General features: G+C 48.6%; 1 protein-coding gene, 1 non-coding gene and 1 pseudogene across 2 annotated transcripts; 2 read left to right on the forward strand and 1 right to left on the reverse strand.

Annotated features, from left to right (window-relative positions):
* Positions 1 to 2020: 2020 nt before the first annotated feature.
* LOC119441397 (cytochrome P450 3A24-like) lies at positions 2021 to 115067 on the forward strand. The gene is made up of 14 exons (XM_037706020.2): positions 2021 to 2258; positions 10348 to 10444; positions 10503 to 10555; positions 10664 to 10757; positions 19622 to 19738; positions 44167 to 44255; positions 51462 to 51607; positions 52126 to 52241; positions 56667 to 56787; positions 58212 to 58372; positions 68047 to 68138; positions 68978 to 69121; positions 69552 to 69714; positions 113864 to 115067. The coding sequence occupies exons 1-14, from the start codon at positions 2185 to 2187 to the stop codon at positions 113942 to 113944; spliced, it is 1548 nt and encodes a 515-aa protein (XP_037561948.1). The 5' UTR covers positions 2021 to 2184; the 3' UTR covers positions 113945 to 115067.
* On the reverse strand, positions 31761 to 33073 carry LOC125942952 (uncharacterized; annotated as a pseudogene).
* Positions 110639 to 110820, forward strand: LOC119443287 (U2 spliceosomal RNA). The gene has a single exon (XR_005190234.1). It is a non-coding gene; the product is annotated as a U2 spliceosomal RNA (small nuclear RNA).
* Positions 115068 to 144179: the final 29112 nt, after the last annotated feature.

Below are 144179 nucleotides of genomic sequence, written 5' to 3' on the forward strand. Positions count from 1 at the left end.
AGCTTTTATTTTAGTTCCACAGCCATTGAGTTTGATGGAAAGTACTATGTGCAGAAGGCTGGAATTCGTATTGGTTCTGCAGTTGCACCCGTTCTTTGCGATATCTATCTGTCGGTGTTTGATCGACGGAGTTCAGGAATTAATTTCCGGGCAGCATGTCGGGTGCATTTTCCGTTATGTCGATGATTACTTAGTCATACTCTACGTGTCCGAAAAATATAAGCTTAATGATGCCATAGATGGCGTATTAAAGATATTTGAATGGGCTTCGGGAGGGCTCACCTTCACCCACGAATTAGCCAGGGATAACGCCCTTCAGTTTATGGACCTCAGCCTCCATTTTGACGCTAAACACATCTGTTGGTATTACAACTCGAGGACACTGCCGCTTGGAAGTGCTCATTCAAAACTAGTTAAGAGAGCTAACATCACCCTAGCTTGTAAGTCGCCCTGAAAAAATTCCTGCGAGCACAAAATAGAACTCAGTTTCAATCAGCAAGTTAGGCGCTTCCTTTCGGCTGGTTACCCTCAGAGTTTAATCACAGGTGCCTGTGGAAGTCTCTTGCAAAAACTGAAATGTACAAAGCAACCGAAAGAGGATATTAAGAAAGATAAACTGCAGGTCATGCCCTACATTCATCGAGTTTCGCACAACAGCAAAAAAGTGGCAAGACGCTACGGGGTCAAGGTCGTACTTTCGGCTCCATGTAGGCTTAGTAGAGTTGCCCTATGGTGACAGGTAAGAAAAAGAGTAGGTCTCAGTACCCAACCATGCACGAAACGAACTACACCGAGTGTGCTTGTGGGGTAGTGTATTCGATTCCCTTGACATGTGACAGCATTTATGTTGGACAAACGGGCAGGGCACGGGAACACCAGTGCCATGTAAAAAATAACAATGCAGGAGGCACTTTGGCCCAACACTGTAACAGATGCAGAGGAAAAGATGAGGGCGGAAGAAAGAACCCTTGCAAACCAAATCTTAACACAACGTTCCTGTTCAAATCGAGGGACCAGACCGAAAGGGAGATTGTTGAAGCTTTTTACACAATAAAATCTGCCGACAAGTGTATCAGCACACCGTCTGTCTCGTTGTTACCAGAAGTCACTTTTCTGGAATGTGCCTTGTAAAAACTCTTTTTGTCGGTCAATTGTTTGCTAGTTTTTTTTGTTCGTTGGTTGGTTTTATGATAAAACTGTGGCCGAGACCAAAATTGCGGCCAAAGACGTTGAAACGTGCCAGCGTTAGTTTTTCACCAGGTTTCACTCGTTCCATAGCCACGTTTATAGATTCCGTCGCATTCACCTTTAGTTCTGGTGTTGTTTTGATTAAGCCATATCTTTAGCCTTCATGCCTTTTTTCTGTCATCATCGCCTCTACATTTGTTATTTGGTGTATTATTTGTTGAATGGTGTATTTTTTAATCAAACATTTTTATGGCCTCATCCTACGACTTTACTCTGGTTATTTGTTAAGTGAGATCTGCCATTTTGTTTCCTTCACATGATCGCGGTTTTCTCTCTCTCTCTTTTGATGCATATAGTAAGAACGGCTCACGGTTATTTTCTTAATCGCCTGTCGCAATCTTGTTTTACATTGTTACCCAGCAGATAATTTTTAAAAAATATTATGTTTATCGGCACATGTGAGAGTGACAATGCGTACACGTGTTCAGGATCCTGAATAAAGCATACATTGCTTGCTTTCCAGAAATGAACAGTTGGCAGTCTGTGGTCGTGGTGTCGTGTGAGTCTCTTTCGTGTGTCCTCGCTTTTTTTCGCGCAGTTTTAAAAACGTCTGAAAACATAACGATAAGGGTGGCGCGACAGGTGATAGGAGCGTAATAGAAGCCCAAGGAGACGAACGAACGTCCCCCGAGAAGGTTGGCGAAGCAGAAAGTAATGAATGCAATACGATTGAGCAAGACCACCGGCGAGTCACGCTGCGCGGGGCACTTGACTCCGAGCCAACTGGAGCTCACGTGCAAGTATAGAGAAAGGGAGTGGCGGCTGCAAAGAGAGTGAGTATCTGGGGATGTAGATTATTATTCGGTGAGCCAGCAAATGCCGATAGGAGGAAGGGACAGACCACTCCAACCGAGGAGACGAAAGTGACACTCCGTGGTAGATCACACCGCAGAAGATAAACCCACGCAGAAAGGACTCGCGGCAAGTCCCGTCGATATGTACTTCCCGAGCTTCCTTCTCTTCTACGACTGGCTGTTTCTAATCATCGCTTTTGGGGTTACGCTGTACCTGTAAGTAGGCAACAATCTCAACTCGCAGACGCTTCTGGCTTTGTATCAAAACATGCAACCGAACTTCTGTGATGGATGCTGGATATTTGAATCAGTTGGAAACACTTAAAGTGGCATGGCATGCTTCTTAAGCCAAACTGTAAAAAAATGTGAAAAAACAAAGGGAAAACGGATTACTTTTACTTTTACGACAGAAAATGTCGTTCAGCAGAAGAAACACAACTTATGTTAGTAAAAAAAAGAAAAGAAAAGAAATGTGTGTTTGTAGAGTAAAGTGAAACATTTGTCATCAATAGTGTGAGCGAAATGAGACTTGTTAACGTCTTTTACGATCCTCAATTAACACTTATGGGCAGTTTCACCAGCCACACAATTATACTCAGGTAGATCTCGTATGCGCGAGCCAATTGGTGTTATATAGTTTCTGAATACGATATAGCTGCAATAAGGGTGAGTTAATGCCGCTCAGAGCATGGCTATGTAAACGATTATAGTGGATGCTTGGATGTGTAGCGTAGTGCCAAGTGTGTTGGTGCCAGATGTCTTGTCAGGTGGTCACATCTCGTATGTTGTGCGTAGCATGCTTATCTGTATAACCTGTTACAACCACATCCCGACATTTGACTCTCTCGTAGTTCAAGAAATCTGCATTCATGCAGCGAGTAAAAGTTACTCCCTTAATGCAATAAGCTATCTAGTATTTATTTTCTGTAATATTTTCTTTAAACAATAAATTATTTTGGTGAAATCACAGAAAGACATGCAATGTAACAGTGAACAGAAGATAACAGAAAATATATGTTACATAAATTGCCACACTTTTTCTCCTTTTCTGACAAAAATATTTTTAATGGTGCACATTCCCACCTCTCTGCTGTTAAAGAAGCGTAGATATGCAAAAGTTTATGAACCATTCGCCGTTAAATTTGTTTCACTTGCATCTGTCAATATGTTCAGTTACATGTCTACTGATTCATTCTTTCTCGCCATTCACTTATTTTCTTTATGCCCCTGGCTTTAAACCTCAGTGGAAGAGTGAGTAAATTACAGTCATTGGTACTTTTAAAAAACAGCGCTGAATGCCTTGGTGTGCCTTGCCTTTGTTACACAGAGGCAGACCTGCGGCCAGTCGTTTTTTCATCCACTTTCCTATCTATTTATTTAGCATTGCTTTAGTTCAGTTAAGAAATCAATAATTTCCCCTATGCTGTCCTTTGTGTGATTGATTCTTGGCTTCTTCTGATATGAGTAATAAAAATCGGCCCCCTCGGTTTCTTTTCTTTTCGTTCGCATATACATATACAGGATGTCCCAGCTATTACGCAGCACTATTCAAAAAAAGAAGAACGGCGTTACGCGTAACAAACCTAGTACGCATTGTTTCCAGTGCTGTGGAGTAGCCGCCAGTAATCTTTTAGTTACTGAGATTTATTTAGCTAATTGTAAATAATTATCTAACTCGAGAAGTACTTTTCTAATTGTCAATGTGTCAATGAGATAATTGTAGAGCAGCATGAAAAAAAAATCATCGCATATCTACGAAGTGAATGATGATGAGTGGGCGAAGCACCGGGGAATCATTCGGGTAACCGTGAATCCCCCGTACATTGACGACTCGAACATGCAAATGAGTGACAACGCATGTGTACAGTGTATACAATGTTGGTCGTATATTGGATTGAGTTGCAGAGTTCGTTTTCCCTTCATTAAGACAGCCTTGTGATCAGCGAAATGCAAAGCCAAGGGTTCTTGGATGGGTTGTAATCTGAAGTCCATGTAATGCCACTTTATCGTAGACCCAAAGAGTCCTCCGACTTCCCGGCACCTCTTGTACACTTCATTGGCTCTGACGGGCCGCAGTTGACGCAAATCGGAATTGGAGTTGTAGCCTCAGCTCCGGGTCCGCTTGCCGGCGTTGCCGTTTAGCTGCAGCTTCCCGCGCCCTAGACTCCGGGTCCGCTTGTTTTCTGCGTTGCCGTGCTGCAGCAGCTCTGCGAGCCCTCGACTCCGCTTGCAGTTGAGCCGCCACTCTCGCCTTTTCATCCATAACGGGCACGCCGTTATCAGAAGCGACCGTTATCATACATGGCTGAAGAGAGAAAGAGAGCGTGCGTCGGGAACGAACGCCCTTGTGCACCGCAGCGCCCCTAGCGGACTCCATGCAAACGAGAGCTACGGACGACGGACGACGACTAGGGACAAGGCTCGGCCCTAAGGTGCTTCGCCCCTAAAACTCCCGATACAGCTTTCTGTTGCTCAGTACGTGCTACATAAGTGTTTTTCCAAGCGTGAAACAAGCCCGCGAATACACGCAAAGCCCCTCGAGCGACCAGTCGCGCGGCAATTCTGCGTGTATTCGCGGGCTAATTTCACACTCGGGAGAACAACACATTTATGTAGCACGTATTGAGCAACAGAAAGCTGTATCGGGAGTTTTTCATATTGCTCTACAATTTTCTCATTGACACTTTGATAATTAGGACAGTACTTCTCGAGTTAGAGAATTAATTGCAATTAGCTAATTAAATCTCAGTAACGAAAATATTACTGGCGGCTGCTCCACACTGTACTGGAAACAATACGCACTAGGTTTGCTTCGCGTAACGCCTTTCCACTTTTTTTAAATCGTGCTGCGTGATAGCTGGGATACCCTTTATATCGAAAGTCGAAAAAGTGCTGGCGCACGTACAAAAAAAAAAATTCTACAGAGACACTTAAGACTGCTTAAGTGTGAGAATACGAAAGCATTATAGGCATTGTAGTCGCTTTGGTGAAACCCGCATTCCTTGTCCGCGCAAGATCTCGCCTGCGTTCTAACTGCGCCTAAGATCAAACGAAAATACGCCAAGCGTCTCAACATGCTCGCTTGCCCGCGAGAAGTTAGCAACTCGAAGGACGGTTCAGCGGCCTTCAATTGAACATTAATGCTTTTAAGTCTGGAGCACTTCAGGGGCCCAGGCTGTAGGCGTCTATTGTGTCATACGTCATGTCGTCACGCTCAGAAAGTATCTGATTACGCACAGAGTATGTATCTGATTTCTTTTTTAGAAGCGCTGCCGCTTTTGCTACGAGGCCCGAGGCGAAGGCCCTGACCGCCACGTGGTAGTCAGAATGCTTTCAGTTTTGGACGCGAGATGAGCACTGGTCTTGGCATTCAGTCCCTGGAGTCAAGCAGCAGCCCGAGGATTCTGATCTAGTCGACCTTGGGAATCTTCTGACCATTCCTCATATAAAAAGTTGCAGTGGCTTAGCTCGGCTATGCCAGGGTATATGTAGCGTTAGCAAAGGTTCAGCTGATTATTCTTAGCTTTCCTGGTTGTCTAGATTGTCAAGGATTAGCTTGATTGTCATGCTTACTGCTGCTTCAATGACACACACGCGGTATACGTATTATGTGGCACATGTATTCATTCCTCCTACGCTCAACCGCTAATTGCCAGGCAACTACTTCGGGATCCGATGAGTCAAGCTTCTCCGTTCTTCTGCGCTGTTGAGCAGCATTTGCGCTCAAACGCCAGTCAGAAGCGCAGCGGCTCCAGCGCAGTGTCAGACGGCGACTGCACAGCGAGCGCGCGCCGGCGCCAGTGCGTCTACCACGGCTACGATGTCATTCCTCTGGAATGCGCAGACCGGCGGCGGTGAGTCGCGCGCGGCGGCGGCGGAGTGCGCGAGAGGTGCCGGCTCCGGTGGCTCCGGTGCGCAAGCCGTGTGACATCACTGATCCTTGCGCATGCGCAGCACGGCTCTTGATGTGCCGCGCGAAATGGGCTTGGCTAGGCCAGTGTAGCTAACGCTACAAAAAAAAAAAACACCGCATATCCACGGGGTGAATGATGATGAGTGGGCGAAACTCCGGAGGGAATCATCGGTAAACCGTGAATCATCCGTGTAATTCGCCCAGTCTCGCCGCACTAAATCGAACGATTGACTTCCACCAATGACACGCGCCATATGTGACGTCATTCCTATTTCATAACAGCGCCCTTCATTATAATTGCACCATCTCCCGCTTAAGGGGACGCTAGCACAAACGCGTTAGAAACGTGCAGTACTCTAAGGGGGAGAGGCCACAGCGTCTTACGCAGCCGTTTACACATGCCGGAATGTGCACCGCGTTTGCCGACGCCATCAGCGTTTATGATTATGGGGGTAAGGCGGAGAGGCCACAGCGTCTTACACCAGCTTCTTATACGGGCCGTAACGCGCTAGCACAAACGCGTTAGAAACGCGCAGTCTTTCGTTAATGTTGGGTATTTATTGCCATCGTGGTGCGTGTGTCCATGTGCGCTTCGTGGCGTAGTGGTTAGCGCCGCGCGTTCGTAAGCGAGGGGTCCTTGGTTCGATTCCGCTACGGACACAAGTTTCGGAATTTTTTTTTCTCATAAAAGTAGACATGGCTACCTACTACGACGACTACTACTACTACTACTACTACATACTACAGAGGAGGGACAGACCCACACCCTAAGGAGCTTCGCCCCTAAAACATTAATGGGAATCTGGTCTAGAGTTGTGAACCCTCGGACCTCCTGTCTCGATGGCCTGCATAGTAAAAGTTCGGATTTATTCGGGGAGAGCTTAAGTCCCGTTCCGTCAAAGAAGGACTGAGTAACGTCTAGGGCTTCCTGGAGCGCCTGCTCGACGGCCGCCTCCGAACCTCCCAGGCATCAAATTGTAATATCATCAGCGTAGAGCGCATGTTCCGCATTCGGTACAGCTGGCAATTTCTTGGAAGTCTGTGCATCGAAATGGTAAATAGAAGGAGGGAAATTACCGCACCCTGAGGAGTCCTCTACGTCCGTGCTCAAATGGTTCTGATTTAGATTGTCCTACCCTGATAGCCGCCGTCCTGCACCTGAGGAAGGATTCCATAAAGGTAAAGAATCTACCCCCTAGGTTTAGCGCAGAGACTTCCTTGAGAATGAAGCCGTGAGCCACTGCATGAAACGCCTTAGAGAAATCTAAGGCCAAGTCCCTGCTCCAAGTCCCTGCTTTTATTGTCAATAACCTGAGTACTAAGCAGAAGCATTACATCCTCAGCGGAGAGTGAAGGCCTAAATTTAACCATGTTGTACGGGAACAACTATTCATGCTCTATGTGCCTGGAGTTTCTGTTATGTAAAGCGTGTTCTGCCACTTTGCTCAAGCACGAGGTGAGTGAAATTGGGCGGAGGTTATCCAGGATAGGTGATTTTCCGGGTTTGTGGATGGGAATTACCGTCGCCTGCTTTTAACAATTCCGGGACTATGCCCCTTTCCCAAAACTCTATTTACTTCCCTGACAATAACACTTATAGGCTTATAATCCAGATTCCTCAAGAGCCTGTTCGTTATGCCGCCCGGACCGGGAGTTGATCTGCCATTCAAGCTGTATAGGACCTTCCTTACCTCCACCTCTGAGAAAGGGGCATCGAGATTCGGAGTGATCGCGCCTTCGTGCCGTGGGGAGCTACTGTGTTCGCTTGGACCCACCGGAAGGTATTAAAAGGCTACTTCTTGGAGAAGGGACACTTCGGTATCACCGTCCTCCTTATGCTTATGAATTATTCTATCAATCGCTGGTTGCCTTTGGCTTGACCGTCATCTAGCAAGTGTTTTAGGAGAGTCCACTTGCTCCCGGTGCGCATCCTCCCATCCGTTGCCGAACAATCTTCACTCCATTGCTGTCTGTTAAGCTCTGCACAGTGTTTTTCTATGCTCCGGTCAAGTTCAGCGACCTTCTTCTTGAGCCTGTGGTTTAGCCTCTGCCTTTTCCATCTTTTTAACAAGGACTGTTTGGCCTTTAGGAGGTGCACCAGGCGTGCATCCATACCGGGAACCTTTAGCTCCGCGGGGATTTCTTTGTAGGCTTTCTCTACATCCTTTCGAATTTGCGCAAACAGTTCACTCAACGTATCATACTGTAGTTCGTCAGTGTCTCGTATCTTCCTGAATAGATCCCAGTCCACGTATTTCTAAATCCTAGACTGGGCAGTCTTCATTTTGACCGAGAGAGCTACAATGTAGAGGTCGCTTCCGAAATTTTCCTGCAGATTAGCCCAAGTTGCCTCCGAATTTTTGACGAAGCTGAGGTCTGGCATCGTGTCCCTCGGGACCGAATGGCCTATCCTCGTGGGAAATAGCGGATCCGGCACTAGCGCGAGTGCGTAATCGCCAGCCGCCTTAACTAGGTTATCCCCCTTTACCGTTTGCCTATTATATCCCCAGGCCGTGTTTTGGGAATTCAAATCTCCAACAAACAGCAGGGGTATATTACCGGCGATAATGGCTGCCCTGCTTATGAGTGCGTGAAAGCACTGTCTCCGATACGATGGAGGACTTTAAATATTGAGGTTGAATAAGTTCCGTCCGAGTTTCACACTGGGGATAATCTTGACCAACTGCGCCTCTATACTGGTTCTATTGTCTGCATAATTACTAATTATAATTTCATGTTCCTGAAAGGAGATGCCCTTTCTAATCATTGCGACGATCCCCCTGCCATGCTCACCTTTTACTGCAACCACGCGATATGCAGAGAAAGTTGCCACTTCGCAAAGGGTTTCCTGCAAGAGCAGGACGCGCGGCCTAATCATTTGTGCTTTGAGAAACGGCTGCATGCAGCGCAGCCTTACGCCTACGAAAGCTGGCGCAATTCCACTGCAACATGATTGTCTTTTCTGCTTCGCTCGCCACTTTGATTCTACTTAGTTAGCATCCCCTTTATCGCGGCGACATGCATGACTCCCTGCTGACTCCTGGTCCTGCTGTGTCTTCTGGACCTTACTGATCGTAACTTTCGGCTTGTGGAGGTCTATCACTTTGGATTCCAGCACCCCCATCCAACGAGTTAGAGAGGTAATGGTCCCGGCCAAGTGTTCCGTAGCCTCGGACTGAATTATTAAGGCCTCCCTGATTTGGTTGAGGGAGTCTTCTATCGCCGTATTATCATCAGATGCGAGCTTAGGTGTAGGCCCGGATGACTCTTCCACCTGATCGGCCTCATTTTCAATCATCGGAGGCGGGGAGAGAGCATTGCGCTTAGCATACCCACCCGAGGAATGATCGACGTGCCACCGTGACCACTCTGAGAGTTCAGAAAGAGCTCAAACTCTGCCTTATGGTTTCGCAGTGCCTCCTTAAGCTCCGCGTTCTCCTGCTTTAACGCTGTGATTTCTTGTCCTTCCTTCCAATGCTCTTGCAGATTGCCCTGTGTTACCTTTTTTTTTGCAGTCGTAATGTGCGATTTGACCTTGTCCGCAAAAGCAGGAGCCTGCTGGACTCGGAAGAGAAGGGACGACAGAAGAGAAGTGAAAATCTAAGCTGGAATGTTATGAGCGGCAACGGAGCCAGCTGTAGAAGAAGACGACGACGACGAACGCGGGAGCACGAGCGCGTTGCGCCGAAAGGCGCCAACGTGCCTGCATGCTGTGGAAGAAGACGACGCTCGACCCATTACTGATGGCGATAGTTTCTGCGTTACATCGCCGGCGCAGGCTAGCGTATAGAAGCTTCGCTTGAAGAAGGAGAAATAAGTCGAAGAGTAGAGGGGCGGACAAGTAGTGGTAACTAGGTTCCCGTTGAAACAAAGCAGGGAAGGCGAAAACGGTCGCTGCGCAGCACTAGGGCGCGTGTCGCCGTTGTAGCGGTAGAGAGGGCAAGCTGAAGGGGGCGGGGGGGGGGGGGACAATAGAGAAGGAGCCCGGCCGGAAGGGAGACAGAAAGGTGGCAGCTTGTGGAAAGTAACACACTGTCACAACACACACATACGAGGCATGGCCCGTTCCGGCGATCTTTGTGGTCCAGCTGAGGTGCGGGAAGAAAAAAAAAAGGAATGCATATATTTATATATACACGGGGGCTGCAAAACGAGTACGCCGAGTGTGGATTATAGTTTTTGGGAGCCGAGTTAGGCAGCCTCCGTGTGTGTGTGCAGTTTTCGAACGTTTACCGGACAACTGACACCGAGAAAGTCACTAGAACACCAATGCATTTCTCCGCAAAGTTCTGTATTTACCAGCTCATGAACTCGAATTGTGCTACCTGCCACAGGCAACACCTAAGAATATTTGAAAGTGTTCGCTGAAACACCCTGTATATCAATTCGCAGCCGAGCCACCCGCTACCGCAACTATTGGAGAGACCAGAATGTTGTGCACGAGAAATTTTCCCTCTTTTTTGGACCGCAAATGAAGCAACTGTTCAAGGTGAGAGCATTTTTCACGTCTTATATTGACAGCGGATAAAGAATTTTTTTTCCTGCAGCCGTTCTACATCGTTGACCGAGAACTATACAAGAAGCACGGACGTCTCTTCGGGTAATCTTGCTTAGATACCTTCTCGTGCGCTTACATGAGAAGTAGGATGTACGTAACCAAACAGAGCCTCATTGTTGTTTGTGACGCACTTGTTCGTCTTGTGCGCAGGTCCTTCGAAGATGGGAAGCCTGTGCTCTTCGTGGCTGAACCGGACCTTCTCAAGTTGATTCTAGTTAGGGACGCTGCACTGACCCACAAGAAGGTGAGCGTGTGAGACTTTATATTTCAGGAGAGGATTTTAACTGTGACGTGTCCTTTGCAGGCTTCAGTTTATTTCAAGTTGCAGGCGCATTGCATTAGCGCGTTAAATTAAAGCGGCGGATCGCATGGAACGCAACTAGCCTAATATATTTCACTTACAGTTCTGTTTAGAAGCACGAGTGTAATTCATGTGGGAAAGTACCCTTTGGAAAGGCTACTTCAGAGTTGAAACTTGCTTCGGAATGTGCACCGAGTGATGACTCGCGCAGAGGATAGACGAAATGGTGGCGCTTTTAGGCTTCATGTAAGATGTCCGGTCGTAAGCCACCAGGAAGCTGTAAAAAAATATCGGTGCCTTTGGTATACCAAGCAGCATGCTGCAGGACTTTTTAGCAGTGAAGTCGCAGACACTTGACAAAAGCATACCCTATAGAGGAGGCGTTTCGATGAAGTGGCCACCCATGCAGGACACGTAGTACTGAGAACAAAAATTAATGAACAGTAGCTGACGCGAGAAAAATAAATATTACTGCTCTGCATATGTGCGTGGCAAACAATAGCATCCTGTAAGACATCCAGAAAGTACATGCCTCAAGTCCAAACTGAAAACTCTGACATTATTTGTTTTAGATTTTCGTGATACTAATGGCCCGCAATACTTTATTTTCTTATAGTACATACCGGGTGTTTCAGCGAACACTTTCAAAAATGTATAAAGGTTGCCTGTGGCAGATGGCACAATTCTAGTTAATGAGCTGGTCTGCTCGAAGAGGCGGACATGCCCAGAAAATTGAAATACGTAATCAACTAATTATCAAAAATCACTAATTAAGCTTTTAGCTAATTACCTTATGGCCCATATTGCAACTTACAAATTCTAGCCGTGGAGTTCGCAAGGCGGATCTACTTGGAACGAATACTCAGGATGACACCAGTTTCGACATATTAATTCCCGAACTTAGCGGAGAAATGCATTAGTGTTCAAGTTACTTTTGTGCTTCAATGCACAAAAGGATGTTTTTTAAAGAAATTAACTGGAACATGAATGCATTTCTCCGCAAAGTTCAGAAATTATATCAGAAATTATATCTATATATCTATATATCGTCAAAAGGTTTTTAAATTGTGTTTTGCCGGCCAACAATGATCTGTTATCTTGTGGTGACATCGAGGCCAATCCTGGGCCTTCTGAGCTGGAAAAAATGTTATCCGAATTATTGCAAGGTAAAAAAATTATCAGTTCGACTGTTGAGGGCATTGAGTGTGCGCAGAAGGAAATAGAAAAAAAGCTTACCGGAATAAATGAACGCATTGATGGTATTGATGAGCAGTTACAAAAATTGAATGGTCTAGCCGGGAGGGTTCAGAATATGGAATCAATAGTCTCGAAACTTGAATCTCAAGTGTTGACGCTTCGGGACGAGATGGATGACATAGAGAACAGAGGTCGCAGAAACAATTTGGTAATATATGGTCTTGATGAGCTAAATACTGAGTCAAACGATGAACTAGTTAAAAAAGTACAAGAAGACATTTTTGTGAAACATTTCGGCAGGGAGGTAGTTGGCATTGAAAGATGTCATAGAATAGGAAAAAAAGAAACATGCAGGTCACGTCCTGTTATATTAAAAATTCTCGACTATCGCGAAAAAATGGCCATATTGAAATCGGCGCATAAACTAAAGGGGACACATATATCCTTATCTGAAGACTTTTCCAAACGGCTTCGAGACATAAGGCAGAAGTTATGGAAGAGTGCGGCAGGAGAGAAAGCAAATGGCGCGAAAGTAAAACTCGTTTATGATAAGTTGAGCATCAATAATATCTTGTTCGGTTGGGATGAAAAGAAAAATGTACGATTTCAGATAACCAAGGCAAGGACTGACTGACACCAGAACCCTAACATCCGGTCTCTAAAGATAATAAATATTAATTGTAGGAGCGTAATTAACAAGGTCGCGGAGTTGGAGGCTCTTGTCCTTTCACATGATCCTGCCGTCACAATTCTAACAGAGACCTGGCTAAATGACTCCATATATGATAGCGAGCTTGTCCCGTCTGGATACAGTGCGTTTAGGAAAGATCGAGACGGTAGAGGTGGAGGCGTCAGTATCCTTTTCAAGACATCACTTAACATCCTGCGAATGCCGAATATACCCAATGTTGAAGGTATCTTTTGTAAAGCGTATTGCAATGGCATCAGGTACATTATAGGTGCTATATACAGACCACCGAACACTCCAGTTTCCATGTTTGATGAACTAGATAAATATTTGCGAGAAAATAGAAAGACTAATGACCGAATTATCCTTTCAGGGGATTTTAATCTGCCTAACATACACTGGCCAACATTCACGCTCACAAAGCACGATCTTGTTGGAGAAGCCATGCTAAACATTTGCTATACATATGATCTGCTTCAAGTTGTGCAGGACTATACCAGAATTCAGGGACCTTCTAAGTCTGTTTTAGACTTATTCTTTGTCAGCGGATCCATTGATGCTCGAACAAGCTGCGAGGTATTTCCAGGAATTTCTGACCACCAAGCCGTGCTACTAACCCTAAGCAATACTGCACTTGATAAAAAATTGCAACGTTTATGTTTCCCCGATTTCTCTCGGGCAGACGACGTTTCAATTATTGATACTCTTGCGTTTCATTTTAATGAGTTTGAAAAGAGCAGATGCGATGTAAATGAGCTTTGGATCAGGTTTAAAAATATTATAAATGACTGTATTAACTCTTTCGTACCACGAATTACAAAAAAGAAGAAACATAAAAACCCCTGGATTTCTCGTAAAGCGCTCCAGTTGAAAAGGCGGCTAAAACGATTAAAGAAAACAATGAAGAATACAAATTTGCATTGCAATGGTAACGTAGTCAGTGAATTAACTTCAAAGCTTAAGCACCAAGTCAGTAGCGATAGGCAGCGCTACTATGGCGACTTATTGCCAAGTTACATCGCATCGGCTCCTGAGAAATTTTGGAGGAGCATTAGTCCTAAATCAGAAGAGTGTGATGTCTTTGACGTGAATGGCAAGTTGACTGATGATAACAAGGAAATTGCAAACCTATTTAATGCACACTTTAAGTCTGTCTTCACTCGAGATAATAACATTTTACCGTACTACGACGCAGTCCTGCCTCCTATACCTGATGTTAAGATAACTGAACAGGGCATTTTTAATATGCTACTTAATCTAGATATTAGAAAACCTTCTGGCCCAGATGACATTCCGAATGGTTTTCTTAAACGCTATGCGGAATGGGTGTCCAAATATTTACAAGTTTTGTTTGTGAAATCCTTGGAATTAGGCCAAGTGCCGAGCGACTGGAAGACCGCCAGAGTTAAGCCACTCCACAAAACCGGGAATAAGCAGCACATTCAGAACTACCGCCCTATTTCATTAACTTCAACTGCATGCAAACTTTTGGAACACATCATTCACAAACACATTTCGGAATTCCTTGAGAAACATAACTTTCTAACAACACATCAGCATGGATTCCGAAAAGGCTATTCAACAATAACCCAATTGGTAGAAACAGTGCATGACTTCGCAAATAATATAAACAACGCTAAACAGACAGACGCCATATTTATGGATTTTTCCAAAGCTTTTGATAAAGTCTCTCATCATAAACTACTCCATAAATGAAACAAAATTCTTAAAAATGATAAGCTGATTAACTGGATTTCAGATTACCTCACTGCCCGTAAACAATTCGTTACTTTTAAGAATCAGGACTCTAATCATCTCTCCGTTGACTCTGGCGTTCCCCAGGGCTCGGTTCTTGGGCCGCTCCTCTTCCTGTTGTATATAAACGATCTTGTAAATGATCTTCCTGTTAAAATCAAATTATATGCAGACGACTGTGTTTTATATTCAGTAATAGACAACCCCTCGGATCAAGTATTACTAAATGATGCGTTTCAGAAGGTAGTTGCCTGGTGTGAAGATTGGCAGATGTCAGTGAACTTTGAGAAAACTGTTTTTATGTGCATTACTCACAAAAAGAAAAAGCTTAATTTCAATTACTCGGCTAACAATATTTTTCTATCTGAAGTAACAGAATACAAGTACCTTGGCCTGTGGATAACTAACAACCTCAAATGGAATCGGCACATCGATAAAGTAACCACTAATGCCTATCGTAAATTGTTTTTTCTTAGGAGAGCATTAAAGCTGTCCACGTGTCCCGTTCGCTTATTAGCGTATAAAACAATTATACGCCCAGTACTAGATTATGCAGCTATTATCTGGGATCCGTTTACGCAAACTAACATCAAAAAGCTCGAACGGGTACAGAGAAAGGCAGTTCGCTTCATTTATAATAACTTCTCCCGTACCTCAGTAACAGAACTCCTAAAACAAGCCAACTTGCCTGCACTAACAGAGCGCAATCGAGTTTCCCGACTAAAATTCTTCTATCAGCTTGTAAATGGACACTACAACATTAACATCACTGATATAATTACATTTTCTTCCGGGTATGCCACAAGACAAAGGCATCAACTAACAGTGACACCATTCCGCGTAAAAAATAATTGTTTTAAATATTCCTTTTTTCCTAGGACTGTGATAGAATGGAATAATTTGACTAATATAGAAGTTACTCAGCCTTCGTTGTCTTTATTTGCTGCTAACATCTGTTGATTAGGCCTCAAGATCAAATGTGATCTCATTCATTTCTTTTTGCCACTTTTATTTAAACCGATGTTGTTTGTATAGGCAATGTACTACGTATTGCTTTGCTTTGTTGCCTGCATTTGTACGCTCATATATTGTACATCCACCCTGCTAAAATCCCTTTGGGGATCGCAGTATCTGTAAATAAAAAAAATAAATAAAAATAAAAATAAATATAAATTGGTGTCATCCTGAGCATTCGTTCCAAGTCGATCCGGCTTGCGATCTCCACGGCTAGAATTTGTAAATTGCAATATGGGCCTTAAGGTAATTAGTTAAACTGATATAGTGATTTTTTGATAATTAGTTGATCACGGATTTCCATTTTTTTGTGCAATGTCCGCCCCTTCGAGTAGACCAGCTCATGAACTAGAATTACGCTTTCTGCCGCAGGCAACCCTTAAAGGGTCCCTGAACCACTTTTTATGGAAGTGGAGAAATACATTTGAAGTGAGAATAGGCTATTTCAGACATACTCTGCCACAAAAAGTACTGTTCAGCAGAAGCGTAGTTATTGGCAATCAAAGACAGCCTCCGCTATGCTCCCCCTCCCTTCTTCAATGCCTTGCACTGCGAAGGCTACGGCCGAATGGGTCGTGGCCACAACGCTTCGTCTTGGAAATATCACCAGGGCTCGCAGTTCGTTTCATTTTGGATGTAAATGTAGACGCCACGACTTCCAATTTTAATGCGAATAGCGTTAAGATCCCCGTGTCGCAGAAAATCCGGCGTCGGCACCGGCGTGGATGTCGGCGTCCGTGGCGGAGAAAATCATCCCCAACCACCCCAACCGCGCAGGCCCTCCACGTGGGGCAAGGCGTGTTAGCGAAGGTGAAAATCACCCCGAACTACCCCGACAACGCAGGACCTCTACGTGGTGCAAGGCTTCGGTGAACAAAAATTGAATTTCTCACAGTGAAATCCGCCAGGAAAATGGTAAATTACGACTTAACTACAACCTACAGACATGGTGGCGTGGGATTGTAATTTGAATGTACGAGAAAATATAATTCTGTTAAGAGGAAACTCAAACACACCCCGCTTTTCCAGCGTTTATACCATACCAACAGCGGCGCGCTCAGGTAGTTTACTTGCGAAAATGCTATCGAGATGGCGCTCGCATCCTCGGCAGGTCAAATTGGGACTTCGCCTGCCTAATGCGTTTTTGACACGCGCGCGTCGGGGCAAAGCAAACAATTAATAAAATAATAAAAAAAGGTGCTAGGGCCTTCACATTTTAATATAAGACGACTTATATTGCCCCTGAAAGAAACGTCTTCCCAGCAAAGCATTTCTGTTTAAAGTGAATCCGACTTTAGGAGGATCGGTGGAATCTTGGTCTTTGTAAGCTGGCTTTCCCACGTTCTGTGTTGCTGTGAAGCCCACTGAAAGGAAAATGCGACGCGAACGGAGCCCGATTACGCTATCGCGTTCCTCTCTTAAAGGCGAAGCTTAAGCATGTTCCAATTTTTGGTGCCTACGACGAGCTAAACGTAAGCCAAACGCGGTTGCCCTCATCGAGCCAGTGAACTCGTGGCAGCACCCGCAGCGGCCACGTGGTAGCCGACCGCAGGGACCAATAGCAGCCGCATATTGGAATGCGTTTTATTACGAAAGCAAGCGCACAGAAAAGAATGAGGTTCATGACTTCTGTTGAAAAGAGAGCATTTGAGAAAAGGGGGACTTCCCGTTTCGCTTGCGAGCTCCACGCACCGCGTATGCGATCGCAAAACTTGGCTGAGATGTTCACAGCAGCGTATGCTAACCGCAGACTATGTTATTCCACCAAGCCTGAGGTGTGGTTCAGGGCCCCTTTAAAATTTCTTGAAAGTGTTCGCTGAAACACCATGTATATGGATCGGCCCCTTATTCGGAAAGTGTCTATCTTCTGCTCGTTTTTGAGCCCCTCACTGACGCTAAGGTGAAATGCAACAGGAGTGTCCCAGAATTGAGGTATTGATATTGCGAAGTTCTCGTGACGCTGAAAAACCAAACGCCGTCAAAGTGTTAGCTGGAAATGTACCTCTTTATTTGGCGAACTTGGGACCAGATGAATAAGCTGCACTGCAATCCAAACGACAGCGTCGAACGCAGTCATGAATCATCGAATCTAACCACACGGATCAATTGGAGGAAGTGCGTCCGCTATTTGCACATGTCATGTCCCACCGTAGTCTACTGAATGACCACTGGTATTGCGTACATTAAAGAATGTACAACACTATTGGTTATTGGACGCGTGTACAATCTAATCAGGTACGCCTCCTTTGCTGTAGAATTGACGATAACATTAGAAACATTTCATACACTGCAGACGCGTCATGTATCGAGCGAAAACTTGATAACAGTGATATTTAATCCGGTGAAGATGGGAACTGGACAAATGTAAAATCCCGAGGTGCTCTACCGACTGTGAGGCGTTCCGTCAAATCGCTAAGAGGCACCACATTAGCACCGTATGGCCTCCGTTCGTCGGGTTGCACCGATAAGGCGGAGCTGGAAATTCTGTAAGCGGGAAGTATGTGCTCCCGGGGAAGGTAACCAAATTCCATATATTTTTTTGCAGTATTATGGTGAATAATGAGCAAACGTAAGCTCCGAGAGCGATTGAGAAAGGTGGCTCGTGCGTTAGTAAGCACCGGTGTTGGTGCCCCTTCCTCAAATCAACTGGCTGAACATCTATTCGCTTCTACAGTGGAATCAGGGAAATGTGGTCGCATTGTGGTTGAATTGAGGTTTGTAGCTTTTGACAGACAGTCGTGGATATGATACCGAATTGCCCTTCATCGCGCCTTTGCGTGAAGTACTCCGAGGGTATATGTAAGCCAAAGTATTATGTAGTCCAGTGTCTCATAGAAACCGAGCTGTGAGGAAAAAAATGCTGGAATTGCGTTAATATTTTTTTGCACTTATACTCGGGAGTCGGGGACATTGATAACGGCGCTTCGAGTGGTTTGCACTGTCTCAAAAGGCCTCTACAGCGTCTTTTACCGAATCCTCCGGCCAACCACTCCGCCCTTTCTCTCAATAAACCTCCACCTCTCTCTCTCTCTCTCTCTCTCTCTCATTTTCTGCAATGTACTGTAACCTAAGACATACAGACGTCGACCTTCATCAGCTTACCATCACATACCACTCTTCCTCCCGTAGGCACATCTATCAGCCCTACAATGGTTGTGATGACATCCTCATTCATAAACTATGAGAGACGCCAACTTGTACAACGACTATGCGACGCAATAAATCTGTATAGTAGTTACTTTACTATATAGTTTTCTTAAGGGAACAGGGTAGGGCAAAATTTCGCAAAATATCGATTTTTTGTTTGTTAGAGATTTGGAATCCCCAGTCTTTGCTGAACAATGCTGACTGTGTCATTTACGCGTGCGCGATTTATTTGCCCTGAAAATGACCTTTTTCAAAACCTAAGTGGTGTCCGGCCACGCCCCCTTTTACACATATACGTGATCTGTACCTCTCATATCTTGAAAAAAAAATCATCAGAAAGGAAAACACAGGCTTTCCCTAGTTTAGCCGAATGGTTATTGCTCGTCTGGCACAGCAAAAAGCTACCTACCTTTCCATTTTTAGCCAAATCCTTAGACGCTGCCGGTATCACTTCAAAGCCAATTATCTCAAACCATCAATTTTTGGGACGTTTGACCCTTTTTCTCTGGAACCACAAAAGCTATAGGCATTATTTTTTCCCACTACCAAGACAACACAAGGGAGAATCTACTGAACTAGAATTAGGGAAATTAATGAAGGCAATTTTGTCTGACAAGCTGTTTATTGTCCATATTGGCTTGAAAATTGGGAGGGTCCACTAAAAACAAAAGTAAAAAAAACTAAATTATATATAACAATAAGTCTAGTTCAGTAACGCAAACACAGATAGCTGAATACAATGATACCAACATGAATATTTTAAGCCTAGCAGATCCCGATAAAAAGGGTTACATACTTAGGCTAACATGCATGGGAGGTATAGGGCCTACCCTGTTCCCTTAAGTAACATAGTCGTACAAGTCGGCGCCTTGTAATTTTACTACAGCAGCTGATCACCGCCGGTGAGCGCATGCTTTGTCGAATTGTTCGAAGTCATGTTTTGGCCTCCTCAAGCGGCTGCAAGGGCAGCGAAAGATACGTTTTCCTTGCTGTCTTTTTCTTGCAGGTTGCGCAGTTTGATGACCCCATCTTGGGGAATCTGATGGTCAATGTTGATCCGAAGCAATGGAGAAAACTTCGCTCAGCGACGTCACCAGCATTTACGACCGGAAAACTACGAAAAGTGAGTTCTTTCGTAACGGCTGAATTGATTTGGCTTGAACACTTTTGCTGCATTAGCTATTCTTGGAAAATGGCGGCAATCGGACCAGTGCTAAACGTGACTGTGGAAGAACGAATGCAAATATTTCTGCAGTCTTATTGAGAAATTCCTATGGACACTATTGCACTTGTTTAAAATCATTGCATGATACCACAGCACTTTACTACTGAAAACCTTCATGCTGCACCATTGATAGAAAAAATTGACTCGTCATCCCGGCCCGGTGAAAGTGGATGTCCAGCGGAGCTGTTTAAAACCACCACTACAACTGCTGAGGGGGGTATGCGATGCTTTATGGCTTTAGAATAATGGTAGTAATGCCATTTTATAGTAATTGTAGTAATGGTAATTTTGACAGCATGCAGCCGCCCATAGCGGTGCTGTACCAACATTGAAATCATTTGATATGCTGGCTGTTTTATATACGAAGGCTAGGGACGTCACTCCTCACGTCGCAAACTGCCGTCGCCGGGCATCCTGTGCCCCAGTCATCGGAATTGGGAAACGTACGCGGAGCTTTACGTGCATCGCACTGCATGTAGGCGCAGGAATGCCTTATCATCAATTATGTGGCTCGTATGCTTGCTTTGAGCTTGTTCCTTATTGAAACGTATGTTGTTCTGTTACGCCACGATGAAATCCCGGGATCCTAGCCATAGGCAGCTTCGCTGTAATACAGGAATGTTCGCCAATGTAAGTATCCACCTGTGCAGGAATAAAGAGCTAAGATGGTAGAGATGAAATATTGACACGTCAATTCAGTGCATTTACGTGCGTTGCGCGGTTCCCGTTCGCTGGCGCTTTATTTTGCGCGCCGCGGAGAATTCGGTGAGGAGAGACGAAGACAGTGACGAAGACGTGCTGCTCGATCGGAGCTGTTCTGCTGTGTTTCCGGCTGTTGCTTGTCCTGTCATTACGGTGACAAATTGGTGGATGTGCTGGGTACCGTCCTATGCACTAATTTGACCTCCCGACACTTCGAGTCCCTACCACCATTTCCACGATTCCGGAGCAAAACCGGGCACTTCACCACAGCCACCGCTTGCAAGGACTACCTCCTGAATACGGCCCATTGAGCCAAGTAAGAATGTCCACCACAGGGGCAAGTGCAAGTCAGACTCAAGAGAGCAACACAGTCCAATCCACTTCTAGTCCGAGTGTCGCCCACGCAGCGCGCGTTCCGAAGTCATTTCATGGCGATGTGTTTGAGGACGTGGAGGATTGGCTTGAACACTTCGACCGAGACGTTGCAGTCAATGAATGGGACGCCTCTAAGAAACTGCGCTACGTGTACTTTGCCCTCGAAGACTACGATCACACGTGGTTTGAGAATCATGAGAGCTCCATCACTAGATGGCAAGAATTCCGACGACAGCTTCGCGAGGCATATAGCAGCCCTGAAAGGAAAGAAAAGGCCGAACAAGCTCTGCAGAGTCGGTTTCAGAAGCCAAATGAAAGCGTGGCCATGTTTGTCGAGGACATGTCGCGGTTGTTCCGACGTGCTGATCCATGTATGGCCGAGACAAAGAAAGTTCGTCTCTTAATGCGAGAGGTGAAAGAACAACTCTTCGCTGGACTCATGCGCAACCCTCCAGGTACCGTCGCTGAGTTCATAAACGAAGCAACGACAATAGAACAAGCGCTACAGAAACGCTCCCAACAGTACTACCGCCAAAGCCAACGTTACTAGATTACTTTGCCAGTTTGCAAACTCCGCCAGGATGCAGCGGCAAAACGTGGCCCCTTTCGGTTCCCGCTCGCCAGGTGGCGCTTCCGACGCCGTTGACCCGGTCGCATCTTGGTTACGGAGCCCGCGCGCTGCGTTAAACGGAATTTACTTGGTTAATTATGTGTAAGGAAAGTTATTTTCGAGGTAGTGAGCAAATGTTATGTCCACTTCGCTACTAGAGGATCGTTTGAGCCACTAGAGCGATGCCACCCGGCAGAGGTGTAACCGAGATGCCTGAATCTAGCTACTGCTACGCGGGACTCCTATTCAGCTGTGAGGATTCATCGGTTTCCTGTTCTTTTTAATTAAGTTTTGTATAAGATTACATGTTAGCGGTGAGCCACGTAAAATAGGTACCTGATGCCGCCGAAAATACCAAAATCTAAAGCTTATAGAACCACCCTTTTGTATCGGAATGCTTAATGCTTGGATACGCACTTATTAAATGCAAGATACTGAACTACTTCAGTGAAAGCTCGCCGGTTTAAGGCTATAAGACGCGAAAAATGACGAGAACAAAAGCCAAATTGGAAACAATTTATTTAATCAATGCAATAAAAATAAACTGGAAACCACTTTTCAAGAGCCATAGTTACAAGAGACGCGCTTTTTTGTTTGCTATAGCTACCTTTTCCTTGCTTTCTAACCGATGGTTAAAATCTCGGGAGAAAAATGTCACAGTTTCGCCCTAAGGGCGAAGCAATGAATGCGATAGCAACACAGCACTGTCATACGAAGTAAGGTGAGCGGCTTTGGTAGCAATATGCATTGTAGTAAACATGAGCTGATTAAGTAAGCAGGTGTGCTGCGGCGTAAGTAGACCGACATGAAGAGAGACTCGATGACCACGAGAAGGCGCGTGTGAAACGCTGGTGTTGATGAGAAGCGCTTCCCTTGGGCAGCGCGTGCGAAGGGACACACCTGTAGCGCTGCACTGCCGACCCGGGCAGCATTGCATGTGTAGCGTGCGTTGGAAAATGTGGCCCGACTATTACTAACTGTGGTGTGAGCGCGCACAAACAAACATGAATAGATCACACTGAATGACTGCAGACAACGACTGTCAAAACGCTGGCAGTAAGCGCATATACGTCGCAGCGGGCGAAGGTACGTGCGGTCTATCGCTTCAACGGAAACTGAGCCGCGAATGCACGGCGCATAAAGGTCAGAGCCGTGTGGAGATAAGAGACGGTGCGAGCGAGCGACGAGCGCGATTGTTGGCAGAGTAGAAATGCGCCCCCCCCCCCCCCGCTCCCTCCGGCGCTCGCTTCCCGCTTCCTTGCTTGCGCGTGGAAGATTGAGTGCGTTCGCTCGCACGCTTCCGCTCGGGCATATGGCGCGCGGCGAAGATTTTATCTATACGGAACCTCACGGCGACGGCGACGGCGACGCCGACGGCAGAAATCCGGTGAAAGTGTCCATATAATTGCTATCGCAATAAAAAGTGCATTCTTGTCACAATGACAAAGTTCAATATCTGGCATTTGAATGCTGGCATGTGATCTGCACAGCCCAAGCGAGCAAGGCTGCACTTATCGAGCTGTTCTACCACCTTCCAGAAAATGTTTTCGCAGGCACCAGCCTCATCTAACGTGACAGAAACTACATCATTTACAAGTTACATCACACTCAACAACTTAGCTGTAGGGTGTTTCAAACTTCTATAAGTCGTCAGATATGCATCACAGCAAACAACGGGCACTGGACTACTTATGTCTTCTAAGCACAGGAGTCATGATGTGTGCTTTTCAAATTTGTGCACAACATATCCACTCAAGTAGTAGATAATAGCATCGTCCACTTTCCCTTTAAAGTAGGAGTGATCGTCGCCTTGCTCTCCAGGGTACCTGACTGTTTCTGACGTCATCTCCAGTAGCTTTTCTTCTATGCGTTCTCGCAAGGAAGCATGTTTGGCGCGGTAAAGCTCTCTCGTCCTCCTCAGTGTGTCCTGTACGCTGACAAGCACATTCCCTGGCACACCTTGCACACTCCCACGCAAAGCAGTTTTTATCGGTGTGTACAAACTCAGAAGGCGAAATATTTGAGTGAAATTGACCACAGTAGGGTGAGATTCATCCCCTCCGAATGAACGGACAAGTCCGAAGTGGCGCTGGAAAAGATACATGGTTTGTTAGGCCACAAGCAAGTTCATCACTTCAACACTCATAAATCAGCACTGATCACATTATCACCTCCAGGGGGTCCTGGTTCAACTTTGCCGTCAAAACATAGTCTGCACCCTGATCCAGTAAGAACTCGATGATGTCAAGCATTGACAACAAAGTAACACGCAAGGACTCCGTGGTTAGCAAAGAGCTTGAGACCTTTCTCCACGGCGTTCTTTTCTGTGACATTCAACATTTCCACGAAGTCTTTGATGATCTGAAAGAATGAGGTAAAATGTCAGTAAATAAGCATCAACATGCATGAAAATATACTTTGACTTGCCTGTATTTCCTTTGAGTGCCTTTATGCCTCTTTCAGGTAGCTTTACGTTCAAAGCCATCCATCTTGTATGAAGTTTTGTTGAAAGCAACAGTTTGCTTAAGCTTTACCTAATCGAGCAATAGAACACCGCATTTCTGGGGCGGCTCTTCTCATGAAAATGCTCTCGGATACTGTTTAGCGATACCTCATTGAAACCGTACCTGCAGGGAATGCCACTATAATAATCTGACGAAGGCGTGCTCTTGTAGGAAGTGGCAGAAACTGCATATCACATAACAGTTTGTAAGCTTTTGGGCTTGAAATCTGCAGCATAAGGCACGTCATTAACCACTCTTCTGTGTACCGCCTCCCATTTTGAGATTTTGCCTTTGCTGCCTGAAAAGCAGTCCTGAAAGCGAGCTGCTGTCTTCTGTAACATTCTCAAGTTGTTTTTTCATGGTGGTTACTTCTTTCTTCATCTTTTCTCTCTGCATAGTTGCTCTTAAGGCCTTTCGACGCAGGGACTTCACTTTAGTGCTCCTATTTTTCAAGCTGTTGCTTGTCTTGCGACGCCGTAAAAAGAGCTTGTGCACACTCTCCCATTCGTGGCATGTGGCAGTTAGAGACAGAATTGTGCATGATTTGCGATGCCATGTATCGCCATTTCTAATGGCCACAGCTGATGACAAGACACAGGGGTAATTATCAGCAGGGCAACCTTCACAAAAATTTAGCCTTTCAATACATGAAAGTAGGAACTTTAGGTTGTGACATGATTTCAATTCAATGCCCGCATCAGTAGCATACACAGGTGATGGCACACGTTGCCCCTTGGCACTGACAGAGGCGGTCATGTCTTTCGACACTACGACTGCCCTGTCAATTTCTGGAAGGTCTTCTCTCATTAGCAGCTTGTACACCACGATTGTAGTGCCAACAACCTCAAGTGACCAACCCTGCAACCGTTGGCCTGCTGCTGCCATGCCACACAACTCATCGAAAAGCTCTATGTTGTTCTCATGCACAACATTGCTGTCAATGTCACCACCGCTTTCCCTAGAAACGCAGAAGTTCAACGTCGCAGCTTCTTGGTCGTTCTCCTTTTTCTCTTTGCGACGCTTAGGCCGAGGCGGTGCACGCATGGTTGGAGCCTTGCGTTTTCTCGCTGGCTTCGACAAGTATTAAGGGCAATTGGGAAAAATGCGCGGCGCAGCATCTTCCTTAAGAGCCCACTTGTCACGCGGTATGACAACTACGTCACCATGAACTTTGTGAACGAAGTCTTTCACAATATCTTCCTCGTGAAAGTAGAGGTCGCAAACAGAGCATGAGCTGGACAGCTCCTTATCCGATCTGGGTATAGCCCGTCGCCACTGTTGAAGGCGGACTTCGTCAGCGGGTGGCTTAAAAAAATGTCTTTTTTCAGCCTGTGGATTTCGTCGAATCGTAGCCACTTCGGCAATTAGACACAAAGCAACGAGGCATGTTTTCTCACATTCAGGACACGTCACAGCCACAAACGATATATATGCACTTGCGATAATCAACGGTAGTCAACCGTAGTCGCACATTACGTTGAGAAGCTGTTCTTGCCTCGATTTGAAGTGAGCAAGTCAGGCTGCGGCACATGATCCGCAAGAAGCACAGCTCGGGCGCAAGGACGCCGAACGTGGTCGCGAATGTGACAAGTTGCAGCGGGAGCACACACCGCAACGAGCTGCGTCGATAGATATCACTGGCACTCACAGGAATAGTGATCACTACACTGTAAGCGGTCTGACTAGTAGCGCCACCTACCAGCCTCAGCACACAGCCAGCCCCGAAGCCAAGCCGGCCAAGCCTAGCGTGAGAAGTGTGCGCGAGAGTGGAGTGCGCGCGTTGACTTTCGTCGCGTCTAGTCGCGTTCTTGGAGGCGCCATGCCCTCTAATAAAGTGCGTTATTAATGGTTCTCGAGCCTCAATTACGTTTCGGCCAGCAGCCGGCCCTCGCCACCCCTCTCAACTGGCGCAGTCGACCCCGAACCATGCCTGAAACATTGCCTCTCGCCCGCCTCGTGAAGTGAGTCGCCAGCACACCGTGGTCGCCAGCCAACGCTCCTTCCTTTGTTCAGCTCCGGCCGCGCGACGCAGCCTCTCGCCCGCTTCGTCCTAGCCATTTCGCGCCTTCGCCCTTTGTGTTTCGCCGACCGTCGTGCTGACGCCTGCCCGCCCGATGAAGTAGCTTGCCTGCAGTGCCCAAACGGTTCGCCCTACTCGCCTTATCGTTTCTCGTGACTCTTGTGCTGCTTTGTCAACCGCCATGCCGCTCGTGAATTGGAGTGATGCGACGCCGGCGGATCTCGCAGGCTTTACAGTGGATTACCTCCGTGAAGAGTTAGCTCGCCGAAACCTCGACGCTACCGGGTCGAAGGAAGAAATAATAAGTCGCCTTATCGCCGACATCGCCCAAAACCGCCCAACGACGCCTCCTTTGCCTTCCCCAGACTCCGCCGCGTCCACCCAGCGTTGCAACGCTGCGCCGCTCCCGCCAAGTCTCGACGCAGCCCAAACTACCGAGTTGCTGACGGGTTTACTCCAGCAGCTCCTTCACGTGTCGCAACGCGCTGCAGCCCCAGTTCAAGTCACTACCCTTCCAGACCTCTCCGCATCGCTTCCTACATACAGTGGAGACGGCAGCATTTCAGCGTCCCACTGGGTTGAAGAGTTGGAACGAACTCGAACCTTGGCTTCGTGGGAACCTTCAACCCTACTCGCCGTCGCCCTGGGAAAACTTCGCGGAGTAGCCGCTGATTGGAAAGCCGTCTTCGGTCGTCAATGCCCAACGTGGGAAACCTTCAGACAAGCGTTCCTAGACCAATTCAGTGCCAAGCAAACCTTGCTACAGTGGCAACAAGCAGTCACTTGTCGCGTACAGGCGCACGGAGAAAACCTTGTCAGCTATTCTCTGGCGAAGTTTAAGCTAATCTCTGGATGCCCAGTTACCCTCACCGATCCCCAGTGCATAGAGTACGCCCTTCAGGGCATCGCCGACGTGAACCTGGCCACTACTATTGCAGCGCAGCGCCCAGAGACAGTCGCAGCATATATGGACATTGTAACTCAGCTTGACCAAACATTAAGCCATTCGTCCCTTCTCGCCCCACGCACAGGCTATCCAAGTGCCAAATTACCAACGCCAAGCCCACAGGCACCTCCACGTAGCACAGTGTACACGAACCCCCAGGCTGTGTCAGACAAAACCGGCCGGCCACAGCGCATTTCAGCCCTACCACCAGACCAACGAGAGGCTAGATACCTCACTATCTCAGCTAAGCATGGTGCTCCTGCCTACCGTCCTGGCCAGAACTTGGCCGAAGCTGTGTGTTTTCAGTGCCGTCAAAAGGGACATCTCGCATCCAAGTGCCCGTCTAGATCTACTGCTCCAACATCTACAACACATCTTTCGCCAGCTCTCCACAGCAGCCCTTCCGAGACCCTTGATGGATCTCTGGTTCAGTGTGCTCTTGTCGATGCCACAATTGCTAGGATTGGCCAAGTAGATGCATTTCCAGACAGTGGATCTAAAGTGACACTTGTTTCACGTCGCCTGGTCAGCTCCTTGCCCCTCCTGCCCTGGACTAGACCTCCTCTAGTCGTCGCTGGAGGAACATCAGTGACTCCAGCTGGTGCCATCTGTTTGAAGATTTCTGTTGGACGTATCACCGGGTTGGTCGAAGCAGCCGCCCTCAATAATAATGCTGTGCCACTTATATTGGGTGAAGACTGGTTTTCCTCAAGCCAAGCACAGTTGGTGTTTCAGCCGCCCCTACCAACTGAAATCCGCCATTCTCCAACAGCCACAAGTGTGCCATGCCATGAACGACTGCTGCCACCGATGGCGAATGCTGTTATGATCCAAGGGTCATCTTTCGGTCACTGTGTACCTGGACCCCACAGCTAAGCAGGCCTACAGCAGTCGCCACTACCAGGACCAGACGAGCCCCCGTGGTTGGCACTATCTTGCCACAATGATGTTTCAAGCACCTATAGCCTCTCTTCTATGTCCAACCGAGTTGCTTCCTCGACAATTGAGGTTCACATTGACCCATCGCTGCCTGTTGTGCAGCTAGGTAGCCACTTGCCAGTGCCTCAACCACAGGAACTTACGAGCATTTTGTCAAAACACGCTGAAGTATTCGCTCATGGAGAGGATGACTTGGGCTTATACGAAGGTGTCGAACATGCAATTGACCTTCTTCCTGACGCCGTGCCATACAGTCGATCTCCCTACCGGTACTCAGCTGCAGACCGTCGTTTTCTTGAGGCCCAGACAAGCACACTCCTTCGCCAAGGCATCATTCTTCCAGCCTTAGGACCTTGGGCATTCCCCGCAGTAGTTGTTAGCAGAGGCAGTAAGAAGCGCCTTTGTGCCAACTATGTGCCCCTAAATAAGATGACTGTTCGTATGCGTGAAAAAGATCAAGCAAAAACTGCTTTCATGACCCACCACAGCTCAGCAGACCTACAGCGATCGCCACTCCCAGGACGTCCACCCGAGTGCTTGGACTATTCTCACTGTGAAGACATCAAGCAGTGCCTTTTTCCTAGACCAAAGGGACTTGGTCAAACAAAGAGGGGCCGGATGTAAGCGGTCTGACTAGTAGCGCCACCTACCAGCCTCAGCACACAGCCAGCCCCGAAGCCAAGCCGGCCAAGCCTAGTGTGAGAAGTGTGCGCGAGAGTGGAGTGCGCGCGTTGACTTTCGTCGCGTCTAGTCGCGTTCTTGGAGGCGCCATGCCTTCTAATAAAGTGCGTTATTAATGGTTCTCGAGCCTTAATTACGTTTCGGCCAGCAGCCGGCCCTCGCCACCCCTCACAACACAACACAGTTGAAGGCAACGAAGAAACACTCGGCACGGGGCCAACCAAGCCTGCGTTGACTTCGCCAGAGCAGTTGCAAAAAGACAGACGCACCGCCGACACCCCCCGAAAGCACCCGTTGCCACAGTCAGACCCCACCGTAAGACCCAACGAGACCGGTCAAACAGCGACGAGCGCGCCCTTGCTCGAGCGGAACATGCAAGGGTGACAACCGCGGCGCCGGAGTTTGCAAACTGAAAGAGGTAATCTAGTAACGTTGGCCAAAGCACTGTCGCCGCCATGTGATGTTTCACCTGCGGACATGATTTAGCAGCACTCCGAGAGCTTGTGCGAAGCGTTGTGCGCGAAGAGCTTGAGGAAGTTCGCAAAACTTCTTGTCAGCCGACTGTTACTGCGCTTGGTGACATCATTCGTAACGAAATCAGGACCATGACCCAACCATTGGTGCCAACGCGAGCGGAAGCCCCAGTCCTGACTTATGCCGAAGCCTTACGGAGTCCTTAACCATCTACGGGACGACGTTTTCCTTCCCCTGTCTTCCTCTACCACGTCAATTTCCCGCTACAAATGTAAACTCGTATGAGGACGAAGGCCCGCGAGATATCATGCGGAAATCAATCGTGTGGCGCACCTCGGATAATCGGCCACTTTGTTACCACTGCGGCGAAGCGGACCATCTGTATCGTCAGTGCCCTTATCGGAGTATGGGCCTTCAGGGATTTCACCCTAACGCGCGTCGACCAAGTAATGGTGAGCGCCCACGCGAGATGGAGTAGTTCCTGGCCTTTCAGCAGCCGTGTTCTCCCGCACAAAGACACCAGTCACGTTCACCATCTCCTCGGGGCATCATGTCGCGTAGCCGTTACTCCAGGTTCCCTGATGTTCGCACTAGGTCCCCAATTCCACGCCCACGTCAGGAAAACTGAGGACAGCGACCTCCGGGGATGGGGCCGCTGCGGATCGTCCTGACAAACACCCTCCGACACGACAAGTTGATGACGACGATTTATCTGCCACGCCATTTTCTGATAACGACGCCGGACTTTGCGCCGATATTACCGTAACCGTCAACAATTGCCAGGTCACCGCCCTCGTGGATACCGGCGCTGACTACTCCGTTATGAGTGGGGAATTGGTGGCTACGCTCTGAAAGGTGACCACACCATGGAATGGTCCCCAACTCCGTACTGCGGGTGGTAATCTCGTGACGGCGGTTGGGAGGTGCATTGCCCGAGTGCATATCTGCGGCTCTCCCTTCATCGGATCTTTCGTCGTGCTGCGAGAATGCTCCAGGCAGCTCATCTTAGGAATGGACTTTCTTAGAGAATACGGGGCCATTATAAATCTTCGAGAGCTGCTGGTATCATTTTTACGTAACGCAAGCTCGCACGAATGCAAATCGCACAAGATAGCGTTGCGTGTTTCTGATTTCGTCACTGTACCACCTCGTTCCAGTGTACTGGTTACCGTACTGAGCGATATGGGCCGAACTGCCCTTAGAGTTGTTGAAACCAATGTGTCCATCCTCTTCTCTCATCAAGTATGCGTCGCCCGCGGCCTCCTAGAACTGACCAAACGGCTTGCTGAAATCCTAATTACGAACTTTAGTCGCGAATACAAGCACTTCACGAGGCACGCTGTTGTCGCTTACTTCGAAGAAATCGGTGACGCGAGAACCAGCCTATCACTTGCAGAACTTTCGTCCGTCCCACACGACGACAAGCAGTCTACAATTCAACTCGATGTGAATTCCGAACTATCGGCTGAACAGCAAGACAGTCTTCGCTCTCTTTTGCTTCCCTTTAGCGACTGCTTTGCCAGGACATAAAGAATCAAGCAGAGACACGTTGCGAAGCACAGAATTATAACTGAACTCGCCGAAAGACCGATCCGACAGCATGCCTATCGTGTGACTCGAAGAGAACAAGACGCCATTCGAGAACAAGTCAAACGCTTGCTGGCGACATCATTCAGCCATCTACAATCCCATGGGCGTCACCAGTGGTGCTAGTTAAAAAGACAGACGGCACACTGCGTTTCTGCGTTGATTATCGCAAACTTAACAACGTCACAAAGAAAGACGTCTATCCGCTTCCTCGCATCGACGACTCGCTGGACCCACTTCGACATTCCAGATATTTTTCATCAATGGATTTGCGTAGTGGTTATTGGCAAATCGAGGTCGATGACCGTGACCGGGAAAAGACCGCATTTATTACTCCTGACGGACTCTTTGAATTCAAGGTTCTTCCTTTTGGCCGGTGCTCAGCTCCTGCGATTTTTCAAAGAATGATGGACACTGTTTTGTCAGGCCTTAAGTGGCAAAGCTGTTTTGTTTATTTGGACGACGTCGTCTTTTTTTCGGAGACTTTCGAGCATCATCTCCAGCGTCTTCGTGCAGTGCTTGATGCGCTCCGAACTGTAAGCCTTTCACTCAAGCCCGAAAAATGCCACACTGGTTACGTCTAGCTGAAATTCCTTGGTCATGTCATCAGCTGCGATGGAATTCGCCCGGATCCTGAAAAAACGCGCGTTGTTGCTGCCTTCCCAACGCCTACGAACAAACGCGAGGTTCGCCGTTTTTTAGGACTTTGTGCGTATTACCGTCGCTTTGTACCCAACTTTGCGAAAATAGCTGAGCCATTGCATTTCCTCACAAGAGGCAATAACGCTTTCGTTTGGAACCCCGAGCAACATCGCGCTTTTTGTGACCTACAACAACGACTTCAGGCTCCTCCAATCCTAAGTCACTTCGACGAAGATGCCGACACTGAAGTACACACAGACGCAAGCAATGTCGGTCTCGGCGCCGTCCTTGTGCAGCGGCAAGAAGGTATCGAAAGAGTGATCGCCTACGCTAGTCGTACCTTGTCATCGGCCGAATCGAACTACTCGACTACAGAAAAAGAATGCCTCGCTGTCGTGTGGGCGATATCCAAGTTCCGACCATATTTGTACGGAAGAGAGAGAAACAACTTTTATTGAAAACGGCAAGTGTAAGAGGAGTTTATCTCCCCTCCCTTAGATGGCGGCCAGAAGCCCTTGGGTCCTAGCGGCATCTTCGGCTTGCCTGATGACTTGTAGTAGGTGCTCGCTGTCTGAACTGAGCAGCGCGGCCTTCCACTGCTCCGCGTTCGTATATGTGTTGTTTGGCCCCTCCACTATGTTGGGGCAAGCCCAGACTATGTGTCTGAGGTCCGCCCGCTGATTGCAGTCTTTGCATTTATCTGAGTAGAGCTCTGGATAGCAATGATTAAAAGCGATCGGGTTTGGGAAGGTGCTTGCTTGTAGTAGGCGCCATGCTGTCGCCTGCTGTTTATTTAATGAGGAGTGTGGTGGAGGGTAATGCTGCCTCCCTAATCTGTAGTGTTTGGTGATTTCATTGTAAGTGACCATGCGGTCTCTCTGCACTCGGGCGCCGCGTTGTTTCTGCTCCTGCTCGGCTCGCTAACTCTCGAGCTAGGATGTGTGCGGTTTCGTTGCCCGGGAGGGAGGAGTGGGTGGGCGTCCATATGACATGAACGTCACGCTCCCCGCGAAAGTTACTCATGATCCTTAGCGCCTCTTTCGAGACCGTTCCCTTAGCGAAGTTATGAAGCGCACTTTTTGAATCAGTGATTATGACGCTGGCCGTTGTGTAGGCGAGCGCCAGCGCTATGGCCGCTTCTTCCGCAATTTCCGAGTTTCCTGTTTTAATGGTGCCGCTGGCAAGCGAGTGCCCCGCTTGATTTGAGGCCACCACTGCCATGTGTCGACCGTCTGCATATTACGCCGCGTCTACATAGACTACGTTCGCATCGTTTTGAAACTTCTTATGCAGTGCTTTCGCTCTTGCATTCCTCCGCTCTCGGTGATGTTCGGGGTGCATGTTTCTGGGTAATGGGGGTATGATGATGCACTCTCTGATTTCTCTCGGGATGTCGTATTTATCCCCGCTTTGTCCAGTGTACGTGATGCCGAGCTTGTGCAGGATGTGTCTTCCCGTGTTGCTTCGCGCCAGTCTTTCGTATTGTGCGATTGTCTGAGCCTCAATGAGCTCATCTAGCGTGTTGTGCATTCCTAACGCTTCGAACTTCTCGTTAGATGTGGTGATCGGTAGGCCGAGGGCTTGTTTATATGCCCTGTTGATGATGCACACTATCTTTTGTTTTTCCGCCACGTGTAACTTGAGGTATGGGGCCACATACACTATGCGGCTGACGACAAAGGCTTGGATGAGCCGCACTAGGTTGTGCTCTTTCATACCGTAGTTCTTGTTGGCGATTCTTCGAATCAACCTGATGGTTGCTGGGTGCTGTTATCCGGTATTCTGATTGCTTCTCAGTTATGACCGTTTTCAGATATTCGGAGACCCAGTATTCTAAGGTGTTGTACCTGGGGAATTGGGTGACCCCCCCCCACCGAGATTGTGATGCTGGGCCACTCTTGATTGCGCTTACGTCCTCTGCTTGTAGGTCTGTAGAGTAGTAGCTCGGATTTTTGGGGAGAACATTTTAGGCCCTTGTTCTCCACGTATCGCTCTACCGTATTTACTGCTTGCTGTAAAATCTCTTCTATGTGGCCATCGCTTCCGCCCGTCACCCTTAGGGTGATGTCGTCCGCATACAGACTGTGCTGAAGTACTTTCATGCGTTCCAGTTCTGTGGGCAGGCCGAGCATCGCCACGTTAAATATATAGGAACGGGGAAAGCACCGAGCCTTGTGGTGTTCCCTTATTGCCTAATTCTATTTCTTCGGATTTCGCTTCCCCGACTCTGATTATGGCTTTACGCTTAGCAAGGAAATTTTTCATGTAGTCGTATCCTCTTTGGCCTATGTCGAGGTTTTGCAAGTTGCGCAATATGGACTCGTGGGTGACGCTATCAAACGCTTTCTCTAAGTCGAGACCCAGGATGGCTTTTGTATCCAGGGTGTGTGTTTCAGCGTCTATGATTTGGTTCTTTAATTGCAGCATGACGTCTTGCGTCGAGAGTTTTGGTCTAAAGCCGATCATGGAGTGTGGGTATAGCCCGTTATCGTCCATGTATTTGCCGAGACGCGTTAGAACCACTTTTTCCATTAGCTTTCCGACGCACGACGTCAATGAGATTGGCCTCAAATTTTCTATGTGTGGCTTTTTGCCTGGTTTGGGTATTAATTATACCTGGGCGGTTTTCCATTGCTGGGGTATGGTCCCCTTCTCCCAACATTCGTTTATGTACTTTGTGAGAGCGTTGATGGATTCGTCGTCGAAGTTTCGCGGTACTACTTTATTTGTTACACCGTCGGGACCTGGGGCGGACTTCGCATTGAGTCGTCCGAATTCGTATAGAATCTCCGCCTCCGTTATGGGGGCGTCGATGTCGACGTTATCCTTCCCTTGGTACTCTGGTAGTCGTGTCTTTGTTGCATCTCCTATGTATATCTTGCGTAGCTCTCGTAGGAGTTCTGCCTCTGTACCTGCGTGGTTTTGTAGTATCCGTTGCAGGTTTTGTTTTTGGGTTGTTTTTGTGCCTTCTGGGTCGAGGAGGCCTCGGAGTATGTTCCAAGTTTTGGACATTCCGAACTCTCTGTCCATTAGAGTGCACGTGGCTTCCCACTGCTGCTGAGATAGCCAATTCGCATGGTCTTCTATTTCTCTGTCGAATGCCACGATCCTGTTTCTTAGGCGCCGGTTGTGCTTGTGATCTTTCTAGCGCTTTTGTAAGCTTTGTTTTGCCTCCCACATGTGTAGGAGTTTGCTGTCCATTTCCTCCATGCCTACCTCTTGGGGAACGTTTTTGGTGGCTTTCTGCACGCTACGCTGGAGTGTCTCAGTGTGGTTACTGTTGCTTTTTCATCTGAAGTGCTATATGATTTGTATCCTGATAATTTTGTGGTCCCCCCAGTTTCCTGGAGAGCGATTACGTCCGGTGCTTGCTTGGTTTTTACGAATTGCTGCAGGTTGCCCCTCTTACGGCGAAACCCACGACAATTCCACTGCCAAATCGTGTACTCGTTACGCAGTGGCATGTTGGTTACTCGAGTCCGTGCATCCGATCTCAGCCGCAGGTGGTCTGCTGTGCGGCTTGCCTTTCACCGGCCTGGCTCCTGCGGGTCGGGCGTCTTTCGACACATTTTCCAGCTGTGCTACTCTACCCTAAATGACGTCGAACCGCTGCGACATTTCCACTCGCATCTGCGTTATCTGCTGTTGTATATCCGCGTGCATCTGGATGAATTGCTGTTGAAGACCTGCGAACTTTTCCTGGTACATGCCTTTTACTTCTCCGATTGCAGAATCGCTTTGCTCGTCTGCTTTTTCCTGTGCCCTTCGCTTATGCGGCGGCGTCTCTCCACTCATCGGTGTGGGTACGGGCGTCGGCGGAGCTTGATTTGTTGTTGACGCCGTACTAGCTGTGGGCGTGTTACGGGTCATCCGTGTCTTTTTTGGATGCTTAAGTTTTGCGTTTTCCTCTTTCAGCGTTTTTATCTCCTCCCTTAACGTCGCGTTTTCCCGCGTTATTTGTTGTAGCATCTGTTGGATCTGCGTTATTTCCTGTTCTAAGGCGGACTCCGCCCATGTAGTTGGAGCAGCAGTGCTAGAGACCGCGCATGCCCAGCTCACCTGTGCCCGGGTTCCTGCCTCTCCTCGGGTGGGTCGCGATCTTGATCTTGTCCTGGATCTCGATCGGGTTCTGGACCGGGTCCTCGACCTGGTTCTGGAACCGGGCCGTTCGCGACTGTTCCCTCCGCATAGTCCTGGCGTTGAGCCTTCAGTTCGTTCTCCTTCCGATCCGTACGTGTTCTTGCCCGTTGCTTCGCCAGTTCACTTGTTGTATTCGTTGATGCTGTCGAGTCTTTCCGCCTCTGCTTCTTCTCTTCTTCGTCGCTCCCAGCGCCTTCGCCGGACCAAAAACGGCATCTTGTATTTTGCCTTGCAGCATCTGTCTCCCGTGATGTGACCTTCCCCGCATAGCGGGCATTTTGCTTCACACTGATTTTCTTGCGTCGGGTTGGCCACGCCACATCCTCTGCATATGTTTTCGTCTGGGTTGGGGCAAACGTCCGCTCTGTGTCCCAGCCTCCCGCATTCGTAGCAAATGTCAATTTGCTTCCGGTAGAGCGAGCACCGGACGATGAGTGCTCCGTAATTAACGTATCTCGGCACATGAAGTCCGTCGAAGAGTACGATTACATTGTCTGTGTTGCCCATCCTCTTCGCGTGTAATATGCTTGGGTTTCTTGCTGTTACTAGGCTCTCGATAACATCTTCTGAGCTTTGTTCTTCGGATATCCCTTTTATGAGTCCTTTAGACGTGTTTTCCGATGCGGCTCTGTAGGCGTTGGCTTCGTGTTCTTGCTCTCCCACGTGGATCTTCCTGATAGCTCCGTACCGCCTGGCTCGCTCTTAGGACGGCGTGCTGACTACTATAATATTTTGCTTGTAGTTTATGCACATGCTGTCTTCTTCTGCTGCTTCACGTCCGACGCCAGCGGCATTTCTCAGGTAGCAGTATATGCGTGCCTGCCTGTGCTCCGAAACATTGAGGCCTCCTTGTGGTCGCACGATGACCTTGTAGTCTTCTGTCGGCAGATGAGGTAGTCTGCTTGCCTTGATAATTCTGCGTATGGTTCGCTCACCTTTCCACTTGATGTACTCAGGCGCGCGAGTCAGCGCAGCTGCGTCTCTTGGGATGGTTCTAGTCGGGCTTGAACTCCCTTCGGATGTTTTTCTGACGTTTCGTCTGCGGACTTCACACCATGCTGCGTCTTTGGTAAAGTCCTCCAGTTGCATATCTTCTCCTTCCACGCGTATGACGTCCATCGTGGCGCTAGACGTGCTATCGAGGCGTTCCGGGGAACTTCCGGCCGTCCTCGTCGGCGCGTTAGGCCTAGCACTCCCGCCCTCCTCGGTAGCGGCGGAGGCAATGGCTGATCGGCGTGGCGACTCGTAATTGTCTATGTAAGTGCCGGAAACGCGGGCCCACTTTGCATAAGTTGGTATCCAGGTGTTCCGCTGAACTTCCTTTGTTGATTGGTGTAGGTATTTTAACCAAGTTCTGCGATTTTCCGCCAAAACTAATTTAAAACTGCGAAGCCGACACGATGTGCGCCCGCACTTCGCGATATTCTTCTTCTTCCCTCTTTGTACGGAAGAACTTTCAAAGTAGTCAGTGACCACCATTCGTTGTGTTGGCTTGCAGGTCTCAAAGACCCCTCAGGCTGCCTTGCTCGATGGAGTCTTCGCCTTCAGAAGTTCGACGTTACAGTTGTCTACAAGTCAGGACGCAAGCACACAGATACCGACTGTCTGTCCCGCGCTCCTCTAGAAACGACTCCGCCAGAACTAACTGACGAATACAGTTTCCTCTGCGCCGTCACAGCGTCTGACTTCGCTCAGCAACAGCGTGATGACCTGGAGCTTCGTCCGCTCATCGACTACCTTGAGGGCCAACTTATGCAGCCACCACGGGCATTCCGCCGCATAATTTCGTCGTTTTTTTCTCCGCAACAACGTCTTGTACAAGCAAAGCTTTGACTCCAGCTCTCCAACCGATCTCTTGGTAGTGCCATATGCGATGCGAGAAGAGATCCTGCATGCTTGTCACGACGAACCGTCTTCTGGCCATTTAGGTTTCACGCGCACTCTCGCACGTATCCGCCACAAGTACAACTGGCCTAAACTGTCTCGTATCGTAAAGCACTACGTGAAGACTTGCCGAGACTGCCAGCGGCGCAAGACACCACCCATAAAACCAGCTGGCTTGTTACAACCTGTCGAACCACCTCGGGCACCCTTTCAACAAGTCGGAATGGATTTGCTTGGACCATTTCCTAAATCTTCGGCAGGCAACCGATGGATAATAGTTGTGACAGATTATCTTACTCGTTACTGTGAAACAAGACCACTTCAACGAGCTACTACTAACGACGTTGCCAACTTCTTCATTCATGCTATCGTCCTCCGCCATGGTGCCCCAGCAGTGGTTATTACCGACAGAGGGACCGCTTTCACAGCCCAACTCCTGGAAGAAGTGATGACCCTCAGTGGCACTGTTCATCGTCGGGCGACTGCTTATCATCCACAGACGAACGGCCTAACCGAACGGCGCAACAAGACCATCGCTGGCATGCTTTCAATGTATGTCGACGTGGATCACAAGAACTGGGACAGCGTTCTTCCTTTCGCAATTTTCGCCCATAATACCGCCGTTCAAGAAACAAGATTTACTCCTTTCCGCTTGCTTCACGGCCGCGAGGTCACCACAATGTTAGACGCAATGCATCCGCCTGACACCTTCGAATCTACCACAGCGAATACTGCCCAATATGCTCAGTGTGCCGAGGAAGCTCGTCAGCTAGCTCGCCTGCGCATTTGCTCTCAGCAACACTACGATGCTCACAGGTACAACCTCCGCCACCGAGAAGTTAGCTACCACTCCGGAGACGAAGTATGGATCTGGAGTCCCGTTCGCCAACGCCGGAGGTCAGAGGAACTTCTCCGTCGTTATTTGGGGCCTTACCGGGTTCTTCAACGCCTCAATGACGTCAACTACAAGGTTGTTCCAGAGAGTACCACGCGATACTCCCGCCGTACACCACACTCGGACATCGTCCACGTGGCTAGGATGAAGCCATATTACGCACGCTGATCGCCTACCGTCCCTACTTCGAAAGCATCGAGCCAATGCTTTTGAAGGGGGGAATTATGACACGTCAATTCAGTGAATTTACGTGTGGTGTGCGGTTCCCGTTCGCTGGTGCTTTATTTTGCGCGCCGCGGAGAATTCGGTGAGGAGAGACGAAGACAACGACGAAGACGTGCTGCGCGATCGGAGCTGTCCTGCTTTGTTGCCGGCTGTTGGTTGTCCTGCTATGTTTTATATATATATATATATATATATATATATATATATATATATATAGAGAGAGAGAGAGAGAGAGAAAGAGAGAGAGAGAGAAAGAGAGAGAGATAAAAGTGGGCAGATAAGCGCAATGCAGTGCGCGACAGCTGAGCCTATATCACAGCCCGCATATCCTCAAGGAGCGGAGCAGCTCCTTCAAGTCCTTCTGTTCTGGTGACGGGCTGGACCAGCGTCTGAGGATTTTCTCCCCTCAAAAAGGTGATCGCCAGGTCTATCTAGCACAGTCAAGAGTTCTTTTTTACGAACGCTATAACGAGATTAGCCACAGAGAAGGTGCCTGATCGCCTCCTTGCAGCCGCAATTCCCGTGCGCTGGACTTTCTGTGATTCCAATATGGAATGGGCATGTATATGCGAATGTCGCACCAACTCATAGGTGGAACTGAAGTGTGGCTTAACCACGTGGTATTCCTGTCGAAGACGGAGCTGTAGATGCGGATCCACGTACGCTATGTGTTGGTGAACTCTGTCGAGCTTCATTGTACCAGGGCAAGCTCATGCGTCTGCGAGCGAAACCTTGCTGCTGCGTTTGTTCTCGTCAGTGGCATTGAAATAGAGTGAAGACAACAGTGCTGGGTTGATCTGGCGGCCTCATCTGCATAGTCGTTACCGGACATACCGCTGTGGACCGGTGCCCACTGACAGACGATGATGTGGCCCTTGTCGTTTGCGTGGTGATGAAGTAGTCTCATTTGACAAACTAGTTCTTTAGTAGGTTCACGATAAAACGGCGACGTAGATAGTGTTCAGAGTCAAAGAAGAGGGACCCTGCCTGGTGCCCATTCGAGTGACATAGCTCTACAGCCATGGATGAAGACAACTTAACTGCCTTGATTTTTATGATGATGCACCTCCCGCTAATGACGACTGCACCTGCTGAGCTTGTGGAGAAAACACTCATCCGTGTAAACCCGAAAGTGCTCACTGTGCATAAATGAAGGATTAGTAGCAAGACCTGTTTTGAAGAGTTGAAGATGGTACTTTTTTGATACCAAGAATGCTTGGTAGGAAAGTGGAGCTGCAGTCATTTTAACCAGTAGGGAGCTTTCTGCTGTGGGCGGAACGCTCTATGATAAAGTTGGAGGGTGGGTAGTGACAATACCGCTACGCTGAACGTGGTCTAGCCACAGAATTGGAGGCGAGATGGTGCTATAGAAGCCAGGCGAGGTTGCGGAAGCGCACCCTTCAAGTGGCCGCAAGAATATGCGTGCAGTAACAACGGGATCTGCTTGATGGCTCCTGTTTTTGCCAAAGATGGACACCTGAAAAATCGAAGACACATTTGATGAACTTAGGCTTGCACACTTCAAGGCATGGTGGTTTGTTCTACAGTTTATACACAGAACAGATAATGTATCCGAACCGTTATTCTTTAAACGTGAACTCAAATCGAACCTAAATAAAGAAATTATGGTTACCAGTTCGAAACGAAATACTCCAAGCATTAGACAGACGCGAATTGAAGAAATGCATTAGCAAATCTGCTTTCCTTCTAGTCAGGTCGCCCGGCTTCCACCTGATCTGCCTCGCCGTGCGTCGGCACTGGTGCTGCGATATGCCAAAAAATGTCACAGTTTCGCCCTAAGGGCGAAGCAACGAATGCGATAGCAACACAGCAATGTCATACGAAGTAAGGTGAGCGGCTTTGGTAGCAATATGAAATGTAGTAAACATGAGCTGATTAATTAAGCAGGTGTGCTGCGGCGTAAGTAGACCGACATGAAGAGAGACTCGATGACCACGAGAAGGCGCGTGTGAAACGGTGGTGTTGATGAGAAGCGCTTCCCGTGGGCAGCGCGTGCGAAGGGACACACCTGTAGCGCTGCACTGCCAATCCGGGCAGTATTGCATGTGTAGCGTGCGTTGGAAAATATGGCCCGACTATTACTAACTGAATGAACAAGCGTGGTGTGACCGCGCACAAACAAACATGAATACATCACACTGAATGACTGCAGACAACGACTGTCAAAACGCTGGCAGCAAGCGCATACGCCGCAGCGGGCGAAGGTACGTGCGGTCTATCGCTTCAACGGAAACTGAGCGGCGAATGCACAGCGCATAAAGGTCAGAGCCGTGTGGAGATAAGAGACGGTGCGGGCGAGCGACGAGCGCGGTTGGCAGAGTAGAAGTGCCCCCCCCCCCCCGCTTCCTCCGGCGCTGGCTTCCCGCTTCCTTGCTTGCGCGTGGGAGATTGAGTGCGTTCGATCTCCGTGATAGCGCGCGTCCCCGCTTCCGTTCGGGCATACGGCGCGTGGCGAAGATTTTATCTATATGGAACCTCACGGCGACGGCGACGGCAGAAATCCGGTTGAAGTGTCCATATAATTGCTATCGCAATAAAAGTGATGGCCCCAAGGCCGAGACGCTTGCAGTTTTGAACTCAGTAGTGCTAGCTGCGCTCCATGGCAGAAACATTTTTTCGAGGATCTCTGTAGGACCGCCTGTTGTGTCGCAATTGACTTTGTACCTTGTCCTCTAATCGGGCAACTCAAGCATCCTTCATAAAAGGAAAGAACCTCGACTGCGGTAAATAACAAAAATTTATAAAGCACGTGAAAGAAACGATATGCGGAGAAGAATAAAGATGAGCCGTGGAAGCAAAGCTGCGAGATAACCAGAAGAGCGGCAACCACCGATTTGCATGCGGCTGCAATTTAATATCGCAGTCGCGAAAATGCAAACATGTTGTCACTAGTGGTGGAGCTCGGAAAACTCTGGGTGCTACGTGCTCGTATTAAGCAGTTGAAAATTGCTTTGAACGTACAGCGTGGCATGCATATCACTTCTTGCCTTCATTACTATAATATAGGCACTGCTGTTGCTTTAGCAACGTGGGTGTAATGGCGTCGAATTCGCGACAGACGACGCGGGCCACTAAGAAAGCACGACAATTAGCCAAATTTGTATGGTGGTATCTCCAGTCGTACATATAAAACGAGATCATGATATTCGAGTATCTTTGCGTGTAGAATCGTTCCAGCGTCCATTTTTGCTTACGACACGGTACTCGCGTGTACGCGTATACACGCACTATGCCAGCAAACGCCTGCTTTCCCGAGCGCCTAAGGTGTAATATTTTCATCGTGTTCTTTTAGATGTTCTTGGCGATGTTCTTTAGCGAAAGAACTTTAGCTTTGCCAATAGTGAATGCGCTAGATGTGTTTTTATACTACATTATGTGTGTCGTAATGTATAATAAATGGCATGTGTCTGTTCAAAAATAGCGTGCAAAATTTTTTTAAACGTGCATAACAGGTTGTCATTCCTACAGTTATATTCACTGGTATTTTGTATTTATTTCGTTTCTTAATTTGTAGATGTATCCGCGAACTTGCTCAGCTATTCCCTTAGTTGTTTCATCACTAAACTGCGAATACTACATGCCAGAGCGAAATCACAGATTTATTTATTGAGCCCTACTTGATTTCATTTCGTTTACAAAACAAGTGCCTAACTTAACACACTTATTACACATCATATCATATTTTATTATAACCTGTCCACCTAATGCTTCTGTATTGCGCATGTCAAAAGTTCGTATAACACATGTTTGCTACTTTTGTTGTTCTAGTCCATAAACGTATATGTATTCAACTTAAAATACACAAATGCCATGCGCCTGGAAGCAAGTACAGTACATAAATCTAGGTGTTTTAAATTACAACTAGAGAAAACAGAACGGTTTTCTGTGGCAATGTAGCATCAAATCTCCATGCTTGAAGCCACGTAACCTCATATCACGATCCTTCGAGGTAAATGCCTGCACACACAAACCAGCCGTTAATAGCCTGCGCACACCGTGTCATGTTACAGCAACATGGCATGGTCAGCATCAACTACATTGTGCGTAACTGGTTCGCGAAATTTTATAGTGTTCTATTTTTCCGAATCGGAGTTGAACCGGAACAAAATCGGAGCAGCTTGAACCAGAACTCGAACCGAACTGGTATTTTTTGGGGGTTGGACTTCGAGATCAAGCGGGCGTTAACTATCGACTTGTAGTCTTCTACACGACAGGTCTCAATACTGCAACACCGAGCATCACGAGCACTGGTATGGATTTGTGGAAACAGCGCTAAAGTGCTGTGTCTCGAGGCATTTCCAGCATTGAAGCAGTTTTGATTAAAAGACTGACGAATGACGATGAGCTGTCTGCATTGGATGCAAGCGTCGCACCGGGCAAATTGTCGAGGCTTCATGCCCACTGACACCAGATATTGCCAGCTTGATCAGTAAATGCAGGTCAGCGCCACGGATGAAAATGCCGACGACATCACAGCTGCCGAAGAGGTATTGTATACAACAGCCTCCAACACATTAATTTCCCTCATTATGTCCACCATGCTGCGGTTCGTGAGCGAGGAGGTTATTGCAGGCGCTGAGCCTTACATATTTGATTTGGCCCAGAACAAGAGCATCATGTGGCACATATGTAGTGTCGCGGTTAAGTGGATTTATATCACCATGGAGCTTCCATAGGTATAAAAAAATGTTGCGTAGACTGAGGGATTTTAGGTCGCAATCTCTGTTGCCTTATTGGCTAAAGGCGACGCCGGGAGGAGTGCTTGCTTTATGCATCGCTTGGTCATGAAGTCACTGTAATTTGAGGTTTTGTCATTCGTGAGCTGGAATGATACGTTATTCGAGCTCTCGGTTGTCGGTGCAACTCGCATGACCTGAGCGCTTTCTCGGAGCGGCTAGGAATGTCGTGGCAGGACCGAGTGGGACATAAGGGGACACCGAATTTGTCACCGTGGTTATTGCAGTGTCATCTCCCGCAACTACTCGGGATGCAGTTTGAAAACTGCAGAGACAGCAAGCATCGTTCTATAGGACATCCACTTCGCTGCCGCTCTTGCTGCACCTATGGCGCAGAAAGATAAAGAATTTGGTTAGAAAAACTTGTTAGCAGCTCAGTAAATTAATCCACCAGTAAAAGCTATTCCAATGTCTAGAAAACGGCGTCAAAACTGTGACGCCGCCTCTTCACTTGTTCCGTGTGTGAATGCTGGACAAATTATTCATTACCATTACTGCCTCCAACCTATCCCACATAAAGTCGAACAGCATTCATATATTGGCTAGCTACAATAATGTTCCTTGAGGTGCCGGATAACAGGGAGAGATTTCTTTGCTGCCCTCAAACACCGCCTCATGTTTTGCAGTTACTGATGGCTCCCCCCCCCCCCCCCCCCCCGGTATTCGTTGTGCAACTCTTTCTAGGGGACTTGCCCCACTCCATTTCTTCCCCTTAATTTCAACTAAAATGCCGCGCAACATTTGTTTGATCATTGATCTATGCCGCCGTCCTTCCGTGTCTTAACGTGACGCCTATTCTTGAATCAATCGCAAGTTGTACAGACATTAAAAAAAAGAAACTACTTCAAGGTAAAATAACTAAATATCCCCTCGGAAATATCGTGTAGCTTTTTAAAAATTTGTCTTATCAATAATATCACTGTCCCTGATTCTCTTTATCTTCAGATGCAAGCGATTATCGATGGATGTGCCGCTTTGACATCAGAGCGTCTGAAACGAGCCGCGGCGGCGTCTGAAGACGTCGACTTGAAAGGGTGAGATAATGCCACCAATAGAGAGCACCTATCTGTAAGAAACGTACGTCGACCTCTGTAAATATCGAGCGCTCCGAAGAGCGCGATGTGCTCCACCTAAGGGCAACGCCTGCCTGCTAAATGGCACATTGCTGACTGTAGTCGTGGCAGCGAGAGAGAGAGAGAGAGATTCAACTTTAATGGTGCCAGCAATTCACGAGGGCGGACGCAGCCTCCCTCCGCCTAGCAGACGGCCGAGATCCCCTGGGTCTCAGCGGCTGCCTCGGCTAGTGGACGGCCCAGACCTGGTCTTGCTGGTCTGAGCTGAGCAGCAGGGTCTCCCACTGCTGCTGGTTTTTAATTTTGCGGCCCTCGAAACGAGCAGCCTTCGAGCACGCCCATAGAATATGTGGCAGATCCGCCCTACCTTTACATAATTTGCGTTGATCGTTGTATTGGCCTGGATAGTATCTGCTGCAGGCCACCGGATTTGGATACATGTTTGTTTGCAGGAGGCGCCAGGCCACCGCCTGTTTCCTGGTTAGTGCGGGATGAGCTGGTGGGTACCGGGCCCTTCCCAGCCGATGGTAATCGGTTATTTCTTTGTAGCTGACCATGCGATCTCCTCTCGTTCTCGGCTGGGCGGGCTCACTTGCATGGCGAGTAAGTCCTCGAGCTACGTTGTGAGCCGCCTCGTTGCCGGGCAGAGAGGAGTGCGCGGGTGCCTAAATAGTTTGCATCGTCCCGCGATGACGGTCGCTGTTACTATTTAGAATTTTGAGCGCCTCTGGCGAGATGCGTCCTTTCGCGAAATCGTGAACTGCAATTTTGGAGCCTTTTATGGTAACTCTCGCTTTCGTGGAAGCCACCGCTAATGCTATGGCGGCTTCCTCCGCAACTTCGGCGTTGTCCGTTCTCACGGTGCCGCTCTCGAAGGGTTCTCCGTCCGCGTTTACCGCTACTACGGACATCCCTTTGCGTTCTCTGTATTCCGCAGCGTCTTCGTAGGCCACGCCGTGTACGTCATGGTATTTGCGCTCAAGGTGGCGTGCCCTTGCCTCTCGTCGCTCCTTGTGGTGCTCCGGGTGCATGTTCTTGGGCAGTGGAGGAATTTTAAATTCCCTCCTCGTCTCTAGTGGAATGCTTAGTTTGGCGCCGTGTTGCGCTTCATATCGAATTTTGAGTTTCTGTAGAATGTGTCGCCCCGTTGGGGTTTGTGTGAGTCTTTCGTATTGGGCGGTAGGGTGCGCCTCGATTAGTTCGTCAAGCGTGTTGTGTAGCCCCAACTCTAAGAGCTTTTAGTTGGGTGTTGTGACTGGGACGCCAATTGCCTGTTTGAAAGATCGTCTGATGATTGTTTTTTTCTGCCACACCAAATGTTAGGTACGGTGCCACATAGGCGCCGCGGCTTATGACGAAGGCCTGCACTAAATGAATTAGGCTGACCTCTATCATGCCGTAGTGTCTATTGGCAATCCATTTGATTAGCCTTAGTGTTTGCTGTGCGCTGTTCTCTAGCGCCGTGATGGTACCGAGGTTTCTGCCTTCCGCATGAAACCGGAGTCCCAGGACTTTGATTTGGTCTACGATAGGTATCGGGCCCCCGTTCACTTTGATGTTAATGTTCAGTGTTCCTCCGTATTGTTTCCTGCATGGTCGTAGGGTACACCAGCAGGAGTTCGGACTTTTGAGAGTAGCAACTGAGCCCCTTCTCTGCCGCGTAGCGTTCGACGGCCTCCGTGGCCTGTTGGAGGGTTTCCTCGATTTGGCGGTCGCTGCCGCCTGTCACCCACAACGTTATGTCGTCGGCGTACAGGCTGTGGTTGAGGCCGCGGATCTTGCTGAGGATTTTCGGCAGGCCGATCATGGCCACGTTGAAAAGAAATGGGGACAATACCGAGTCTTGCGGCGTTCTCCTACTACCCAGTTTTATGTCATCCGAATTGATGTCTCCTATCGTGATTTGAGCTGTGCGGTTCGAGAGGAAGTCCCGGGCGTAGGTGTAGGCCTTGCGACCTACCCCCAGGTCTTGGAGGTTCCCTAGGACCGCTTTGTACGTAATATTATCGAAGGCCCTGGTGAGGTCCAGCCCTAAGATGGCTTTCAGTCCCGTTCCTCTGCCCCGAGCGTCGAGGATTTGATGTTTGATTTGGAGCAGGACGTCCTCCGTGGACAGTTTCGGCCTGAACCCGATCATCGTGAGCAGATACAGACCTCTATCCTCCATGTAGTTGCTTAATCTAGTGAGAACGACGTGCTCCAGCAGCTTCCCCACGCACGAGGTTAGAGAGATGGGCCTGAGGTTCTCAATCAGTAATTTATTCCCGGGTTTGGGGATCTTCACTACGTGCTCAGTTTTCCACTGCGGCGGTATTGCACCCTGTCCCAGCACGCGTTCATGTACTTTGTTATTGCCGTGATGGATTCGTCATGTAGGTTTCGGAGAATCTTGTTCGTAATGACATCCGGGCCCGGTGCCGACTTTGTGCGTAGCCTGAATATTTCGGCCCTCACCTCGGCCTCCGTGATCTCCTCGTCCAATGCGGGGCTTTCCCTGCCCGTGTACGCATTCTGTGGTTCTCGCGTAATGCTTCCTATGTATCTTTTCTGTATATCGCGAATGAGTTCATCGTCGGCTCCCGCGTAAGTGTGGGTGATCTTGTTGAGGTTCTGTCTCTGGGTCGTTTTGCTGCCCTCTGGGTCTAAGAGACATCTGAGGAAGTTCCACGTTTTGCCCAGTCCGAGCTGGCCCTCAATGCTGTTGCATGTAGACTCCCATTGCTGTCGGTCCAAGCGGTTCGCGTGATCTTCAGTTCCCTGTCTAAACGCACTATTCGCCGCAGCAGGGTCCTATTCAGCCTCTGGCGCCTCCACCGTCTCTGTAGGCTACTGCGCGCCTCCCACAGGTGGAGGAGTTTGCTGTCGGCTGCTACGAGCCCGGCTTCCTCGGGAATTTCTCGAGTAGCCTGCTTTACCGCCTTGTGTATCTGTTGTGTCCATTTATCAATGTCCGTAATAATTTCTTCGCAATCGATGTCTGCCATTGTGTTGTTGTGTTCTTGTGCCTGTCTGAGTATATCCCAATCCACCATCGTCAATTTCCTACCCTTCTTTTTTGTGGGTCCCGTGTGTATTGTTGTGGCTATAATGAAGTGGTCACATCCCAAATCGTCTTGTGTGTTTGCCCACTTGGGGCCCTGTGTATTCTTTGTGAACGTGAGGTCAGGTGTGGTGTCCACGCTTACGCTGTTACCCGTGCGCGTGGGTTGTTGAGGATCCGTAATAAGTGTGAGCCCCTGCTGTTGTACGTCTATCCAGAGATTCCGTCCTTTGACGGTTCCTCTGCGATAGCCCCACGCGGGGTGCAGCGCGTTAAAGTCCCCTATTACTACTACCGTGTTTCGCTTTGCTATGTGAAGAGTTTTTCGGAACAGGGGCCCTAACCTACTTGTGTGTCTTGGAGAGCTGTAGATGTTTAGAACAAAGAGGCTGCCGTCATTCTTGCTTGCCGGTATTATTTCTAAGAGGACGTGCTCTACGTTTGATATCGCGGTTTCGTGTTGCATCACTGCCAAGTTTCTTTTGACTAGGGTTACAACGAGTGCTTTCTCGTCAGAGGCTCCGTAGGATTTGTACCCTGACAATTTCGCCGGTCCCATAATTTCTTGCGGGGCTATGACATGTGGGGTTTCTTTTCTTTAGAGGAATTGCTGCAGGTTTCGCCGTTTCCCGCGATACCCTCGGCAGTTCCATTGCCACATCAGATATTCAGTGCTATTTTTATTCGGGGCCATGTTTGTTGCTTATTGGTGGCCATACTGCTGTCCGTATGGTTTCACATTCTTTATAGGCCCCACCGCGGTGGGCTGATTTTCTGCCAGGGTGTTCTCTAATGCTGTACTTCGGATTTCGAATCTTCCCATTCTGTTTTCAATTGCTTCCATGCGTTGTCCTAGTCGCTCCATCTGCGTATTGAGCATTTCGAATTGTTTCTTCATTAAGTCTGCTAGACTCGACATTGGTTCGTCCTTAGTCTGGTGCTGTTCTTCCGCCCCCCGCTTATGCGATGGGGCCGGTGCCGGTGCCGGTGCTGGAACGCTCACCTGCATAGGTGTGGGGTTGGCCATGACTGCCCTACCGCTGACGGATGAAGTGCGGCTCTGATCTCGTGTCTTTTCTGCTTCTAGCTGTGCTATTTTAGCTCGAAGGCCTCTGTTCTCCTGTAGTACCTTAGCTAGAGTTGCCTGAATTTGAGCTCATTGTTGCTCTAGGGTGGATCTGCCACATCCAGCTGTTGGGTGGGCGGGGAGACCCTGTCTGTCCAGCTCACCTTGCTTTGGTCTTGCTGCTGCGGGCCAGGTCCCTGCTGTTGCCGCTGCCGTGGTGTACGTGGCCGCTAACGACCCGGAATGAGTCCTTGACCTGGACGGCGTACGGAATCTCGATCGCCTACCGCCGCCGCCGCCGCCATCGGGCAGCCTCGGGTAGGAGCGCGAGCGGCTCCTGCTGCTGCCGCCGCCTCTGCCGTTTCCGCCGGCGTCAGTGCTGTTGGGGTTCGGCCGCTCTCTCGAGCGGCTCGTCCGGTCTTCGGCGCTGAGTCTCTGCTGCTCTTGCTGGGTTCTCTCCCACTGTCGTTTCTTTAGTAGATATGGAGTCCTGAAGATTTCCGTGCACTTCTTGTGTCCTGTGATGTGTTGCTTGCCGCATAATTTGCAGCTCGGCGTACATTGGTGTTCTTCCGTTGGGTTCGGTATGCCACATCCGCGGCATTCCTTATTGTTTAGATTGGGGCACACGTCCAACCTGTGGCCGATGCGCCCGCACTGTTCGCACAATTCGTGTTTCTTCTTGTGCACTAGGCAGTGGTATTCAGCGCCACGGTAGTACACGTAGTGTGGGGGACGTGTGTCCCTTCGAATACTTTAACGATTGAGTTTGTGCGGCCCATTCTTCTCGCGTGGAGTATCGTAGGGTTTCGGTCGGTGACCAGGCTCTTCTCGATGACTTCTTGGCTTTCACTCTCGGGTACTCCGTGGATAACCCCTTTCGAAGTATCTTCCGGCGCCGTTATGTACGCTGCTGCGGCACAGGTCTGGTTTCTGATCCGTATTTCAAGTTTGCTGTACTTGATGGCGTTGCCCTTGACTGGGGTGCTCATCGTTAGTGTATTCTGTCGTGCGTTGATTCTAAGCGTATCGTCTCTCGCTGCTTCACGAGTCAAGTCGGCCCCAAAGAGCACGCCGTCCCTTAATTACGACAACGGTGTGCAGTCGCGCCGCATCGAAGCCGCCGCGCGGGCGGATGACGATCGTAAAGTCATCGCGCGGCAGTTTCGGTTGCTTCGGCGCCGTCGGTGGTTGGCGTATGCGCACATCGCTCTTGTATTGCGCCGTGATGGCCGGTTTTTTTTTTTTTGCTTGTCTCTCGCCTTGTTCATTGTTGAGTTTCCCGCTCCTGTGTCTCTTCTCGTGAGCCGCCATCCAGCCTGGATCTTGCATTACTTCGGGGGTGATGTCCTCGCCCTCCACCTCTATGACATACATATCGAGCTGCGGTTGGGGTGCTGGGGTGTCACCTCACCGGGGATAACCTCTACGCTCGCCAGGGCCGGCGGGGTCAGAGGTCGTACTAAGCCGAAACAGGCATAAGTGTGGACGTCGCCGAAAACGTTGAAAATTGGTAGAAAAAAAAAGAGATACACTTTCTAAACTTTGGCCACACGTGGTCCTGGGATGTTTCGATGTTCGTTGTCGTAGAAGTTTCACTGGTTCCTCGCGAATTTCCGTTAACTTCATGAAAATTCTGTGGAGCGCACTCAGGGTTCCACACAAGAGCCACTTCGTCGTCGTCTTCCTTTTCTTCGAATCGAGCGCTACGGGAAGGAAGAAGCCTCTACGGGAATGAAGAGGCCAAACGGGAAGTAGCGAAATGCACAACAGTTTCATAATTTATATAATCGCCGGCACTGCTGCAGGCGCGCCAGAAAAGCCTGAGAGTATTCCGGTCTGCAGAAGCCTACAACAAGTATTCCACTGGAGTCAGTATTCATTGTGCTTGACAGAAAATGGCTACGCCTCGAGGGAATTGAAAAATAATGCAAGCTATAATTGCGTACTTGTAATTGCACGTGGCTGAATTTCACAGGGATTAAGAGTGTGGCTTAAGAATACGTAACTAAGCGAAAAAGTGGTGGAGAGGAACCAATAGTAATTCCAGATGAACACCGGCTGTCAGGGCCATCTATTTTTGACTGTCTCGAGGACTAGTTAGTTTCCTTTTTTTAAAAAAAGGGAAGGACATACTTCATTCTAAATTGAAAATCAATGAATTTTCGGGGACATTTTCTATACACAAATGACCACAGGTAAAGTAAACCAAGTACATAAATGTTTCGAGATATTTGTCGTGTGATGTCATCGGCACTAAAATGTGTTCGCGATAGTTATTATTGATAGCGCAGCATTGTTTTCCTGTTTTGATTTATGCTTGTGGGGACTGGAATAATAAAGTTATTTGCCTGTCATACCTGATGTAGTGGCTCCTTGTAGTATGCGCATGGGTGTATAGAAGTGACAGCAAAAAGTCAGGGTGCCCATAGATACTTTTGCAGAGCTTCTAATAGATACTTTTGCGAATTTTCTAATACGTTCATGTTCCTGGCTTAGTGAACGCACACAATGATACCAAAATATGAAACAAAATATATCGTATAATCTCGCAGCCAAGCGCCTGCTGTTATAGTTACTTCCATTTGACTGTAATCCGAAGACAACAAATTAGTAACAGAAAGGTGGAGATTAGAATTGATTAATAGTGGACGAGCAAGTGAAGCCTCAGCCTGACGCCAGAGTTTTGACGTGGGGACTTGATCAGTTCAACCGATGTTCTTCCGGATGCTCCTCCACCTTTTGAAACGCGAACTCGGAGCTGAGGCTTCTCCTTTTCACCCAATATCAATTTTTGTATGGCTGGACATTTGTCACTGCTGTTCCATCATTGCACTTATGACCGACAAGACCTGGCTGCAGTAGTGAGCAATTGTCGAAGTGCACATTTTCACGTAGTTGCTTGGAAATTCATCCACTGCTGCTGACGAAACAACTGTGCAAGAAACGGGTCCTTCAGTTTGTGTGATTAGGAGAAAAATATAAATAAACAATTTTTTTCTTGCCACACATCCTTAAGTAGTCGGGCCGTCAATGATATCATCGTCTCCTTTCATTAAAGGTTCTATGGCCTCTACACGCTGGACGCAGTCGCAAGTTGCTCCTTCGGGGCAAAGTTGTCGGAGGGCTCTACAGAGAAAAACTCTTTCATTACATCCGCAAAGAACGCCTTCTTTGCCGAAGTAACGCCCTTGGTTGTACTCAAAGGTGAGGGGTAATATAATGTTGCTGTCTTTTTTCCGTCTGTGCACAGTTTCTTAGCACGGACGCGTGCGCGCACAACGTACGCGCCAGCAGCGAAATACAATACACTTCCTTGGATGCGGCAATGCCGATTGAGTGCAGCGTGATGGTGCGCCGTGATGGCGAAAGGCACTGTGTATTTTTGGAGGCCTTCTAATCCAGCATACGTGGGACGGGCATGCGCCAGTGATACCAGGACAACACGACGATGGCGGTGTTGACGGCGCGCACGTGCCTGGATTGTTCGTATAATTGCCATCACAACAAGGGCAGTGAACAGCAGACGAACCCCGTCAGTGAGAGGTACTTTCACTAGTATTTTATTGCCAGCGTAGGAGATCTGACAACGAATTTGGAGAAGCACTATCGTACGAAGGTATCGTGTAAGGAGCAATCTGGCTCATTAGACACAGGTAACTGCTACAAAAGTGTTAGATTTATCAGCGAGCGCTGGTGAATTAAGCTTTTACAATTCCTTGCAGCATTTCTTCAGAAACTCAGCAGAACTTTCCACGAGAACCTGTTCAATGAAAAGGCATTCGAATTCTACAAGAACGCTACAATAAATATCATCCAGAAGCGCGAAGAAGGCAAAATCGTGAGTAATGTTTTTCTCATTGTCCATCTTCTCTCGAGGACATGTAGCGTCGCAGTATAGTCCATAGAAACACACGTAATCCTCAGTATTTATCCCGACTGAAATGTATTTCAGACACTGATTGATTGATGCTGGCCTATGCTTTCTTTTCGAAGCGAAATAATACTCAAACATTGTATCTACACTTCTAAACACGACAAAGCGCGATTGTTATGAATTTCAATTGAAATTATGTGATAACGACACTAAAAATAAGTGCGGAGTGCTTCATGAATGTCTCAATACCCCGAGCCTCGCAACACTGTGCAGTCTGCATTAATGAACGGCGTACTGTAAAGTGCACCAATAGACGTTGCTAATGCCTTCAGTGATGACTCTAATACTGAATACTCTGTCACTGTAGTTTCTTCTCCTTTCTTTTTCTCGTCGTTCTCCATCATTTTTTAGGGGCGAAGCTCCTTAGGGCATGGGTCTGTCCTTCCTCCGATGTAGTATGTAGCCACCTGTAGTTTTATGAAGTGTTCACTAGATGGCGTAAGTGTCGATCTTTCTATATATAAGTGTATATAATGTCACTGCATGGCGCTAGTTTTTCGTATAGTTGATGAGAAAACCTACAATGTAGTGCGACGGGTTACCGCTAGGGGTGTTATAAATATGTCACAGGTTCGCCCTAAGGGCGAAGCAATGAATGCGATAGCAACACAGCAATGTCATACGAAGTAAGGTGAGCAGCTTTGGTAGCAATATGAAGTGTAGTAAACATGAGCTGATTAAGCAAGCAGGTGTGCTGCGGCGTAATAGACCGACATGAAGAGAGACTCGATGACCACGAGAAGGCGCGTGAGAAACGGTGGTGTTGATGAGAAGCGCTTCCCGTGGGCAGCACGTGCGAAGGGACACACCTGTAGCGCTGCACTGCCGATCCGGGCAGCATTACATGTGTAGCGTGCGTTGGAAAATGTGGCCCGACTATTACTAACTGAATGAACAAGCGTGGTGTGAGCGCGCACAAACAAACATGAATAGATCACACTGAATGACTGCAGACAACGACTGTCAAAACACTGGCAGCAAGCGCATACGCGGCAGCGGGTGGGCGATGGTACGTGTGGTCTATCGCTTCAACAGAAACTGAGCGGCGAATGCACCGCTAGGGAGTGTTATAATAAAAGGTGCTCGCTCTTGGCGCGCTTTCTTCCGCTCGGAGTCGCCGGATGGAAGACGAGGCTGCGGAGTGGAGAGCGCGGAAGGCGGCGGCGGCGCGCTCTCGCAGGCAGAATCCCGCGGTGAGAGCCCGCGAGGCCGCGGCTTCACGACAGGCAGCGCGGCACCTAGTCAGTTATGATATAGGCTTGATCTTCCCACGGATTCGGCAGCTACTTGTTTCACTGATAAAGTTGGATCCTGCATTGACAATGGTAATATTTCTGGCTCACTTTTTATTGACTTCTCCAAATTGGATTGTATTGACCATAACATTATATTTTGCAATCTTGAGTGGTATGGTACAACAGCTCCAAGTCTCACGCTACTAAAACATTTACTCTTTAACAGGTATGAAGTAGTATCCGTTAATATCTTCGCCTCCCATCGTGCAGCGGTTAACAAAGGGATGCCGCAGAGTTCAATCCTGGGTCATTTATTATTTTTTATTGTACGCTAACAATCTGGCCGTCCCGCCTATTGCATTCTTCGGGTATTCTTTCTGCAGACAACACTACACCTTATTCTCAGCACTCTTGCATCACAACACTCATGTTACACGTGCAAGAAGACCTTATTCCGCTCCAACTGTGATGCGTGCAAAATAGGTTATACATAAATGCAGCTAAAGCTAGCCGCACAATCGCCCATTCTCCGAATAAAAAAGTTTGATATCAATGAGACACTACGCCTAAACTGAGGAGCAATACAAATACATGAATAACCATTATTTCTGAGTGTCACTGAGAACTCTCGCTTAAAGTTTCGTGATTATATTACGTCAGTTTGCAGGAAGGCTCCCTTTGGTATAAGGGCCTTGCTCAAAGCCAGGCATTATTTTTCGACCCGCACCCTCACCATGTTATAATAAACCGCCATATTGTATTACATCTTGGAGAAAATCGTACGCTACTCTTCCAGGCTAGCACCATATTTTCAGTTTTTTTGTCAACTAAAAATTTTGCCGCTTCCGAAATTATATCTGTACAGCATCGGTATGATACTTTTTAACCATTATCACCACCTACTTATTTTAGACATTGTTCCAGCTGACTTACATTATAATCCTAACAATGTTAGGTTTTCTGAGAAGCACAATATTCTTTTACCAAAATACGAACTATGCTAAACAGCTGTACGTTTTCCTTCATAACTTCTTGGAATTCCTTAGACACTAATGTTAAAGACGCAATACATGTTGAACTATTTAGGATGAAATTGAAATAGTTTTAATTTGATGTATAGTTCTTTTCTCTTTTTTGATCTGTGATTGATAGTCAACACCTTATGTTATTATCATTTGCGTTTCCACACTTCCTATAGGTTTTATCGCTATTGTGCTCTGTTTATATTTTCCTTGTTCACTCTGGCAAGAGATCCCCCCTACGGTTCTTGAACCATGGCTCTTTCTACTGTATATATAAACTGTGTAATATTTTATGCAATCTTCTGAAACAAATGTGAATCCGAAAAGAAATTGGAGCAATAGCTAATGACACAAAGCCTGTTGTTGCTCGAGACAACATTTTGATGCAAAACTATTCTTAGGCTTATGATGGTATGTATAATGTAATTTCGTTCAGTCAACTTCAGAATATTACCATTAAGTATGCGTACAGAGCTGCTATGCATCTCAAGGAGAAATCAAATACAGAGTGGCTGTGAAGTAGAACAGGTTGTATAGACGCGGATAATGCAAATAAAATTTCGCGAATGAAATATTCAAAACACCAAGAAAAACCCTATGCACATTCTGAAAAATATTCGAGCCCTAAGGCACTTTTTGCTTATACGTTGGGTGAAATCAAGTTTCTGCCGTAATCTGTTAAACGAAATTAGAATTTGATAATGTACTTATGGTACATACAACGACTCAGCGCAGGCAATATTCCCTAAAGAATTGACTTGTCATGATGACATATAATTTATGTATTATTATAACCAAGCACGGGCCGCCAACCAATATCACCTCAATCTGGCCAGCACACCACGGTATGTCACATGTCCCGTCACGTCTCCACGTGCCGAAATCTTAAGGCGTGGTTAAGCGCGGTCCCGATGCCCTCGGCTTCGATTTCGCGCTGAAAATGATTCGGGACTCTTCGCGCTAGCGTAATTCAAGTGTTTTTGATGTGTTTCAAAATGCAATTTGTTATGAGCTCCCCATTTGCTCCAAAAGTCTAATCGGCACTGGCTGCCTAACGTTGATAGTTAGGAAGTTGATCAGAATTAAGGACTTAAGAAAGGCAGGACTGAAACTAGTCCCACCTGAAAACAACAACCGTTGGGTGATGGACAACAAGTTTGCAGACACTGCTGCAATTCTTGCATGACGCAGAGTCTGGAGCTTTTATGCATCTTTTCTTTATTATTTTATTTATTATTTTATAATTTATTTATTATTTATGCCTTGCGGCAAATCCACCCGAAAAAAAATTAGCAAATCGCATTTAATTAGGCTGGTAAATGTTTCGAGAGGGAGTTTTCTTTTGTCCACCCTTATTGCAAATGTTTCCCTGCAGAAAGGATTATTGTGTCTCAAGTACCCTGGTTTTATTATTTAGACACAGTCTTCACCAGAACACCCGATCTCTGCAAGTGTAATAGATGAGAGGCCTGGTTAAGCACCTCATAGTATATTTGAAGCAAACCAACCAGTAAGGTTTTTAATGTTGAAAATCACCGGATGTTCATTGCTGGCAAAGGATATATATATTACAAGCGGTATTTTAGACAACTGGCTATGTAATCTCGAAAACTGGACAGCTGTGTTTCTTGACGTCATAAATGCTGAAAAAATCTGGATTGGCAGTATTCTGTTTGTATTCTAAAGCAGCCGGTAGCTCAAACTTACAGCTTTAGTGAACCCTTCTAGAACTATGAGGACATGAAATAGGAAGGCCCGTTTGTTCGAAGGAACATTAGCATCGTCGAAGTTCAGTGCGAAATTCAAAACCGGGATTTCTGACATTTTCTATGCTAATATATTATATGTTGTCAGCACATGAAGGCAAATTTGATAGCTGATTTTATTTTACGTGTTTTCTTGTAGTGTACTGCTAAGACAGCAACAATTTGCTTCGCAGCAATCTGTTTCAAGTTTTAAGCATTTCATTACATTGCTTGCTTGAAACGAGGTTGATCAATCTCAAAAGCTCTTCTGATTACGCAAAATGTACGAAATGCTTATGTTTTGTACGTTTTCCTTGCTAACACCAGCGACATGAAGACTTTCTGCAAATGATGATGAATGCCAAGGAGGTTTCAAAAGAAAATGCGGCATCTGGAGAAGAGATTCCTGAGACTGAAAGTTCTCCAGTGAAGCCGCAAGACGTTAAAAGTGAGACATTTTCCCTGATCTTGGCAGCACTGCCACCTCGTCTGTGCTTCGAAATGCAGGCTTCCACGCAACGCTGAATTTCTGTGATATTCAGCAAGCTCGATCACACAGTCTCGACCACAATCTGTGGAGAGCACGCGCTCTAATTCTTCTTTTGAAAATAACGCGGCGAAAGCAGGGGCGATCTTAATTGCAAAACCACATATGAATGCACACGACATTCTTCACGGCGAATTTACACTTTTTGTCCGCTTTTTGGAAAACCAGCGATTTCAAGCACGCTTCAAAACTAGGCAAACACCTGTTCCCCTGCGGCAGCGTTCGGTAGAACTCGACTCGCAACTTACATGTTGAATATATGCCGCGACATTCTCTTATTCCTATGAATAGATACCGATTGCGTACTAAGATGGAAGGCAGCCTCTCTCACATACGCGAAGCTGCTTTCCGAGTCGTAACTTTCTCAAGCATAAAAAGCGGATAAATTGATGTCAATCACTGTGACCGATTCGGTTGAACGCCCCAAAGTGATAGGAAGTCTATAAGAGACCCCATAGTGGAGGTGGCCGTGTCAATTTTGACCAGGCGTGCGAGAACACAATGAACGTCAACATTCTTGAATTACGCCACATTGGAATATGGCCGCCGTGGTAGGGAATCGAACGCGCGACCTCGTCCTCACAGAACGCCACAGCCACAGAGCCCGGCGAGTGCAATCAATCAATAACTATTGCTGCCACCGAATCACGAACTACTCGTGTACTGCCGGTTCTTTCCACATTGAGGATCCCTGTCAAGGGCCGCTAGAGGAGTGGCATTATTTACGATTGCTTTGAGTTGAATCCACCGATATTGTCGTTAGTCGAAACGTCTTTTCCCGCAGGGGATTTCAGCCGGTGAATCGTTCAGGGTCTGCACGATCCAGTTCGCGCTCTGACTCCAGTTCTTTAAAAGCTGCCATCATTGGAATTGAGCACTACAGCAACAATCCTATGTCTTAAAGTTGTTTAGGTAGCCTGCGAAAGTGCCAGTGGCTTGAACGGATTGATTCGTTAGTGTTTATTTTCTTGGTGGCGCAGTATGGCTCGTGCTACAAAGTCCGTAGCATTTATTTAATTGGGTGCAGACTAGTGATGAGCACGGCATGCGAGGATGGGTCCTTCATTTCCCCTGTGGCGGAAGGGTGGTTTATTAGGCTAAGAAATTTCAATCTATGGGAGCTCTTCTTCACAATAGTGTCGATAAATGAAAATAACATGAATAAGCAGCACGCATAAGCAATGAAATAAAACGCGTGCAGCGGGTTTCTCTCAAAAGGAGTAGGCTAAGTGCCCTGATTCCTGTTTAAGATCTGCGTTGTGAACTTATGGTGGGAAAACGTATCGGCACTTTTAATTTCTCAATGCTGCATCATTAACGCCTAGATCTGACCGAAGAAGAGGCGTTGGCGCAGTGCGTCTTCTTTTTCCTTGCGGGCCAAGACACTGCCTCGACCACCGCGTCCTTCGCCACTTACCAGCTGGCCATCAATCCGCACATACAGGAGAGACTGCGAGCCGAAGTCGATGAGTGCTTCCGGAAACACGTGAGTGGAACAAGTCCTCGCTCTCAGCCTTGATGCTGATTAGAAAGTATGATGCAGAATCTTCAAGCCTTAACATACTGACGGATTCAATTTACATGCATAGCCAGATCCTTTCTTGGACCGAGATACGCTCTCAAGGACGCCGGAGCAGGGGGGGGGGGTATTCTGTAAGAATCCACCTAGTGGACTGTCCACTTCGGCTGTCGCCATTGGCTCCAGCACCACGACGGCGAAGGAGACTGGCTTGCACCTTTGCGCTCGTGGTGCTGGAGCCAATGGCGACAGCCGCAGTAGACAGTCCACAAGGTGGATTGTTACAGACCCCCCAAGAGAAGCTGTGTACTAGCCGAGAAAGCCACTTCGACTCGGCGAGCGGCGACTGTGTTCGGAGCAGCACGTGAGCCATTCTGTTGGCAAGGGACAGTCTTTCGGCAGCATACTATAGATTTTACACTGTGTATGTGAGATATTCCATCTCCCAGGTAACCGCGCAGTACTGCGGAAGGTAGGAGGCGTACACACGCAACATCCTTGCGCAGCGGAATATGGTTCCGGAGGTAAACTTCTGCTTATCTGCGAAATTGACCGATAACACTTTTATAGGTAGCCTGTAGGTTCATTCGTGACTCTAATTTCAGAACTGCCATGTTTTTGACCTCAAAGTCCGAATATGTTTTATTATTGCTGTGCATGAACATGAAAAAAAGTATGGTTCGTCGTGTCTTTCAATATTGCTTATGAAATAAGCGTGAAAATAACGCGATACTGCAGAAATGCACACAAGGAAGAAGGTCACAGGAATATGAATGCTTGAAGAGAATAACAGTTGTTGAACGAGGAATGTAGCTGGAACCAACGTTCCCACAAGAGACTTGTCGAATGACCTGATGAAAACATGTAGTGCTGTCAATACTACTGAAAACATTTCAGGCTGGCCCATGCAAGGCGTGACCGGTGACCCTGGCCTCTGATTAATAAATGTTTGTATATAGAACAATCATGATTAAGAGGAGGGCTGTTGCAGAGTAGTGTATCGCAATTTGGAAAGATGATGTCGGATTATACCATGTCAGACGGGGAACTTTCGATCGCGATCGAACCCGATCTAGATGAAATTTCTTGTCAGCAATTGACTCAATTACGAATGCTGAGAAAGCGAGTAAATCGCAATCGAGAAATTTAAGCTGGATCACGCTTGGTCGCGATCGCAAGGGAGCATCATAGTCTTGCTTTGGGATCAATTGTTTGGCTCTTTCGGTTGAAAAATTTAAAAAAATCAAGTAGTAAAATTTGCATATTTCATTCAATTCCTACGTCCGATCAATTGAACTGTATACCTCTGTGATAAAATGAATCCCGAAGAAATTGCCTGAATACGGCATCTTCCTTATATTTAACAAATTCCGAATGTATATCTTGAAACACGCTATATACTGGTTAACCAGTAGTAAATAGTACAACGCGGCCGCTGTGTTGTCTGTCCTTTGTCCCTTGTGGGGTGCTACTAGTTTCCCAAGATTCACCAGCTCACCCATCTCTCGACTCGTCTGCCCTGTGAACTGAATCATGCCATCTTTTTGTTCAAACTGCGACAGTACGAATGATTTGAGGAAATCAGGAAAACGCACCTGGGTTGCTATGCAGGATGCGCCGAGTTTCTCGTTCGCACGAGTTTTACCCGAGTTTGCTCGACGGCAGTCAGTGAACGGAGATAGCAAGGAACGTGCAAAAACAGCAGGCAAAAAGAAATGTCGAGATAAAGCCGCGTATGACAACATGAGCGCACCCTGCGCAGCACAGTGCTTCCACGCTTCGCAATACAGAAGACTGCGCAACAAAACGCGCCAGCGCCGCCTATTGTTATCAACGTATTATCACAATTTAGCAATACCATCACTGCCCCGCTGCCTATCTGCACACTTGCCGTCAGCCGTTTGCCACGCCTTTCTCGGGCGCGTCAAGGGCGTGCCTCCTCTTTCGGGCATAATCTTTCTATCCTCCTTCGAATGCGAACGGGGCACATGCGTTGCATTCTTGCACCTACACTTTCCCTCAATCGAATACTTTAAAATACAACAAATAAAATAACGAACATTTTATTTCTTAAATTGTAGGTTTTTCGTTTTGAATGCTATGAATTTGTGATGACAAACGGAGATCGAGCGAATTATTAAATTTTGCACTTTTCTGCCGTGAGTGGTGACAGTGAGGTGAAAGCTTACAAAAGGATACATTCTAGAGGGTCGCACTCACGAGGGAGTTCATACGGTGAGCAGTCGCCAGGGGCGCTGCAGTGCTATGTTCGATTAAGTCAGTCATGACAATGATCTGTCAATTCCCTGTCTGTTAGGGGAATGGCAACGCAGCGCTGCGGCATGACTGTTCACCGCAGGTGCTTCACTGAGGCGGCTATTACGGCCGCCGCTTTACCAACTGAAACCACACTCTAGCCATAGACACGGGAGCAATGGCTGTAGCCTGTCGCTTCAAAATGGCTGTGCGGTTTTCTAGGGTTCATAGTGATGCAGCACAGTGAAAATGCGCCAGTTTATCTGCGCGCGCGAAGCCTCCGCGATGCATTGCGATGAAGAGAGTGCTGCCCAGCGACACAATACATTGCTTGTAATCGCTTGCCCAGTGAAGGTGCCTCCGTGCGCATGTACGCATAATTTGAGTGTTTTGCTCACTCCAATGTGCTTGCCGATTGCCTCTGCTGCTGAGCTAACAGCAATCGCAGATGGATATCGCAACGACAGCGCAGCAGTCGGATTTTGGCGGGTGAGGGCTCTTGTGTGGAGTTAGGAAATGAGACTTTGAACGCAGGATGGTGTTGCAACTGTTGAGTGTGCCGTGCTTGTGATGAAGAAATGCCATCGCACTGGGTCTAGAAAAGCGAGCGTTTCTCGACGCTGGTCGTGTTTGCGACACTGCGGCTCTGATACATCACTGATGACAGAGAAGCCATCTCAAACGACAGCTGCGAAACGTGGTCGTTGGAAAACACTACGCACTGCTCAGCATCGTCGTCCACCACGGCGCATCGACGCCTTGCAAGCAGTTACAGTGGCGTGCCGATAATTATTTCCTATGCGCTACATCGCCACAATGCAAGCAATGAAACAGTGTTGTGGGGCCATGACAGCGCAAGAAGATACATGCATAAGCCAGCGAAAGTCGACGCTTTGTTCTTGATAGTGGTGCTCAGTGCATCACCGATAACAGTGCGTTTTGCGTGTGTTATTTCGGCGGTCAAGATTGTTGATGCCTCTCCGTTCCGCACCACGTCACTGTTGCCAAAAAATAAGTTGGGTGTGGCCCAAACGTGGTGGGCGCATGCACAAGTTACATGCCTTGCGTGGGGTTGACCAGGACCTGTGGTTTTGATTGACAGGCGAACTCGTGCGAAACTCGTCATCGCGAAAGCCCCCTCGAGTTGAACTCCGGAACATGGCAGCAGCAGCCTGTGTCATCGCATCCAGCGGCAGCAATCGTCCATATGACCGTCTGAACCAAGTTCACCTACATGACCGACGTAGAGTTTCAGCGTCATTTTTGCCTTTCCAAAACGTCAGTGCGCTGGCTGTGTGACGAGTTAGGCGAAGGCCCTCGTCTTCGCTTATGCTTTCCGAGAACAGAATAGTGTGACTAGGTTGCGGAGGAAAAGGTCGTGCGATCGCTTTGGTTCTATCCAACTTCAAGCGCTGTTCGTCCACCGTGCCCCAGCCCAGGCCAGGTCCGCGGCGTCATCGGAGTACTGGGGCACCTGCGAGCACCTGGGGTTCAACCCGGACCAACCAACCTGCGAAGGCGAAGTGGTCACATTATATAGGAAGACTAAAAATGGACGCCGGGCTGCCTTCCGGAAAAACAGGTGGCGAAACCAGTTTTCGCAGTTACACGGTACCGCTGCACGGCACGGGCAGATAGGTGAAGGAAGTTACTTCGCCAACACGGACCGCCTCGGCCGTCCGAACGACCACCTCTCCAGGCGGGAACGTGAGCAAAAGCGTAGACATATGGCTGTTGAAGGAGATGACCGGCGACTTGTTTCCTCTATCGGAACACGCCATCGCCGACTGTAGGAACTACACCCGTGAGGTCGCGAGGGACGAGCTGCTGGCGCCGCCTCCACTCAGTGGCCCCGGGAAGATAGCGCAAATTGACGAGTGCCTTCTTCGCGGCGAGCAAAAGTACAATGGAGGCCGCCTAATGGCGGGCGACAACGTTCCGCCGAGCCGCCAAAATTACGGCGGTGTCATTGGTCTTCGGCATGTTCTGCGCGACCAAAGGGGTGCTGCGACTTTTCAAGGTCGACCGACGAAAGGCGGTGACACTAGGCGCCATTATTGCAGCCAATGTTCAACCGGGTACCTTTATAATTCACGAATTGGCCGCATACAACTGTATCCCAAATTTAGTGGATGCTAATGGGGCTATGCATCAATCTCTATAAGGAGACAGTCAACCACAGCGTGAACATTGTGGACCTTATCATGGGCGTTCACACGCAAAGAATAGAAAGTTATTGTAAAAAAAAAGTGAAGCGCCACCTCGTCAGCGGTAGGTACAGGGCAACTGCACCGATGCTGGAGTCCCACCTGAGATGGATGTGGTGGCACTCAACGGCCACGTGCGCTGCGTTTCTTGCGTTTGTTACAAGCCACGTATCGCTCGGGCTACCCATTATAAAAATTATTTCTTTCCTGCTGTTGTTACAAGCCATCGCTCGGTGCTATCCAGTATGAAGGTGCATCATAAAGTAAAAGAAAATAAAGCATATTTTTCTGACCCTTGTATGAGTGCTTTCCGGCATTCCTGAGTGCTTACATGGTAAGCGCGAGGCAAACCACTTCTGCGCTAGCCGACGCTCACTTCCTCTCGCAGCCTTACTTTGGCGCGAGCAACGAGCGATCTGTTTAAAGCTTAGTGTGAAAACCAGGCGCACATCAACCTTTGCTCGGAAAGGCTAGCGCAAGCACGTAGCGAGCCACGCCAATCCAATCCAAAGAAAAAAAAAGAGGGCGAGCGTCCCCTTGTGGTATAACACGAAACGTATTAAACTAGAATGAGTCTAATACACATTCAGTGTACACCTTGTAATCTTTAAAATGCTTATAACCCACGTTAATGTGACTAATAATAGTGTACTGAATGCATTTATTTCATAACTTGCTTGTGCCTGTAATGCACTCGGTTGAACGACAAACAAGTGAAAGAAGGCACGACCATGCACCGACAGTATCATCACGTGAGCTCCAGTTTGTCGACCGCCCATGTAGCAACGCCCAAGGGATGATAGCCACACAGAGGGAATCTAGATAAACCAATGAAACTGGAGGCGTGCCGACGGACAAACTTTGTCTTGTTGCCATTAGTTCTTTCATCTTGGGGCGTCGCCAGAGCTCGTGAAGATTCCGAGTTCCGCCAAACTCGGCGCATCCTGCATAGCACCCCTGGGGTGCTATGCAGGATGCGCCGAGTTTCTCGTTCGCACGAGTTTCACCCGAGTTTGCTTGATGGCAGTCAGTGAACGGAGATAGCAAGGAACGTGCAAGAACAGCAGGCAAAAAGAAATGTCGAGATAAAGCCGCGTATGACAACATGAGCGCACCCTGCGCGGCACAGTGATTCCGTGCTTCAAGCACAGAAGACTGCGCAGCAAAACGCGCCAGCGCCGCGTATTGTTATCGACGTATTATCACCATTTAGCAATACCGTGACGGTACCGCTGTCTATCTGCACACTTGCCGTGAGCCACTTGCCACGCCTTTCTAGGGCGCGTAAAGGGCGTGCCTCCTCTTTCGAGCATTATCTTTCTATCCTCCGTCGAATGCGAACAGGGCACATGCGGTGCATTGTTGCGCCTACACTTTCCCTCAATCGATTACGTTAAAATACAACAAATAAAATAAGAAACACTTTATTTCTTGAAGTATTTGTTTTTTGTTTGGAATGCTATAAATGTTTGATGACAAACAGAGATCGAGCGAATTATTAAATTTTGCACTTTTTTGCCGCGAGTGGTGACAGTGAGGCGAAAGCTTACAAGCGGATAATTGTAGAGGGTCGCACGCACGAGGGAGTTAACACGGTGAGCAGCCGCCACGGGCGCTGCAGTGCTATCCTTGATAGGGTGCCTTGATGCCCGCGCGCATCGAGGCACTCTAATCCTTGATAAAGTCAGTCATGACAATGATCTTTCCATTCCCTGACTATTAGTGGAATGGCAACGCAGCGCTACGGCATGGTTGTTCACCGCAGGTGCTTCACTGAGGCGCTTTAGATATAGCTTTACCAACTGAAACGACGGGAGCAACGGTTGTCACGGCAAAATGGCTGTGCAGTATTCCAGGGTCCGTAGTGACGCAGCACAGTGAAAATGCGCCCGTTTATCTGCGTGCGGGAAGCCTCCGCGATGCATTGCAAAGAAGAGCGCCCTGCCCAGTGACACAATTTATCGCTTGTCATCGCTTGCCCAGTGAAGGTGCCTCCATTCGCATGTGTACGCAGAGTTTGAGTGTGTTGTTCTCTCCAATGTGCTTGCCGATTGCCTCTGCTGCTGAGCTAACAGCGATCGCAGATGGATATACGTAACGACAGCGCAGCAATCGCATTTTGGCGGGTGATGGCTCCTGTGTGCAGTTAGGAAATTAAACTTCGAACGCAGGAAGGGGTTGCAACTATTAGTGTGCCGTGCTTGTGATGAAGAAATGCCATCGCACTGGGTTTAAAAAAGCGTGCGTTTCTCGGCGCTGACCGTGTTTGCGACACTGCGGATCCGATACATCACCGATGACAGAGCAGCCATCTCAAACAACAGCTGCGATATCTTAACGTTGGAAAACACTACGCACTGCTCAGCATCGTCATCCACCACGGCTCATCGACGCCTTTCAAGCAGCTACAGTGTCGTTCCGATAATTATTTGTGGTGCGCTACGTCGCTACAATGCAGACAATGAACCATGTTGTGGGGCCACCACAGCCTAAGATAGACGCATAAGCAAGCGAAAGTCGCCGCTTTGTTTTTGATAGTGGTTCTCGATCAGTACATCACCGATGACAGTGTGCTGTGCGTATTTTCTGTCGGCGGTCAAGATTGTTAATACCTCTCAGTTCCGCACCACGTCGCTGTTGCCGGAAAATAAGTTGGGCGTGGCCCAACCGTGGCGGGCGCGTGCACAAGAGTTACATGCCTCGCGCGGGGCGTGACGTATGGTTTTGATTGACAGGCGAACTCGGGCCAAACTCGTACATCGCGAAATCCCCCTCGAGTTGAACTCGGGAACATGGTGGCGGCAGCAGCAGCCTGTGTAATTGCATCCAGCGGCAGCAAGCGTCAATATGACCGTCTGGACCCGTTCACCTATATGTCCGACGTAGAGTTTCAGCGTCATTTTTGCCTTTCCAAAACGTGAGTGCGCTGGCTGTGTGACGAGTTAGGCGAAGGCCGTCGTCTGCGAACATAGGGTGGCGGGCAAATGATGCTATCCCAGCGCAGACTGGTTTGACTAGGCTGCGGAGGAATAGTTCGTGCGATCGCTTCGGCTCTCTCCTGTTTCAAGCAAGCTCTTCCACCGCGCCCCAGCCCCAGGCCAGGTCCGGCGTCGTCATCGGAGTATTGGAGCACCTGCGAGCACCTGGGGTTCAACCTGGGCCAACTAATCCGGTGCAACAGGTGCCAGGAATCAGTTTTCGCAGTTACACGGTACCACTGCAGTGCACGGGCAGAGAGGCGAAGGAAGTTACTGCGCCAACACGGACCGCCTCGGCCGTCCGAACGACCACTTCTCCAGGTGGCAAATGATTTGGCTCACGTACTGTGCGAGCAAAAGCGTAGTCATATGGATGTTGAAAGAGGCCGTAGACTTGTTTCCTCTATCGGAGCACGCCATCGCCAACTGGAGGAGCTACCCCCGTAAGGTCGCGAGGGACGAGCTGCTGGCGCGAGCTCCACTCGGTGGCCCCGGGAAGACAGCGCAAATAGACGAGTGCCTTCTTCGCGGCGAGCAAAAGTGCAATCGAGGCCGCCTAATGACGGGTGACAACGTTCCGCCGAGCCGCCAAAATTACGGTGGTGTTAAAGATGGTGTGGCCCATGGGTCTTCGGCATGGTCTGCGCGACCTGAGGGGTGCTGCTACTTTTCAAGGTCGACCGACGACTGGCGGCGACGCTAGGCGCCATTATTGCAGCCAATGGTCAACCGGGGACCATTATTCATAGTGACGAATTGGCCGCATACAACTCTATCCCAAATTTAGTTAATGCTAACGGGGCTATGCCTCTATCTGCATTGGGAGACAGTTAACCACAGCGTGCACTTTGTCGAAACCAACACGGGCGTTCACACGCAAAAAATAGAAAGTTATTGTCAAAAAGTGAAGCGCCACCTCGTCAGCAGTGGGTACAGAGTAACTGCACTGATGCTGGAGTCCCACCTGGGATGAATGTGGTGGCACTCAACGGCCACGTGTGCTGCAGAGACCCTTTCTCGCGTTTGTTAGAAGCCACGGATCGCCCGGGCTACCAAGTATAAAGACTCTTTCCTGCGGTTGTTAGAAGCCATCGCTCGGCGCTAGCCAGTACGAAGGTGCGTCACAATGTAAAAGAAAATAAAGCGTAGTTTTTTTTATTCTTGCATGAGTGTTTTCCGACATTCCTGAGTGCTTACACGGTAAGCGCGCGGCAAACCACTTCTGCGCTAGCCGACGCTCCCTTCGTCTCGCAGCCTTACTTTAGCGCGAGCAACGAGCGATCTGTTGAAAGCCCAGTGTAAAAAGCAGGCGCACACCAATCGGTGCTCGGAAATGGGAGCGCAAGCACGTAGCGAGCCGCACCAATTCAATCCAGAGGCAAGAGCAACGAGCGATCTGTTCAAAGCCCAGTGCGAAAACCAATCGCACACCAATCTGTGCTCGGAAATGCTAGCGCGAGCACGTAGCGAGCCGCGCCAATCCAATCCTGAGGAAGAAAGAGGAGGGCGAGCGTGCCCTCGTGGTATAACGCGAAACGATTAAACTACAAATCAGTCTAATACACATTCAGTGTAAAACTTGTAAACTTTAAAACACCTATACCCTACGGTAATGTGACTAATATCATTGTACTAAATGCATTTATTTGATAACTTGCTTGTGCCTCTAATGCACTCGGTGGAACGACAAACAAGTGAAAGAATGCATGACCATGCACCGACCATATGATGACGTGAGCCCCAGTTTGTCGACCGCCCATATGGCAACGCCCAAGGGATGATGGCCACCCAGAGTGAATCTAGATAAACCAATGAAATTGGAGGTGTGCTGACGGACAAACTTTGTCTTGTTACCATTAGTTCTTTCATCTTGGGGCGTCGCCAGAGCTCGTGAAGATGCCGAGTTTCGCCAAACTCGGGGCATCCTGCATAGCACCCCTGGGCTCGTATTCACAAGAAATGTTCTTGGCCTTAAAACAGTTTACAAAGGTAGACGCCAACCAATCATGATATTGGACATATAGTTAGAGGCGTCGCACAACCAATGGCAAACAATTATGAGCAATAGCATTGTCAATTCGTCCGCTCGTTCTAATAAACATGATGCCTTGACAACGACACTGCATTATGTGTTCAGACAGAAAACCTTCGCAGATCCTAACCGTTTTGCTTTTCACCGCATTCCTTTTTGATACCACAGGGGAGTTCGCCATCGTATGACGAAGTTTCCAAACTTTCGTACTTGGACGGCATTGTGCAGGAAACGCTGCGAGTGATGACACCAACGCCGAGGTAATGTGCACATGTCCAACCCCTACGTATTGATAGCAGCTTTTTAATCTACCTGATGTTCAGTCCCAAAAGTGTACAATCATTGCATTCTACCGGTGCTAACATATGGGGCAGAAACTTGGAGGTTAACAAAGAAGCTCGAGAACAAGTTAATGACCGCACAAAGAGCGATGGAACGAAAAATCTTAGGACTAACGTTAAGAGACAGGAAGAGAGCGGTGTGGATTAGAGAACAAACGGGGATAGCCGATATTCTAGTTGACATTAAGCGGAAGAAATGGAGCTGGGCAGGCCATGTAATGCGTAGGATGGATAACCGGTGAACCATTAGGGTTACAGAATGGATACCAAGAGAAGGGAAGCGCAGTCGAGGTCGGCAGAAAACCAGATGGGATGATGAAGTTAGGAAATTTGCAGGCGCAAGTTGGAATACGCTAGCGCAAGACAGGGGTAATTGGAGATCGCAGGGAGAGGCCTTCGTCCTGCAGTGGACATAAAATATAGGCTGATGATGATGATGATGATGATGTTCAGTAGCCATCAGGAAGTTTTTATTTGATGATTTGTCTTTTGCATTAGAAAGCATCTGAAATAGTGTGCTACACGCGAACAAGCAACTTATTGAGAAAAAGATTTGCTGACGGACTTAACATGATGGCTTTCGAAAGCTTGTGGTAAGTTTGAAATAAAGTCAGCGAGTCACGAGGTTTACCCATTTGTTGACCTTGAGATTAGAAAATGCTTTTGATTTAAGCGTCAACGGAATATGGCGAGTATAAATTGATGTTGCGTTCCTCCGTTTGTTGCGTTCCTCCGTGATGTTGCCTTCTTCCGTTTAGGATCGAGAGGTCAGTTGCGGAGGATTACATTCTCGGAGACACTGGCATAAAGGTTCCCCGGGGCTGCAACATTTTAGTACCAATCCAGCAAATGCACAACGACCCTGAATTCTTCCCAGACCCCGATGTTTTCAACCCTGAAAGGCAAGCTCTGTTGTTGTTTGAATTTTTCAGCTGATGATTTTAAAATAAAGGAAATACTGAGCGGTATACGATGGGCCTACGACTTAATGTGTGGACGAGACCAAGAAACTGCTCCGGTACAGAAGTACAGCAGAGACCTTCCTGATAGCTAAAAACCAGATAATTATAGTGCACGAGGCAAATGATAAATAGTGATGTGCATGCAGGTCAAAATGCAGAAAGAAACCCGCAACGGTCACCTCCCATGGCAGGCTATTTGATGAAGGTTGCTTTCTAGGACAAAAAGCTTGAAACTGGTTTAGGATTACGTTTGCCACTTTATCTAAAGTACTTATTTTCAGCGATATAAACGCTCCCAAAATCAGCATGTTTGTTCTATGCTGAACTGGCATCGAAAAACATATTTTGTTTACTTGATCGCTTGTCACAGGTTCAACGAGGAAAATATCAAGTCTATCCGCCCGTATACGTACCTGCCTTTCGGTGCTGGCCCACGAAACTGCCTCGGTTCGAGGTTTGCGATTCAGATCGTGAAGACTTGCCTCCTCCACGCAGTCCACAACGTGCAGTTTGTAAAGTGTTCCAAGACCAAGGTAAGGATATGTTTATCGTGGTCACACACACACACACACGCACACGCACACACACACAGACACACACACACACACGCACACGCACACGCACACACACACACACACACACACACACACACACACACACACACACACACACACACACACACACACACACACACACACACACACGCACGCACGCACGCACGCACGCACGCGCATCATACATACACATAATTTCATTTCATTTTATTTCTTTAAAGACCCCACGTGGGGGTATTACATAAGGAGTGGGGTCAGCAAAACATACATGACAATGCCACATGTGTTTATATACAGAAAAAGTTATTTAAATTTCCAGCCAATGATGATGCACGGGTGACGTCGGCGATATGTTGGGGAAGGCCATTCCAATCTTTAGCTGCACGTGGAAAGAAGGAAGCTGAAAAAGTGCCAGTTCGGACCTGTGGACGAAAAACTTGAAGGGTGTGGCTGGTGCGGTGAGAAATGTACGATGCTGGTATGATGTAAGGTGCACGATTAAGTGATGAGTAATAGAACTTGTGGTACAGTAATAGAGTGGCTATGCGACGGCGAACTGTGACAGGCGATATCGCAGATTTAGTTTTTAAAGCTGAAACACTGACGTCATACGAATAAGAAGAATGGATGAACCTTGTAGCGCGATCTTGGACTGGTTCTAGATCGTTAATGAGGTTAACATGATGCGGGTTCCATATGGCAGATGCGTATTCGAGTTTAGGTCGAACGAGTGACTTGCAAGCGAGCAATCTTACGTGATCTGGGGCGAGGCGAAGATGACGTTTAAGAAATTCCAGTGCTTTGTTTGCTGATGATATCGCGTTAGTGACATGTGCATTTCATGTTAGGTCATTAGATAATGTAATGCCTAAGTATTTTAAAGACGATACGGATTCTACGGATTCCTTAGCGATTTTGCATTGAAATGCATGAATCTTGTGTCGACGGTTAATGGAAAGGAGCTTGCATTTGCTATAGGGTTCAGAGTCATGAGCCAATTTTTACACCAGTGTTGGATGTGGTTAAGATCCTGTTGGAGGGCTTCTTGATCAGTAGTGTTAGTTACTCGGTGGTAGATAACGCAGTCGTCAGCAAACATTCGAATTTGGCAATATACATGCAGTGGAAGGTCGTTAATATAAATCAAAAACAAAAGAGGGGCGAGAACGGAACCTTGTGGGACACCTGATGTTACAGGAAGAGGATTAGACGACTGGTTATTTATGATGACTGATTGAGAGCGATTTGAGCAAGCGACAGGCTGAATCCAGTCATCCAGTGGATATAGCTAGACGGCAGCTGCAAAATCTCAAGCAAAGGAAAAGTTGGCTGCTGAAACAACGGAGCAAAGGTAGACCAGAATATCAAGTTATAGAGAAGCTTGCCAAGCGCGGAAGCGTGCATTAATGAAACGCTCTGTGCACAGTCTTTGCAAAATCAAGCCAAACAGACCTTTCGCTCGTGATAACTAGGTTTGCAAGAGTTAAACCTCAGCCAATTTTTTTATATACATTCCGTCGACGATGGGACCGCCACCCCGAGGAGCCGGAGGAAACTAGACACGCGTGACATTTCGACGACACCGCCACCACGGGAGAGCGGAAGATATATATATATATATATATATATATATATATATATATAGGGAAACTAGATACGCAAGCGCTTGCAACACCGAACGTAGACATGGCCGACGTGAGTCGCACAGCGGCAAATCTTTGAGAAACCTTTAGTATCTACCTGGGAGTCTAGTATTCTTGAAAATGGTGCCGATTGATAACTATTCTACTCAAAATGCATATCCGAGGGACGCCGACTAGCCATCTGTGGAAAAAGACGACGAACGCGCGAGCAGTGGCACGAGCGCGTTCGCGCGGTACCCGAGTTTTTGCTCACGTAGAACAGAAATGCACGAAACCCTCGCCATAAACACCTTCGCTGTAATAAAAATAAGTTTTACATGCCAAGAACACTTACAGTGGAGAAAAAATATTTCAATACATGCAATGAAAAGTTATCCAGAAAGAAAAGTATGGGCGAGTGTCAAGGTTTACCCGTTTTTCGGGAGCAGGCATATTTTAAGTGCAGTTGAAAATTTAATTGTTTCTTTTATGTGGCGTGGTATTTCGTTACAGACTTTCACTCTGTTTCATTGCAGTGATCGCTCTACATAAACATTGTTAATGGGTGGAAGATTGAAATTGTGTAATGTGATGCATCTATTTAGGTGGGACGAAGAAGAAAATAGTGATATATGAAAGGGGTTGTTGTATTCAGTGACCCATGGGCGGTACCAGCAATATTATGTTTTCCTAAGATGTCAAAGCTAAAATTTCCATTTCATGAAACAACGGCGCACTTTGTTGATCATATATAGTATTGGTTATTATTGTATGATTTTGCTTCTGCAGTTTACATGTGGGTTCAAGATATATTTTAAACACCCAAACCCATGAATCGACGTAGTATGACCGGTGAGAATGGAAAAAGGTGAAATAAAGAACTCAGAGAATATTACTATTAAAATAATTTCTAGCCATCAGTAGCATATTACACCCAGACCCTGATTTAGCGCATGCTGAGTTGATATGACTTTGTTAGTTTAGCGGCTGTCGAAAATTTCACCCAAATATTTGAAATTTGACGGCTGCTCAAGCGGGCAGTTGTTTATTATTAGGCAAAAAAAAAGATCATTTCATGAAGGTTGGTTACGGGAGCGAAAAAAACGTGCATTTTGTTTGCTTTGCATGAATTGTTAGTTTGTTCGCCGAAAACCACCTACAATTGTTTTTAGTTGTGTAGGCGCCGACTGCGGGGGGGGGGGGAGGCGGGGGGGCTCCGGGGCGGGAGCCCCCCCCTCCCCCCCACCTCCCGCCCATAAAGTGTCATTACCGGAGTTCTGTTACCCCCATATTTTGAGGATTCTTTTGCGTTGCCTCTACCTTTTCACTTTCGTTGTGGCTAAAAGCTTACGGCATCATTGTTGCTCGCGGACGTGCACGGCTTTTTATATTTTCGCTTTAATTCGGCAAATCCTGACAATAGGAGGACAAGTGCATTAGAAGCACCAACGGCGGCTACCTCATCCTTGTTTCCTGACTTCAACAATATTTTTTTTAGATTTCTGCTGAGAATACCATGCACAGACACAATATATGTAAATATATAGGAAAAAGCTTATTTTATTTTTTAAGGACAAGGAGGTAGCCTACTAAATGGATAGCCTATGCCTAGAGAATGAATATACATGTATGTTCACCTCACTTCAAATTACCTTGAGTGCTTTTTTGACCCTGAAAAAACCTGCAGACTTCAGTGACCCCTTCGGCAGAGTTTTCTATCAACGGCGTCTGAAAAGCATGTGAGTGATATGTTTCTCAATATTGATTCTCTTTCCAGTAGGCAATGCTAACGACTGGCGACAACAAAAAAGCTCTTCTAATTATTTACAACATTTACGCATTAGGCGTGTTCAGCAAATACTTTCAAAAATTCTTTATTAAAGGTTGCCTGTGACAGATAGCACAATTCTGATGAGCTGGCCTACTCGAAGAGGCGGAGATTACTTGACCTAAAAATTGCAATTCATAATCGAATAATTAACAAAAATTCACCAGTTATGTTTTTAACATATTACTTTTGGCCCTAGTTGCAATTTACAAATTCTAGCCGTGGTGCGCTTCGGTGCGCTTGACAGCGAATTGTCGCCTGCAGCGTACTTTCGTGTGTCGCTACTGGATCTCGAGAGGAGACGATCACGGAGGTTTACGGTGGATTTCATACTCATAGTTGGGAAAATGAGGTCAAATGGCCCGGTCCCATGAAAGGCTCGTCAAAATCGCGAAAGAAAAGTGCGGCCCTTACACGAGTCTATACATTAGTTATAGTGGTCATATAAATTGTAGTAATCATTCACGTAATATTGAAATAGCAAGCATAGTGTAATGCACGGACCATGTAAACCTCTAAATACCTCACAGGATGACCTCGAGCACACGCTTTCACAACGCAAGCATTGTGAAGAACGCCGGCAGCGGAGGGCGAGTTCAGCCGCGCGATTCACTCGAACTCCGAAAATTAGGTACATCATTATCTGCCTATTTTTATATCCACTATAGACGGTCTCTGTCAGTGATCCTCAATGACCTCTGTCTCTGAACTCTGCAACACTAGGGACGCGGAAAGACAGGCCGGCAAAGAAGACAGCGCACATGAAGTTAGCAGCCATCTCTGCTCGCCCTTTATCATTGCACGCACCAATGATTACCAACAATTAGATATGGCACGCGGGCCGGATAAGCCTCAGCCACGCACAGTCATTCACAGCTACGGCAGGGGCAGAGGAGAAGACGTGTGCTCTCCTTCCCATTCGCGCTTGATTACGTGACCTACAACTAACCCGAATATTGAGCGCGTGGGAAAATAATGCCCATCAGGCCGCCATACTTTTCGGCTCACTGTTACGTGGTTTTTCCCGCACTTTTGGATTTAATAGAGAACATCACGGTGACGACAACAGCGAAAATTTGACTGGAGTGTCGATATAATTGCGTTCGCCATAAAGCGACAAATGGAAAATTGTTAGCAAAGGGTGGATATATATATATATATATATATATATATATATATATATATATATATATATATATTCGTGCATACATACGTACATACATACATACATACATACATACACGATTCCTTCTTATCTGCAGTACAGACGTACTTGTAATGTCATGCGCTCATCGTTTCTTTTATTGCGATAGCAATTATATGGACACTCAAAAGCAGATTTCTGCCGTCGGCGTCGCCGTCGCCGTAGCCGTCGCCGTCGCCGTGAGGTTCCGTATGACGTCATTTGGAGAAGAAATCGTCGCCGCGCGCCGAACGCTGTATGTGCGAGTGAAAGGGCGCGAGGGGCGCGTCTTTCACGGGGAGTGAACGCACGGCGGAGAACAAACGCGCGTTCCGCGCCGTGCTCGCTTAAGGGCTGCAGAAGTAGGCGTCTCTTTTCTCCTTTACAATCACCATATATGTAGAGCAAACGCACCTTCTTCCGACGCGCGAGAAGCCGTGGGGGAGGGGGAGGGAAGGAAGGCGACGTTTAGCTGCGGCACCAAGTGCCTATTTATATCACAGGCTCCGGCAACAGTCACCAACGCCGCACGCATTTTGAGCAAACGCGGGCAAAACGCCGATGGCGTCGACAACAGTTCTGCGTGTTGCCGATGCTGCTGCATGTCCAAGTTTATACAGCTGATAAAGCTAACATCATTACTCCGTATAGCTCTCTACAAGTTTGCTATCGCAATTGATGCTTCGCCTTTCAGGTGAAACTGCGACCACTTTTTTGCTAGTGTTGGATATTCTGATGTCTCTTTTTATTACGCCTTTCCTATTGGCAGCAAATGTGATGGCGTCATCGTATTGCTTTGTACTGTGTATTAGAATATGTTTGCCTTGCCTATTGGGCTGTCTTTTTTTTCTTTTTGCTTGTTCCCTTGAGGAAAAAGAGTTTGAAATCACGATGTTTGTACCACTCCTGCCTGGGCTTCCAAATGGAAGCCGGCAGTATTGTGAAATAAATAAAAAATACATACATACATACATACATACATACATACATACATACATACATGCATACATACATACCATACATACATACATACATACATACATACATACATACATACATACATACATACATACATACATACATACATACATGGGTAGGTTTCGGAGAGCTGGTCGCCCCCCCCCCCCCCGGAAAAATGAAAACTTTCCGCCTATGCTGCTGTGCGTTAGTTTTACGTTCCAGTTCACATATGTTGTTAGCAGTAACTACGCGTTTCATAGCCGTATCGTCAGCGTACATTAGCATCTCCGCGGAGTTTGGTATGTTTCACAGATCATTCACGTACAGCAAAAGCAGTAAGGGTCCGTAAACGGTTCCCTGCGGCACCCTTGATTTTTTGTTTAGTAGAGAAGATGAAAGATTATGTATTACGATAATTTCCTGGCGTTCTCTTAGGTAGCTAGAAATTAAGTCAAAAACCTAGCCGCAGAGACCGTATTGTTTTAATTTCACTAGCAAATCCTGTGGTACGTCTACTGCATCAAAAGCTATTTTAAGTCCAGAAGAGAGAATATTAGGAGAGGAAAGGCAGGGAGGTCAACCAGAAGAGCGTCCGGTTTGCTACCCAACACTGGGGATAAGGGAAAGGGGAAATATAGGAAAAGAAGAAGGGAGTGAACACTGTTTGTGCAGCGAAGCACCGTGACACCAAAGTCAAGTTCCATAGTTGGTGATAAGCGTTGAGGACATCTGGGATGAGCCAAGGGCCAGTGGTCGCTGCGCGAATAGGAGGCTACGGGTGAGCGATGGGGCTTACTCGAGAATGGCAAGCACTGGATTTAAAGCATCCAACACCTGAACTGCACTTCGAACTGACGGATTATGCGACTTGCAAAAGAGTATACGAAGGGTACTTATGAGGGACTGAAGCATCACAACCACTTGCCGGTCTTCGGATAATTTATCGGGAGTCGGCGTTGTGGACTGTACCGTGGTGCGCTATATCCTTTGATGGAACTGCGGCTCCGGCTGTGGCATCGACTGTGGTTGCGGCTATGGTTTTGGTAGTGGCTTGAACTGTAGCTTCAGCTGTGACATCGGTTGTGGCTCCGGCTGTGGCTTCAACTGTGGCTTCAACTGTGGCTTCAACTGTGACTGCGGCTGTAGCTTTGGTAGACACAGCCGCCGCCACAACCTTGTTGTCAGAGTTGTACGCGACTCGGCCAGGCCTAGGAGACAGAGGAGGAGGAGTCGTCGGATGTAACATGCTCTTTACAGAGGCATCTGCGTTCTTTGAAGCCCAACGGAGTCGGGAGCGTCGCTTTCTAACGGCCGCAACAGCTTTCCTATGAGACAAACGGCCTCTCTCCATCTGCATCAAGACCACCCTTTCCTACTTCATTTTGGGGCGGTCCTCTGAGGTAGCATCATGGGACCCAATGCAATTGGGGCATTTGAAAACAGTGGCTACGCAGCAATCTGCAGCGTGGGGCTCTGTGCAGCGTGAGCAAACTCTCGTGTTCTTTCATACGGCGCTTACATGTCCCAGCCTCACGCAATTGAGGCATTGGAGTGACCTTGGGATAAACGGTCGCACAGGGTGTCTAAAGTGACCCACCTTGACGCGTGAGGGAAGAGATTAGCTCTTGCAAATTACCTTCACACAGCGGGATGTGCCGAGGCGAGACGCATGAGTTATGGCGTAGCCATCAACGACTGGCATCAACGTAGTCAAACACTAGAATCGGCAAGTCAGCGCTGGAGATGGAGACTTTGATGTCGTAGAAGACACCAGTAGTTGAGTCACTGTCCAGAGGAATATACGAGTAGACATTCATGCCGGCAAGTTCCGCAAGCTTGCTCAAAGTGCTGAGCGCAGTCTCACGTACAACGTCAATTGCGAATACATTTTTTCATGTGTTGACTCTAACGTCCATGACTTGATTTGGCGTCACCGAGACAGACTCTCTGTTGAGTTGCCTCAGGTTGTCGGCACAAATAGAACCATAATGAGTGCGGTATTCCGAGTTGGCTGTACAGTCGACGTCATGGAAAACTACAGCTCCAAGGAGGGGATTGAGTAATGCCGTGTTAAGTTTTGTGATTAAGTTAGTGTAGCTGCTGAAGTGGAGTGATGTGACCTGAATTCATCTTGCTCATGACAAATTGCATGGTATTTTTCTAGGAAGATGCGTACACCGTGTTGCAAGGATTTTTTCAAAAATATTATTTGTAATACTCAGAACAGACATAGGTCTGTCTCTTGAGGGATCAGAGCGATCCCCATCTTAATATATCTGTACGACTTTCGCTTTTTTAAAACAAAAAAGATATTTTGATGTACACAACGAGTGGTTAAAAGAATAACCAAAGCCGGATCTAGGGTATCATTTTTATCTTTCCCTAACGGCGCTATGACCCCATATAACTAGCTAGCTTTATTGGTGCCGATATTAGCAACAGTATATTGAATTTCCTCCAGAGTGATGTTGTAAACAGCAAACGTATTCGATAAAGAGTGTTAAAAACATTTGTTTCTGCCGAAAGCGAACTGCGTAACGAACTCTGGACTGATTTCAGTGAGATATTGATTGAAGTTATCTCGGGTGTACGCATCGATTGTGTCAGGTAACACGCGTTGTGAAGGTGGACTGCCAACACCTTCCTTTACACTCTCCCAAGTTCTTTTACAATTACCTTGAGCTTGTGCAATGATACGGACATAACATTCCCTCTTTTGTGCTCTGATGAGAGATAAGGTCTTTTTTTCTTAAATTTTAAACTGGCCTAAATAGTAATGATTATTTTTAAGTTGCCTCCATTTGTGGTACCAGAAATATTCTTGCTTCAGCAATGCAAAGATCTCGTTCGTCATCCAGTGACTCAAAGGAGTCTTGTATGAGCGGACAGATACGTTGGAACTACTATCATTGACTGCACTGGAAATGATTTTTCTTACGTTCTGAAGTTCATTATTGACGTCATTGCAGTATACATTACCAAAGTCACTGACGAGAATGTTACTCCGTTGTAACGTGTAGTATAGTTACGTGTATAAGTATTTTGCCTTACGTAATCAATGGTAACAAAAACAGGATTTTGAGGTGATATTGGTTCATGGCAAACGCCAGCATTCATTTTAGATTCTATGTTAGTTTATATAGGGTCAATTGTGGTTGCCGACGTATTAGTTAGCCTCGTGGGAATGTTGATCAGGTTGCAAAAATTGAATGAATGAAGTAGTTGTATATATAGTCATTATGAGTAGCGTGTGTGTGTCAATATTCATGTCTCCAACAACTTCCAGATTTCAAATATAGAATTCTTGTAGCTTATATGTTACTCTCTGGGACATATGTGTCCCTATACAGGGTGTCCCAGCTAAATGTAGCCAATGTTTTAAAAATGACGGAGTGTGCTAGGAAGCTCAAACCAACTCAATGGTGCTGAGGTTCGCGTGTCCTAGTCAGTGGTATTTTTTCGCTTTGAAAACTCAATTAATTAGTATAAACTAATTGCCGAACTTTTAAAATATTGCCATCACTAAGAAAGTGCCAATACGAAAGTTGTAGATCACATTTAAAAATGGCCGACTGAAGTGTTTGCAACTAAGTACCATTAATAGTGCTTCGTGTAATTGCCTTTAAACAAAACCCGCGAAATTAAAAAAAAACAAGTGCGTGATAGCGCCCTACAGTTTCGCCCTAAGGGTGAAGCAATGAATGCGATAGCAACACAGCAATGTCATACGAAGTTAGGTGAGCGGCTTTGGTAGCAATATGAATTGTAGTAAACATCAGCTGATTAAGTAAGCCGGTGTGCTGCGGCGTAAGTAGACCGACATGAAGAGAGACTCGATGACCACGAGAAGGCGCGTGTGAAAGGGTGGTGTTGATGAGAAGCGCTTCCCGTGAGCAGCGCGTGCGAACGAACACACCTGTAGCGCTGCACTGCCGATCCGGGCAGCATTGCATGTGTAGCGTGCGTTGGAAAATGTGGCCCGACTATTACTAACTGAATGAACAAGCGTGGTGTGAGCGCGCACAAAAAAAACACGAATAGATCACACTGAATGACTGCAGACAACGACTGTCAAAACGCATACGCCGCAGCGGGCGAAGGTACGTGCGGTCTATCGCTTCAACGGAAACTGCACGGCGCATAAATGTCAGAGCCGTGTGGAGATAAGAGACGGTGCGAGCGAGCGACGAGCGCGATTGTTGGCAGAGTAAAAGTGCCCCCCCCCCCCCCCCCCGCGCTTCCTTGCTTGCGCGTGGGAGATTGAGTGCGTTCGCTCTCCGTGATAGCGCTCGACCCCGCAAGCTTCCGCTCGGGCATACGGCGCGCGGCGAAGATTTTATCTATAGGGAACCTCACGGCGACGGCGACGACGACGGCGACGGCAGAAATCCGGTTGAAGTGTCCATATAATTGCTCTCGCAATAAAAAAAAAAACAAGTGCGTGATAGCGCCCTATTTCAGCGTTCCCAGACGACCGATCAAGAAACGAAATTCGCTTGTCTCTGCAGTGCTGTCCGGGACGGGCTCGGCGTTTCCGGCGGCCGCAAGGTATGCGCCACGAACTGCTGACGCGTCATGAAAAGCAAGCGAGCGCCCAGAGTGAGCGGCGGTGGTGAAAGTGTGTCGCGCTTCGACGTGACGTGGCATAAGCATATCATTCACTCCACTTGTGGAATGAAGCTCGAACACGCAGGAAAAAAAGCGAAAACAAAGGGGGAAAATGTCGGGTTTGAGTAACTGCTGACCGCAGCACTGTAATCGGGAAAGAAAATGCAATTGTCAGGTTCTTCTATTCGTTCGCGATCGTATCTTAGTAGCAAGAATTGCTGGCGCGAACCTTCCGGCCACCGTAAACGCCAAGCCCGTCCAGGAACCGCTGTAGAGATAAGTTGACAGTTGACAAGAACTTTATAGAAAGGTCCTGAGGAAGAAGATTGGGGAAGCCGAATGCACTCCAATCAAGTTGGTGGCTCCGCCCATGGCGGAACCGGGAGCTGGTGGCTCTCGGTGACGTCGCGGGCCCTCTGGACGACCTGTCGTTGATGCGTAAAGTCCGCGATTTGCAGTAGGTCGTCCCACTTGGACTTGTCGTGAAGATCAAAGCCCGCGTTTAACGGGCACAGCCAGAGCATATGGTCTAAAGAACAGTACCCGTGCCCAAATTTGGAGCACGATTGCGGGAAGTTGGAATCTATCCGATTGAGCGCTCCGGGGGTGATGTACGATCTCGTCTGTAAGAACCTGAACGTGACAGACTGAGCCTTGTTTAATTTTTGGTGAGGGGGAGGGAATTTCCTCCTACTTAGTCTGTAGTGGGATGTGATCTCGTTAAAAGTGGTAAGAGGGTCTTTAGGGGAGCAATCTTGTGAGAGAGCTGGACCGTTAGCCCGGGCGCGGTTCGTGAATTCACGCGCTAGGCAGTGGTCCTGCTCGTTGGGGTTGCAACCCGCTTCATTACCTACTCCTTTAACGTGGGCCGGGAACCAGGCGATGTGGTGACCTGCTGTCTCGTTGTCTGCAGTATTTTGGAGAGATTTGTTTACTAGGCTAGCCGTGTGCGTAGACACTAGGGCTGATAAGAAGGCCCTGACGGCAGTGCGCGAGTCGGAGAAAGCAGTCGATGGGCGTTTGGCAGCGTAAAGGGCCAAAGCTATCGTGATTTCCCCCGCCTCGTTTGCGTGCTTAGTGCAAACGGACGCAGCGCTAATCAGCGTTCCTCGCGCGTCTACGACCGAGATTGCAAACCTGTTTTCGCTGCCGTATTTGGCCGCGTCAACGAAGAGTGCATCTGCCCCGTACGGATTAATTCTTTAAAGGATGGCTTTAGCCCGTGCGATTCTTCGGCCCTCGTTATATACCGGATGAATGTTTCTCGGTACGGGATCGACCGTTATACCTTCCTTGGCTTCTTTGGACAGGGGGTATCTGTCGAGCGGCGGTTGTATGGATGATATACCTGCTTCGTGAAGGATTTTGTTACCCGGCTTAGTTAACGAAAGCCTGGAGATCTGGGCAGTGAGATGTGCTTCGATTAATTCGTCGATAGTATTGTGAACACCAAGCTCCAATAGTTTCTCCGTGCTAGCACATTGTGGGATGCCGAGTAGTCTTTTGATACCCGACCTAATGAGCGTGTCGAGTTTCTTCCTTTCTGCTTTGCTCCATTTGAGGAAAGACGCCGTGTAGGTAACTTGACTGATGAAGAAGGCCTGAAAGACCCTGAGTAGGCTGTGCTCCTTGAGTCCCCCTTTTCTATTTGTAACTCTGACAAGTAGCCTAAGCATATTGTGCGCCTGTGCTCCGAGATTTTTTAGAGCTTCTGCATTACATCCTTTGGCGTTGATTAAAAGTCCTAAAATTTTGATGGAGTTCACCCTAATGGGATGTCCTTCTCTAGTCGTAATTTTGACTGGCAGGGTTTCCAGAGGCTCAAGGTTCCTAACGCCTTGCCTAGCCTACCTGTGAAGTAAGAGTTCGGATTTGCTCGGCGATAGCTTTAGTCCCGTGTCTGCGAGGAACTCCTCCGTCACCTTTATGGCCCCCTGTAAGGATTTCTCTAGTTCGGCCAGAGACCGCCCCGGAGACCAGATTGTAATGTCGTCCGCATAAATTGCATGGCCCACTTTTGGGAGTTCGGCTATCCTGTTACAAAGTTTATGCATGGCGATGTTAAAGAGTAACGGGGATAGGACCGAGCCCTGAGGAGTTCCGCAGTTGCCCAGTTCGTAAGGACCGCCCGTAATCGTACCCAATCGAAGGAGCGCCTTTCTTTTCGACAGGAAAGAAAAAGTGAAGTTAAAGAATCTCCGCCCTAGATTAAGGGAGGAAATCTCTTTCAGGATGTGCTCATGCGCCACCTTGTCGAAAGCTTTGGCGAGGTCGAGTGCAAGGATGCCTTTAACGTCACGCGACGCGTTGTCGAATATGGATCTTTTAAGAAGGAGCATTGTGTCCTGTGTTGAAAGTCCTCTTCTAAATCTGATTAAATTGTGTCTGAAGAGTCCGTTGTTCTCTATGTGTTCTGTGATTCGATTATGTATAGCATGTTCGGCCACTTTGAGATGGCACGCAGGTTATCCATATTTATTTATTTATTTCATAATACCCCTAAAGGCACCCGAAGGGGTATTACATAGGGGGTACGGATACATGAAAAAATGCGAGCTTTGCGCGTTACCGAAAAAAAAAGAAAAAAAAAGAATTATACATAAGTACGACGACTAGCAACATACACAAATAAAACAGTATACGAAATAGATTAGTCGAGTAACAACTTAAAACAAATTAAGGGCATAAACAGATACAGTGTACAAGAAGCAATACGAGGTCTTGCTGGAAACTGCGTCAGTTGTCATCTTAACAAATTAATAAGACATGAATACACTTATACAATGTACACGCAGAACGGTAAAACAAATGATCAAAACAATATATACACTGAACAACGTATGAAGAAACGCTAAAATAGTACATGATGGATATTTACGCGTAACCGTTGCGTAAAAGTTCCTGAAAGGTTTCGAAATCGGTTTGAGTAGCAATGTGTGATGGCAGGTTATTCCATGCAACTATTGTTCGGGGAACGAAGGAGTTAGCATAGTGAGCTGAGCGACAACTTATGCGTTTTATCTTGAAGATATGGTCTGTGCGTGGAAAGAAGGCTGTCGCTGGTTCGAAGATATGGTGAAGGTGCGGATGATGATAAAGTTTGTGCAGCAGCGAAAGGCGGGCAATTCTGCGGCGATAGGATAAGTCGTCAAGCTGAGCGCGAGCTTTTAGTGCTGAAATGCTAGTATAGGGTGAATAATCAGAAAAAATGAAACGGACCGCGCGGTTTTGCAGTGATTCGACTTCTTGGGTGATATAGGTTTGACAAGAATCCCAGATGGCTGATGCATACTTGATTTTTGGGCGTATTAATGTGACGTGTGCAAGTATGCGTAGTTTAGCTGGAGCATGCTTAAGGTTGCGTTTGAGGAGGCCTAACGAGCGGTTAGCTGATGCCAACGTCAGGCGGATGTGATGATGCCACGTTAGATCAGACTGTAAGTGAACCCCAAGATACTTATATGAAGTTGTAAGTTCAATTATGTTGTTATTTATTACGTACGATGTTGGAATACGGTGACTGCGCCTAGTAAATGATAATAACTTCGTTTTAGCTGTATTAAGAGTCATCAACCATTTTGAACACCATGCGTTAATAGCGTTAAGATCGGTTTGAAGAACATGTTTGTCATTGTCACATGAAATTAATCGATATATTACGCAGTCATCGGCGAAAAGCCTGATGTAGGAAGACACACAGTTAGGCAAGTCATTAATATATATTAAGAAGAGTAAAGGGCCAAGAACGCTGCCCTGCGGAACACCGGAGGTTACTTTGGTAGAAGGGGAATTTGCTGTTGTTAACAGATGTTGTAGGGAGCACACGCTACCACCTTCTCCCGCGGGCGCTCCCGTCGCTTGCGCACGCGGCGGTAGCCGGGCGGACATCTCGTGCGCGCACAACGCGCGCCGCGGGAGCCGGGCGGACACGGGAGAAATGCACTTTGCCCTCTCCCGGTTCTCGCTCGCCTCTCGCGACGCGCGCGCCCGCGCGGGAAGAGGGAAAGTATCCGGCGGGCGAGGAGGACACTCCCCACGCGGAAAGGTAAAAAGATATAAAAGAGCGCGACCGAGAGACCCCCGGGTCTCTCTGACCTCGCTTGACCTTCTGCCTGGACGGATTTTTACCTGCTGAAAGCCGTGAGTGACCTCGTTCGCGTGACTACCACCCGCGACGAGGCAAGCCTATTTTATTAGTTGTTATACAGAGCGGACTTCCCTCTACAAGTGTGTTTTATTGCTGACAGCAACAAACGTTGTTGAGTTGACTCGCTGGTTGCCTTATTCGCCCGAACCCTACGTAGCTGCGATTACACGCGCTACGGGTTGGGGAAGACCCCCACATTTGGCGCTACCAACGTGGTTCGAATTCGGCAACACGGCGAGTTTTCTTTTCTGTTTTTTGGAGCTGGGACTACTGAAGTTGCAGTAAACAATGGCGACGGGCTTGTCTGACTTTCCAGATTTGTTCATGTGGTCGGAGGTCGCGGCAGATAATCAGAGGCCTAGTGCTAACGCGGCGGCAGCTTCCGAACAAACCGGTAGCTTTGATTTTGAGTGTTTCACGCGGAACAGTCGGGATCGCGGAAACGCCACGTTGGCAGGGTTTAGGCCTGAAAGTAGGCCGGCCTAACACGCCTAACACCTCGCCGCGTCATCCCGCGGACTCAGAGCCACCTATGCCTCTAAATAGTTCGACGCAAGCTGCGGATGCGTCCGAACCTTCGGGCGGTAGTATCCCGTCAAGCGAAATAATGCTGCAGAATGCGCTGCAAGTCATGCAGAGCTATGCCGGCGCCCTGCAGAACACCATGCGGGCCCCGTCGCAGAGCGAGCGACCACGAATTAAGGTAGACATGCCTACCTATAGTGGGTACCACGATCGCACTAGTGCAAACGAGTACCTCGACCGTCTGCAGTATTATCAGCAAGCAACAGGGCTTTCAGACGCCGAACTTCTCGCGCGCGTGGTCCCTGCTTCACTGACTGAACAGGCAGCTCGTTGGTTCCGACTGGCCGGACACAGAGCCCGCACAGTAGAAGAGTTCCGCGCGAACTTCCGCGAGGAATTTCTTCCGGCCAACTACGAGTGGCGTTTGAGGAGAGAGTTGGAGTTGCGTACCCATCATCCGGACGAGTCCCTGCTGGAGTATGTTCGAGCGATGGACGAACTTTATCGTCTCGCAAGCCCTCTCGCCACCGACGCCGATAAAGTCGAGCGCGTCACACGGCAAGCGCACCCGACTTTCCCGGCCTACTTCAGGGGATGTAGGTACCGAGACTTAGACGAGCTCGCCACCGAAGCAAAGCGCATCCAAGGGGACATCCTCGCGGCGCGAGCATACCGTCCGCCGCCACCCGCCGCGCTGTCACTCGAGCCTCGCTGCGCGTGGAACGGCGGCGGGATCGCTTCACATTCCCCGAGGGTCGACGCGTCGGCATCGTTCGCCGACGAGCAGGTCCAGCGTGGTTGGGAATTATCAGACCGCGCCTTGGACCCGTACGCCTACGCGCTGAAAACAGCACAGCATAACGCGGCACGCAGTGCGCCGCGGCAGGAACTTACGACTCATGCGAGATCGGAGGAGCGGCACTTGCCGACCGCCGAGCGTGGAAGCTACGGCACGCCGGATTGGAGCGACGGGCGCCCACGCCACCGAGGCTTCGGTGGCCGTTGCTACCAATGCGGCGGACTGGGGCACATCGCCCGTGACTGCGCAAGCACGCCGGGCCAAGGTCGAGCACGTGGTTCGGGAAACGGGCGAGGCCGCCGGTGATCCACCTTGGGTCCCGGGCGGCGATCTCGAACACAACTGGCGATTTCGATTTACTTGCGCCTTTGGCTTGTCGCGTAGGAGATGTCGCGGACTCGCAGGCGCCGTTCATCGAGCTAACGATAGCCCGAAAGAAGTTTGCCGCATTATTGGATACTGGGGCAAGCGCTTCTTTATTTGGTGACGAGGTGTTGCAGCATCTCCGCGAGAACAATATCCGCTTAAGAGATAGTGACACCACTTTCCGCCTTGCTTCCGGTGCAGCTAGACTAGTTATTCGTTGGGAGAGACGCGTCAGGCGACAACGCCTCGTACATCTTCCCGGTCTGTCAGTGCCTGTTATTTTAGGTCGAGACTTTCTCGCCAAGTCGGGTATTTTGATAGACATCGCCAGCGGAGGTTACCGAGAGAACGGAACGGGTGTTTTGAAGCGTTTCGCAAAAGCGCCCGTGCCTGCGGCGACACGCCAGTCTCCGGGGGCGGCGCGAGCGGGCCACACCCAGCCGCAGCCGAGCGAGCAAACCGTAATCGGTAAAGACGATCAAAGCAACGGAGAGACGGTAGCACAACATTGTGCCGCGACGTTGCAAGGGGCAGCGCACCCACTTTTGTCAGAGGTCAACAGCCTGACGGAGAGAGAAAGGGCACGACTGTCGTCGCTGTTGTACGAATACGACGCGATTTTCACGGACCGGCCGGGCCTCACTACGTTAGTCAGGCACAGGATAGACACGGGTGACGCTGCGCCGTGGAAATGTAATCCTCGGCCGATAAGCTTGACTAAACGGAAAGCACTTGACAGCGCCTTAGACGAACTCATCGACACAGGCGTTGTGGAAAGGTCGAACAGCCCATGGAGCTTCCCGGTAGTTCTAGTCCCAAAGAAGGACGATACTTATCGCCTTTGCGCAGACTACCGCAGGCTGGATGAGGTTACGAAGAAGGATGCGTACCCTCTACCCTCCATTTCCTCTTTAGTATCTAACCTAGGCGGGGCGAAGTACTTTACGACGCTCGATGCTAGTCGTGGATATTTTCAGGTCGAAATGGACGAGCGTGACAAAGAGAAAACGGCTTTCACTTGTCACCGCGGGCTCTTTCAGTTCAAAAGAATGTCTTTTGGCTTAGTCGGAGCTCCCGCTACTTATCAGAGGTTGATGGACCGAGTTCTAGGAGATGCGAAGGGGCAACATGCTCTCGCATATCTCGACGACATAGTGGTTTATTCCAAAACATTCGACGAGCACTTGCGCCACTTGAGAGACGTCCTAGACAGGCTGAGGTCCGCGGGTATCACGTTTAACCCGAGTAAAGCTCAGATAGCTGCGAACAGAATAACGCTGTTGGGATTCACGTTGGACAACGGCCGCATTCTGCCGAGTGAGGATAAGCTCAAGGCTATACTGAGCTACCCGTCGCCGAAAGACATCGGCGAACTGAGACGCTTTCTGGGATTGGTGAACTTTTATCGCCAATTCATTCCAGACTGCGCGGCAGTGCAAGCGCCTTTAACGAAGCTCTTGAGGAAAGACGGGGTGGGCGTGGACGACTTGTCGTGCGGGTTCTTCGAGTGCGTGGCGGTGACCGTGCGCGTGGGCGCCACCGACACAAGCGTTGCCAGTGTTTACGTTCGGCCCGGTCGGCGCTGGGACACTGAGCTCGTGGGCCGTCTGGCCGATCGTGTTGGTGGTGACTTGGTGATGTGCGGGGACTTCAACTCGCATCACACTGCGTGGGGCTCCAGCCGCGACGACGAAAACGGCCGCCGACTGCTCGACGTGCTCCTGCAGGCTGGCCTGCTCGTCGCCAACACCGGTAGTGCCACGTTCGCTCGTCGCGGCTGTGCGGGGAGTGCGATAGATCTCTCGCTGGTGTCGGAGCGCTGCCACTACATCTGGCGGCGCAGCCCCGACATGCGGGGGTCTGACCACTACCCGATCTTCCTCGTGCCTCACACCGCCGCCCACCTCCCTACGAGAAGCTACAGTGTGGTGAATTGGCCGCGATTTCGGGAACTGTGTGCTACAGTGCCAGTCTCGGAGGGCGGCCTCTTCCGGCACATTGCCGACTGTGCGCGAGCGGCCGCGACCCGCTGTGTGGTTCCGGCTGGTGCGCCTGTGCCGGACATAAAGCAACTCAACCTGCGAGCTGCGCGTCGCAGGGCAGAGCATAAGGCTGTGCGCACCGGCAGGCGAGAGCACTGGACTATGTATAACCGCTTGGACGCGGCCTGCCGTCGCCACGCGAGGCAACGCCGCAGCGCGAGCTGGTCCAGCCTGTGCTACTCGCTTGACGATGCGCGCGCTCGCTCGCGCCCGTGGCGCATCCTTGGCGCCATCCTGCGGCCCCGAGTGCCGCGCTGTCCCGCACTTTCCATCGCGGTGACACGGGGCATCACCAATGCGCAGCTCGCCGAGCTTCTCGCGACCACATTCTGCCCACCACCGGCGGTCTCAGCGAGGTCAACAGAGATCCTGCAGCCGCAGCACCACCCCCGGCGAGAGCTCATGGCCCCGCGGCGCTACTTTCCGGCGGCCGGCACCCTGGCGGATGTTTACGCGCTGTGCGCAGCTGATTTCTCCATCGGTGAGCTGCGCGCGGTGCTCACGTCACGTAAGCGCCGCTCTGCCCCTGGTTCCGACGGCATCACGTACCAGATGCTGCGGAACTTCGACACCGGCCAGCTTCATCTCCTGCTGGACGCTTACAACCAGGTCTGGCGGACTGGCCGCATCCCCATGGAATGGAGTGAGGCAGTGGTTGTGCCGTTACTGAAAAACGGCAAACCATCAAGCAACCCTGCCTCATACCGGCCGGTGTCGCTCACATCTGCCGCGGGCAAGGTGCTCGAGGCGATGGCGCTGCGGCGCCTCGAATGGATAGCTGCAGCACTGGACATCTTGGCGGCCCAGCAGTCCGGATTCCGTCGACTCCGAGCCACCGCCGACTCCCTGGCCGATGTCATCTCGTCACTCGAGGAGGCCAAGCACCGCGGCGACGCGAGCTACCTGATCCTCCTCGACGTGGTGAGCGCATTCGACCAGCTGCCGCACGCCACCATTCTCGATGCGCTCAGTGCCATGGGGGTCACCGGGAGGATGCTCAACTATGTGGGGGCGTTTCTCAGTGGCCGTACGATGCGTGTGAGAGTGGGGGGAGTGCTCAGCCAGCCACGCGCCGTCACAACTGGTGTGCCTCAGGGCAGTGTGCTGAGCCCCTTCCTGTTTAACCTCGCGCTCGCGCGCATTGGCGACTACATCCCCCAGCTGCCGGCGTACGAGGTCCGCTTCGCGGTGTACGCGGACGACATCGCACTGTTCGCTTCGGGCCCCACGGGGAGGGGCTATGTGGTGCGCGAGTGTGTGCAGTCCGCGCTCGACGCGGTCGACGCGTACATCAGCGGCATCGGCCTCACCTTGTCGGCAGCAAAGACTGAGGCACTCCTGGTGCACCCTCGCTACGGTGGCCGCCTTGAGATCCCGTGCCTCTCCCTCCGTGGTGCGGCTCTCCCGTGGCGAAGGCGAGTGCGCTACCTTGGCCTCCTGATCGACCACCGACTCAACTGGCAGCCTGCGGTTGCTGCTCTTCGCAAGGGGTCCAGGCGAGTGGCGGACGCGGCGCGCTCTCTCATGGCCCGCGGCCAGGGCTGCTCGCCGTCCCTCGCACTGCGGATGTACAACGCGGTGGCCTCGGCGAGAATCCTGTACGGCCTGCCACTTGCTGAGCTTCACCCATCGAAGTGGAGGGCACTGGACGCGGATCATCGAGCCGTCGTGCGACAGCTCCTGTGCCTTCCATCTTCGTCGCAAGATGGCGCCACTCTTGCCGAGGCGGGCGAGACCCCCATCTCTCTGCGTGCGGAGGGGCGGGCGCTCAACCACGTCGAGCGCATGCACCGATCGCTGCATGGGCGGCAGCTGGTGCACCGGCTTCACTCCCTGCCCAACTCCTGCATGGGGCGACGCGTCGCCGAATTCACCACCCTGGTCGGCCCTGGCCCATCGTGTGCATGGCACCCGCCCCCTCCGCATCGCCGTCGCCGCCTCGACATCCGCACCACCGTGCCCGGCGTGCGAGGGAAGCGGAACACCGCCGCCTGTGCCCTGCGACAGGAGACGGCTGCCGTCATCGATGAGCATCTCGCCGGCCGTGTCCTTGTTTACACGGACGGCTCGGTGCTACGGGACGGCGCGGCCTCGGCTGCCTGTGTCGCCCCTGAGCTCTCGGCTCAAATGCAGTGCCGTGTGTTGTCCGCCGTCTCGTCTACGCATGCCGAGCTTGCAGCCATCGACCTGGCGGCCGAGCTGCTGTATCGGAAGCGGGTCACACGAGCGGCCATCCTCACCGACTCAAGGGCGGCCCTCTCCATGCTGGCCAGAGATGACCACGGCTCCCCCATGATCCAGCAGCTCCATCGTAAGCTGGACGGCGTATGCGAGCTGGGATGCGACCTCGTCTTCCAGTGGGTACCTTCCCACGTTGGCCTACACGGAAACGAGGAAGCAGACCGGCTCGCAAAGGAGGCCCATACCACGGCGATGCCCAGGACGCTCGCGGTGACGGCCTTCGACGTTGCCCGCCGCTCCGTGGCCGGCTACCTGCGGACACGCCACCCGGATCCTCGCATCGCCGGCGGCAGTCCCCCTAACCTGCTGCCACGCAGGGGCTTGGGCCGACATGATCGTGCCCTGCTCCTGCGTCTCCGCATCGGCTGCTATCGTACCGCGGACAGGATGAACCGGTTGACGGGTGGCGGCTCGCGGTTCTGCGGTGCGTGCGCCGACGTGGAGACACTTGACCATGTGCTTTTGCGTTGCCCCGCGCAAGCGATCGAGCGTGCCGAGCTCGTCGCTGCCTACCGTCGCCTGGGGCTGCCGTGCGACACCACGCAGGGGCTCTTGTTTCCGGCGGCACCTTCCTCCATCGCCGGGCGCGCCTTCTCGGCGCTGCTGGGCTTCTTGGAGGACACCAACCTGTGCTCGCGACTGTGAGTCGTGCCACCTTCGTTTTCACGACTTACCGCTCGGCTGCTTTTTTTTTTTTTGTTTCCTCTCCTTCTATGCTGCACCCACTCTCTACTATCTCCCCTCACCCCCTACCCGTACAGCGCTGTTGAGGTGCCCTCCCGCGAGAGGCAGTTACGGCGCTGTACTTTTCTCTTCTCTTCCTTTTTAAGAACCACTACTAGGAAAGACGAGCGTTGGACTTGGGGTCTAGAGCAGGAGGCGGCACTGCGCGGCCTCACAAAGGTGCTCGCTGACACGGCAGAGTTGCAGCTGCCCGACTTGAACAGGGAGTTTGTGATTCAAACAGACGCAAGCGACCTGGGTCTAGGTGCAATTTTGCTTCAGGAGCACGGCGGCATTCTCCGACCGGTTGCGTTCGCGAGCCGTTCGTTGACGCCGGCGGAAAGGAACTACTCGGTGACAGAGAAGGAGTGTCTCGCGATAGTTTTTGCTCTGCGAAAGTTTGAATATTATGTCGACGGAGTGGCATTCACGATTGAGACTGACCACATGGCTCTCACTTGGTTGAGGCGCTTGAGTGAGCCGAGTGGTCGCCTGGCGCGTTGGGCACTGCTGCTGCAGCGTTACGACTTCACCGTGCGCTACCGCAAAGGAAAAAGCAATGCCGCAGCGGACGCACTTTCGCGAGCGCCAGTCCGAGGCGAGGGAGAAACCCTGGCCGTAGCCCGAGTAAGGGACGCGAAACAACCGTCGATCCTGGGCGAGAGCGTGAACCACGTAGATGTTGTCGGTTCCGCAGGGGTTGTCTTCAGCAGAAAGGAGCTGTTCGAGGCTCAGCAGAAGGATCCGTTTTGTCGAAAAGTGCTCGACGGGCTCCGAGAGCCGGGCGGCGCGGCCGCCGCGCACGTGGAGGCAGCTGGTATTGCTGTCGGTGCAGAGCGCTCAGGAACAGCTGGTAATGCTGTGAGCGCACTGGATTCCTATCTGCTGAATTCCGACGGCGTCCTGCTGAGGTATATTCCCACCGAGAACGACACAAGTGAGGCGTTTAAGGTGGTGATACCGCGCGCGTTGAGAGGAGCACTGCTACGCTACTTTCATGACTCGTGCATTGCTGGGCACGCGAGCGGCCCCAAGACTTACGTTAAGTTGTGTCGCTTCGCTACCTGGCCAGACATGAAACGGGACGTGATTCGCTACGCCCGATCGTGTCATGTGTGCCAAAGCGTGAAGCCCCGAGGCGGACGACCGCCCGGCTTCATGCAGCCTATCGACAGCCAGACTCCCTGGCAAATCGCGGCATGTGACATCATGGGACCGTATCCCACAACACCGAGCAGGAACAAATTCTTGCTGGTGGTCACGGATCACTTCAGTAAATGGGTAGAACTTTTCCCCCTACGAAAACTGACGGCACTGGTGATCATGGATAAGTTGATGGAGGTTTTTACCAGGTTTGGTTTTCCGGAACAGTTGATAACGGACAATGCGTCCTACTTCACTGCAAAGGTGTTCGTTGACTCATGCGCCGCACTTGGCATTAAGCATAAGAAAACGACAACCTACCATGCTCAGTCGAACCCCACTGAACGAGTCAATCGCAACATCAAGCACATGCTTGTCGCGTTCTCTGAAAGGCATAAGGACTGGGACACCTACCTTCCAGAGATCGGGTTTGCATTGCGATCGACAGTGAACCGCTCGACTGGGTATGCGCCTTCTTCTCTTAACCTGGGGAGAGAGCTGCCGAATCCGATGGATAGGGTTCTCGCGGATCGCAGCGGAATGCCAGTCGCGCCGTCAGCACGAGCTGAATACGCGACGCATCTACGTGCCAAGATGACGGAAGCTTTACATAATGCACGCTGTAATCTTCGCACTGCAAGGGCACAGCAGAAGGCGCAGTACGACCGCTCGCATCGGAACGTCCACTACGAAGTGGGCGATCTGGTGCTTCGACGCCAGCACGTTCTCAGCGATGCTACCAAACAGTTCGCTGCCTCGCTGGCGCCGAAGTGGACCGGGCCGTATCAAGTGAGAGAGAAGGTTTCCTCGCTTGTTTACCGGCTCGAGAACAAGAAAGGAAAGCCGATCGGCGGACCGGTACACGTATGCGACCTGAAACGCTACGTGCCGCGTGATGAGCAGTGGGATGACGATGAGGCCCTCCCTCAACCGCGATCGGTGAGAGAAAGCAGTCAGAACCGAACGGCGAGCCCGCAGCCGCGCTACAATTTGCGTAGCAGGCGAAAGTAATCTGACTGCTAGTTGCGTAACTCGACGACTGCGAGGAACATTCGCAAGTCCGGGTGGCGTTGCGTACCGCGTGAGCATACAGCCGCGCCGGGCTGGCACCTTGGTAGTTCCTGCCGGGGAAGCGAACGTCTAGTGACCACGGAGCGCCGAGTATGGACGACGAGTCGTCGAGGCCACGACGGGAATGTGGCGTGAACGTTCGACGCGTGGGTGTGCGGGGTGCGGTTTCACCAAAGACAGCTGTGAGGGACAGTGCGGTGATTATCTTGTGCTGCGACTCGAATTGGCAATGGTTCTTGCGAACATTCCCTTCGTAACAGACGTCGACGGGGTTCCCGGATACGGCCAACTTTGCTGCTGATCACAGTGCCGCTTCGTGCAGTTTGCTAATAATTTCCAGGAGCCGAGCAAGACGAGATACGGCCGTGCGAATTGCCTGCAGTACGCGCTGGAACAACTGACGCCCTTGCAGTACTGACGGCGCTACGCCGGCCTTGGAGCCGCACGAACCGCAAGCCGGCGGCCGGCAGACGACCACCCCTCCAGCGCAGCACTGAGAGCAACCTTCGAGCCCCGACAACGATCCTGCCTCGCAAGCCCGCCTCGCAAGCCCGAGCAGTGCAGCTGACCAGCCGCCTCCGAGTCGGCATCAAGTGTCCGCCAGCTGAGGGCCACATCACTACAACGCTTCCTCGGTCGCCAACCTCGGCGGGTACTCAGGCAAACGGACGTCCCTAGGTGCCAGCCTCAACGTACGGGGGCCTTCTTAAGGGGGGGGAGGATGTGGGGAGCACACGCTACCACCTTCTCCCGCGGGCGCTCCCGTCGCTTGCGCACGCGGCGGTAGCCGGGCGGACATCTCGTGCGCGCACAACGCGCGCCGCGGGAGCCGGGCGGACACGGGAGAAATGCACTTTGCCCTCTCCCGGTGCTCGCGCGCCCGCGCGGGAAGACGGAAAGTATCCGGCGGGCGAGGAGGACACTCCCCTCGCGGAAAGGTAAAAAGATATTGACCCTTTTCGCGGCGATCCCGTGGGCGCTGCCATGTTTGATCACGTGGTGACGCGTCCATTGCTTGCCTCAACTGCCTCCGTTGCCTCCTTGTTTACAATGGAAGTGTATGACGCCGGCGCAGCTTAGAAAACCTCTGTTTTCGGAGATATCGTAGACGGTGACTAGGTGGACGACACGAAGCTTTGATCACAGCTGCAGACAACACGCAAAAGCGCTTTCGGAGCTGATTAAGCTATGTCCAAACGGTGCAAGCAGCGTATATGGTGCTTGTTCTAAAAGCGGGGCTAAATATGTATTCCAAGCTGTCAGAATATGAATTCAGTCAGGATTAGTGTGTTTTGCTCTTTGTTCTTTATTCGGCTAATATTTTGAAGCAGTGGCTTGTCAGTTTCTGACTCAGTGAAGTTCCTCAGTGCGGCCACTTTCTGATTATTTTCTGCCTAATCACTCGCGGGTGTGCTCAGTTCCGAATCCGATAGATTTGCTCTTGCAGCGCACAAGGCTTGAAACGTAGCTGTTTTGTACATTGTAATACCTTGTAGCAAATATACATATATTACAGCTAGTAACTTGCTTACTCTTGTGGACCATCACGAAACATTCAGCTTCGACCATTGGTGCGCCATAGGTGTATTCCGTCCTTTATTGTGTGTATACAGTGCGCATATATTCAAGTGTGAGTCCATTCACTTATTCTTGATACGTCGGCGATAGAGTGGGCGTAAGTTTTCCTGCCATTTGGACAGATGTGTATAGATAACGTGCGCGAAACTTACTATGACAAGAAGCGGCGCTACGCCCTTTGTCATTGTTTAACGAGTGGTACTCACTCTTTCCGACGTTCTGGGGATGAAGCCCTTTCTTTGAAGGTTAGCGATACAAGGCTGGCGGATGAGAAAATTTCTGTATCATCGAGGAAAGCCGTACATCACGAAGTGCCGGTAACACGTTCGGACAGTTTCAGCAGCGGTCCGCGAACTTCGCCACACAGATTCATTCTATTCCTTAACATGGCAGTCACTATTTTTGCTGCCAACTATTGCACACGTCTTCAATCCACATGATTCAATCTAGCATGATTGGAGCACAGTGTTTTAGCGAAAACTCAGTTGCATTTCGGACAGCTGATCGCACAGAAGCAAGGTAGAAGCGGTAATGGTTTCGTATTCGTGCGCGGTCACTGAGGAGAGGTATGGCGCGCCGCCGTGAGCGCCATCTCGTTTCTCTAAAACAACCTGCTCCGCGAAAAGGGTCAATAAAAGAGCGCGACCGAGAGACCCCCGGGTCTCTCTGACCTCGCTTGACCTTCTGCCTGGACGGATTTTTACCTGCTGAAAGCCGTGAGTGACCTCGTTCGCGTGACTACCACCCGCGACGAGGCAAGCCTATTTTATTAGTTGTTATACAGAGCGGACTTCCCTCTACAAGTGTGTTTTATTGCTGACAGCAATAAACGTTGTTGAGTTGACTCGCTGGTTGCCTTATTCGCCCGAACCCTACGTAGCTGCGATTACACGCGCTACGGGTTGGGGAAGACCCCCACAATGTGTATTGTACTCTGTATGAGAGGAAATCCTTAATCCATCCAATAACGGTTGGGTGTATGTTAAGGTTCATTAGCTTCAGTACTAGTCTATGGTGAGGAACGCGATCGAAAGCTTTTGAGAAATCCAGGAAGATAGCATCAACTTGAAACCCGAGGTCTAGGTATGAATGTAAGTCATGTAAAAAGCCGGCTAACTGTGTGTCGCATGAATAACCCCGACGAAAGCCATGTTGGTAATCAACGATAATTTTGTGGTCTTCTAAGTAGTTAATAATTTCAGTATACAAGATGTGTTCAAGTAATTTGCAAATAGTACTAGTTAAGAAGATGGGGCGGTAATTCAATGGATGAGTTCGGTCTCCAGTCTTAAAAATGGGTATGACTTTTGCCACCTTCCAGTCGTACGGAATAGTGTTGGTTGATAAAGGCTGCGAGAAGAGTGCACACAATACAGGTGATAAACTAGGTGACAAATGTTTTAACACTTTATTATTAATGCCAGTGTGATCGGATGCCGAAGAAACTTTAAGTTTATTTAGTAAAGAAGAAATACCTGCTTCGCTATCAATTATTTCTGGCATTGATATGTTAGTGAGATTGTCAAGGGATGGTGATAATGTGGTGTCTTCCTGTGTGAATACAGATGAAAATGCGCTATTCAATAAATCGGCACACTCCGAGTGGTGGACCATATCACCGTGCTCATTAACGAGTGTTATTTCGGGATAGCTCTTCGGGTTTATTACGCGCCAAAAACGTTGAGGATTGTTAGTGAGCATAGAATATAGGTCATGGGTAAAGAAATGTCGTTTAGATGATTTTAGCAGTGACTGATATTGCTTATCGCAGGTCTTATAACGATGCCAGGAATCTGAGACGCTGTCTTTATTGGTTTTACGATATAAACGTTTTTTCTTATTATTAAGGCGTCGAAGCTTTGCAGTAAACCACGGGGCTGTCGGAGTGCAGGCTATTTTTTTAGAGGGACGAATTGATTAATTAGTTCAGTAAGAGTGGTTTGAAGTTCAGCCCAGTTACGTTCAATGGTTTGAAATTGGCATCTATTGAGGAAATGTAACGAAAAGTCAGATAGTGCGGAGTTTATGCTGTCAAAATCCGCTCTATTGTAACATTGGATGTATTTATCAGAGCTCGGACGTCTTGGAAGGGAAACTGCAAGACTACCTGTTATGATATCATGATCAGATAGCCCATCTTGATGAGTTAAGTCGAAGCACACGTCAGGATCACTGGTTAATACTAGATCTAAAATATTAGTGGATGTAGCCGAAGATCGCGTGGGACGGGTGATAAGCTGTGTTAAAGAAAAGTCGAGACATGACTGCAGGAAACTGTGTGCCTCAGATAGGTAGGTTGCTGTTGAAAGGTTAGCCCAATCAATACCGGGGAAGTTAAGATCACCGAAGATTAGTACTACAGATTTAGGAAAACGAAGAGTAATGATTTCAAGAAGCCGTTGGAATTCACGAGAAAACGTATTGTCCATGTCAGGAGGTCGATAAAAAAAGTTGTCGCAGTTTCACCTGAAAGGTGAAGCATAAATTGCGATAGCAAATTTGTAGAGAGCTATACGGAGTAGTGATATTAGCTTTATCAGCTGTATAAACTTGGACATGCAGCAGCACCGGCAACGCGCAGAACTGTTGTCGACGCCATCGGCGTTTTGCCCGCGTTCGCTCAAAATGCGTGCGGCGTTGGTGACTGTTGCCGGAGCCTCTGATATAAATAGGCACTTGGTGCCGCAGCTAAACGTCGCCTCCCTTCCCTCCCCCTTCCCCCCCTCCCCCACGGCCTCTCGCGCATTTGCAAGAAGGCGCGTTTGCTCTACATATATGGTGATTGTAAAGGAGGAAAGAGACGCCTACTTCTGCAGCCCTTAAGGAAGCACGGCGCAGAACGCGCGTTTGTTCTCCGCCGTGCGTTCACTCCCCGAGAAAGAGCGCGTCCCTCGCGCCCTTTCACTCGCACATACAGCGTTCGGCGGCGCGCGGCCACGATTTCATCTCCATTGACGTCATACGGAACCTCACGGCGACGGCGACGCCGACGGCAGAAATCTGCTTTTGAGTGTCCATATAATTGCTATCGCAATAAAAGCACCAATGATTATAAGGCCTGCTTTATGTTTTATTGAAACCCACACACACTCTAAAGAGGTGTCAGGTGAATATGTGCGGCAAAAATATTTTTTTGCACTGCTACCAAACGCCACCACCTATTCGATTTTTCCTGTCACATCGAAAGTAGTTAAATGAAGTCCAGCTTTCCAGAATGGAGGTATCGGGGACGGTATTGGTAAGCCATGTTTCAGTTAGTATCACTATCGATGCTGAACATGAGTCAATGATGGATGATAGCGGTACTGTTTTAGAAAGGACACTTATTATGTTCGTGTAAAGAAACGGAATGTGGCCTGGGGCGTCATTTTTCCTCGGTATTGGTCCAGTGGATTGATGGTTAGTGTGATTACATGGCACTCGTCATTTTGTAACTTGTTTAGACACTCGCGTCGCACGTTTCTGATCGCTATCCCACATATAAACGTCATTATTGATAAACAACTTGTTGAACACGAGTCGCACACGATCACCATGCTTTCGTATTGTTTTGGAAAATAGGAGAAGGTTGCGGCGTTTATTTCGCACAGTTTCAGAGTAGTCACGTGAAATGCTAAATGGTTTATCTTTTAGTTTGTAACCATAGCTAAGTAGTGCATCAATTTCTTTGTCATTAGAAAACTTTGCAATATGCGGGGGTTTCCCCGGTTTGGGGATACGCACCACCTTGGCTGTGCGCCATTCCAGCGGGACCTACCCCGAACTCCATACTTCGTTTATCTCTGCCGTTATGATTTCTATAGCCTTGTCGTGCAGGTTTCGGAGGAGTTTGTTGGTAACTCCGTCTGGTCCAGGGGCGGACCTTCCGTTTAGGTTGAAGAGAACGTGTCTAATTTCTGATACAGTGAACGGTTCGTCTAGCTCTGGCCGGTCTAGCCCCCGTGTATCCTGCTTCCACCTTTCCGCCTTGCGAATCTCCTTCCTTAATGGGGAGGTAGGTGCGAGCCAGTATGTTGATAGTTTCTGTTTCCGTGAGGCCCGTGGCGATCTGCTTATGAATTAGTCTATCGACAGCAAGATTGAGAGTGCTCTTGGATTGTTTATCGTTGAGGAGGATTTTAAGCAAGTTCCACTTACTGCCCCTTCTCATGCGACCGTCCATTTCATTGCACGTCTCGTCCCACTGCTGTAGGGCCAGCTGCCTGGAATACGACTCTATTTCCTTGTTGACTGACGTCAGCTTGGCTCGAAGTCGGCGATTTAGCTTCTGCGTTTTCCACCTCTCCGCGAGGGCGTGTTTAGCCTCCAGGAGGTGCTCTAACCGCGAGTCCATTTTGGGGACTTCGAGCTGCGTTGTGATTTCCTTGGTCGCGCTCTTGACAGCCTGTTTAAAGTTTGCGATTAGTTCTTTTAAAGATTCACTTGAAGGGGCCGTTTCGCCTCGAATTTTTCTGAAAAGATCCCAGTCAACATATTCGTATCTGACTGGTCGTTTGGATTTGACCTGCACCGCGATTTTGAGAATGTAGTGGTCGCTACCCAAGTCTTCCTGGAGATTATCCCACGTACCCTCGATACCGCGGAGGAACGCGAGGTCGGGTGTGGTGTCGCGACTGACCGAGTTACCCCTTCTGGTGGGAAACCCAGGATCCGTGATGAGTGTGAGGCTAGAATCGGCTGCACAACCGGCTAAGTTTGTGCCTTTCTTACTGTTAAAGCCGTATCCCCACTCTGTGTTTGGGGCATTGAAGTCACCCTCAATCAGAAGGGGCGCGTTTCTGGCTATCCTGATTGCGGTGCTGAATAAGGTGTTAAAATCTCTTTTCCTGTCCGGCGGAGAACTGTAGACGTTAAGAATGAAGGCATTTGCGTTGCTCGTTTTACTGGGCACGATCTCGACCAGCTGGGCTTCGAGTCCGACCTTATATTTCGGGACGTCATGCTCCACGAAGGAGACGCTCTTCTTAATTAGCATGGCTATACCTCTTCCCTTTTCCCCTCTGTAGGCGACAGTGCGGTATCCCGACATAGAGATATCTTTCTCTCCGAGTGTTTCTTGTAATAAAATGACTTGTGGCTTATCCGCCACCGATCTGACGAGTTGACCTGATGGAGCCTTGCGCCTCTGAAAACTGGCGCAGTTCCACTGCCAAATTTTGACGTTGCTGCTAATTGTATTCGCCATCTTGCTTAGTGTAGATTTTTTAGAATCCTTTAGCGCCTCCGTCGAGGTTCGGAGTAGCTAAGGACGCTTCTGTTTGCACTACTTGTCTACATTTAGGCTGAGCCCTAGGTCTTTCTAGTAACGTTACCCTCGACTCTATGGCGGAAAGCATTTCCATCATATTATTCAGGGTCTTTTCCCATTTACCCTCATTTTTGGCGGGGGGAGCCAAGGCGGTGGATGGGGTCTCACAATCCTCCGTCATCTCGTCCTCCTCCTCTGTGTCGCTTAACGGATCTGGGTTGGGTGCCTTACGTTTTGGCTGCCCGGCTAACGGCCCAGGGTTGTTGGTGTTAGCCTCGTCACGGTTTGTGACTTGTCCTCTAATGCTATTTAAAGCTTCTTCAAGTTCTGCGAGCTTGCGTCTAAGCTGCCTGTTTTCTGCCTCGAGCGATTGGATACGGGGATCGACCCTATGTTCTGGCTGTGCCTCACCTTTTGTTCCTTTGTTTTATGTGTTTTTCTGTCCTTTCTGAGGCGGCTGCGTCAAGCCCTTGACCTTGTCGGCCCACATGGTCTGCTTGGCGGACTGGGAGCCGGACCGCGATCTCGATCTGGAGGCGTCGGGGCTCTCGCCTTTTCTTGGATTGGATCTTCTTCTCGAACGAGAACGGCCTCGGGATTCAGAGCGGATTCTGAGAATGGAGCCGCTTCGTGCAGCTGGTGCGGCCGTCGAGCTGTCGCTTGTGTCGGTGACTTCGGTGACGTCCAGCTGCGCTTTCCGGCGCATTCGTCGTCGTCGTACGATGTACGGGATCTGGTAGCGCTTCTTGCACGCTCGATCCCCTGTGACATGGGATCCTCCGCACGCCTCGCAATGGGGGGGGGGGGGGGGGGGGGTGCAATGGTGCTCTTCTTCATTTTCGGGTTTAATCTTTCCGCAACCGCGACATTTGTAGAGATGGGATTTCGTTTCTTGATCGGTCGTCTGGGAGCGCTGAAATAGGGCGCTATCACGCACTTGTTCTTGAATTTCGCGGGCTTTCTTTAAAGGCAATTACAAGAAGCTCTGTCAATGGTACTTAGTTGCAAACACTTCAGTCGGCCATTTTTAAATGTGATCTACAACTTTCGTATTGGCACTTTCTTAGTGAAGGCAATATTTAAAAAGTTCGGCAATTAGTTTATACTAATTAATTGAGTTTTCAAAACGAAAAAAATACCACAGACTAGGACACGCAAACCTCAACACCACTGAGTTGGTTTGAGCTTCCTAGCACACTCCGTCGTTTTTAAAACATTGGCTACATTTAGCTGGGACACCCTGTATATACAGGGTGTCCCAGCTATCATGCAGCACGATTAAAAAAAAGAGGAATGGCGTTACGCGAAGCAAACCTAGTGCGTATTGTTTCCAGTTCAGTGGAGTAGCCGCCAGTAATTTTTTCGTTACTGAAATTTAATTAGGTAATTGTAATTAATTATCTAACTCGAGAAGTACTGTCCTAATTATGAAAGTGTTTATAAGAAAGTTGTAGAGCAACATGAAAAACTCCCGATACAGCTCTCTGTTGCTCAATACGTGCTACATAAATGCGTTTTTCCGAGTGTGAAAGAAGCCCGCGAATGCACGCAGAATTGCCGCGCGACTGGTGCTGCGTGATAGCTGGGACACCCTGTATATGTATGTACCTTACGGGAACCGAACATTTACGTACGTTTCCTATCTGCTTCCACCGTGAATCTCCATGAAACAATATCATGTGGTAGGGAAGCACAACTGAACATTGCAAATCAGGTTTTAAGTCAGGTATAAGTAAATGTGTGGATTTCAAGCTTTGACTTGGCACAATTCATGCACCCCTTTCGAGCTAAGCTTTTGTAATTCGGTGTGCGGGAGCTTCCTGCCTTGCGCAGGTGCTTTTACGCCTGCATATCTGCTCAAGATTTGCGCTCCGCTGTCGGCTCGATAATTTTTGAGCTCATGCTCTTTCTTGGCAGAAATGCAGCGACGTCAAAGCGGGAATAGTGGGCTCGGCAGCTCGCAGTTTGGCGTACATAATGAACTGAATGAATTCAAAGAACGCTTGAAGGTAGTACTTTTTTTTTCACCTTCGGTCCACTACCGATTGTTTTCTATGTAGATTGTAGATTGTTTTCTATGTGTTGGCAGGACGTAACAGCTCATCACGAGGTCGACACCAGAAAAAGCCGTCATTTCTACTGCCGACGTTATGAATAAGTTCCCGTTTTGCTCAGCATACCAAGGGCTTTCCTTTACAAAGCTGTCCGACTTCATAACAAGAGAAAATATTTCCAGTGGGATAAGATCCGCTGGTCTGCACTTTAAAAACTGCGGAATGCACTTTATTTGTCCGTGTTGGGCACCGGAATCAGCTGTTAATCGCTCAGTGTTGTGCGTCTCCTTCCATCCTATGACCCTTTGACTGCACAGACAGTTTTTGGGAGCAATCATTGCAAGATTTTTGGCTGTACAGCGTCCCTCTTTCGTATTTTTTTCGGGAGTTTTGAATGTTCTAGCTTCTGTGGGTGTTCTATGTGGATTCCTGCACCAACGTTGTCAATACCGTCACCTGCATTATGGACACAGTGCAAGAAAAGAGGCGGCAAGGATAAGAAGAAGTTCGCGTGCTAACAGTCCCGCATGATAGCTAGGTCTCATCGCCGTTTTCTCCAGGAGCCAGCTGCTCATAAACGTTGTCAGCCCGCTTTTAAGGCGCGTGGCAATATCTTCTTATAAGAATTGCAAATCTTCTTTGTCAAGGTACCAAGCAGATTCATCGTCGCAGTCATCAAATAAAATATTCTCCCGATACGACAAATTTGAGTTGTCTTCCTGCCATAATTTTGAAAAATAAAAGATTTCGTCTAAAGTAAAACCGGCCACTTATAAAAGCACAAAATATACTAATGTAATAATTTGAAGCGGCTATTAGAACATTAAAGTGACACACTCAAGCGAGCGCCGCCAAATGACAGCCAGCATTCCGTCATGGTAGGCTGGGACACATATGTCCCAATGCCTGTCTCGATCAAAAAGTACTCGTTTAAATTAAAGAATCTTGGTTTGTTAAAGTCCTTTGATCATTGCACTTTATATTTCAGGCACTATCTTTCTTGTTTGATTAGAAAAAATGTCACAGTTTCGCCCTAAGGGCGAAGCAATGAATGCGATAGCAACACAGCAATGTCATACGATGTAAGGTGAGCGGCTTTGGTAGCAATATGAATTGTAGTAAACATGAGCTGATTAAGTAAGCAGGTGTGCTGCGGTGTAAGTAGACCGACATGAAAAGAGACTCGATGACCACGAGAAGGCGCGTGCGAAACGGTGGTGTTGATGAGAAGCGCTTCCCGTGGGCAGCGCGCGTGCGAAGGGACACACCTGTAGCGCTGCACTGCCGATCCGGGCAGCATTACATGTGTAGCGTGCGTTGGAAAATGTGGCCCGACTACTACTAACTGAATGAACAAGCGTGGTGTGAGCGCGCACAAACAAACATGAATAGATCACACTGAATGACTGCAGACAACGACTGCCAAAACGCTGGCAGCAAGCAGCGGGCGAAGGTAGTACGTGCGGTCTATCCCTACAACGGAAACTGAGCGTGCATAAAGGTCAGAGCCGTGTGGAGATAAGAGACGGTGCGGCGAGCGACGAGCGCGGTTGCTGGCAGAGGAAAAGTGCGCCCCCCCCCCGCTCCCTCCGGCGCTGGCTGCCCGCTTCCTTGCTTGCGCGTGGGAGAGATAAGAGACCGTGCGGTCGAGCGACGAGCGCGGTTGTTGGCACAGTAGAAGTGCCCCCCCCCCCCCCCCCCCCCGCTCCCTCCGGCGCTCGCTTCCCGCTTTGTTGCTTGCGCGTGGGAGATTGAGTGCGTTCGCTCTCCGTGATAGCGCGCGTCCCCGCACGCTTCCGCTCGGGCATACGGCGCGCGGTGAAGATTTTATCTATACGGAACCTCACGGCGACGACGACGGCGACGGCGACGCCGACGGCAGAAATCCGGTTGAAGTGTCCATATAATTGCTATCGCAATAAAATGTGCAAAACAAGTACTTCATTCACCGCCGGTGAAGAGCCCCTTTATGGCGCGCGACCCAACCAACGTTTCGTCACCGTTTTAACGGGAATAGCGTTAAGGGCCTCCGGCGTCGGCATCGGCGCCATAGCCGGCGTTGGCAGGCTAGTGAGCGAAAACTCTATACCACACTAAAGTTCTTTTAGGGGCGAAGCTCCTTAGGGTGTGGGTCTGTCCCTCCTCTGCAGTATGTAGTAGTAGTAGTAGTAGTAGTAGTAGTCGTCGTCGTAGTAGTAGGTAGCCACGTCTACTTTTATGAAAAAAAAATTCTGAAAGCTGTGTTCGTAGCGCGGAATTGAACCAGGGACCCGTCGCGTCCGAACGCGCGGCGCTAACCACTACGCCACGAAGCTTTTTTTTTTTTCTTTATTGCCGGAACTTTCACTTTGTGGACACCAATTTCAACAGTTCTTGCCAAAAAACAAAATACATAATGATACATATACACATACTTTCACAGTTGCATGCATCCATGTTGTGCGGTCAGCCACATTTTGGCTGCCATGTCATGTCAGGTTTAAAATTCTTTTAAAGTTGCGAGGGGCTCAATCCTCGTCAGCCAATCCGGGGGGCATTCCTGATCTTTAATTACATCGATGAACTTGGAAACACCCTCCCGGAAAAGTTGTCGCGCAGGCCTTCGGTCAGGCTCACAATAAAAACCTGCCATTCGAGCCCGCCATAAACAGTGGAGGCCCATTAGCATAATGAGGTCCAAAGGCAGTCCGTCCTCATTTTCTACAGTTAAAAATCTAATCCCTAATGAATTTAAGGGCAATTCTTTCTGTAGTGTTCTTTGAAGAACGTCCCAAAAATAAACCCCTTCCCAACAATGCAAAAATACGTGATCGATTGTTTCCAGTTGTTTACATATAAGGCAGTTTGCTCCCCAAGGTAAATAAAAACCCTTTTCTTGTAAAAAGGCCCGTACTGGCAAAGTCCCGGTATGTAATTTAAAGAAAAAGGATTTTGTACCTGGCTGCACCTGCATTTTTTTAACACGCTTTAAAACGTCATGTCCCTGTCCTCCACTGTTTATGGCTCTATACATGGGAACCGGTATGATCGTGTCAAGTGTATTCCTGTATAATTTCATCCGGGACACCGAAAAAAGGTGATCATTAGAAAAACGTACGGATAGAAAACGGACATTGTCAACTACTTCCCTTAGGTACCCTCGAAGAGAACCAGGCATACTTAAGTTGCTTACCACATAAGCCGGCAGATGCTTGCTCAGTCGCAACTGACACATGGTGCGCAGAAAGGGGTCGCGCACGTCTCGAAAGAATGTAAACCTGTTCACTAGCTGTTTAACGAAAAGATGTCACAGGCCTAGGCCCCCGTCTTTGACTCGCTTAAACAAGTTCATTCGGCTACATCTCTCCCATTCTGATTCCCAAATGAACACAGCAAAAACTCTGTGGATTTTTTGCACATTTCTACGAGAACAGTATAAAACTTGCATGACGTACCATATCTTGCTTATTAAAAACAAGTTGCATACAGTGGCTTTCGCAAACATTAACAGATGAGTGCCTTTCCAATTAGTTGTTTTTTCCTTGATTCGCTTAGCTTCTTCAAGCCAGTAGTCCTCATTACGACGGTAATGTTCGAGTGGTACGCCCAAGTATTTATCTGGCGATTTAATCCATCTAATGTTGGCGAACGTTTCCGGTGTTGACTGCCATTCACCATGCCAAAAACCCAGACACTTACTCCAATTTGCTGTGCTCCCTGTTATGTTTCCAAAATGTTTAACAATGGTGGTTACTTCTGTAATGCTTTCTTTCGATGTACAGCACACTGCTACATCATCTGCATATGCTAAGAGTTTCACTTCAGCTTCCATAAGTTTGAAGCCCCTTATGCTACTGTTCTGAATGATTGCCAAACAAAAGCTTTCTAGATAAATGGCAAACAAAAGCGGGCTCAGTGGACATCCCTGGCGAACGGAACGCTCTATTTTAATGGGGGCCCCCAATGTCTTATTAATAATCAGCCGTGTTGAGCAGTTCCGGTACGCCAGAGCTACCCCATCAGTGATGATTGATCCTACATTCACATGTTCAAGAACTAACAACAAAATATCATGCGGGACAAAATCAAAAGCCTTTTCTAAATCTATCTGCATAATGGCAACAACATACTGATAATCGTCACAACATTCCAAAATGCTTCTCATCGTGTGTATATTTGTGGCGATAGTGCGTCCCTTTATACCACAAGTCTGGTGTGGTCCAACAAGATCCTTAATGACCGACTGTAGTCGACCTGCAAGAACTTTCATTAAAACTTTGTAATCCGTGTTGGTTAACGAAATGGGCCTGTATGATGTGACCAGTCTCAGCATTGCTTTTTGGTCTGTCTTAGGAATAAGGACGGTGTGTGCTTCCGAGAATGATGGTGGTAATGCGTTGTTCGCAAATGCCACGTCAAACACCGCTTTCAACAAAGGCACCAACTCGTTCTTGAACATTTTATAAAAAGCTGCACTAAGGCCATCCGGACCTGGCGACTTATTAGGACTCAGGTTATCTATAGCGTTTTCAATTTCCGCAAGGGTAATGGGTGCTTCTAGAAGCGACTTCGTTTCAGCTGATAGTTGAGGCATACGTGACAGATAGTTTTCCTTGTACCCTTTGATATCCACCGGCTTGTAGGCAAAGAGCCGCTGGTAATATCGGTTAAAAGCACATGTGATGATCTCTCGGTCACTCAGTTCTTGGTCATTCTCTTCAATAACGTCTATTTCGTTGCGGCGTGCATGCGTCTTCTCGATACGTACCTAGCGCGCGTTTCGTGGGCGTTTCAACCACGGCCCTTGCTTCTGCTCTGGCTTGAACGAGCGCGCCGCGATAGCGGTGCTCCTCGAATTGCTCTAGCTGTTGTTTTATCTTGATTAGGTCATCTTTAAACAGACCAGGCTGTTTGTTTTCCAGCGCAATTATTTTCTGCAATGTTGCTTTCAATGCACTCTCTCTCATCTTTTCGCGGTAATTTAACACGCTGCTTCTTTCAATTGCTTTTATTTTAAATCCTTGTTTTAGTAATTCCCAGTCTACACCTATGTTATTGTTACCATCCAGTTTAACATCGCGTATTGCTTCCGACACAAAATTTATAAAAGACTCGTCCCGTAAGAGCATTGCGTTAAGTTTCCATAGGTCCCAGTTAAAACTATTACTTCTTTTTTTTAAAGCCCACATCACACTTGACTAAGCAATGGTCCGAGAAAGAAACAGGTAATACATTGTAAATGTTACATGTAGGTATAATTTGAAGGGACACGTAAATCCTGTCTAGGCGAGCATGACTAGAGCCCTGAAAATGTGTGTACTGCACCTGGCGTTCCCCTTCGAGACATTCGGCAACGTCGACAATTTCATGCTCCTGTATCAGTTCCTTCAAAAATTCGGCGCTCTTATCGTTCGATCCAATTTTTGTCGTTCTGTCCCTCCCACTCAGTACACAATTGAAATCCCCTAGCAAAACCAGTTGTTTCGTAACGTTTAAATGTTTCTTAATTTCTGAAAAGAAACTGACGCGGTCGTTAACCGCGTTTGGCGCATACACACAAATGTCCCGCCAGTCACGCTCGCCCAGCGAAAAATCGCATGACACGACCCTACCCGACACACAGGAAAAATAATTTTGTATCACAAGGCCCTGTAACTTTTTAACAACAATAATGCAGCCAGCAGATGTTCCAACGGCATGACTAACCATAACAAAATACTTAGACGTGAAGCGAAGCACCATGCCTCCAGTTTCCTCCTCCCCTGCCACTTTAGTTTCTTGTACTGCCAACACGTCTAGATCCTGGTCTACTAAGAGTCGATAGACCTGACTCTGCTTTTTCTTGGCGGCCAGTCCTCGCACATTAAGTGTGGCGAACCTCAGAGGCTGGTTGGAAGCCATCGTTCACTAACAGTGTTAGAGGTGAACCCGAGGCATGGTGCTTACCTTTAACGTCTAGCACATAGCTAGACGTCACCGTGCTTGCCCGGTTGCCCGGTGTCGTTTTGTTGCGACGCCGGTTTGTCCCCGATCTGCCTCTCTGTCGCGACGTTGGACATTGGCTTGTAGCGAGAACGTCTACCCAGGGGTGCCTTTGCGGGCGGTCCGTCCGTCTTGCTTGCCTCGGTGGTACCATTGAGGTCTTCTTCCTTTTCCAGCGGTCGCTTGACGGCCGCACCAGCAACCGGCGTTTGGGTGGCCCCGAACGCTGTGTGGTCTTGGCAGGCGGTCGAAAGGCCGACCACAGCAACTTGAGGAAGATAGTCCTCTTTCGCGACGTCTTTTTCTTCCGTTGCCGGTGTCGTTGATTTAGTCGCGGGTTTAGGCGTCACATGTTCTTCCTCCGCGTCAAGTGTCACTGTGGGGGTCACCTCTTGTAGGTTCGCCGCGTCTCCTGTGCCCCTGGCCGCGTCTTCGGCCTCAACCACGTCCATGGTCTGCTCTGCTGCCTTATCACTCTCAGCCTGGCCAACTGCTGCGGCGTAAGACCGCTCACACTTGGCGTCAGTATGCTCGAAACGCTTGCAGAGTGAGCATCGGGGCACTTTGCAGTCGCGACGTACGTGGCCGTTTCCTTTGCAGCGCAAGCACTGCAATGGCCGTCCAGGGGCAACTACAAGAGCCAGCTCACCGGCGACCCGGATCTGATGAGGCAGGTCATCCACGGTGACACCGCTCTTGAAGTTCAACAACACAGACCTCGTCGTGGATCCTTTGTCACTGACGCCTTCGACGCGCCAGCGCTCCCGGCTCACCTCCAGCACCTTGCCAAAGGCCGCGAACGCTGTCTTCACATCCTCGTCCTCGACGCCATGAAGTAGCCAGTGGAGCCGCAGCTTCACCGTCCGGTCCTGGGGATCGATGATGAGGCAGCGACGCCCCTTCACCTGAAGCTCCTTGATCGCCTGTAGCCTCATTGTTGCATCAGCACCGCACATAGTGACCGCCCAGACATGATTTATCTGGTACGCTCCCAGTGCGACGACTTCAGGCAGCAGTCCGGTAGGGCGCAGCGCATCACGAAAATCCTCCACCTTATAGGGCCTTGCTCGCATGTCGCCGTGTAAAAACACGGTGTTTAAAGCGACACGACCCGTAGGCAACTGCGGCAAAACAACCTGATAATCGCTATCGTCGTTCTCGTTGAGCCTGTTTCCGCGGGTAACACCCGCCAAAGCCGCTCCGAGGGAGCACATGATTCTAGCGTCCGACGCACACGAGAGCCGACGAAAGAATGCACTACGCCACGAAGCGCACATGAAAACACGCACCACGATGACAATAAATACCCAACATTAACGAAAGACTGCGCGTTTCTAACGCGTTTGTGCTAGCGCGTTACGGCCCGTGTAAGAAGCTGGTGTAAGACGCTTTGGCCTCTCCGCCTTACCCCCGTATTCATAAACGCTCCTCGACTTGAACTTGACTTGCCACCGCCTTGGGCAGCGCGTTCGAAACGCGTTGAAGGCGGTGGCAAGTCAAGCTCAAGTCGAGGGGCGTTTATGAATACGGGGGTTATACTCTCTCAGCAGTCATGTGATGGCGTCGGCCAACGCGGTGCACGTTCCGGCATGTGTAAACGGCTGCGTAAGACGCTGTGGCCTCTCCCCCTTACTAGAGAGTACTGCACGTTTCTAACGCGTTTGTGCTAGCGTCCCCTTAAGCGGGAGATGGTGCAATTATAATGAAGGGCGCTGTTATAAAATAGGAATGGCGTCACATATGGCGCGTGTCATTGGTGGAAGTCAATCGTTCGATTTAGTGCGGCGAGACTGGGCGAATTACACGGAAGATTCACGGTTTACCGATGATTCCCTCCGGAGCTTCGCCCACTCATCATCATTCACCCCGTGGATATGCGGTGTTTTTTTCTATGACAAAAATTGTTCATATGCGTTGGCTTATATTCTTTACAAAGTTATTCCACGGAATTTTGAGAATGACAGTCCACAAACAAATGCCATGAAACAAAACATTGACAGCGCATGCCTTTTATGTTAAATCTTCTTAGACTGAAATATCTAAAGTGCGAAACAACAACAGAATATTACCCCATGGCCGTGTTTCTACCGGAAAGCTCGCCTTCGTGCATAGCGTTCGCCGCCAGCGTTTCCCGGTTAACATTACGGTTACATAAGCTGCAGTTGCCGGGAAGCGTGAGAAGCAGTCACGGATATTTGAATGCTATCGCGTTCTCCACTCTTAAAGGCGAAGCTTAAGCGTTCTCCAAATTTGTTTGTCATAGCGCTGCCAAGCGAAATAAAATACTTCGATAACGAAAGCTCCCTAGTTCTGTAAATTGCCGCCAGGAGGTTTCAAGTTACCAAACGTATCTATCGAGACTGGTATCCAACTCAAGGACACATATGTCCCATGTACGTTACGGGGTTAAATCCTGAACGCACATGGCCGGGGTCCTATTTTAACATTCTGACGTTCAACTTGATGTTCTATTTTATCGAGAAAAAAAGCAACGTTAGGGTTTTGCGGCCCATAAACGACGCTACATGATTACGCCAAAACTGTACAATCTAAGTAAGAGGGCTTCTATATCTGGGGAACTGCAATTCAGTGATATAAATGTCGCTGTTTCGCCGGAAAGGTGAAGCATCATTTGCGATAGGAAATCATTAGACAGCTATACCAAGTAAGGATAGTACTTTTATTGGCCCTGTAAACTTGTAAGCATTCGCTTACAAGTTTACAAGAAACAGAAGACACTCAGATTGGTAGGCACTAGTCTGAATACGCGGGACTGCGTACACGTGTATGGGGCGAACGTAGACATGGCCGACGCGGGTCAAAGTGTAGTATCTGTTCTTATGAGCTTAATATGAGATACGGGTTGTGTTCGGGCCCAATATATGTTAAACTTATTTTTGTAAGTTGGCGGAGTGCTTGAAGCCTGCTTCACATCCGCCGCCGGTCGGCCCGGTATTGCACCATCATCGGGAACGGTCTACGTTTGTGGTCTACGGGCATCGATCCGCTAAAAAGTAGCCATACACAGCTTCGCTTTAAAATATTATTTCTGTTGTGAAAAGCAGTCTCCATTTCGGCAATGTAATGATGGAGGACAAAACAATTAAAGGAATGTACATCTTGCGTATTCTTTTGTTTTAGTAGCAATCCTAGGTAAAGTTTCGAGCAGAATGGTCATCGTTCACAAGGTCACAGAGAAAATGAGTCGTCATCGTCCTTTACAGTGCAGCTAGATTGGCATATTTTTGACATTATAGACCAGATAGCTGAGTCCTGGGTAATTATCTCCGACACACGAGCGGAACTGCAGTACCTGAAGTCGCCACGCACACAGGAACAACTTGTCGTGGACATCAGGCGCCTGTGTATCAAGTGCATCACAACATTGTGCTGCAGCAATTAGCCACCCGCTGCTGTATACAAGGCAACGTCCATGCAGGCTGACTGTGCTGCCAGAGCTGCGCACGACGTTTCCACAGAATTGATCCAGATACCGCTCTCGAGAAAGGACGCTGCAACTCTGGTATTCGTATTCGCTTGGAACGTTTGTAGTGATCTCCCTGGTGTGACACTTATCATCAGTATGGACTCCTGTATAAAAATGATTCGTCTTGTTATTTTGTTATGCCGTGAGAACTCAAAAAGTAAGACCAAGCGGGCCTTCACTGCATTAGACTTAACTCGGTCCAAACGATCTAGTTTAAGTGTCAAATTCAGCGAATAGACTCGCCAGTGTGCTCTGTGTGAAACGCCTCTGTGACCTTGCAACATGTTGTGTGTGACTGCTGCCGCTACTTGTGAGAGAGGCAGTCATCGAAAGCGGCAGTACACTTGCAGCGCTATTCGAGCAGCGGCGCATTCTTGGACCATGGCTAAGCACCCCCTGCGCGTTGCACGCCACGAAAGCGCTGCTGGTGTTCTGAGTTCCACAGGCCTTCACAAAATTATTGGAATATTTTTATTATGTACGTGTCTGTCTGTGACCGTGTGTGCCGATTATGTGGTTTCTACTGTGTATACCATAAATAACATCCAGCACCAGGAGCAGCATGGCAGCTGATCAGCCGGACTATCATCTGCATTCTGCAACATATAATTAAAGTTTGTATCTCTCTGTCGTCCTCCAACTGGGACGCACTTGATCGCCATGAAGAGTGTAAAAAATATCATCATCATCATCATCATCCTATATTTATGTCCACTGCAGGACGAAGGTCTCTCCCTGCGATCTCCAATTACTCCGGTCCTGCGCTAGCTGATTCCAACTTGTGACTGCAAATTTCCTAACTTCTTCACCCCACCTAGTTTTCTACCGTCCTCGACTGCGCTTCCCTTTTCTTGGTATACATTCTGTAACTCTAATGGTCCACCCGTTATCCAACCTACGCATTACGTGGCCGGCCCAGCTCCATTTTTTCTATTAATGTCAATTGGAATATCGACTATCCCCGTTTGCTCTCTGATCCACACCGCTCTCTTCCTGTCTGCTAACATTAGGCCTAACATTTTTCGTTCCATCGCTCTTTGTGCAGTCCTTAACTTGTTCTCGAGCTTCTTTGGTAACGTGGAAGTTTCTGCTCCATATGTCAGCACCGGTAGAATGCAATGATTGTACACTTTCATTTTCAACGACAGTGGTAAGCTGCCAGTCAGGAATTGTTGCTCTCCAACCCATTTTATTCTTCTGGCAACTTATTTCTCACGATCAGGGTCCCTGTGAGTAATTGACCTAGATAAACGTACTCATTTACAGACTCTAGAAGCTGACTGGCAATCCTGAATTCTTGTTCCCTTGCCAGACTATTGAACATTATCTTTGTCTTTTGCATATTCATCTTCAACCCCACTCTTACACTTTCTTGGTTAAGGTCCTCAATAATTTGTTGTAATTCGTCCCCATTGTTGCTGAATAGGACTATGTCATCTGCAAACCGAAGGTTGTTGAGATATTGGCCGTTGATCCTCATTCCTAAGCCTTCCCAGTTTAAGAGCTTCAATACTTCTTCTAAGCACGCAGTGAATAGCATTGGAAAGATTGTGTCTCCTTGCCTAACGCCTTCCTTGATAGGTAACTTTCTACTTGTGGAGAACCAAGGTAGCTGTCTAATCTTTGTACATATTTGCCAAGATATTTACGTATGCCTCCTGTACTCCTTGATTAAGCAATGCCTCTATGACTGCTGGTATCTCTACTGAATCAAACGCTATCTATCAAAGCCATATAGAGAGGTTGATTGTACTGCGCAGATTTCGCGATTACCTGATTGATGACATGGATATGATCCATTGTAGAATATCCCTTCCTGAAGCCAGCCTGTTCTCTCGGTTGACTCAAGTCAAGTGCTGCCCTGATTCTATTGGAAATTATCTTGGTGAATATTTTATACACTACTGAAAGCAAGATAATGTCTACAATTCTTCTATTCCTTAACGTCTCCCTTCTTATGGATTAGTATAATGTTGGCGTTCTTCCAGCTTTCAGGTACACTTGAAATCGTGAGGCATTGCGTATAAAGGGCCGCAAGCTTTTGAAGCATGATATCTCCTCCATCTTTGATAAAATAGACTGTTATTCCATCTTCTCCAGCAGCTTTTCCCCTAGTCATGTCTTGCAAGGCCCTTCCAACTTCATCGCTAGTTATAGAAGGAGCCTCTGTAGGCTGTTCATCACTACTTCTAATGAAAGTAGCTTGGCTGCTCTGTGCACTGTACAGGTCAGTATAGAATTCTTCCGCTGCTTTTACTATGTTATCGAAATTGTTGATGATATTACCCTGGTTATCTTTCAGTTCATACATCTTGCCTTTGTCCTATGCCATGTTTGTTCTCACTGATTTCATGCTGCGTCCATATTTTATGGCTTCCTCAATCTTTTCCACGTTATAATTTCGAATATCCGTTGCCTTCTTCTTCTTGATCAGTTTTGACGTTATCGTTACTTTGACGTGTTGATCAATTTTGATCAGTTAAGAATATAGCACGTACCAAGTGCCGTCACTGCTAATAATACTGCTACGTTGACTGCGCAGGATCCTGTCGAGTACAAGACTGGCTTCGGCATTCTGCAGCCCAAGGACCTCATCGTGGGCGTCAGAAAGAGGAGCAGCTAGTCACGCTCTTGCTTGGTGGCTCAGAAAGTTGACACGCCTTGGGCTAAATTTACAGAAATGTTTCAATGTTCTTTTTAAAATGTAACATCTAATTAACTAAACGTGGACAGGCGAGGTTTGTCTATTGCTATACACAAATACCGAACTAAGCTATCATTTTGGCGATTGTATTTCTTCTATTTTTTTACTTTGCTGTATAAAAACATATAATATTCAGTTCAGTGTGGCGTCCACAGTTCTCTTCTTCTTCAGAAAAAGTAGCTACCGATTTATTATTGCTAGTTCTATTTGCTCATGGTGTTTTCTTAGCAGTTGATGAGGGAGCAGTTTTCCACTGCTTTCTTCCTCGCTGTGTCTAGTCGCTAAAGCAACGCCTGCGAGTATCTGAACACCAGCAGCTCGACCAATGTTACAGTCACAATAAACAATTTAGTGTATGCGCCTGTTCCTTAGGGTCTGTCCAATAGGGGTGGTCCTGCCTGTAGGTGTATTACTGTTGGCGCAGCACCTAGGGGCGGCACGCAAGCCCTTCCATCGCATCAAGGCAGGAATATGGCCAGATATAGTTGAAGACAAGAGAAAATGGAGCCGCCAGTGTTCGAGATGGTTAGATGGGATTCTTCAGGCCACTGGGAAATGTCTCAGTGAGCTTAAAGATCCTGTCTTAAGCAGATGGCACTAGCTGTTATAAATTCATGGTATAATCAGGAATCGACGATTCGGCGGTACACAACAACAATAGTTCTATTGAATAAGAGTCGTTATTACTGGTAACTGCACGCTGCGCTCACGCTTTCATTTCATACGAAGGCAGTGTGCTGTGGACTGTCACATACACTTTGTTCGTGCTTAAATAGAAGCGCTTGAGCGTAATGCAGTTTTAACAGCGGAGCTGTTTAAGGTCGACGTTGATCCCTACGGAACGATGGTGTTCGCAGTTTCGAGCGAAGGAGAGCGACAGAAATAAATAAATAAATAAAACAAGATAAGCTTTCTTGGCGAGGCGGGATTCGAGCCTGGATACCCAGGGTCCGAAGGCGAGCGTCATAACCACTAGGTTATACACCCACGCTTGCAGAACATACACGTATGGGAACCATACGATTGCGTTGTACCGACTATTGCAACACAACTTGCTATGGGCGAGAGATAGAGAAAATGAGATCGAGAGAGAGAGAGAAAGAAAGAGAGAGAGAGGTGGGATTTGAACCCAGTTAATCACGGTCCGAAGGTGAGCGTCATACCCACTACGCTATACACCCACGCTTGCAGAGCTCCGCTGTTTCATCAGGTTTCACCAGCGTGTAACTGGCTTGCATTTTTTAATATATTTCACGGTTAGTAGTCTCATAGATATAATAAGCCCGCACATATCAAACAGATCAAACAAGCTTCATGTCGCCATTTCTAACTTCTTTATTCTCTTCTTCCATCCCCCCGCTCCCTCCGATGTTCTCAGACTTCTTCTCATTCGGTACGCTTCACTCCCCCCACCTTTTTATTCATCCCTCCTGGGATGGTATTTAAACACATTTGCTATGGAAGCCGATTCTTCATTTTCGTTCGCGCCGATATACCAGACAGTTTTTAAGTTGCCCTGCTGACTTGCAGTTTCCACGACACGATACGGTCCTTTATAGACAGATCCAGTATTTGATAGCCCCTTTCTCACGAGAACCAAGTCTCCTACCTCCAGCGCTGGTAACGTTGTGTTTTGCTTCTTGTCGAAGTTTCTTTTCATTCTTTCACGGTATTTCGCTTGACGGTCTTCTGTCCTTCTTCTTTCTGTAAGCTGTACCATCTTGTCGACTCCCAAGGATACATCAGCGGGAAGATAAGTTGGTTTTCCAGTAGCAACAAAGAGTGGTGTACATCCTAGACCAGTTGTGTGCGATCGGTTATGATGAGATACTGCTGCTTCAAGGCAGCACTTCCATCCTCCCGGGAAACTTGGGTACATGCTGATGTATTGCTTCAGGTCCCGAATAGTTCGTTCCGCCAATCCATTAGCTGCTGGATGGTACGGGGCAGTGATGATGATGATGATGATATTTGGTGTTTTGTGGCGCAAGGGCCAAATGTGGCCAAAGAGCGCCAATCTCAGTGTTACTCCTCGTGGTTCTGCCCATTCCTGCAGTTTATGGCTTCGGAAGGCTGGACCATTATCCGATACCAAAACTTTGACGTTGTCAAACATTTTGTGGTTGAGCAATGAGATCACGCTGCTGGCGTCCTCTCTTCCTGGCTTCGCTGCTACCATCCTTGTGCACTCATCCACGCACACAAGGAACGCTTGCGTTTTCTTCACACCTTCCGATTTCTTACGGAGTTCGGCGAAGTCTAGGTGGACAACTTCAAATGGTGTCCCTGAATGTTTCGGCAATGCCATTTGTTGAGTTGGTTGTTTGTATTTCACCTTATTCAGTTGACATTCGTGACACGATTGCACATACATCTTCGCGTCTCGTTTCGTGTGGGGCCATGTAAATCTCTTTGCGAGCTTCATGTAGGTTCGCCAAAATCCACCGTGTCCACCTGAATGAGGGCTATTATGGTAGAGATCCAAGATCTTTGGCACAAGTGTGGGAGGCACTGTAGTTTTTCCCGTCACTGTAGGTTGTAGTGCTTCAGTTCCTTCCCAAAGTTTAACGGCGTTTATTGCTTCTTGGTGAAATGAAACAGGCTTGACCGCCAACCTCGACATAGCATCAGCGTCTTTCATGGAAGCTCCCGGGCGATGACTGACGTCAAAGTCAAACTGCTGAAGCTCGTTCACCCAGCGTGCGATTTTTCCTTTAAGTTCCGCCAACTTCAAAAGGTGTGTCAGTGCTTCGTGATCAGTATAAAGCTTGAATTTTGATCCTTCTAAGTAGGAGCGGAAGTACCGAATGGCCTTTAGGACAGCGAGGGCTTCTTTCTCAGTTGTTGTGTAGTTTACTTCCGTCTTGGTGAAAGTGTAACTGTAGTAACCCACCACGCGAAGCTGCTGATTGGCTGCCCGGGTGGAGTCTCGTTGATACAGAACCGCTCCCGTTCCATAATGCGACGCATCTGTATTTAGTTCAAATGGAAGCGAAAAGTCCGGAAGGCAAAGTACAGGGTCAGAAGAAATTAGCTGTACCAGCTCTTCGTATGCATAATCGCATTCTCTTGTCCATTGAAAAGGTACATCTTTTTGCGTCAACCTTGTTAAGCACCGTGTCTTCATAGCGTAGTCTCGAATAAATGCTCTGAAATGGCCGGCTAGTCCCAAAAACACGCGAAGTGAATGGACGTCAGAAGGCTTGGCAAGTTTAGCGATGCGTGCCACGGAATCTTCTTTGGTATTTTTAGTGGTACCATCCAATACTCGACCCAAAAAGGTAACTTTGTTCTTAAAGAACTCGCTCTTCTTGAAGTTTACCTTGAGCATGGCTTCGGACAAAGCAGTGAGAACATGCGCAAGGTGTTCTTCATGTTGCTGCTCACTCTTGAAGTATAAAATGATGTCGTCCACATATACATTGCAGAAGCGCCCAACAAAAGGGTTCAGAACTGTATTCATCATCTTCTGAAACCAACTGGGCGAGTTTTTCCAACCAAACGGCAGACGATTATATTCATAAATGTCAAATGGAGTCACAAAAGCGGTGTATTGCTTGGTTTCTTCTTGAAGTGGCATTTGCCAGAAGCCATTGCAGTCAAGCTGTTTACCGTAAACAGCTTGAACTTAGACCTTCAGCATAGAACACATATATGAAGAACGCTGTATTTCTTTTTCTATTGAAGCGTACCGAATGAGAAGAAGAAGTCTCTTAGAAGCCGATGTTCTCAGACTTCTTCTTATAATTCGGTACGCTTCAATAGAAAAAGAAATACAGCGTTTTTCAGATATGTGTTCTATGCTGAAAGTCTAAGTTCTTGAAGCCACCAATAGAAAGACAGTTCATTGCTTATTAATCACGCTGCCTTCCTCTTGCTCATATGGTTCCGGGAAATTGGTTTCCTTAATAAACTAATATCCATGCGAGGAGGCATTCTTTCTTTTTCATTTTGTTGAAAATTCACGAGAGGAAAGAGATACCAAAGCAGCTTGTGAGACAAACACAACAACAACAACAACAACAACAACAACAACAACAACAACAACAACAACAACAACAACAACAACAACAACAACAACAACAACAACAACAACAACAACAACAAAAAAGATGTCAATCGGTGTTCAGCAGACACCTGCACCGTGTGGGTTTCCTCAGAGCTAGGTTTTACACATCCATTGCCATCATTCTCAAATTCGCTGTTATGGATGTGCTGGCTAGAGAAACTTAATTGTGAACTGCCGGTCACGTTCTTGTCACGCACGGGTGGGTCGAAGTGCTTCTCTCACACGTATATAGTCTTCTGTTTGCTGTGGTCTCGGTCTTTACGCCTTTGGCACTCTGCCAGTTTGCTGTTTACTCCTCTATTTTGGAATGCTGAACATAAAACTTAGGCTTTGCTTAAAAAAATAAGATTGAAAACAATAAGATTGCCTAAAACTTAGGCAATCTTATTGTTTAGCTTGGTTCTCTCTATGGTTACATCTTTATCGTTTAGCTTCGTACGTCTGAGTTTGGTTGTTACCTCTCGTTAAGTTATGGTTACATTAATGACAAGACATTTTTAAAGTGTAACGCATTTATTTTGAAAGTCTTCACCTTGTTTGTTCTCAATTGACACAAAGACGGCCCGATGGTCGGTGAGGCGGGAGGATAAGGGGTTGTCGTCCAGTGACTTGAACACGTTTCGGGTGCTATCCTCATCTGAATCTACTCGCCTGATCGCTTCGTACTTACGACACTTCTCGAGGCGAGCGGCTCGTTCTTCCTCCGCCTCCTCGGCTCGCTGCCTCCTCTTGGTTTAGTTCCGACGACGAAGCCTGGCTTCGTCGTCGTGAAAGTGAGTCTCTCCGACTCACTTTCCATATCTGCCGACGAATCCCACCGAGCCGCCCCTTCTCTATATACGATGCAAAGCCGGCTCCTCCTCCGTTGTTGCAACGCGGTTTCACCGGCTCCTCCTCTGACGTCATGCCAGATGGCGCGGCGAGCGGCGCTGCCAGCTGCGGCGGTTGCTAGGCAACGGCTCAGCTCACGGTGCGGCCACAGGAAACAGCGAAACGGCGAGAAAACGGCCATTGTAGCTCTCGCCACAAAAGGGTTCAGGCGGGATGTCGATTGGCTGGAGACATCGAGCTGGAAGCATGGAGGGCTTCGTCCGGCGCTGACAGGGCTCACAAGCGGCAACGCAACACCGCGCGGAGCAGGCGAGACCCGGCCAAAAGAAGCGACGGCGTACACGGTCGTATGTCCGTGAGACACCCAATTAGAGCCCAGCCAAGGAAGCGTCGCGAAGTTGGCGGAGGACAGTCGAACGCAGGTGTGATGCAATGATGAGCTGAAAGAAGCTCAGGGCCGTGGGGATCAAAATTGCGGCGGTATCATGTCCCCTCCTTGAGGCGAAACATCCGGAGAGAGGCTGTCATGAGCCACAAAATGAAGAAAGAAAGAAAAAGAAAAAACAGAAGAAGAGAACAAGAAGACACGTGGAGTCGGTGACAGAAATAAAGAAAGAAGAAGTTAGAAAATAAGAGCGGTCTCAAAGGAATACAACATGAAAGCAAAAGAAGAAGCACAAAAGTGCACGCGCAGCTACGTGGCCAATGGGATAAGGGACACGTAGCCGGAGAGAGCAGCCCAGCTACTCTCTGGGACGACGAGGGGCAGAAGGAGCTGGAGGCCGAACAGGACGGGTGAATCGCGGAGACGGCGGCAACCCAATGGAAGCTGTGCTTCAGCCGCCGCGGCCACGACCCGCGAGCTGAGCGAACGCCCCATCGGAAGCCGCAGCTACGGGCTGACGGCGCTGCTTCCCGGATTCCCTGCGGCTACGATCCGCAGGCTTGCGGAGTTGACCGGGCGCTCCAGGCGCGCAGGTCACCCCACCATCCTGACCTCCTCACCAGCTCAACCGAGGGCCGAACGTCGGAATCAGCGACGCCGACTCTACGACGCATCAGCGGGCCCAACAACGTGTCGCCGGAAGCAGCGACGACGACGTGACGTGGCCATGTCAAGGGACTTCATGTAAATATTTTGAACTGTTTATACGTCGTGTGCGAGGACTTAAGTTAGTATTTGTAATTATCCAGCTTTGTATATATAGTTTGTTGTGTTAGGGTTTAGATATTGGTTTGATAACGCGTGTTTTCTTAATATTTGTATTTCTCTTGTGATCATGCCCCATAAAGGCTTTTCTTAACCCAAACGCTCCTTGCGTCGTGTTTACCACCCTGAGACCGTGACAAAATATTGGCGAGCCTGCCAGGATTTATTTCCTGAATACTCGGTCTCACACGTCGCAGGAACATGGATTATGAGAAGCTGTTGGGGGTAGCCAATTCTCTGGGACTTAGCCGCGAAGAATCGCTTAGCCTTTTTGATAGAGCACAAAAAGAAGCTCGAGAAGCACGCGAAGCGGAAAAAGAAATTTTGTTGTTGAAGTTGCGTTTGGCCGATGTGTCTATCGGAAGAGATGACGCGGATAGATCGTCGGTTTCTTCGGAAATGGAGCCGCAAAGAACAAAGACAATTTGTCCACGAAAGTTAATGGCTCCATTTGACGATAAGCGAGATGACCTTGATGCTTATCTACATCGTTTTGAAAGGATTGCTTTAGGACAAGGCTGGGAGCGATCTGAGTGGGCGACAGCACTTAGTTTGTGTTTAGTTGGCGAAGCGTTGAACGTGTTCGGAAGAATGCCAGCATCTGAGTCAATGGACTACGACAAAGTCAAGAAAGCATTATTGCAGAGATTCAGGCTAACTGCAGAAGGATTCCGTGAGAAATTCCGGAATAGTAAACCAGAGCAATCAGAGACTGGTAAGCAGTTTGCTTGCCGTTTAACAAATTATTTTGATAGATGGATGGAAATGGCAAACACAGAGAAGACGTACGAAGGAGTCAGGGAGCGTATCGTGATTGAGCAGTTCTTGACTTGTTGTAGCCCAAAACTCAATGTTTTTCTTAAAGAGCGTTCATTGAAACGTCTAGATGATTTCGCTGAATCTGCTGACCAATTTCTGGAAGCGCAAGGCTTGAGGAATTTAGGTAAAAACGAAGAAGAAACTCGTAAAAGAGACGATGATGTAACCCAAGTTAGGCAAGGTGCGGTACCTAAGGTACTTAGATGCTTCCTGTGCAACCGCGTCGGTCATCGGGCAGTTGATTGTCGTGTAGGAGGGAACCGACCACAGGCGCATATCATTTGTCAGCACTGCAAGAGACGAGGTCATCACACAGAAGACTGCAGACTACAGAACCGAGAAAAGGCAGCAGGAGTGGTTTCGTTAAATGGTGGAAAGGCAGCATCATCGCAAGAATCGACCAAGGATACCCAGGATACGTCGAAAACCATGCTCCCGGACAACCAGGACGCGTTCGAGAAGAAGAGAATATCATTGGGTCTTCCTGTAGTTGATGGAGAGATCAACGGAATACGAGTCTCAGTTCTTCGAGATAGTGGGACCAACACGGCCTTGGTGAGACGGAGTTTGATTGGAGAGCAACAACTAACAGGAGAAACAGCGGCGGTTATCATGGTCGACAGCACGGTTAGGCATTTACCTGAGGCCAGAATTCAAGTTTCTACTCCCTACTACTCCGGATGGCTGATAGTGAAGTGTGTAGATAAGCCACTATATGATTTAATATTGGGCAATCTACCAGGCGTAAGAAGCGTCGATGACCCAGATATCAAGTGGAAGAGCAGCTGCACCGACACGGGAAAAGCGAAAGAAAAACAGCAAGAGCATGATCCTAACATGACGACACAAAGAATTAAGACTACGGAGAATAGTCCAGCAGTGTCGTCGGCGATAGCCACAAGATCAAGTACGCAGCAAACATTGAGGGCACTGAAGATACCTACAACCGAAGTACTTGCGGTGACGCCAACAGAATTTGCAGAAATGCAAAGAAAGGATGATTCACTACAAGCCTGTTTTGAGAAGGAAGGAGAGGCGACTACAAATAAAAGAGGAAGAACTATTTTTGAATTCCAGAAGAAAAATGGATTGTTGTACAGAAGATGCAAGTTTACCTCGGGCAGAGAAGTGATGCAGTTGGTGGTCCCTAATCACTACGACGGACGGTCTTGAATTTGGGACACGACAGCATCATGGCCGGGCACCAAGGCATAAAAAGAACGGTGGCGAGGATCACAGAAGAATTTTTCTGGCCAGGGCTACAAAGCGAAGTGAAGCGATATGTAAAATCCTGTGACATTTGCCAGCGGACGATACCAAAAGGACGAGTGAAGCGAGTTCCACTTGGGAATATGCCAACCATTGGCATGCCATTTGAGAGAGTAGCGATAGACATCGTAGGACCAATAAAGCCGGTATCAGCAAAAGGAAACCGCTATGTTCTCACGATGGTCGATATGGCGACACGGTATCCAGAAGCTATTGCCTTAAAAGGTATAGATTCAATTCAGGTTGCCGAGGCTCTAATAGAGATGTTCTCTCGGTATGGTCTGCCCCGAGAAATCCTTAGTGACCGGGGATCCAACTTCACATCTGACCTAATGAAGGAGTTCAACAGGTTGCTCTCGATAAAGCAGTTGCTCACAACGCCGTATCATCCTATGGCGAATGGCCTGGTAGAAAGATTTAATGGCACATTGAAGAACATGATAAAGAAGATGTGTCAAGAAAGACCTACGGATTGGGACCGTTACCTACCAGCATTATTGTTTGCATACAGAGAAGTGCCACAAGCAAGCCTCAATTTTTCACCGTTCGAGATGTTGTATGGACGCACGGTTAGAGGTCCGTTAACTATCCTCAAGGAGGTATGGGCAAATGAAGGACTCGACACCGAAGTCAAAACAACATATACCTACGTGTTGGAACTTCGAGAGAAGCTGGAAGAAACGTGTAAGCTAGCACATCGTAGTGTGGAGGAAGCCAAAGAACGCTATAAGACCTATTACAACAAGAAGGCAGTAGCAAGACGACTCAATCCAGGAGACAAAGCACTTATCCTTCTACCCAGTGATGGAAACAAACTGTTGATGCAGTGGAAGGGACCATTCGAGGTAATCCAGAAAAGGAACGAGATGGATTACGAGCTTCTGGTGAACGATTCTAAAAAAGTATTTCACATGAACATGTTAAAGAAATATGAAGAGAGACCTAATTCGCAAGAATCCGAAGTTGTCAACATGGTAGTCACAGAAGAGAAAGAAGACTTGGAAGTACACACCTACAACCACAAGAAAACCATGGGGCTAGAAAAATCAGTCATTAATCCATGTCTGGACGGAGAAGAAGCAGCAGAGTTAAAATCATTATTGCAAAAGTATGAGAAGTTATTCTCAGACCTCCCAGGAAGAACAAATGTGATTGAGTGCAAGTTAGAATGCACCACGGACACACCAGTGTACGTCAAACAATACCCATTGCCACTTGTGGTTCAAGAGTCTATCGAGAAGGAAGTTGACGAGATGTTACGTCAAGACATCATTGAAAGGTCTACATCAGCTTACAACGCACCTCTGGTCGTTGTGAAGAAACCAGACGGCTCTAATAGGCTTTGTGTAGACTTCAGGAGGTTAAACAGTGTATTAGTGTCGGACTCTGAGCCAATACCAAGAGTGGACGTTGTTTTTGCAAAGGTGGCACGAAAAAAGTTTTTTTCAAAGCTTGATTTAGCGAAGGGGTACTGGCAAATACCCATGGAGAAGACATCCAAAGAAAAGACGGCATTTTCAAGTACAAATGGGCTATTTCAATTCAAGTACATGCCATTTGGACTAAAGACAGCCGCTGCAGTATTTACGAAACTCATGAGAAGAGTACTTCACGGTCTGAAAAACGTAGAACATTATATTGACGATATTTTGGTGGCAACAGACACTTGGGAAGAGCACCTGGAAGCATTAGAAGGATTATTTTATAGATTACAGGAAGCCAAGCTGACCATCAAGCCAACGAAGTGTGAATTTGGTTTTCATGCGGTGTCATTTTTGGGACACAAGTTAGGCATGGGACGCATTTCGACGAAAGAGGAAATACTAGAGAAGATTCAAGAAGCAAACCCACCGAAGAACAAGAAAGAAGTACAGTCTTTTCTGGGATTGACGGGATTTTACAGGGACTTCATTCCACATTATGCGGAGATAGCTGATCCTCTGGTGGAATTAACAAAGAAAGGTGCAAGCAATATAGTGAAATGGACAAAAGCGCAACAGGACGCATTTGAAACACTCAAGCAGCACATGGCCAATCCTCCCATTCTGGTGGCGCCCAACTTAGAAAGCGAATTTGTTTTGCGCACAGATGCTTCAGAGAAAGCGCTTGGGGCGGTGTTGCTGCAAGAAAACGACAACGTATTACATCCGGTATTCTATGCAAGCAAACGATTGCTCGAAAGGGAAAGGCACTACTCGACTGTGGAAAAAGAATGTTTAGCTCTTGTATGGGCAGTCAAACGGTTTCACATATACCTGTATGGAAAACATTTTAGGGTGCAGACAGATCACCAACCCCTTGAGTTCCTAAATAAAGCAAAGTTGACTAATTCCAGAGTGATGAGATGGAGCCTTGCGCTTCAAGAATATAGTTTCCACGTAGAATACATCAAGGGAAGAGAAAATGTTGGAGCAGATTTTATGAGTAGAGCTTCATAGTATATAGCGTGACAAGTGTTATCAAGAGTTTACCCTAGCAGTGTTGTGGTTTAGGGGTATTGGACAATGACTTTTTTGTGTGCAATAGTGAACTCGAGAATGTGTACAGTGCAGTGAACAAGTGAAGTGAAGTGAAGTGAAGTGGTGTGCGGGGAAGGTACCCAGTGGTGCAACTGACAAAAATGGTGAAAGCCATCAAGGGCTAATGCTGCAACGACGTGTGAAGACGGCGGACATATCCGGTACAAGGAAGACGCAGTTTTTCACATGGAAAAACTCTTGAAGGTGGGCATATGTCATGAGCCACAAAATGAAGAAAGAAAGAAAAAGAAAAAACAGAAGAAGAGAACAAGAAGACACGTGGAGTCGGTGACAGAAATAAAGAAAGAAGAAGTTAGAAAATAAGAGCGGTCTCAAAGGAATACAACATGAAAGCAAAAGAAGAAGCACAAAAGTGCACGCGCAGCTACGTGGCCAATGGGATAAGGGACACGTAGCCGGAGAGAGCAGCCCAGCTACCCTCTGGGACGACGAGGGGCAGAAGGAGCTGGAGGCCGAACAGGACGGGTGAATCGCGGAGACGGCGGCAACCCAATGGAAGCTGTGCTTCAGCCGCCGCGGCCACGACCCGCGAGCTGAGCGAACGCCCCATCGGAAGCCGCAGCTACGGGCTGACGGCGCTGCTTCCCGGATTCCCTGCGGCTACGATCCGCAGGCTTGCGGAGTTGACCGGGCGCTCCAGGCGCGCAGGTCACCCCACCATCCTGACCTCCTCACCAGCTCAACCGAGGGCCGAACGTCGGAATCAGCGACGCCGACTCTACGACGCATCAGCGGGCCCAACAACGTGTCGCCGGAAGCAGCGACGACGACGTGACGTGGCCATGTCAAGGGACTTCATGTAAATATTTTGAACTGTTTATACGTCGTGTGCGAGGACTTAAGTTAGTATTTGTAATTATCCAGCTTTGTATATATAGTTTGTTGTGTTAGGGTTTAGATATTGGTTTGATAACGCGTGTTTTCTTAATATTTGTATTTTTCTTGTGATCATGCCCCATAAAGGCTTTTCTTAACCCAAACGCTCCTTGCGTCGTGTTTACCACCCTGAGACCGTGACAGAGGCGCACCAGGTGTTGACTACAGATGGTCGATGAGGGCTCGTAACGAAGGATCGCGGCGTTGCTCGTTGCCGATTTGAAGCAACTGGGACACAGAGAAAACGGAAGCGATGGCGTCCGCATTTGCCGGTTCTTCGACGGGGTAACGGGACAAACAATTTGTTTCCTGGTGCAAGTGCCCCGTCTTATATACCACGGAGAAGGCATATTCTTGCAGGCGTAAAGCCCAGCGAGTGAGTCGTCCCTTGGGATCCTTGAGCGAGGATAGCCAGCAGAGAGCGTGGTGATCAGTGATGATACAGAGTGGGCGTCCGTACAGGTATGAGCGAAACTTGGCAATTGCTCACACAAGAGCGAGGCACTCGCGCTCTGTGAGTGAATAATTGCGCTTGGCGGGTGATAGAAGTCGGCAGGCATAAGCTATAGCGCGGTCATGTCCACGCTGGCGTTGTACTAACACTACTCCTATGCCGTGACCACTGGCATCAGTTCGAACTTCCGTTGAGGCAGGCTGGTCAAAGTGGGCCAGGATTGGAGGCGTGGTAAGGAGAGTAGTCAGATGAGAAAAAAGATGCGGCATGGTCTGGACGTCAAGAAAACGGGACGTCTTTCTTCAAGAGGTCGGTAAGAGGGCGTGCAATGGACGCAAAATCCTTTACAAAGCGCAGGAAATAAGAGCATAGCCCTAGGAAACTACGAACGTCCTTTGTAGACTTCAGAACAGGAAAGTTCATAACGGCGCGAATTTTGCCCGGATCAGGTCACACGCCTCTGGCATCCACGAGGTGTCCATGGGCGGTGATTTGGCGGTGAACGAAGTGCCTTATTGACGAGTTCAACTGGAGACCGGCCCGGCGGAGCACGTCAAGAATGCCTGAAAGACGAGCGAGATGCCTGTCGAATCTGGACCAGAAAACGACGACGTCGTCCAGATAGCACAAACAGGTGGACCACTTGAACCCCTGAAGCAAAGAGCCCATCATTCGTTCGAATGTGGCGGGCGCGTTGCAGAGACCGAAATGCATCACCTTGAACTGATAAAGACCGTCAGGGGTAACAAATGCATTCTTCTCTCGGTCCATGTCGTCGACGAATATCTGCGAGTAGCCGACCGTAAGTCGATAGAAGAAAAATAGGTGGCACCGTACAGGCAGTCTAGAGCGTCATAAATACGTAGCAAAGGGTAAACGCCCTTTTTTGTGATTTTGTTTGAGTGGCGATAATCCACACAAAAGCGCCACGCTCTATCCTTATTTTTGACAATTACGACAGGAGCAGCCAGTGACTACAGGAAGGCTCAATAACGTCCTTTTCAAGCATCTTTTTTACTTCCTGTTGGAGAACAGCTCCTTCCGACGCAGAAACACGATATGGACGTCAGTGAATAGGGTCCCCATCGCCAGAATTTATGCGATGGGTCACGACGGATGTTTGACCTAAGGGTCGATTGTTAAAGTCAAAAATGTCACGACAGCGTTCAAGAACGCGGCAGAGGGCTTCAGCTTGAGTAGATGTAAGGTCAGAGGAAACCATCTTCTCAATGTCGACGGTACTGCCATGGGATGACGTAGCGGTATGGGCTGAGCTGTAACAATCTTTGACTGTGAAGGGCTCGACCTGATCATCCTCCAGAGCTCTAATTACAGCCTATGAGATCCCCTGTGGCAGGACCTGCGCGGCTAGCACGAAATTGACAAGGGGAAGGCAGGTGCAGTTGCCAGTAATTGTCAGCACACTGTGCAGCACGGTAACACCATGTGTAAGCATAACGACCGGAATTGGTGCGACCATGTATTTGCCGTCAGGTACAGCTGGTGTGCAAAAGAAGTCGACGTCTGTCACAGATTTAGGCGGTAGGCGAATAAAATCCATCCAGCTAAAATGGCTGGGAGGCGGGACCAGAGGGTCGCCAAAAAGAGGCAAGTCAAGGCGAAGTGAGCCGGCCAAACAGTCAATGAGGGCAGAATGACTGGTGAGGAAATCCAGAACGAGAATGAGCTCGTGAGGGCAATGCTCGATGACTGTGAAGAGAACGATGGCGTGTCGCTCAGCAATGGTGAGTCGGAGAGAGCACATGCCAACAATATCGACAGTTCCTCCGTCGGCGACTCGTACAGCTCGGTTCGGGGCAGGCGTCAGAACTTTCTTGAGCCGACGGCGAAGAGCAGCAGTTATAATGGACACATACGCCTCGATGTCAATCAACGCGCACACAGGAACATTGTCAACGAGAACGTCCAAAAGATTCTGGTTCGTGGGTAAGGTCAAGCGAGGATTTCGTGACAATGTCGCCAATGCAGCTCCACCTCTAGAAACTGCACTATCTAGTTTTCCGGTCGGAGGTGCTGCGAATAGGTCGGAGAAGGAGCACAGCGTGACGAGGGCGAACGAGATTTACGGCGAGAGGGAGAGGGCGAGCGGGAGTAGTGGGGTCGTGTCGGATGTGTCGCAGGGTCAGATGATGGGTCGGGTATACAAAAGGCGACGGAAAAAGACACGATAGAGGGGCGAGGGTGGTAATCAGAAGAATAACGTGTCGGAGAAGTCCAGCGGCTGCGGCAGTGGCGAGCAATATGGCCTATGCGTCGGCAGTTGAAACAGATCGGCTTGTCGTCCACGGTGCGCCATTCGAACGGGTTGCGCTGTCCATAAGAGGAGTAAGAAGAGCGAGGTGGGAACGTGCGTGGAGAAAGAGGTTTCGAGCGCACGGGACGAACGGAGTGCAGGCCGACGTTTGACAACTCTTGACGGACGACGACGGCCAGGATCAGGGAGATCGTCGCCGGAGAATGATCAGATGACGGGAATGAATGGGGCCGCCGGTTGTGCTGCTTCGACCTCACGACGAATGATGCGGGTTAAGTTGTCACATCGCGAAGGCTGGTGGAAGACGTCGTCACAAGATGACGTAGCAGCTGTGTTGGGAAGTCGCGTGACGTCTTGGGATACCCGGCGGCGTTTAGTATGCTTGAGACGGTGGCACTCCTTGAGGATCGTATCTATGCTAGTGACGTTTGTAAACACCAGTAAATTGAAGGCGTCGTCGGCAATGCCTTTGAGGACGTGATTAACCTTATCGTCCTCCGACATGTTCGGGTCGGCCTTGGTACAAAGCGCCAAGACGTCGAGAATGTACGACACGAAGGACTCGGTTGACGTCTGTACACGTGTGGCAAGGTTGGCATTGAGTTGCCAACCGAAGGAATTGCAAACAGGTCGCGGAGCTTTTCTTTGAAGAGATCCCAGCTCGAGTTGTCCTCAGCGTGAATCTCTAATCATGCCCGGGGAGCACCGTCTAGGTAGAAAAGAACGTTGGCAAGCATTATAGTCGGATCTCACCTGTGACTGGTGCTGACATGTTCGTAGAAGCGGAGCCAGTCGTCAACATCAGGACTGCCGACTCCGGTAAAAGCATCATGATCCCGAGGGGGGAAACGGTGGCGTAGGTCGAGGCTGTAAGCGTAGATTCTTGCGCAGAAGAAGTGCTGGCAGCAGGAGCCGAAGTTGCATTGGCGCCGTTGCGATTGATGCGAAGCTCCATGACGGGTAAGGGGAACGTCCGCCTCCATCAAATAATGTTACGTGTAGTTGATGCCCAAGGCGAATCTACGGCTTAGAGCTACGGCTTAGAGCAAGCCGTAGCTCTAAGCCGTATCTTTTCAAGGTATGACCTTCGCGTTGCGCACATGCCCTCCAACAAACTGAGAAATCAGCTTGTTAACGTGAAAGATCGATTAGACAGCAAGAGCTACCCTGGTGTTGTCTACAAGATACCATGCGCAGACTGCAGCTGCAGTTACATCGGCGAAACTGGCAACTTCACCAGAAGATTAAAGGAACATCGGAGGGACGTCTGCAACAACAAGAAAGCGTCGAACGCACTGGCAGAGCACGCCGATAATCACGGTCACTGCATCAATTGGGATAACGCCACTATAATAGCCAAGGAGAAGAATCCGGCCACAAGACTACTATTAGAATCAGTGTTTATTCAGACCACGGAGGACACTATCAACAGGACAGATGGCAATCTCCCTGCCAGCTACACCCGCTCATTACGTCACATTTTAGTATAAAAGCGACTTACGGCTCTTGCCTGCTTAGTGTGAACAAGGAACCCGTACGGGTCCCGAAACGTCTCTGTGTATTACTTTGACTTGGTCAGTGACCGCATCTTCTTCCTCAACTTCGGAATTTTTTTTCTCATTTTTCTCAGACTGGTTACACACTACTACTACGACGAGGGACGAACGGGTGCCGCTTTAAGGAGCTTCGCCCCTAAAACGCAGCAGCGCCTTTGTAGCCTTGCACATAGCAGACGCATCAGGCCACGGGCCCAAGATCTTCTCCGTAAAAGGCCTGTCGTCTAAGTGCCCCAAAGCAGTCCGACGGACAATCCTCTCTTCTTTGTATCTGGGGCAGTCACATAAGAGATATCTGGTGGTTTCCGCAACACCACATGTGCTGCAATTGGCACTGTCCGCCATTCCATTAAGGAATGAATAGGAGTTTGTAGAAGAAATTGCTATTCGCAGGCGGCACAGTAAGGTTTCTTCTTGTCGTTTAAAACCAGGTAAAAGTTGTATTCGCATCTGTGGGTCCATGGAATATAGGCGCTGGTTGGCAAACTCTGGTGTATTCCATTTTCTTAGAGTTATAGTATGGGCAAGACTGCTGAGGTGCCGCGCTGCATCCGTTCTTGGGGAAGTACAAGAACCAATATAAGAGGTCAGACTCTTGTACCTTTTGCTTCGGACCATGACCTCTGCCTTTTGAACGACGGCAGTCCAACATTTTTGAAAGGGTCGTCGTAATGCAGCTGCCTAGACCTGACTTTGGTGTCGCGATGCCTTACTTCGAGCGTGTACTGGTTTACTGACTTGGAAACGCGCGAAAGTGACCATATTCCTACTTACGTTGCCATCAAAGGTCTAAGCAATATGTCTTCCCCTATGGTCTCTCGAACAATTGATTGGCCCGCATTTCAAGCCTTGATGAACGCCGAATGCCAGAGTGGAGAGTGTTAGAACCTCCAACTATGCTACGGAGAGAAAGCACTGTTTGACAAGATTAGTGAGTGGTCACAGGAAGTGCCAGAAGGGGCAAGTGTAGTCCAGTATAGTCAAGCATAGTCACATGTGGGGAAGAAGGGGTGAAGAAGAATGAGGATACAGTTGTAACAGAGGATAGAAATGAGGATGATGCATGCAGTTAACGCGAAGTGGCACAGGGCGTGCCCCGCCTTTGTTGGCATAAACAGCGCAAATGGCAGGAAACAGAACATGCGAAAGTAACATGAGAGATATGATAGTATAAAGGAGTATAATAGGGGAGTGAAGAAGAGACGATACGCCTTTCCTCAGTAAATTTGTGAGAGGGCGTGCGATTTCCGCGAAATTCTTGACAAAACAACGGAAGTAGGAGCACAGTCGCAGAAAGCTACGAACTTCCTTTGTGCAAGTCGGAACGGGGAACTTCTGCACGGATCGAACTTTGTCAGGGTCGGGGCGAACACCGCTTGAGTCGACGAGATTACTCAGCATGATAAGTTGCTGACGCCCGAAGTGGCACTTATTAAGTTGCAGGCCGGCTTTGAGAAACACAGAAAGAATAGAGGAAAGTCAGTCGAGATGCGTTTCAAATGTCGGTGAAAATACAGTCACATCATCAAGATAACACAGGCAAAGGGACGATTTAAAACCGTGTAAGAGCGCCTCCATCATGCGTTCGAAGGAGGCGGGGCATTGCATAAACCGAAGGGCATGACTTTAATCTGATAAACGCCGTCAGGGGTAATAAAAGTGGTCTTATCACGGTCCATGTCATCGACGGCTATCTGCCAGTACCCTGACCGAAGGCCGATTGAATAAATATACTTGTCGCCGTGAAGGCAATCCAGGGCGTCGTCTATGCGTGGGAGTACTCATCTTTTTTTGTTGATCTTGCTAAAATGCCGGTAGTCCACGGAAAAACTCCAACTGTCGTCTTTCGTTTTAACAAGAACCACATGAGAAGCCGAAGGGCTGCAGGGTGGCTCGATGAAATCTTTGGCGAGCATCTTGTCGACCTCCTCTTGAATGATGTGGCGCTCAGCTGGAGATACCCGGTATGGTCGTCGGTGGATCGGATGGGCATCGCCAGTGTTTATGCGGTGCTTGACAGCGCAGGCTTCACTCAGAGGATGGTCACAAAGGTGAAAGACTAAAATTGTTCTTTTTAATTCGTATGCTCATATAATTTCTATCGTAATATTTAAATATTTGAGCATTCGTATTTGCATATCTGAAACAGTGAACATTGTTCTCCACATTTACAAGATACTTATTTCATTTCTCCTCATTTACCTAAAAATAACAGTCCTTTCAATGCCCAATTGATGGCCGACCCCAAAGAGTGAGTTGTGCCACTTCACTAAGGAACAAGAACAAGCCATCGCCAGTGAGGTGCAGTGCGTGTGATACCGGTGCCCGTGAGATGATCAGGTACCTACTGTGGGACTGGCCTTGTCTTGCGACAGTCTAACAGAAACGCAAAGGAGCTCGCACTGCCTCACTGAAGGCTTGGACGATGCTTTGCGAATTATAAACCCTGGCAGTTCGTCCGCGAGGTTGGATTGACCAGCAGGTTAAAATCGTGTTATTGCTTTCTTTTTATTTTGCTCACAATCTTCACCGCTCACCCTTACCCCACCTGATCTCGACTATGACTTGCCCCCTGTAGTAGAGATCAGTGGTCATCCCAGCTTAGGTCACTGAGCCAACCTCGCAAAGTTATTTCTATATCTCGTTTAACTTGCTGCTTGCCCCCATGCTTTAATTTCACTGCGTTGCACAAGTGCTTTGTCATTCGATGGCAAGATAGCGTTTTCGTCGGGGTTCGAGATGATTTTTCGTTACTCAAAACTCACCTCTAATGACCAATATCGTTACATGAAGAGGATTCGACGACTCCTAACGCGACGAATAAAATAAACTGTACATGACTCCCGCCTAATGGATCTCTGCAGGAGCTCTTTTACAGGTGCTCATTCGAGTGACACGAAGTGGCGGTAAAAGCAATCGATGTCCCAGAGTCTCAGATTTCTGGGTATGCGTCAATCAAATACCCCAAACTTTTACTTGGAGTCTCGTCTCCCGCAAATGAAAAATTATTCCCCCATTTGATTTCTCGTTCCGTGTTCTAGATTTTCACAGCTGCAGCAACGCAGCCCTTGAGCCTAAATGAGCTGTTAGACACCCTCCTCTTACTAAAGATGCGCCGTTCTGTGCCTTGCAAATACTACTTTAATATTCTGGTTTGGCGACCCTTCAAGCTGTTGTCGTTCCATTGGTCCCTGTCTCTTCAGCTTTGTCGATTGGGACTAGTTCGCCGGATGGCACCGCGGCTAGCGACCTTGGGGATGAATGAATGAATTCTTTTATTAAGAAAAGGGAGGACCGAAGGTCGCTGGTGGGGGAGGAGGGACATCTTTGGTGGGGGAGGAGGGTATCTGTGTCACGGACATGCTATGCAGCTAGAAAGTACATCAAAACAGCGTTTAAAATTGTTTTTTTCTTCCTTAGGAGTATTTCCCTGAACATTGTCTATCGTTTGTGTAAATTGGGACGCATATCAGAGACTTCTGTTTGTCTTTCACGTGTTTGAACTTTTTTTTTAAATGAAATTTAGTGATGAATGTTCGCGACAAACTCTTATGTATATGTTAGTGAGCCGTTGTTGTGTGTGGGGGTGTTTACATATGTCTTCCAGCAGTGACATGTATATATAAAGCAACTATTACAGTTGCATGTTCACTCGTTTGGGAATGTGCATGTTCATATGCCACAAAGATGCTTGTAGTGATAGGTATTATTTTTTTGTACAATCACAAATGTGTTATCACTTCTCCTCGATAGCTGAACTGTCTGCCTTTATGAAATGTATTTTTTTTTCTTTGGGGGGGGAGGGGGGCGGGAACTAGTCAAGCTGTCTGTTTCAGCTTTTTTTCCCTTACCTCCCCCATCACGTTGATGGAAAAAATAAAGGTTATTATTATGATTATTATTATTATTATTAGTATTATTATTATTACTATTATTATTCTACGAGGAGAGGTAGACACCCACTAAATCGCGCGAGCCATGCCGCTAGCAACGCCGAAGTGGGCTAATTTTACTAGGTGATCGCGGTTTTCGAGAATGTCGTTCTGTAAAGCTTCAATGTGGCAATGCAGAAATATATTGCTGTCATCTCGATACATATTTAACGTGGGACAGTGTAAAATGAGATGCTGCAAGTTGGCTTCGCATACGGAGTGGCAGAAGGTGCATATTGGGGGGGCAGAGGCGTCAGTGCCCTTCTTTTGGTCAGCCACTGTCTGCCATTTGCAAATTCTGTCAGGGGTAGTAGCTGTGTTGGCAAGTATTTTATTTATAAATATTTCCTGGGATCTGCTGAGGGCGAGTTCCTTAAACATGTGAGGAGGAGTGAGATGTTTGAGTCTCTCCCTGTTAGCGTACTTGAGGAAGCGACGTATTCGTGCCATTTCGAAATGAGAGTTCGGCGGCAAATCCGCATAGGGGTGGTCACCAAGGTCGGGAGACCCGCATAGGAGAGGTTGGAGACGAAAAGGTAAAACTCCAGATTGTGAGGTGGCAAGACCATGCGCCACCTCGTTACCTCCTCCCTGGGCCCCCACGTGTCCCGGCGTCCAGGCGAGCCTAACGTCAATGCCATTCTTCTGCTTGTGCTGTAGAATATGGCGTATTCGTAGAGCAGTGATATATTCCACACTGGGGTCCTCAATGTCTTTTAATGCTTCGAATGAGTCAGTGTAGATGGTGGATGGCGCTGCATTGTCTTGTAAGGCAGTCCAGATGGCCAAAAGTTCTGCCTGTGCAGGTGTCGCATAGTTTAGTGTACAAATATAGCGCCTGGCCTCACCGGTCGAGGGTTTGTACCAGGCCAGAGCCATGCGGTCGCCATCGAGTGCGGCGTCAGTAAATATTGCGTTAGCGTCGTACTGATTGTGTCTGTGAGAGGGGCGCGGTCTGGCCGTAGTGGCCCCTGTTGCGAGTGGCGTAGACATCTTGAAGGGGTAAAGGGTAGGAAAAGCAAGGGTGGTTTCTTCGCCTGCAGTGTTCCGCGGTTCTAGGCGGACGCGTCGGGCGTCCCACAGCAGTGTGTCTTGGCCCTGTGTCGTGAGATGCAGTCGATTATTCAGTGATGTCTGAGCATGTTTGATGATGTCATCGATGGGTGGCAGGAGCGTTAAGTCTTGCAGTTTGCGTATATTCGTGAACTTCGGGAGACCTGTAATTGTCCGAAGGATTTGTCGGTAGAGTACTTGAGTGTTTTTTTCGGCTGTTTTTGATGGTGTTACGACTGTGCTCCCATAGGTGATTTTACCAATTGCGATGGATCTGATGAGGGTGGTGCAGGCTGCCTGCCGTGCCCCACCGAACTTATTGGAGACGCGCTTTATAGTGTGCAAGAGCCTGTGCCATTGCTTTTTGAGCTCAGTCGTCCAAAATTGTCCCGTATTGCAACTGTAGATGGGAATCCCAAGAATTTTAACGTGACCGTGGGTGGCCCTGAGTTCATGCTGACCCAATGTCTATACTATTGCCTGTTGTGGCAGGAGGACGCTTCGTCTGCCATTGACACATAGATGTTGCGTTTTCTCAGGTGCTAAAGTGAGTCCCAGTTTAGGAAGGGTGTCTTCGAGTGCAATAAGGGCAGCTTGAAGTTCGGTGGTCATGTGCTCAATGTTCCCGCCATAGTCTTGTGCTTCTGTCCAAATGGTTATGTCATCCGCATATATGGTATAGCGGGCGCTAGTGCTTGTCTCTAGTTCGCGGGCCACAGTAAGCATGGCCACATTAAAAAGCAGTGGTGCCAAATCGAACCCTGAGGCACTCCTCGATCAAGATAGTAAGTGGCTGGAACGGCATTGCTGTTGCTGCGAAGTCGAATGAGTCTGGCTTCAAGAAATCTTGCGATCCAGTCTATTGTTCGTTGGCTGGGATATATTCTTGCTAGATTGCTAGATTTGAGAGAATTTGATCTTGCTTGACATTGTCAAATGCTTTCCGCATGTCGACAGCTAAGATGTAGTCCGGCGGCCCACTCCGTGAATTTCTATTTAGGACCCTCCGAAGCAGCCAGAGGTTATTGTGGGTTCCCATGTTGGGTCTAAATCCGGCTTGGGACGGATGTAAGCCTGGTTTGCGATATTTGATGTAGTGGGTTATCCTGGTATGTATCATCCGCTCACTGAGCTTACATATGGTTGGTGTAAGCGATATTGGGTGGAGATTGGCGATTTTTGTAGAGTCTTTCCCGGTTTTGGTATCGGATTGATTATTGACAGGCGCATGTGATCCGGAACAATTCCTTGGGAGCACTGCTTGTTTATGACTTCTAGGAGAGCAATTTCCGTTTCTTCTGGCAAGTTTCGCAACATTTTCCAGGTAATACCATCATGACCTGGTGCAGAATCGCTTCTACCCTGTGTAATGGTGGCATGAAGTTCTCCCAGCGTAAACGGGGTATATAGGTCAGGGTTCGTAGAGTCTAGCTTTGGCGTTTCGAGGGGTGTGGGCGGAGTAGTGCTTGCGTGAGGGAAGAACGTTTTTATGCTTTCCTCTTCGTGCTTGTCGGTGCCGTGTCGAAGTGTAAGGGTTTCTAGGGGGTATTGTCCTCTGCCTTTGCCAAGCATTTTGCGAATGATCCCCCAGAGCTGTTTCATGCCGTTGATTTTGCCTAGTCGCTCGCAGGTAGAGACCCATTGCGCTCGACTGAGGTCTTCGCCATGCTGCCTGATAAGCTCGAAGATGTCTCTGATGCGACGAAGAGTCTGATACCTTCTACCTGTCTTGTACTTCTGTGTGAGCTTGTTAGCTTTCTTCCAGAGTGCGATCATCTTGGAGTCGATTACTCCCTCGTCTTCTTCCCCAAGTGTTTCTTCGGTGGCAGAACTGAGGTTGTCGCGCATAAGCTGAGCGAATTCTTCAATGGATTCGGATTTATCTCCCACACCCTCTCGGAAGTGGGACCAGTTGATAGTGCGAATAAGTTCGCGTTGTTTGCGAATCTTCTTATTGATGGTGAAAATAATGGGGTAGTGATCACTGCCCCATGTGTTAGGATGAGTTTCCCAGCGTTTTACGACTTTCGGGGTGGCAATGGATAAATCGGGCGTGGTATCGGCTTGCTTCGCATGAAGCCCTGCTCGGGTATGCACCCCTATGGTGTTGCGAATATGAAGCGGTAATGACTCTAATTCATCAGCCAGGATGCGTCCTCTTGAATCGGCGGTGGCATATCCCCAGATACCATGTTTGGCATTGAAGTCGCCTCCTATGATGATCTGAGTGCCGTTGGCCTCGTGCAACAGCTTCGGAATCCATGCGTATTCGTTCGGCGATGTGGTGCCACTATGTGGTCGGTGGTAAACCGAGGCCACCACCAACGAGTGCTGTTTGCCTTTGCCGGGTAAAGCAAGCTTGACTGCCACGATTTCCCTGTAATGATTGCTAGCCTGTGTTGTATCCATGAGTATTGCAGTATATGACTTGTGAACTAATACTGCTGCCTGCCCTTTCTGCAACGGCACAAGGTCTGTGCCCCTTCCGGAAACGTGAGTGATTGTTGGGTGCGTGAAGGTCTGATAATTATGTATTGAAACTGGGCCCCTAGTTTCCTGAAGCAGAATGATGAGGGGTTTGTATTGATCAACTTGATACCTTAACGCTTGGACATTCTGAGAGATGCTCCTGCAGTTCCACTGGATACATATATTGTTGGGAGTTTTCATGATTAATCCCTGCTGCGGTTGCGGGCTCGCCGCCAATTCCTGTTGTATTCGTCTAAAGTAGCCTTATGCTGGGCAAGCTCCCGCTCGTTGACCTCTTTGTGCTGCATGATAACCTGTTCTTGTTGTTCGATGGCTCGCTCAATTGCCTCCATACGGGAGTTCAATTTCTCGAGAAGTTGCATGATGGTGTCCAATGCCCGGTCCGCTGTAACGGGAGATTTTCTTTCGAGAGAAGCAGGCGAGTTCTGGGACGCACACTGCGTTGCGGTGTTTGGCAGCGACGTAGCTTTAGATTGCAAGGTGTGCTCTGGTGGAATTAGAGACGGTTTCTTAGGGGGTGCTGGAGCAAGTGACTTTGTAGCTTTTCCGAGTTGTGGTGGGTTGATTGCTGCTTGTGCGTGTTGTCCTTGGAAGGCTTGTATCCAAGATATGATCTGCTTTTGCATAGCATCTAATTTCTGCTGTATTAAGTTTTCCATTTGTTGTTGGAACGTGCTCCAGGCGCCTGCCGAGACTGCTTGGACTTGCTCGAAGCGTTCGGTCTTATCCTCACCCTTGCCGTTACTTTTCACTCTGTTCGAAGTCATTACCTGTGACCATGTCTTGAGAGGAGTGCCTGTACTATTAACTAGCGGTGATTCCTGCTCTCCACGTTCTGTTTCAGTAGCAGGAGATTTCTTGGGAGGTGGCGAGCTTGCGGTTTTACACGCTCTAGTGGGGCAGTTGGGGGCCAAAGAAATATGCCCCGCTTCCTGGCAGGCAACGCAGAATGGTGTCTCTTCACATTGGCTATCTTCCTTATGCATTCGACCGCAGTGACGACATACCGCCGGTGAGGGGCAGAACTTGGCCATGTACACTCGGACAATTTCGTAGTCCAAGGAGAGCCTTCTAGGAGGATGTGGCGTATCAAACGTGACCAGAAGCATCTGTGTCTTTCCCATGATTCGAAATGCCAGAATGTTAGCGGATTCGCAGCGAATGTGATTGGCGATGTATTCCTCGGAGTGCTCCGGTCGAATTTTCACGACCCCCTTGCTAGTGACTTCAGCAGGTTGGGTTGCATCCACTATTTCAACAGGAATCCTACGCGCCTCACCTGAAGTCCCCGGCTTTAGTGTGAGCTCGCGCTGTGCCAGCAAATTGTTCAAGTGCTGTTGATCCCAAATGGAAAGTCTAACTGCATTGGCTTTAGGTATGTACCTAAATGCCGAGTGTTCGGCTGCAACGGTAGTAGGAGCAGTTTGTCCAATGAGGCGGGTAATGGTTGACTTTGGGACCTCTTCTACAGACATTTGATTAAGCGGCCTGACGAGCCCGAAAAAGTGAGGCCTACTCACCCGCTCCGATCGCAGTTCGCCCTTGAGTCTTCGCGTCGTGTATCTGCGGTAGTTGACCGGGCTCCAGTCCGATGTGTCATCATCTCCGTGCTCCATGCTGTCCTCCAGGCTCGTCGTCATGAGCGACGTCGCCGTCAGGGACACCGAGCCGGCCGCATCCACCTCAGATACCGGGCGCGTTCCCGGCTGCGTTGAATTGGCGTTCGATGTTCCACAGTGATTTCATTCGTATGAGAGGTCATGGTTGAATACGTGAGACGTTATAATTGCTGAATTGACCCTGCGATGGGTAGAGGGGCGTTCATCGAGTCCATGATGCAGTTGGCCTACCCGCGGCGGCCAGCTGGCAAGGCCGCACTCGAGCTAAGCCTAGACGCGGCTATAGGCGTAACCCGTCTATTCGGAGCACAAGTCGTCCATTGAAGAACACGTCCAAAAAATTATGGAAAAGGGACACTGTCCACTCACTCCGGAGGGGTTCACGGTCCTGTGCACCAAGATTCGTAAGTACACTGTGAGAATATTCGCCGAAATGCTGAAAAAAACGCAGAGCCCATACGAAGCACGTCTGATCCGGCTGCGCGTTCGAAGCGCCCTCTTTATGTATAATAAACACGAGTAGTAGTAGTAGTCTCTCACTGTGTCGCATGCGCGCAGCCCTGCCGGCCTCTTCCGCCTGTGCCGGTGACTCTGACCTTGGGGATAACGGGATGATACTTGGTAGACACCTGGTTGTGGGTATCCCTGTCCGTAGCTCTGCATTTGTTAGCCAGCCGGAGTGGAGACGCTGGTAATGCCGTAGCCTGAACAGTAGCCGTTTCCGCTTGGGTAGCTGTTACCTGCAATACCTGTCACGTGGCTTATTCAAACATAAGTTAGCTCTCGGGCTCGATCACTGTACGCGACCAATAAAGGTAGACGCTCCATGGGAGGGTTATACCTTGGCTAGCACCCATAGCGTCGTGGTTGTGTGGCGCTGACACATGGGCGTCACCAGACAACTTTAGTGCAGCTGCTCGTAGGCGATATACACATGCATGATAGATAGTCGACATGGATCTGTATTACAGCGAATGCGTTCAGAAAGCCAATTTCGGTTTGCGGCCGTAGCGGGCACCTTGGCTCCTGGTGATTTAATGTTAAAAGATCAGCGGTGGCCAGCGCTTGAAAAGTGTTTTTCCAAACATGAGAGGAGACTACGAGTAAATGCAAAATTGCTGCGCGAGGTACTTTGCGTGCATTAATTTGGCGTGCTTCTTTCACGCTTGGAAAAACACTTTCATGTAGCACGTGTTGAGCAACAGAAGGCTGTATCGGGAGTTTTTTATGTTGCTCTACAATATTATTATTGACACTCTTCAACTAACTATAATATCTCAGAAGTTGATCGAGAACAAGTTAAGGACTACGCAAAGGGTGATGGAACGAAACCTGTTAGGCCTAACGTTAAGAGACAGGAAGAGAGCGGTGTGGATCAAAGATCAAACGGGGATAGCCGATATTCTAATAGACATTAAGAGAGAATAAATGGAGCTGGGCAGGCCATGTAATGCGTAGGATGGATAATCAGTGGACCATTAGAGTTACAGTAAGGATACCAAGAGAAGGGAAGCGCAGTCGAGGACGGGAGAAAACTAGGTGGGGTGATGAAGTTAGCAAACTTGCAGGTGCAAGTTGGAATTAGCTAGCGCAAGACAGGGGTAATTGGAAATCGCAGGGAGGCGCATCCGTCCTGCAGTGGACATAAACATAGGCTGATGGTGATGATGATGTAATTAGGTGGAATGAAAAAAAAAATCATCTGAGTATCTCCAAGCGACGGCAAACAACACTACCTTGGTTTTGTCCAGCTATGTGGCATTTACATAATTGTAAAGTTTGGCTCAAGTTACGTGGGACACCCTATATACTCTGTAAGGACTGCGCATGATTGTACACAAGAATGTCAGTATCCTGCACAAAAGACAGTGCTATCAAAATCGATACCATTTCCTAACTGACTGTGCTTAGTCAAGAAGTGTGTTAAAATTTTGTCGCGGGCGTGCTAACTTTGGCATGTGACGTGATTTATGAACTATAATTACGTAACTCGACTGAGATTTTTTACACATATGCTGCCATAAGTGCGTACATTTCGCACGGGCTTTTCTCTCGAGATGATGAGAAAACTAAGCGCAACAAAATGGCAACATATACAAAAATGTGGTTGATCCCTCTTATATAGGAATCGGTATAGAACACGAAAGTGAAACGTGTCTTCACAGAAGTAGTGTAATGTTTATTGCACATTGATATATAATGTCTATTGGTGTTTTGTGGCTAAAGCGCCCTTAGGCGTTGATGCACCCACGCTGACGCCTGGTGGCACGTCTCCTCCATCACGACTACCAACGTCGATGACCATGAGCAACCGTCGTGCATATGGAAGCTGCACTACGCTGCACACGCTAGCACAACGCGAAAGACGAAGCACGTAACTGACACACTAATACAACGCGCAAGACAAAGCACGTAACTGAATCGTCACCGAGTCAAATCAGCGCGTACAACGCGTCGTAATTGCAGCCTCCGCGATCAACTTCAGAAACATTTTCAGAGCTAATTGCGGAGGCCACGCTCCGCTGTGCTGAGTACGGTGAACGCCACCTAGGTGGCGTTGGTAGTGCTTCTTGATGCCAGCGTCCCTTCGAATGCTGGCATCGAGGCGTCGTAGTGCTGAGACCACCGAAGCGTTCACTGTCGGTGCGCGTTAGTGTCATAATGCAGTACTTCTCTTTTCTGCTCGTAGGCGGCGGCACCGCCCCGAGCAAGAGCGCGGGTACACGGAGGAGTGTTAGATATATAAGGCGCGTCTGTGTAGCTCTCTGCAAATGCGTTTGTGGCGCAATGGCTTAAACGCTCGGCGATCTATCGTCGCGGACCGAGAGGTCGTGGGTTTGATTTCCAAATTTTGCATGTTTGTGGAACTTTTTCTTCTGGTTTCTTTCTTTGTATTATGTTCGTGTACATTGTAAGCTGACGTATTTCCGTGACGGAAATACGTCAGTGAAGTCTTGGTGGACCCCGGCATAAAACACTTTCGTGTTAAAAAGAAATGAAGGAGGGGAAAAAAAAGCTTGTCGTTGCCTTCCCTTCCTGTGCGCGTTGACTTTTGATTGCGCTAATCTTGTTCATCAGCAATTGAAGACCAACTAGACGAACAATAAATTATTCGTGAGTATACTGCTTGAGAACGTTGGTAAGACATTCTCAATGTTAGTGTCGGTGCGTATTCCGATTGTGTTCGCCTTCCTAGCTCTTTAACTTTGAGAAAGAGTCTCCTGGCACTTACCGTAGTAGTAATTTTGGCGACCAGCGTCAGCGTTCTGCGGTGAGGTACATCGAGATGGCCGCGCCCGTGTCGCCTGCTGGTAAGCGGCTCATGGACTTTTTGACTGCTTGTCTGCGCAGACAGAACACACCACCACGACATTGCGTATCAATATTCGAAAAAATTCGCAAGCGTTCGCTTGACTTTGCATGACCTTTGCATGTCCAGATTGTCACAGCGAGAGCGCAGTGAGCAGCAGAGCCATCGTCCTCAAAGAGGACGAGGACAGGTCGGTTATTGTGCACCACTCCTGATTAACAGCTAGAAATCACCGCTACATGACTACAAGTGAAGATATTAAGCATCATAATATTGGCATGTCAAGCTCGAGTATTAAATTTTTTTTAATATATTAAGGCCGACTGTCTCCTTGTTACTATAGATGCACACGCTTCCACTTTAGCCCAAGTGGATAAGGTAACAACGTTTATCCAACGTGACGAACTCTAATGTTTGGCGATGCAGAATTTGCCCTGGTTTTGCTTGTTGAATACTGTGTAGGACGGCTGGGTGAAGCGAATTTCCTGAAACGTGGGTCAAACCAGTATGCAAGAGTCGGTGGTGGATGTGAACATGAAAGAATTTTACAACTCCTTCCTCGCTACCCGAACTCCTTGAATGGTCCACTCGCGCCGGTGTGGCGTAGATGGTCCTTTGCGTACGACGCCCCTCTCTGCTGCCCGCGACGATTTGAGCAAACGCGAGGGGCGTAAGGTATCCACCGACTTTTGGCACACGCACAGAAGCCGGTGGAGTCAACTGTCAGAAGGCAAAGCTTCTACGCGCACTTTTGGGTTAGGCCACACTAATTTGCCTCTACGAAAGCGTTACGTATTTATGACAACAGCGTCAGCGCGGACACGAGAGGTGCGCTCATGCCGCCGCCGCTGCCGTGGTGCTGCAACGGTTTCACTGTGTTATGCGAGGCTCACGCGCGGATGCTTCCTGAGACGCGAGCTTCGCGCCGTGTGTTAGGCTGCAAGAACTGTACTCCATCTCACAAGCTGTACGTTTGCAGCACTATGGAAGCTACACGAATTATTAGCCAATAGGAAGGCTGAATGCACCTCGACATGTACTCATCCGCGCCGCGTAATCTGCTCAGCGTCTGCTTGACATCCAGTTACATGCTCCATGGTTGGTGGATTGAGGCAAAAAAAATGTTTGATGCCGTAACCATAAGCTGCGTTTACCTCCACGCGACAGCAGGGCTTCGCTTTACCTGTACGCTTTCCTGGCAGTTACCTTGCAGCCTCCTTAGCAAGTAGTGCGGGCGAATGCCCTTACAAAACATTTGGAGGACGCTTAAGCTTCGCCTTCAAGAGTGGAACACGATAGTATTCAAATATCCTTGACTGTTTCTCACACTTCCAGTCAACTGCAGTTTATGTAACCACAATGTTTACCGGGAAACGCTGGCGGTGAGCGCTATGCACGAAGGCGCGCTTTCTGGTAGAAACGCGGCCTCTTTCGTGGGCCGGCCTTCTTTTATTGTTTGCACCTTTAATATTTCAGCCTGAGATGGAAGGAAGGAAGGAAAGAGTGGAGAAGGAAAGGCAGGGAGGTTAACCAGTTCAGCCCAACCGGTTTGCTACCCTACACATGGGAGTGGGATGAGGGGGAATGAAAGATGGGGAGGAGAGAGAGAGAGTACACAGCACAGCACACAAATCGTCAGTCACAGTTCGTCACTCTTGCGTGGTACGTGACACCACTGTCACAGCCGCTTGTCCAAGCCCGTTTCTTTTAAAAACCGAAGTACTCCCTTCGTCGCCTTCAGCTGCGATGTCTGAGAAGATTTAGCATAAAAGGTATGTGCTTTCAGTGTTTTGTTTCGTGACAATTGTTTGTGGGCTGTCACTCTCAAAATTCCACGGAATAACTTTGTAA

Source organism: Dermacentor silvarum, chromosome 2 (assembly GCF_013339745.2).
Source record: "Dermacentor silvarum isolate Dsil-2018 chromosome 2, BIME_Dsil_1.4, whole genome shotgun sequence".
In the NCBI taxonomy this organism is placed as follows: domain Eukaryota; kingdom Metazoa; phylum Arthropoda; class Arachnida; order Ixodida; family Ixodidae; genus Dermacentor; species Dermacentor silvarum.

What these genes read in the sequence shown, in the direction of transcription:
- LOC119441397 (XM_037706020.2), top strand. Translation starts at nt 2,185, where the DNA reads ATGTACTTCCCGAGCTTCCTTCTCTTCTACGACTGGCTGTTTCTAATC. An exon ending in GTGATGACACCAACGCCGAG is followed by an intron (nt 68,139 to 68,977) that starts GTAATGTGCACA and finishes TCTTCCGTTTAG; the next exon opens with GATCGAGAGGTCAGTTGCGG. An exon ending in TAAAGTGTTCCAAGACCAAG is followed by an intron (nt 69,715 to 113,863) that starts GTAAGGATATGT and finishes TTGACTGCGCAG; the next exon opens with GATCCTGTCGAGTACAAGAC.